The sequence below is a fragment of the Rhineura floridana genome, chromosome 1 (assembly GCF_030035675.1).
Source record: "Rhineura floridana isolate rRhiFlo1 chromosome 1, rRhiFlo1.hap2, whole genome shotgun sequence".
NCBI lineage: Eukaryota > Metazoa > Chordata > Lepidosauria > Squamata > Rhineuridae > Rhineura > Rhineura floridana.
Genome location: NC_084480.1, coordinates 190,876,154 through 191,020,332, shown reverse-complemented (window position 1 = coordinate 191,020,332; position 144,179 = coordinate 190,876,154).

The window sequence follows — 144,179 nt, the reverse complement described above, 5'->3', positions numbered from 1 at the left end:
CGTCTTTTGTTTTCACAGATGCAGGTGCAGGCCATCAGAAGGCAGATATCTGGGGCATACAAAAGTTATATTCATCCCTTTGGAGGGCCTGATGGTCTGGGAGCCTAACTGTTTGTCATTATTTTGTTTTGGCAAGTTGCTGGATGGGGATGGAGCAGATGCACATCCTACTCTGTGGCCATAGCATGATCCTTTGGGAGGGTTGTAGGGCTGCAAAGTCATGTTTTGGTTTGCAGCTAGGCCTCAGTCAGTGGGACACTGTTCAATGGCTGGGCTGGCAGGAATGCGCTGGGATGGGCTCCTATCCATGTTATTCCAGCAAGGATTGATATGGATGGTTCTGCTGGTTGTGGTCATTCACCTGGGGGAGGTGAATGACCATGGTTTGCTTGAAGGCAAGGCACTCAGTTTGCAGACTTGCCAGGACCTGTAGGTTGTTAGGCAACATTGGCCTCAGGTTTGTCTGATATCGTCAGACTTACTACCTTGCAGGGTCTGGCATTTTTGGGGGATCCAAGGGATATAGATAGGGCCCACAAGAAGGTCAACTGGCAGCTTTGGTTGGCTCTTCTAGCACATAGAGGGTTGGATGTACATCACCCCCAGATACAGCACTCTAGGGTTGAACTTTACAGGACTAATGGAGTTTACCTGACAGATGCAGGGAATGACATTTTTCTAACTGACCTACAGAGATGTCTGCAAGACGTGGTTCTTGCCAGTGGGGTAAAGGGGGACTAAGTAGAGATTTGTCCCCCTTTGTGGCAGCAAGATGTGGGAAGGGAAGTAGGTAAGGGCAGCTAGGTGGCCCCCTTAGGCACCTTTGGAGGTGATTGGTGGCTCTGGAGCCTGCAAATCAGAGCTATAGGACCTGGGGGCAGGATATAGGTTGTTTTGGGGGTCAACTTACCTCATCCACCCAGGTTTGTAGGGCCCCAGGGAATGGTGATGTGGAAAGGCCCTTGTGCTCACCTACAGGGTGTGGCGGGGGTAAGGGGTAAGCAGAAAGCAGGGGATGGTCACCTGAGAGCTGTATTGCAACTGCTTGCTTATAGACAGTTCCCGCACCTAGGTTTCCCCTCTTCAGGTTTAGTTTAAGGGGTTTGTTTGAAGTTTAATAAAGTGGCCCTTTGTTCAACCCAGTTGGCTGAGTCCAAGTATTATTTCAGATCTCGGCTGCAAATAATACCCTGAATGAGTTGTTTGGAATAGGACTATCAACTGCTTGCTCATTTTTTCATGAAGTTGTTAAAGCCATAGTAGAAATCTACACCAATGATGTTACTAAACTTGGGAAAGTAGAAACAGTCATAGAAGTATTTCTTGCTCTAGGAATCCTTCAGTGCACGGGTGCTTTGGACAGTTTGCATATCTGCATACGCTTACCACCACAATCAGGCAAAGCTTAGATGCAGAAAAAGTTTTCATTCTGTAGTGCTTCAGGCACTAGTGGATAGTAAAGGCCTTTTTCTTGATGTATATGCAGGGATGTCTGGCTGCGTTCATGATGCGGCTATTTTAAGAACATCCTCACTGTTCAAAAAAATGGAAGAAGGAACTTTCACCTCTGGCCATCAGGTATTAATAGAAGGTACACCAGTGAAGCCAGTTATCATAGCAGACCAAGATTTTCCACTGAAACCTTTGATTACGATTTTAAGCCTTACCTTATCCCAGTCTGCATCTGCGCTGGAATTGCTGTTTAATATATTTTTAAACCTTTTTTTAAAATAAAAATAAAAATATGTTTTTAAAGTTTAAAAAAATGTTTTTAAAGAAGTTTTGTTTTAATGTTTTTAATGGTTGTTTTGTTTTAATATATTTTAAAGTCTGTTTTTATGATGTTTTAAAGTGTTATTAGTGCTTTTGTTTGCTGCCCTGGGCTCCTACTGAGATAAAGGGCGGGATATAAATCTAATAAATAAATAAATAATATAAGGCTGCAAGAACTCCCCAGGATAAAAAAAAAAAAAATCAGGACATTAGCCATCTCAGGATGCCTGCTGAGCCTGCTTTTGGCAGGCTCAAAGGCAGATGGCAATGTTTACAGTCAGTACTGAATGTGGAAGATGATTTGATGTCAGATGCTATTGTGGCATGCTGCATACTCCACGATATTTGCCAAAGGTGAAATTCATGAGGTATACCCCAGAAGTGTTCAGTCCATCCATGAAGACTATAGTGATCTTCCACCCATTCTCAGAACAAAGGCAGCTATTGATCGTGAAACGCAAGGAATCCATAGAGCATTTACAAGTTATTTTTGGAAGAACTTCCCCCATGTGTACTCCCACACGTACTGTCATTCAAGCCATCTTTGTTGATCAACTGGTTTATGGTTGAGATAATGGTAAGTGAGAGAGAGGGTTTGGTTTCAGACGTTTAAAAATGTGTCCAGATATGTTTTACTCATTTACATGAAGTAAGCATAAGAGGTATGCACAACAATGAATTGACTCAGTCACATGAAGAACAAACAAACAAATAGGGATACATGACCATGTGTTATATCTCATGCCCAAATACAAAAAACCAAAATTATTTCAGCCCCCTGCACCCCATAGCTTCAGAGGCAAAGTCCATTGTGCAATGAATTAAAGCCTTCTCTCTTTTTTCTCATCACAGGTTGTGAAGATATTGGTGTACATTGTCTAGGTTGTGAAAACATGTATTTAAAATGAAAACATAAATAGCCGCATGGAAGTTCTGTTTTGTCCTACTGTTAATTCAGAATATTAATCGAATATGAGCTGGGACATAATGATTTTGGTGTTTAAATAATATTGATTTCGAATCTTTTTCTTAGTAGGAAACAAAAAGTTGCTAGTTGACATTAAAAAAATCAAATAAAAATAATTAAACAATAATTATTGTTTAAACAATTTAGTAAGGCATGAGGCAAAATGAAAAATCATAGTAGGGCAAACCAGAATATGGCTGCCCATTTTATACACGATCGGTCGTAAGCAAATTTCATTGAACTCAACTCAGTTGTACTTTTGAATAAATTTGTGTAGGATTAAGAAAAGAAGACACTTCACATTTCTTCCTGAAGACCAGAAGAGAGAAATATAGCCAGTGGTCATCCAGTGATAAATAACATAATCTTGGGGAACCACAGTAAAAATCTTGCTACTTTCCACATACCTTCATTTTCCTTATGGTGCATATTTACTCATATGTTAATCTCATACATTACAATGAAACTTACTCCTTTGTAAGTCTGTACTGGTTTGGAAATGTACCTAGCAATCCTGTACTTACTTACCTAGGTGTAAACCACATTGAACACAGTAGCGCTTACTTCTAAGTAGACATGCACAGGATTGTGCATTTAGCATAGGATTTTGTGGCCAGTCCCAACTGAAAGAGCTTAACAGGTTACTGATGCTTTTAATGTGCATTCCTAAAAATTCACTAAGTCTGCAGTCCCAACCCCTCTTACCTGGGTGTAAGTCCCATTGAATTCAATAGGACTTACTTCTGTAACCATTTTTATGGATGCTGTGCTGCACCTTACAGAATTATTGTAGCATGGTTTGAAGGAGTGCTTATAATGAAATAACTGTCAAGGTGAAACCCTTTAAAAAACAAATCCAAACACAACATACTTATAGAAGCAATGTCATACATCTAATGTACGCTCAAAATTTTAGAAGATATCATTTATGAATATATTCATCTCTCTGCCACCCTCACCTTTCCAGGTCATCACGTACATCCAAAGTCATATGATGGAGATGAAATGGAGAACAAACTCTAGAGGAGGGTGCCATTTTCTTGCCTTTAATCTTGAGGCATGTCTAGATTTGGTGTATGATGCCTGAGCAGGAACAATGAGGGCTGCAAATCCATAAATGGTATTGAAGGCAGGGGTAAGGAATTTGTGTACCCCGATGATAAGAGAGAGCCAGTGTGGTATAGTGGTTAGAATGTCGAACTGGGACCTGGGAGACTAGGGTTCAAATTCCCACATGGCCATGAAGCTCACTGGGTTACCTTGGGTCAGTCAATGTCTCTTAGCATAACTTACCTCACAGAGTCGTTGTGAGGATAAAGTGAGGGGGAGAACCATGTTTTTAAGCTGCCTTGAGGTCATTGGAGAAAAGATGAGATATAAACTTAATAAAATAATAATAAATAATAAATGTTGTTGGACTACAACTGCCATCACCCTGATTATTAGCCATGCTGGCTGGAGCTGTGGTAAGAATGCTATTTTAACACAAATGTGACTTAAACATCTTAAAGAGCAGTTCTAACACAGACTGCGATAAGTTCTCTGCTTAAAAGGCTTGTTGAAAGAGGAAGGTCTTCAGTAGGTGCCAAAAAGTTAACAGAAATGGTCTAATATATAAGGGAAGGGAATTCCCAAGAGTAGCTGCCACAACACTAAACAACCACTCACCATATGCTCAGACACGTTACAAAATTCTTCCAAGCTACACAGGAAGTGGATTGGACTGTGAAAGACCAACCCAAATGGTGTTTGCATTTTGACCAATTTGTAGGTCAGTCCAATATCTCAGAGAGGAGGTCAGGTCTCCTGCTCCCTTGGTGCATTCATTATAGCTGCCCAATTTCTCTACTTTTTAAAGTTTGACAGAAATATCTGTGAGCTATAGGTACGTTCTTAAACCACAAAGTTTTTTGTCTATTAGTGAATTTCTCTGCTTTTTAATCCAGGATGTAAGAAATGGGTTCCTGTGCAGGTCTGCTGAGAATGGATTGATCATTTGCATGTTTATTGAGTTCAGTGGGATATACTCCCCTGCAGTCATGCTTAGGATAGGTGAAACTGACCACAGGGGATGGGAAGGAGGGGAGGAAGGGCAGGGGGGGGAGGGGGATGAGACTAGGCAGGAGGGGGGAGGAGGAGGACAGGTTTGATCATCTGCATGTTTATTGAGTTCAGTGGGATTTACTCCTGTGCAATCATGCTTAGGTTAAGTAAAACTGACCATGGGGGGAGGAGGAGGGGGAAGGAGAAAGAGCAGATTGGAGGTGGCAATTAAAGGGGAGGGGGCAGGTTTAATCGTTTGCATGCTTATAGAGTTCAATGGGATTCACCCCTGTCCAATCATGCTTAATATAGATAAAAAACTATGGGGAGGAGGAAGGGGAGGGAGACCAGGGGAAAAGAGAAGGAGGGGACTGGAAGGGGATGAGGATGGGGAGGGAGGGGCAAACGAAGGGTGAGGGAAGGGGCAAAAGAGAGGGGATATGAGGGAGGAGAAGAGAGGATGGGTTTGATCATTTTCATACTTTTTGAGTTCAGTGGGATTTATTTCTGTGCAATCATGTTTGAAAATGGAAATTGACTGCCTTCAAGTTAATCCCGACGTATGTTGACCCTATGAATAGGGTTTTCATGGTCTACCATTGTCTTCCTCTGAGGCTGAGAGGCAGCATCTGGCCCAAGGTCACCTAGTGAGCTTCATGACTGCATGGGAATTTGAATCCCAGACTCCCAGGTTGTAGTCCAACACTGACCCAGGGGAAGGGCAGGGAGGAGAGGAGATAGGGTGGGTGGGCCCTAGGCAGAGGGGAAGCCCCTTTCCTTTCCAAAAAGAAAATGTGAACAGTATAATTGCTTTTCAGTGTTTTCCCCACCTCTTTATTCTACAGCAGGCACATGTAGCCCCTGTGCCCAAATTTAAACCAAAGCTGTCCCTGGCCTCATCCACTCCAGACCTTTATTTCACTTTGGACAGTTGTGGCTTTTCTCAAAGAATCCTCAGAAGTGTAGTTAGTGAAGGGTGCTGAGAGTTGCTAGGAGACGCTATGTTCCCCTCACAGACCTTCAATCAGAGTGGCTGACTGTTAAACCAAGTAGAAAGGAAGGTGGAAGGCATTCAATGGTGTGCAGAAAAAAAGGCTGTAAACCCTGAATGCCTAAGGAGGGAGTTTCAATGTATTTATTGTATAAATTCTTTGAAGAAATAGCTTATAGTATAAAGTGCCCAACGCATTTCAGCCCATCAAGGGCTTTCATCGGGGATTATAGTTGCTAAAAACTCTATATGCACCGAAGGTGCGAAAGTACAATACTGCAGCAATCAAGTATACAGTAATAGGATCTGTGAACATGGCTGATTTTTAATGAATTTCAACAGATTATGAAAACTGACAGAAAAAAGTCCAAAAGGGCTTGTGAGTTTTTTTCTCTTTTTAGACTTTGAACTCTCTATTCTCTGACTGTTTTGTGTATCACCATGAAAATTTACAGGGTTGTTAAGCAAGCGTTTCTGAGTTCAGGACTATAAGTTTTGCAAGGTTTTGTTTTGAAATGAGCTTATGGGAAGCATCAGATGTCTTACCAGCAGAAGCTGGTAAAAGGCACTCCTAGCCACTGAAATCACCCCGGCCTCTACCAACAAAGATGGATCCAGGAACACACCCAGACTATGAATCTACTCTTTCAGAGGGAATACGACCCCATCCAAAACAGGCAATTGACCAATTATCTTTACCTGGGAACCACCAACCCACAGTGCCTCCATCTTGCTAGGATTCAGACTCAGTTTATTGTCCCTCATCTAGTTCACCATCAAGTCCGGGCACTGGACCAGGGCTTGCATGGCATCACCTGATTCAGAAGTTGCAGAGAAACAGAGCTGGGTATCACTAGCATACTGCTGAATGCCTTGCCCTAAATTTCCTGATGATTGCTCCCAAGGGCTTCAAATAGATGTTAAACAGCATTGGGCATATGATGGTAACTTGTGGCACCCCACAACACAACTGCCAGGGGGCCAAAAGACAATCACCCAATGCTGTTCTCTAAAAATGACCCTGGAAATAGAATCAGAAAAATTGTAAAACAGTGCTGTCAATACCCATCTCACTAAGTCAGTTCTGAAGGATACCATGGTCAGTGGTATCAAAAGACCCTGAGAGGTAAATGAAGAATAACAGGGTTTCCCTGTCCTTCTCCCAATACAGATAATCCATTGAGGCTACCAAGGCCAATTCAGTCTCATAACCAGGCCTGAACCCAGACTGGAATGGGTCAGGATAATCTGTTTTCATCCAAGGGTACTTGAAATTGCTGCACCACAATCCCCTTTATCACCTTCCCTAAAAAGGGGGTATTTGTGACTGGGCAGTAGTTGTCACAAACTAATGGATCCATTGTGGGCTTTTTCAGGAGTGGTTGGATCACTACCTCTTTCAGGGTGGCTGGGATCACTCGCTCTTGAAAAGATGCATTGACCACATCCTGGATCCACTTGGTCATACCACTTTGGCAAGGTTCAGTAAGCCAAGCAGTGCAAGGGTCGAGAGGACACGTTGCTGGCCGCATTGTCACAAGCAGCTTGTCCATGTCATCAGGCTGCATAATCTGAAATTGATCCCAAGACGTTGCAGCAGACTTGGATAAGGAGGTTCAGGGAATGGTTATCAAATTTGGAGAAGATACAAAATTAGGAGGAATAGCTAATACCGTGGAGGATAGATACAAAATTCAAAGGGATCTTGGGCTGGAGCATTGGCCTGAAAACAACAGAATGCAATTTAACAGGGATAAGTGCAAAGCTTTATACTTAGGAAAAAGAAACCAAATGCACAATTATAAGATGGGGGATATTTGCCTCGGCAATACTACATGCAAGGAGGAGCTTGGAATTGTTGTTGATTACAAGCTAAATATGAGCCAAGAGTGTGATGTAGCTGCAAAAAAAGGCAAATGCTAATTTAGGCTGCATTAACAAAAGTATAGTTTCCAAATCTCATGAAGTATTAGTTCCCCTCTATTGGGCACTGGTTAGGCCTCATTTTGAGTACTGCGTCCAGTTCTGGACATAGCACGTTAAGGAGGATGCAGACAGACCAGCTCAGAGGATGGCAATGAGGATGATCAGGGGACTGAAAATAAAGCCCATGAGGAGAGACTGGAAGAACTGGGTATATTTAGCCTTGAGGAGACTGAGGGGAGATATGATAGCACTCTTCAAGTACTCGAAAGGTTGTCACACATAGGAGGACCAGGATCTCTTTTCCTGAGTGCAGGACACAGAATAATGGGCTCATGTTAACAGGAAGCCAGATTTTGGCTGAGCTTCAGGAAAAACTTCCTAACAGTTAGAGTGGTATGACAATTGAACTAATTACCTAGGGGTGGTCTCTCCAACAGTGGGGGCATTCAAGAAGCAGCTGGACAGCCACCTGTAGGGTATGCTTTAATTTGGATTCCTGCACTGAACAGGGGGTTGGACTCAATGGCCACATAGACTGCTTCCAACTCTACTAATCTACGATTCTAAGAAATCCTGCCTTTGGGTTTCCCAGAGTCATCTGGTTGCCCGCTATGAGAACAGGATGGTGAACTAATTGGCCTGATCCAGCAGGGCTCTTCTTTTGGAGGGTTTTAGAAAAATAACATAAAATTGCAAAACTGCATTTATATTTTCACTGCCTGCCAGAAGCATGCATGATGCCTACTGGAAATCAAATCAGGAGGGCAATGAAAGCTGGGGGGGGGGGAGGCGTGAAAAATGGCGGTGGAGGAGAATGTTTGACATGCCCACAAACAAACAAAAACTGCAGCAATATGTGTGGTAACTGAATAATTGCAGTTTGTGATAGCATTAAAATTAACCTTCCAGATTTTCCCAGGATAAGGGAAGTCTGAATTCACTGCTAAAAAGAAGTGAGGTAGATGTTGATTGATGGCTATGTCATATGGATGACACACACCCCTCCCCCAAATGAGGCTCATTCAGCTTTGAATCCAGAGTAAACTCCAGCGTGGACAAGGCCATACAGTCATTTTGTCTCTTTAAAACAATGTGAGAAGTAAACCTATCTGCATTTCCCCCTTAATAAACCTACTGAGGTTCCCCCCACCTCCATCCTCTTTTGTAGCAATAAGTCATTTTTAGCATTTTCATTATGCCAACCTTTGGATAGGGAGGAGAAATCTACACTCTTTGAATAATGTAGCCCAAAGGTGCTTACTGAATAAAAAACTATAAGTCTCCTGTAATGAGTAGCATGTTGCCTGATTTATTGTCCTTGCAGCCTGTATAACATTATGCAGTGAATTCACACAGTCTGTAGGACCAAAATGTAATTCTTAATATAAGGTCACAGACAGCTTCCAAAGAATAAAAGACACAGTACAATTGTAGAGCAATCCATCAGCTGCTGTTCCATCTGCAGTGTCTGGCAATGCAAGTTAAGAAGACACCTTAACAGGCATTGATCGCCTTATCCTTGATACATTTGTTCAATTCTTTTTTAAAGTACAACTGTGTTTGGGTGTGTAAACTGTAACATATAAGCAGAGTGTGGGGCCATGTCAAATAGCTCCACACTGACATCATATGTGCTGACTGCTTAGACCTCCTCCCAGGGCATCCACAAGTACAGCATGATGTCTACACAGATGGAGACTTCACGTGCACAGCTCTGTGCATGAAGGCTCCCTACCTGCAAATGCTGTATGTGCAGAGGAGAGCAATTTGGCATGTGCAATGTCTGTAGCAGGGCTACACAGCATGGCCCACCTCTCCATTTACATGTTGCAACGATAACACTTGGATAGGGCATAGCTGTTGTAACAATCTATTGGCTTTCTCTTGATCTTTTCGTACAGTTGACACAGGAGCCCATGGGAAAAACCAAAGCCCTGTGTGCCTCAGGCCATATATACGCTGCATTAAAGACACATGGATAGCTACCCGTCCATTGAAAAGAGCAGATACAATTTCCACATCAGCTCAACAAATAGAAATGCTTTTCTACAGCGTTGGTTTACACGTTCAGCTACGTGAGTGACCAAGTGTTGATAAATTATGGGTAGTATTCAACTAAATAATTGTGCTGGTGCAATTCAAAGAGATGTAGGCCTGACTGTAAAAGGGGCGAGGCTTTTCAAGCTGAGTTCATACCTTGTCCTCCCCAGTAGAAGTTGGTCAGATGGTGGCACTTACCCAGCCTCCTGTCACTGGCATTGCTGCAGCTTACCAGAATGGAGGGGGAAGATAGCTGCAAGATTGGTGCAGTACAAGCATCAGATTGTCTCCACAGCCCTGACCTTACTGCTGCTTCCCCCCTTTCTCCCAGTAAGTCACAGCGATGCTGGTGATGGGAGGTCAGGGAAGCCCTGCTGCCCACTACTGGTACGCCCCTAATGGCAAACACATCCCCATTACTAGATTTAATTGCCACTAACAATATGTTGAGCATTATTTCACATCCTAGATATTGTTAGGGATGCTTCTGAAAGACTCCTCATCTGGATTTATGCTGGGTTGCATAGGAGAATAAATGTTTGGAATGTCAAGTGACTCAGTCAAGCCCATGTCCAATGTAAGAAAGGTCCATTTAGGATCAGAAAATGGAAGTTAAACAAGGGAGTAAATGCATACTAACAGGAAATAAAACAGCAGACGAACAGCATCAAAAAGAAAATAACACATTCTAACAAGCCTATGCTCAATCTAGATTCCAATAACAATACAAGGATCCATAGCATTTGTTCAAAAGCAGACTATCCAGTTTTGAACTTTGCCTGGGTCGTGAAGGGAATGAGGTGTACTGTTGTCAACCAATCCTTGATGAAGAGGTGGATCCAGGAAGTTGGCGTGCCACCAACAGTACTAGAATTTCCTGTAGTGGGGCTGGTTCAGCCTCGTTGATATGGTTTAACCACAGATGCAAGCAAAGGTTTTGAATGCACACATTGAATGTGTCAGAAACAGGGATAGAAGGATCTGTCAGTTTCTAATCTTTCAGTCTTAAATTCAGTTCTCCATATTTCTGCAGCAATTTGTGATTTTTAAATCCTCATGAAAAATGTTCAGCATTTTAGTGCAAATGTCTCCTAATAAACACATTTTTGGATGCAGTTTTGACTAATTGCACATTTTTGCAAGCAATTTCTCCTAACAGAATGCATTTTTGTATGATATCTTCACCGATATGTTCATTTTAAGGCACACCTTCCCCTAATATATGTAATTTTGTAAGCACTTTGGCATTATCCCATTAGTTTTCATATCACATAGTACATATGTCACCTGAAGGCAACAAATGAAGGCTGGCTTGCAATGTCCCTATAATGCACAGGTGGGCAATCTGGGGGCCCCAGCCTAATTTCAAAAGCTCTCTGCAAGTTCAGACATCTCACAAGTGTGATCTCTTCCTACCCTGGCAGGGAGCAAAAGATGCCAGAGAAAACAGGGTGACAAAAAGAGGAAAAAATGGGTGGCACTTTTTGCTCTGCTCCCACCTATCACTGGCTTTAGCCCTCCCCACAGTTGATATACAACCCCTAAGGTAATGTAATGTGGCCCTCAACAGTCAAATAAAAGGTTGCCAACCCCTGTTCTAATGTGAAGGCCATTCAGTCTGTGAAAAAGGAAGTAACTCACCTTGCATCATGTTCCTTTGCACTTTTTTATTTTAGCACAGATAAGCTTTGTGGCTAACATTCTACTCTGATCTGTACTGAATCGTTTTGATATGCAATTCAATTTTAAGCATGGAATGCGGAATGCTACCTTAGGCTGCAATCCAATATGTGTCTATTCAAAAGTAAGCTCGATTGGATTCAATGAAACTTACTCCCAGGTAAGTGTGTATTGTATTCCAGCCTTAGACTTGCAAATTGCAAAACTCTGAATTCCAATTTGTTTCCTCTGAGAGGTTAAACAAGCATGAAATAATTTTTATTTTAGTGGGATAATATGCTGTGTTTGCATTCGATAAAAATTTGATATTCAACTATCTTGTTAAATATTGAAGAGAAAATGTCACTGCTTTAGATGAGGAAAGTGCAGCCAGCATTGCTTTAGCTCTGAATTAGTGGGTACTTACTGAGATTGAGATTTGTGGTTCTCCTCATCTTGTAGCTTTAGGAAATGGAAAACTGCATATCTGGCATCTGAATTTGGGTCATATAGGTTATGCTTTTGAAGGCATGTCACACAGTGTTGTGTAAGAGGGGCCAATGCAGGCTGTTTTGCCAGATTAGCACACTGACTGTTTTAATGGTGTGCTTTGCTGATAAAAACAAAAAGGAGCACTATAAATGAGTTTCGGTTCGACCACTTCATAGCCAACTGAGGTCACATTCAAACCATAGATTTAAAGCACTATTATACAACTATAAACAGTCATATCCTGTCCCCATCCTGAAAACAGTAGTTTATTAAGGAATGAGAATTGTTAGGAAAGCCCTATTCCTCTCAAAGAACTGCAATTTCTGAAATGGTTTAACAGTCAATCCCTCTTTCCAGGGAACTCTGGAAATTGTATCTCTGGGAGCATGATGGGGGATCTTGAAACAACTTTCAGCACCCTTTACAAACTACTGTTTCCAGAATTCTCTGGGGAAAGCTATGGCTGTTTAAATGTATGCTGTGAATAGGTCTCCCATTTTTGCCTGGAAACTCAGGTTTTTGGGGGGCGTCTCTGGGTCTCCAGCTAAGTCATTCCAATCTCTGGACATTTAAAAAAAATATGTTTCTAGGTGATCCAGTTCAAAGCATATACACCAAAATGTCAGCCGTCCCTCCCCGCAACTTCTGTTAGTACCAGCTGCTCTAATCCCTGCCCTTTCAGGTATTTAGCCAATAAGTGAACTCAGGGTTGTGATTGACAAAGGATTTGTTGACCCCCAGACAATAGCTAAACCCCATTTCGAGTTAAACAGTTTTCTTTTCCTGTTTGTCTCACATCAGGAATTCAGTAAATATATCGATTTCAGCAGCAGCATAAAGAATATTTTCTCTGTACAGGACATCTGAATATATTGGGACTTGCTTTTGAGTAAACATGCATAGGATTACACTAGAAAAGAAGATCACAGCAGGATCTTCATAGGCATATGCAGTAAACAATTGTAGTTATAATTATAATAAAAGTGTACATGCAGGATCTTTTAATTACTTGCAAAAATGGAAAATTATACATTTTATCTTTCAAATAATTTTTGAACAGAAAATTTAAAAAGTGGACATGCTGCAGCTTGTGATACCATTCCAATGTGCTATACTTTTCTAATTAAGGAGTCAAACAAGTTCAAATTTTACTGGACTGTTGAAGAGGGCAGTTTATTTGTCCTATTCATAACCTGTTTTGAAAACCTTTTCTGGGACTAAAGCTACAATGCTAATTCCACACACCTGGGAGTAAAGCCCATTTAATTCAGAAGGTCTTACTTTTGAGTAGACATGGTTAGGATTGTGCTGAAAATCAATGGGACTTTTGAGTGAACATATAAAAGGCCTGTGTTGTAAATCTTTCTCTCCCCCTCTGATTTTTTTTTTAAGCAGTTAGGCAGGGCTCACTTAGGTGTCACTGCTTTTATTGGTAGGAAAATAATACATTTAAAAAAATATTCTGCAATGACCAACTGGTTTTGACAATAAACTATTATATGGGGTGTATGTATTTTTACATCTCCAGTGTGTGTATATATGGAATATTACCAAAAACCCTGTGAGGTAGGTTTGGAAACCAAGGCAGCTCACAAGAAGAAATTAAGCCAGTTTAAATCCAATAACCATAAAACAAGTATAAAACAGTTGCAAAATAGTTTAAAGTAGCATGATTCTGAATTTTGGACTGGGTGAGTGAAGTTCCTTATCACTGAATTGCAGTCCTGTGCATGCTTCCATTTGAGTAAGCCCCATTGAATACATTGGAACATGCTTCTGAGTAAACATGCATAGGATTGCACTATAACTATATTTGAAGATTGGGAAATAATAAACATCTTTGAAATTCATGCTTATATAAATATTTCTTCATACTATGTCTTGATATGTATCTGATTTCACACTATGGTTGTAAATTATTATTTACAAATTGTTATTTCCTCTACATTTTAAATGTGCCCTTCTTCTTTGGGGTGGTCATGGTCCCCCTCTGTTATTATCACCCTGAAGGGCACATTAGACTGAGAGATGGTGCATAGCCCATGGTTACCCAGTAAACTATGTAGCTTGTTTCCATTTTAAAATTTAATTAAAATGATTTATATGCAGGCAAAGTTTATGAAGTAATGCAGATCCACACAATACATTTAAAGCACATCTAAATCATATTTAAAGTGCATGACTTCCCCCAAAGAATCCTGGGAAATGTAGTATCCCCCTCACAGTTCCTACTACCTTTAACAAACTACAGTTCTCAGGATTCTGTGGTGGGATTCATGTGCTTCAAATGTATTTTGAATGTGCTTTAACTGCATGGTGTGGATCTGCCCTAGTATGTTGTGCATTCATTAGTGACTTAAAAAGAACAATTTTAAAAGATACTTTTTTTAAGCATGGCTGTAGCTCAGTGGTAGGGCACATGCTTTGCATCTAAAGGTCCAAAATTCAGTCTCTGGAAAAGACTATTGCCTGGAATCCTGGAGAACTAATACTAGTCCATGCCATCAGTACTGAACTAGATGGTACCAAAATGGCCTGAGTCGGTATAAGGTAGATTCCTTTGTTCCTAAAAGTGGAAAGAGACCAAAAGGCCACAGTGACTCCAAAATTTATTTATGTATTTTATTTACAAAACATTTATATACCACTTTATTGTAAAAAAGTGTTTTTTTGTAAAAGCGGTTTACAGAAAGAATTAAAAAAATGAAATTATTGGCAAATAATCTGTTAAAGACAGATATTTAAAAACATTGAAAATAATAAAACCAACAATGAGATAAAAACAGATATAATAATAATAGCTTCTACATGTCTGGGAAGGCTTGCCTAAACAAAAATGTTTTTAGCAGGTGCCAAAAAGAGTAGAATGAAGGTGCCTGCCTAATGTCAATAGGCAGGGAGTTCCAAAGCATAAGTACTGCCACACTAAAGGATCATTTTTTTACAAGAGCAGAACAAGTACTATGTGGAACCCGTAACATGGAAAGCACACCTTGGACTTGGCCTGGTAGCAAATGGTCAACCAGTACAGATTTCAGAGCAGAGGTATTATGTGCTGATAGGGTCTCACTCATGTCAGCAATCGTGCTGTAGCATTCTGCACTAACTGCAGCACCTGAGTCAGGTTGTGCTACATGGGGATTTATGTGACCTTGGCTGACGGGCTGCCAGGATATTTTTAGTTTTGGTTAGGAACACTGACTGGTTCTGGGATGCTGAGTTTTCTGCCTTACCTGTAGGAGTCTTGTTGTGGTTGGTATTTTATTGTATTTTCTTTTTCTATTTGCATTTCATTTACCTCTTACCTCATTCCCTTACAGCTGAACCCCCTTAAACCCACTGATGTTGCATCTTATTATTTGGTTGATGGTTTCTTTCTTGCCCAATAGTGGAGTAGAATGAAGGTGCTTGCCTAATGTCAATAGGCAGGGAGTTCCAAAGTGTAAGTACTGCCACACTAAAGGATCGATTTTTTACAAGAGCAGAATGAGTACTATATGGAACCTGTAACATGGAAAGCACACCTTGAACATGGCCTGGTAGCAAATGGGCAACCTTTGCAGATTTCAGAGCAGAGGTATTATGTGCTGATAGGGTCTTACCATGTCAATCATGCCACAGCATTCTGCACTAAGTGCAGCTTCCGGGTCAGTTTGTGCTGCATGGGGATTTCTGTGACCTTAGCTGATTGGCTGCCAGGTTTTTTTAGTTTTGGGTTTTGGTTAGAAAGCCTGACTGGTTGTGGGATACTCATAGGAGTTTTGTGGGTGGTATGGTATTGCATTTAGGAAATCATCACTGCCTTTTGTTTTTCCATTTGCATTTCATTTACATCTGACCTTACTACCTTACATCCACAGAAGCAACAACAATTGTTCCATGTGGTCAGCTCAACCCCCTTAAACCCACTGATGATGCAACCTTGCAATAAATCTTGTTGTTTGCATGCTGGTTTCTTTCTTGTCCAATACTGGTAAAAGAGAATTCAGATATTGGGAAGTGTGGCTTCAATTGCTGTTGTTCCCAGTCTACTGCCTGTGCAGGTAGACCAAACCACATGTGTTTTCTCTCTGTCAGTTATTACTCACTGAAATTGGGTTGGCTGTCAACGTGAGTTTATAGCAGCCTTCAGAGTAGGCAGGAAAGAGAAGAGAATCTTCTTAACTCTTACTCATTTCTCAAACCTCTCTCTGCAGTGAAGGGTCAAGTCTGTAAAGAAGTTTGGAGCAGCCACGTTAAAAGGCAGGCAGGGTATTCCAGGCAGGGCTTAGCCAACCCTGCTTGGATATGGATATCTTTGCAGAAGATCCCTAGTCAAGCCTTACCAACAGCACAATCCTAACCATATCTACTCAGAAGTAAGTCCTTTTGAGTTCTATGGGGGGTTAGGCCCTTTGTAATTGTGTTTAGAATTGCAGCCTTTGGGGCATCCATCTTTACTCCTGAGTGCTCCCATCTAACATCTCCACAACACTAGTCTTTCTTCCTACAATGGCCTTCTGTTGACTGGCTTGGCCTGAGGGCACTTAAATCTTTCTTGCCAGAAGCAAGTAGGCTACATTAAATGTTCCTTACCCAGGCTTTCTAAGCAGGTGAGAAGGAATGATCCTGTCACTTCAGCTGGACCCAGGAACACTTTTATTTAGCTAAGATATCTATCTTAATTTCCAATCAGAGAATTTTTTTTTGTTTGAGTGGTATGCTCCAAGCAACTGTGGTTGATACTTAATGCATCATGCTTAATGACATCACTAGATCCCACCCCTGAAATCTCCAGGTTTGGGATGCTTCTGACCTGGCAACCCTAGTTGTGAATGTGGCCCTAGTAGTCCCAGCAGATACAACAATTGCAATTGCAATTAGGAGATAGAAAGCTGCTTTGTAGGATACCTGTGTTGTGCTTCTACAACCAGTTGCTGTTCTTGGTTCTTTTTATCAATTATTTTATTTTTAAATTATTTTAAATGAGTTGTACTTGTTTATTTTTAACTTGACTGACTGTGACTTTGAACTGTATTTTAGACTTCTCTGAATCACCTTGGGAGGTTGTTCCGTCACTGAAATGCATGTTAAGAATATACAAAAAACTAGATAAATACAATCAACAATATTAAGGAGCCTGTTTCTTTTGTACTGTGTGACTGAGGGCATAAGAGAGAGAAAGCAGAGAGAGGGAGAAGGATAAACAAAAACTCCATGGTAATGTCTAAGTATCTGTGAAATTTGTTTCCAGCTTCTCAGAAGCCCTGAACAAGTTGGATGTTGATGGTTTAGAACACATTTATTTGGCTTGTGGAGTTACACATACAGCTAGTTTTGTCTCAAAAATGTAACCTCTCACAGTGCTTTTTCCTTTCACAGTGTGGTTTAAGTATATTGCAGCAGTTGCTGTTTAGCACAGTTCAGTGGCGGTACATGGATCACAAAACCATTCTCTCTCTGAAAAATAAAAGAAACACATCTTTTGACTCTTCTAGTATTCTGTTTTAATAATGAAGAGCTCAGTGTACATCCATTCTTCAAAATACATTTCCTTCCAATGAGGTATCATTTGGGAAGAATTTACACATGAAGGTCATGAGCCTGCAAATGGGATCCATCCACCTGTACAAAGGGTGCTCTCCCCTTCTGAACTATAAAGACATGAGAATTTCCCTACATATCAGTGCTCTTCTACTTTATAGACAACAGGAAGAAAGTGGTCAGAAGTACAGCTCTGCACACAACACAATCTAGCAAAATGTAATCATAATTTTCAGAACGTCAAACAGCCTGTTCCTATGTATTCTCAACGGTTTGCCTCATTTTCTTCCCATCCTCTGTTGGAGCGGGAAAATATTTTGGAGGAGGAGCAAGCCAGTTTCAGGGTGAGTCACTCCCCCTTGGACCACGCCCTTGTCCTACAACATCTTGTTGAAAAATATACCTCCAAGCCAGCGGGCGCTCTTTATGCTGCCTTCATTGATTTTAAGGCAGCATTTGATCTTATTCCAAGATATAAGCTTTGGTCAAAACTTGAATCTATCAACATTGACAGACGCTTATTAGGTTCGTATATGATGTAATAGCGTTGGCAACTTGTCTAGACCCATTTCCACCTTCAAAGGAGTTAAACTGGGCTGTATTTTAGCCCCCACATTGTTCAATCTATGTATTAACTCCCTAATCAAAACCCTGACACAATGCCCCATGTACCACCCTACTTTGTCGAATAGGCCTCTTTCTTTTCTTCTATATGCAGACGATGCAGTACTTTTGTCTCTCACAAGTACTGGCCTTCATTGCCTGCTCAGAGCCCTCGCCAGTTATTGTAACAACGAACTGCTTGTCATTAATCACAGTAAATCTAAGGTTGTAGTATTTACAAGGAAGAGGCTGAAGCATCGGTGGCGAGTAAACGGTATCCCCATAGAACAACTACTATCATACAGATACCTGGGAATAACCCTTCACTCCTCAGGATTATGGCACCTGCAAGCAAAAAATGCTAGGGCCAATGCTATGAGGAGCACTAAGGCACTCCTCTCCTTCTTCTACATGAAGGGCGGGCAATTTGTTCCATCCGCGCTGCAGGTATTCTCTGCTAAAGTCATCTCCCAATTACTATACGGCGCCCAGATAAGTGTCTATGGCAGCTATACTTCCTTTGAAACTATTCAAACTAAGTTTCTAAGGAACATATTGGGCACTCCCCCATGTGTCCCAAATGCCAACCTACGCCTTGAAGCTGGGCTGCCTACCATGGAGGCTCGTATATGGATGCTTAAATTCAGGTATGGGCTAAAACTGATCTTTGCACCAGTCTGTTTGGCCCCTCTCATGTTGTCTGATAAATGGAAAAAATCTCTAATTACTAAACTTTCCATTCTGGGCTTCTCTTCCGCTACTATCCTAGCGCTAGGCTTCTCCCAAGCGAAGTCGGCTATTACGCAGAGAATATTCGATATGAAATAACAAAACCACCTGTCCCGTGCTGGTCTTAACTCTGACCCTAGCCTTTATTCAAAAGATTTTACCTCGACGCACTACCTGGCCCTCCTCCATATACCTAGACTCAGGAAACCATTCACACTGGCCAAACATAATGTCCTACCCTCTGCACTCCTAGAGGGTAGGTACCAGAAAATCCCACTCGCCGAACGTCATTGTCCATGTGATACTGGTGCTGTAGAGACTATGAGTCATGTTTTACTAGAATGTTCCCTTTATCACGTCTTCCGCATCCGGTTTATTACTCCTTTCCTTCAGAAATTTCCGGGTAGGGACCCTGCTTTTTATGTACATTATCTTTTAGCTGATAAAAAAACCCCTAGTAACATCCAAGGTTGCGAGTTTTTGTGATGTGGTGATTAAATATCGAAAAGCGCTGCGAAAGCAATGACTGTTGGAGTTTGAAGAACATTTTTTAGACTGAGTTTATAGTCTTATCAGTATACAGTTATTGTACTGTTAACTTTTATGATGATTTTTATAGTTTGTATTGTGATTTCTGCTGGTCACTGACTGTAATAAATACTCATTCATTCATTCATTCCCATCCTCTGTAAATATACATAACACTGTGGCCTTAGTCATAACCAGCTTTTGCTGAGTACTACCCAAACTTTGGATGGCAATGATTTATGGAAACTTTTAGTGCAATTCTTTATAGCATTAATAATACAAACTATATGCAACTCATCCTTACTGGTTAATGGCTACTAAGTTTAAATCTCATGCAAATAATTAAGCTTTGTTGTTTATGGTCATAGATAGGTCTAAATCATAATGTGTGGGGTGGGGGATTAAGCACTGCTACCTGAGGTAATTGGTAGGTGGTTTTTTGCAAAAAGAATTAGTCTCAGCAAGTATAAACATTGTAGGATAACCTTTTAAGACATTATTCAGATTTTTTATTATTATTCATAAATTACATTTCAGTTTATAGAGAACATGGTTAAAATATGCACAGTATCAGTTTTGAAATATCGATATCCCAACCCTCAAATCTAAGCTAAAAAATTTAAAGCCATGATGCACAAATTTATTTAGATGTGCCCTTGGATGAAGTCTGATGCCATGTATGGATAAGAAAATCTTGCTCTCCAGATTGCAGCTTGGTAGGCCTATCTATAAACCAGTTAAAGTGCCTCAGTCCCATTTATGCCTTTAGGATTTCCAGCCTAATCTACAAAGCTTTCAGTCAAAGCAGCAATGATGTTTCCTTGTCTCCACACAAACCATTAAGGGAAGCATGGCCTATGAAACTAGCATTTGGTTTTATGTCTAAAAAGATTAATCAGATATCTACAGTATTTTCTGGGGGGTGACTAAAATGATCTATGTGCTCACAAATTGCTATCAAACAATTTTAAAATATCCTTTATTCATCCACTATATCCCATTGTGCTTTTTTACATGCAGCAACAAAACAAGACCTCAGTTTTAGGTTGACACTGCACAAGGCAAATATTTACACTTAACTTATGTCTAAATCAGTACTGAAGTCAAAAGTGCTAATATGGAGGGGAAACTTGTCAATGATACATAATAGAATTAGAAATTTAAGAAGTGTGCATATCCAGGCTTCATGCAAGTGATTTTCACAAGCCTGAGGAATTAACTAGATGGGGTAGTGACACAGCCTGTACCATATAAAGTAAATTGTGCTGCACTGTTGTAAAGTGTGTGTGGATTAAAAAGGTGAGTCGCTGGTAAGAGTGTTTCTGAAGTCTTTCCCTGCCTTCTGCTTTTGCTCCCCAATACCATCTCTCCTTCAGAAGATTGGTATACCTGGAGATTTTTCAAATCACCATGTGTAGACTTTCTCAAGAGCAGCTGAACCCAGGTACAAGGGGCTTCTACCTGGGTACAGAGTAACATGTGAATTCCCCCCCTTATTTCTTCCAGCCAGTCTTACTTCTGGTCTTAAAAGTCCACCAGGGAGGTATTTATATATTGTTCTGATTGCACTCTATTTTATACCACTTTCACATATCAAAAGGAACATCATTTTTGTTTACATGCCTTTACATATCAAATTGCAGATCAGGCTTAGGAAGAGATGCATAGGTGTTTATTTATTTATAAATTTGACTTTGCATATTGTCTTTTCTCAGGAGCTCAGGGACAGGGGTGCCAACGGGATGTTTTGGGCCCAGTCCACTGTGTATAGATTGGACCCTCTGGCCCATTCACAAAAGAGGATAGAGATTTGTGGAAAAAATGCATTTGCTTTGTATAATATGCAAATTTGTGTCCTCTTTTACAGATTGAGTGAAGGACTTGGAACTAAATCAGTGGCCACAGATGTAATAGAATGTCTTGATAGACAGAATGTGAATAGAAGTGTTTCCCATAACTGCATTTCCATACTAGAAAAGGCTTAACTTGTTGAATTTCTGTGTGCCATACAGCTGCTAAAGGTACAAGAACTCTGCTTTCTTCCATTGCCAACCCTCAACCAAAGCCTAGACTGCAATCTTCTGCCAACATAGCTGGGAGTGGACAAGATTGCTTTTGAAAGGGGGTAGTTATCACGTGTAGGGATGGGGAGAAATTCAGTTCAATTCACATTTAAAAGTGAGCCTTCTGTTTGTCATAACCTGCACTTCACACGTAACCCCGAAAACATGCTACTAGGAGAAGTGGAACTTTTATGCGAGTCAGTGGTGTGCTGCCCTGAGGAATGTATCTAGACCCAAAATAACACTAATGTAAAAGTTTTCTGTGGATGTCCAAATAAAACATCCATTTATTACAAATATATTTTAATAACAAATTAATGCGGCACAGCATACACATAGGATTTAAGGTACATTTAAACTAATTTCCTGACACATTGATAACCCTAATCTACAAGAAGAATAGCTATCCTATAAAATGAAATAAAAGTGGTGGAGTCTAACTATTTGTTATGGGACTTCAAAAAGAAAAACCAGAGAAAGATTGTGAAGTTATCTATCCCTCCTCAGTTTGAGCATCCTTGCAGCTCTCTCTCTCTGTGTACGTAGGCAATGAAGCCAGGACCTCACAATTAGGATCAGGAATTCTATGCCTTTAAAGTGATTTCAGTTATTTTTTAGGTCTCGCTGAGTGAGAATGCAACAAAGCAATGGAATCATAGAATTGGAAGAGGCCTATAAGGCCATCGAGTCCAACCTCCTGCTCAAAACAGGAATCCAAGTTAAAGCATTTCTGACAGATGGCTGTCCAGCTGCCTCTTGAATGCCTCCAGTGTTGGAGATCCCACCACCTTCCTAAGTAATTGGTTCCATTGTCTTACCACTCTAAGTAAGTTTTTCCTAATGTTCAGTTGAAATCTGGCTTCCTGTAACTTGAGCCCATTATTCTGTGTCCTGCACTCTGGGATGATTGAGAAGCCATCCTGATCCTCCTCTGTGTGACCACCTTTCAAGTACTTGAAGAGTGCTATCATATCTCCCCTCAGTCTTCTCATCTCAAGGCTAAACATGCTCAGTTCTTACAGTCTCTCCTCATAGGGCTGTGTTTCAAGTCCCCGGATCATCCTTGTTGCCCTCCTCAGAACCTGTTCCAGTTTCTCTGCATCCTTCTTAAAGTGTGGTGTCCAGAACTGGATGCAGTACTCAAGATGATGCCTAACCAGTGCCCAATAAAGAGGAACCAATACTTCATGTGATTTGGAAACTCAAATCCTTACCTCAACTTGGTCTGGTATCTAGCCGTTCATTAAAGGTGTGCCTTGAAAGCATGGTATAGGTATATAGAAGTGATGGAGTGAAAAAAAGAGCTAAAATCTACCCATTAAATATATATTTTATCCTCATAGGTGTGTACATAAAAAGTGGAGGAGTATGCTGACATGAGGGAAATGAGAATGAGTTATTGGGTCCCCTCTAACCTTCTAGAAAGTGGCAAGGCACAAAAGGTTACAAATTATTTTGCAAGATGGGCACCTGAGATGCCATTCTGTTTCAGTCATGTGGCTCCATGTCCTTGGGAACATGTTTTGCCAAATATAATCCATACCTTAATTTTCACCTCAATGGTATCTGCATTATGGCAGAAGAGATCCTTCCTTCAGGGCAAGATAAGGTTTTTGATTTAAGGATCTTCAGCCAATCATCCTTTGTATCAAATATTTTATCAATTCCACCTTATTGCAACTGCCAGTAAGTCTGTTTGTATTCATGCCACAGACTGAACTCTAAAGGAGAGGGCCAGAGAGGTAAAAGATGGAGGGGTGCTTACTCAGCATGCCCCACTGGTTATGCCAACCCCTTAAACTAATTATAAACCAAGGTGCAGGTTTATCTTGGACAGCCCTTACACTACCCAATTGGCATTTTCTGATACAATACATGAACTGAAACATAGCCATCCTTTGAAATTCACACTTCTCTGAATTTTGCAATGCAATTCTCTAGTAAAGAAATGTGAACAAAAATGCATATGCTAGGGTAAAATGTCCATAAAAATTCATATATTTGTAAAATGCATCACATCAGTTTGCAATTTTTTAAAAAAGAAAGTCATCATGAAAATTCATCAGCATGTTCATGTGAATTTCTCCTAATATATTTATTTTTGCCAGGTAAATTTCTTTTGTGCACATTTTTCAAATCAATTTTCCCAACATGAAATCTGGAGAATGGAACTTATGAATGGAAATACAAGAAATGAAGAGAAACCAAAATTGATGGATTGCCCATTCCTAGAAGGAGGTAGCAGGAAATATTAGGAAACACATCCCTTGGAGTGAATCTTGCTAGATTTTTAAAAAATGTTAATTTTAAAACATACTTTGAAACCATGGTTTATGGTATATGGCATGCCTGAACTATTCATGTTAGCTATATGCATCTTACCAGTCATGTTTTGAGGCCTTACAGGTGCTTGACAGTCTTAGGTAGACTACAAAGCCATGAGAATTATGGAGCCTCTGATGAGTCACCAAACACAGGTGGTGGTTGTGGACTGCGTTTGGCTTGGTAAGTCACAAGTTACCCAGGCCTCATTTAAGACAAGCAGAAAAATTCTTGACTTAAATATTTCAGCATGTTTTAACACTGTTACATTTTAATTATTTCCCTAAAGGATGATTCATTTTCATTGATGGATGCCATTTTATTTGCAATTAAATTAATATTAAACTTGATCATTGAAACACTACATTTGCTATTTCATTTCACTAGCAAGAAGAATCTATGGCTCATAACATGCCTGAGCAAGTGTAGAATTTAATGGACATTTATTCCCATTTTTAATTTTCATTTTGTCATTATGCTTGGAACCACATTTCTTATAGCTGATAAGATTTTTTTATTAATTATTGTTGTCAAGCTGCATTTGGGTAGAAACTGGAATTCAATTAAACTATTCCATTTATTTTTAATAACAGCCATATTGGATTAAATGGGAAACAAAGAAGAGAAACTAAAAAGGTTTCTGCAGTGCTTTAAAAATGCAGTAATTAAAACAAAGTGTACATATATAGGTGAATATGAAAGAAGTAACAAACATGGGAGGCAAGTGACATCACAATATTGGATAGTGGGCTGAATCCATAACTCTTCTCAACCTTAAATTGCTCAATGAAACAGTACCTAGGCTTGTATTGAATACTTCCAGTGCATAAGCAGAACAGACTTCTGCATCTGCAGTGGGACTTCCTCTCCCTCTCCTCCACCCATACACCATCAACATCTACTATAGAGGGTTGGAGGATCCTCCAGAAAAGATTTTTGAGGCACTAGGAGTGTGTGCAATGGGGAGGAGAAAGAGGAAGTCCAATTGTGTGAGCAGAAGTCTACTAGTGTTGTGTTACACACAATCCCCAATCCTGCATATATTCCAAAAGTTACCAGTTGCTTACTGGGCCCAATTCAAGGTGTTGGTTTTGACCTTTAAAACCCTATACGGTTTTGGCCCAGTCTATCTAAAGGAGCGCCTCCAGGATCATCAGCTATGCCGCCCAACAAGATCAGCCTCAAAAGACCTTCTCTCCATCCCATCAGTCAAAACAGCCAAACTGGTGAGGACTAGAGAGAGGGCTTTTTCAATTGTGGCCCCCACCCTGTGGAACTCCCTCCCAAATGATCTCCGCCATGCCCCTTCTATGATGAGTTTCTGCTGGGCCTTGAAGACCTGGCTCTTCAGGCAGGCTTTTGGGGTGGGCTAGATTTTATCTTCATTGTTTTTAGACTTTTAATGTCTAGGTATTATATGCCTATGTTGTACGTCACCCAGAGTGGCTGGACAGCCAGCCAGATGGGCGACTAATAAATTCTATAAATAAATAAATAAATACTGGCATGACACCTAGAACAGCATCTGACTGAAGGAAGAACTTTAAATATATATATATTGAGCTGCTAGAGGTGAGTTAAAACCAAGGTTCCAAGGCTCTCAGAGGGACAGTAGTGAAAATGGTGCCTTAAGGCAAAAGAAAAAAGGGGATGAGAAAAGGAGATGACATTTCAACATCAGAACTGGAATTGCATTCTGCCATCCATCTGAGTAGGCTTTAAGGGCTAAAATAAAAACAGAAATGTCAGCTCTGTTAGTCCCAATTAAGCAGACAGTAGAGAACGTAAATGTAAGGGTGACAGATTTACAGAATATAATTTGGCCTTTGAAATAGCTACGGAAAAGAACTTTCAAAAGCTCCAATGAACCAATCTGTATCTCAAAGATAGTATGGATGATGCTGAAAACTGCTCTAGACAATACAATCTGCATTTTTATGGCTTTAAAGAAGGCTCAGAGCAAGACACATCAGTAGATTGCATAGCAAAATTACTTACATCTGCATTGTGCCATGGATGCCTCCTCGGCAGGTTAACATTGCCGAAATATTTAGATCAACCTTGCTCAGCAAACTTACTATGAACCTTCAAATGAGGAGAATAAACAAGTTCCACTGAAGTTGGCAGAAGTATATTGACATTTTATTTTTCAAGACTCAAGAGAAAATGTTCAGCAGCTATTTTGCTTTCCTTTAGATGGGCCTTTGCCAATCTGGTGCTCTCCAGATGTTTTGGACTACAACTCCCATACACTGCCAGCATCAGATCTCAAGGGAGCCTTGCCTTTGTGCTACTGATGCCTTCCCAACACACACCAACACACCAATGTGGCTAATGCTTCTCCCGTGACCACCACCACAGCAGCAGCAACACCACTTACTGCCCTGCTTGCCAGACACTCGGGCATCTGGCAGTGCCATTTTTCAACATGAGTCAACCTTTGTTACCATATTCTGTGGTCACCTGCCAGTTTAATTTACCCCAAATCCAATGCTCCAGCCCATGGATCTATAAAATCTATAATTTCATAGGTCTATGGGCCAGGGCATTGCATTTTGACTACATTCCCATTCAAAAGCAGCAGCAGCAGCAGCACCCACCCAATGCTAAAACAGTCACCCAGGGGTCTGATGGAGGGCAGTCAGGCAGCACAGTGGGGAAGTCCAATGAGGGGCCCTCCTGAGCCACTGAAGCCCTTGGCCAGTGTCCAAACTGTCCAATTGCTTGAACTGGGTCTGCTCCCATCAGCCCTAGTCAGCACTGATATGCTGGCTGGGGCTGATGGGAAATGTAGTCCAAACCATCTAGAGGGCACCAGAGAGGTAAAGATTGTTTTAGACATAAAACCTAATAGAGTAATACATAGTATGAGAACAAAAGACAAACAAGAAAATAATATTAAAGAGCTTAATCTGAGTCTCATTATTTCACCACAGCTGCTAAAAGCTGCTCTAAAATCAAGTGAGATGCACAGCTCTTCTTCCTGCATCCTGTCTGGTATTGTGCTCATAGGCTTATACCCTATATTTTCTCATAACTTAACCAAAATCATAAAACAAAGAGATGCCTCTACAGCATTTTTAAACAATACAGCTTCCTAAATTATTTTCTACTCTGTTTAAATTTCATGAAGTACCCCTCATGACCTAATTTAATGTTTCCATTTTATACTTTGATCTACAGTTTTTCTAAATCAGATTTATAATTAACCTCTTTCAACCCTATTTATTCCAACACCATTATCTTCAAGCAATCATATTTGTTTTCCTTCTTGCAGGAAAATCAGTTATTACCTCCATCTTATTGAAGGCACTGTGTGTGTGTGTTTCTTTTAAGCCCCCTGAGATACAGGTGGGCATTACTCCTAAGTGGCTGATAGCAAGAAAATGAAGGCAAAAGGTTAAAAGGTAACTAGAGCAAGAGGTTACTAGAATGAGGCTATAAAATGCCTAAGCTAAAGGTAAAACAAACCCATGTTTTCCATCAATATCTTTGACAATTTGATGTGGAGTACCCTCAAGATAGAACTATTAATCTTTTAAGATTTGTCATCAATTAACTTGATAGCTAGTTAGCCCATTTGTCAAATACTCCCCTACAGATGGTTCTGACACAATGCGGAATCCTTGGACAACATGTCGTTCGTGACCTCCCCAGCCTTGCCACTAGTATTCCTTGCCATTCATTTGCCCTCTTCCTCTGGGGCCAACCACAAAGGTACAGCATGATACAGGGGATATCCAGAGAGGCTACTACTCCTTCTCATCACATATACTCACTCAGAGAGGGCAGGTGAGTAGGTAATAACTGCAAGGAGGAGCAGGATATTCTAGGGAGCGGCAGTGGAGCCCCAACTGGCACATGGGGCTTAGTTGATGCCCAGAGATTCCAATCCCTGATGGCCGTCTTGAGTATAACTGGGTTTTGTTGACAAATACATATTTCTTATGGTAATAGTTGTTTGCTGGACTCTGGTTTAACACCATGTTACTATTAGAATGATTTTTTTCAAATGAAAAAAGAAACAGTGCTTCTGATCATGGTCTTTAAAAAAAAAAATCCAACATATTGCATACACATTCTGATCAGATTACTTGTTGTTATTTGTTCTGGCAACAGGGAGATTCCACTGGAATTCATTAAGCACAGCCATGCACATTGCTAATGTGATTTAATATTTGATTGTGACTAAATCACATTATGAGTTTCATTAGGAATGAGGTAGAACCAAGAACTCTAAATAAACATTCCCAAGTTCTGTGGGTTGGAAAATGTTGTTTTCAATTAACACAGCTAATATCTGGAGTGATTTCCACAAGCCTGAGATCATATTTTAGTAATGTTAATAAAGTTTCAATGAGACTGCACATAACTCGGTATACCCTCTGGCAAAACAGTAACACTAGATTTTAAAAGATTTCAGATGTTTCGGTTGCTTTTAGTTTAAGGTGCTTTTCTGCATTTATAATTGTTGGGATCCAAAGAATCTCACACACTTTAGCAAAGCTGAGCTTATTCTGGAATTGAAGATCATAATCAACAGTTCTTGTGAGGGAGGGTTTTTAAAGTCAGAAACATAGGTTTTCAGTTACAATTAAAGAATTTGTAGATGTTCATTTTTAAGACACTGAAAGGTGGTGTTCTAGCTATTTTGAACTTTTGCAATACGCTCCACACAAACATAATTGGTCTGATGTGGCAAGGTTGAATGACAAGCAGGAAAGGTCACAGCTTGTCTCTCCCCCTCCCCCGCTACTATAAATTGACCATATAATGAAAAGTAAACTATTTTCTCAACCCAATGTAATTACTGGGAATTCATCAGAAATATATAAATATGTCATGTAGAACTGCAACATGGCACAGGTCTATTTACAGGAGAATTTTCTCTTTGATAAGTAACAGTCCTCTCTGTTGCATTGTCCATTGACCATTTCATAGGCACATCCTAGACAGAATATTCTTTGTCCAGTTGAACAGAACACATACTATTTAAGTGGTCCTGGGAACTATAAACTCTGGTTGTTTTAAAATAAGAAACAGGAACCCAAATTCCAGTTTATCATCTTTAAGGAATGAAAATAGCATTTTATGTTTCAATTAATGAGTCTGAAATTATGTTTTGCTAAAAAGAAATATTTTGTTTAATGGTTTTGGCTTTCCTTTTAGATTATTCAGAGCCACATAGAATGCATTACAGTAATCCAAAAGTGAGGTGACTACCAAACTACTGTTCCCAGGATTCTTTGGGGGAAGCCATGACTGTCTAAAGTGAAATTAAGGTCTGGTGTGGGTGTGGCCCCCTGATTAGGCAAGCCAAACAGCTGTGAGTCTGACTTTTAGAAAACCGACAGTTGGTTCTTACTGAGCATGCCCATGCTTATCATTGACAACAATGATAAATTTCTTAAATTAATTAAAAATCGGACAGGCTTTTTTTTTTAACTTTTAAACTGCATAAGATGAAAGTCAGAGTATGGGGCAAGGTCAGCAATAGGATTACAGGTACTCTGTTTTTTTTTCTCTTGTTTTAAACTTTGAACTCTCAATTCTCTCCGAGTGTTTTGTTTATCACCATGAAAACATACAGGGTCGTTAAGCAAGTGTTTTTGAGTTTTGGACTATACATTTTGTAAGGTTTTGTTTTGAAATGAGCTTATGGGAAACAACACAATGGCTTGGGGGTATTTTCAATTTATCATTGCTGAATGTGAAAAAATCCATGCTGACTATAGTATACAGCCATTCTCGTGGCTGTATAATAAACAGTGGTGACTGTGAAGTGCCCATTCTTGTATAGTCAGCACGACTGCTGAGTGTAGGCAACACCTACCAAGTTGGAAAACAGTTAGCACAGTCTTCCTGCAGATATGTCTACTGCTTTTCTCAACTAATGTAAAATAAGTCTGCAATCAAGCACAGGTATTCATTTTATACAGCTTATAACATGATGTTTCAACACCGTTGCTATGGACCAATGCTTAGAAATAATGTTTCTATGTGTGCCAGGCATTGACAGTATGTTATCAACATTCTGTGATCACAGTGCTTGTTAGGATTTTCTCTCTAAAACACCAATCGTTTTCTTATCTCTTATATTCTAATTATTAGCAAGTTAGCTCCTGTGGGTTATACATTCCAGGTCCACTATTTTAATTAGATCAGTTTGGGCATTCTTCTGCTTCAGTGCATTATGCCTGGTCGGTGAACATATAACTGACAGAGGGTTTTTTCAATGAGGAATCACTTTAAAAAGTTCTATCCCAGTATCAGATTTGTGTTCCCCCCAAAAAACACATATATGTACGCTCAAGTTCTCCATAGTGATTCTGCCAAAGTTCAGAAATAACAGATTTAGAATATAATTGTTCCACTTTGGAATCCTTGATTGGGAAAGAGCTGGAGCTCAATGGCAGAGCATCTGCCTTGGATGCAGAAGGTCCCAAGTCCAATCCATGGCATCTCCAGTTGAAGTCGAGAGAAAACCTGGAGAGGTGCTACCGGTCAATGTAGACTACACTGAGGTAGATGAATAAATAGTCCAACTCAGGAAGTCAGCTTCCTATGTTCCTATTGTCTGGTATTTTAAAAATGAAATAGGAACAGTTTCATAGTCCTATTTCTTAGCAGAGATATAAATGTAGGCAGCAGATTGAGAATAAACCAGCCCACCTTTCCCTCAGACAAACTTGTTAGTCAAATAACTCACAGACAGGATCTTCTTAGTTAAAAAGATAATGTTTACTCACAACCTTTCATATGTTCAGGAAACATAGGATCTAGCTTAGACAGAAAAATAGAAGTCTCAGTCCATGATAATGGTCATCTTGGAAAAGAAGCATGGGGATGCTTCTCTCTCCTCAAGCTTAATAGAGAACATGCAGGAATCCCAGACAAAGAAGGAGGAAGCCAGGTAACTAACCCCACCCATTAGGAAGTTACATCATGGTAAACAGGTACATAGGGATATTCCCAAATATCCCTTAAAGCAAACATGCAAGTTTGCTTATTCTAACACCTATTGCAAGCTCAGCCCCCTTGCTTTGAAATAATAATTTCAACCAAGACATATTACAAGCATATGTGCCAATTCTGTGCCTAGTTTGATCCATTTCAACCTGAGCCAGTAGCCAGTGTTAGTTAATGCCTGGAAACTCTATAAGGAAACTGTCTGTGACTGCTGAAACTGTCTTGAATTTTACAATACCTTTGTTATAGGGCAGCGGGAGGGAGGGGAGAGAGAATAAAAAATCAGCAACCCTACCATGGCCATTCTGTTCAAGGTGAAGAACCCTAATCTTTGTAAAAGGTAAAGGTGTCCCCACACTTATAGTGCAAGTCGTTTCCAACTCTTAGGGTGACGTCTTGAGACGTTTACTAGGCAGACCGTATATATGGGGTGGGATTGCCAGTTACTTCCCCGGCCTTTCTTTACCCCCCAGCATATGCCGGGTACTCATTTTACTGACCACAGATGGATGGAAAGCTGAGTGGACCTTGACCCCTTTTACCGGAGATTCGACTTCCTACTTCTGTTGGAATCGAACTCTGGCCATGAGCAGAGCTTCGGCTGCGTTACCGCCGCTTACCACTCTGCACCACAGAGGATCTTTTAATCTTTGTAGCTTTTTGCATAATCTGTAAACAATTTCTGCTGAAAGCAATTATAATTTTAGAGAAAAATGTCATCTGCAGATTTCTTTTGATTAAGCAATTGTTTAAAAGCACATGAGCAAGTCAGGCTTTTTGGGGGGTGTGTGAATTATAATACATGCACTGAGAGATTGTAGTTATTAGAATGAAAAATATCTCCCTAAAATTTCTCTGTTGTGGGAGAGGACAGTCACCCTAAACAAAATTTTGGAGGAAAATGTGTCTATTTTTGTTTTGTTTTTAGAACCGTATACCATATGAGGCACAGATAATCCACCCAAATGAAAATCTTAAGGATGCTTGAGCTCTGGGTTTTCTACATCAAGTAGGGGATTAGACTAGATCAAGGGTGGCTAATCTGTATACCTCCAGACTCCAATTCCCATCAGCCCCAGCTAGCATGGCTAATGGTAACAGATAATGGGAACTGTAATTCAACATCACCTGAAGGGACATGGGTTACCCACTCCTGGAATAGATAGCATCTACAAGCCAGGCTCCCTTTAACACTATGAATCTGTGTACTGGGCCCTACCTACAAGGTAGCAGGCATTTAAACATTGTTGCATTGCTGTGGCATGAACCCATGGAAAAGCAACTCCCAGACCTGTGCTGTAACATCTGAAGGGCATTGATGCCTTGTAGCAATAGCTCTTCTCTGCTGACTCTCTCCTTACGAAGGGGGATATAAATTATGTGCACTGTCAGAAGTAACAAAAATCTTAAATTTACTAGTTTGCTAAAAATAAAGAGTGTGTGAGAGCTGGATTGGAAAATTCATAAGCAGGCAATTTTTGCACTGTTTTATTCAGCAGTTGACTCCATGATTAATTAGGTTTTTTAAAAAAGAAAAAGAAAAAAGATGACCTATTTGGAATACACTCCACCAATGTAGATTATGAAAGACAGGGAATAGTATTTTAATTGCTTCGTATTGAAGCCGTTATGTGCAATGAAGCGTTGTCCATGGAGAACAATCAGAAAAGAAAGCAAGAAAAAGCTTAATGTGAAAAAGAAGAAATGGGAGGATGATATATAGGGTTGCCAGGTCTCCAGTTTTTGCCTGGAAACTCTAGATTTTTGAGGTCCTCTCTGGGTCTCCAGGTGAGTCACCTTAATCTTTGGACTCTCAGCTTTCATTTTTTAAAAAAATAATTAAGTTTCTGGGTGGTCTGGTTCAAGAGACATAAACCAAAACACCAGCTGCCTCCCCTGCAACTTCTGTTAAATGAGCTGTAGCTGGCTGCTCTAACCCTGCCCTTTCAGATTTGTAGCCAATAAGTGAAGTCAGGGTTGTGATTGACAAGGGATTTGTTGACCTCCAGGCAGTACCTATACCCCATTGCAAGGCCAGAAAACTGTTGGTTTTTTTCCTGCTTATCTGAAAATCTCATACATTGAGTAAGTATATAACTTTCAGTCTTTTTCTCTCTTATGTGCAGGAGTCAAACAAGTTTACATTTTCCTGGGCTGTTGAAGAGGTCACTGTTTTGAAAACCTTCCCAATATGAAGCTTTAGTCCAATACTTGTTCAAGTGTGCCCTTCTTCCTTGGGATGGTCATGGTTCCCCTCTATTGTTTTCATCCTGAGGGGCAGATTAAACTGAGAGATGGTGAGTAGCCCATGGTCACCCAGTAAACTTTATAGCTCATTTCTATTTTAAAAATTAATTAAAAGAATTTACATACAGGCTAAGTTTATGAAGTAGATCCACACAGTATGTTTACATCACATCCAACTCGCATTTAAAGTGCATGACTTTCCCCGAAGAATCCTGGGAAGTGTAGTTTTCCCCTCACAGTTATAGTTCCCACCTCCCTTAACAAACTACAGTTCCCAGGCTTCTGTGGTGTGATTCATGTGCTTCAAATGTGTGTTGAATGTGCTTTAAATGAATGGTGTAGATCTGCCCTAGGTATGCTGTGCATTCATTAGTGAATTGAAAAGAACTAATTTTAAAGATACTTTTTTAAACATGGGAAGGGTTGTAACCAGAGCTTGGAAAAGTTACTTTTTTGAACTACAACTCCCATCAGCCCCAGCCAGCATGGCCACTGGATAGGGCTGATGGGAGTTGTAGTTCAAAAAAGTAACTTTTCCAAGCTCTGGTTGTAACTCAGTGGTAGGGCATATGCTTTGCATGCCAAGGTCCAAAATGCAATTTCTGGAAAAGACTATTGCCTGGAATCATGGACAGCCAATGCTAGTCCATGACATCAGTACTGAGCAAGATGATCCCAAATGGCCTGAGTCAGTATAAGGCAGATTCTTTTGTTCCTAAAAGTGGAAAGAGACAAGGGGCACAGCGATTCCAAAATTTATTTATGTTTTTTATTTACATAATTTATATACCGTTTTATTGTAAAAAAATCTCAAAGCAGTTTACAGAAGGAATTAAAACAATACAATTATTTGCAAAAACAGTTAAAGACAGGTATTTAAGAACATTCAAAATAATATAACCGACAATGAGTTAAAAACAGATAAAAACCACAATAGCTTCTACATTGTAGGAAGGCTTGCCTAAACAAAAATGTTTTTAGCATGTGCTGAAAAGAATGCAATGTATGCCTAATGTCAGTAGGCAGGGACTTCCAAAGCGTAGGTGCTGCCATGCTAAAGGACTGATTTCTTACAAGAGCAGAACAAGTACTATGTGGCACCTGTAGCATGGAAAGCACACCTTAAACTTGGCCTGATAGCAAATTAGCAACCAGTTCTGATTTCAGAGCAGAGGTATTATGTGCTGACAGGGTCTCACTCATGTTAGCAATCATATCACAGCATTCTGCATTAAGTGCAGCCCCTGGGTTAGGTTGTGCTACATGGGGTTTTATGTGACCTTGGCTGACTGGCTGACTGGATATTTTTAGTGTTGGTTTTTGATTAGGAATCCTGACTGGTTGTGGGATGCTGAGGTTTTTTTGCCTTACTCATAGGAATCTTGTTGTGGTTGGTATGATATTGCAATTAGGAAATCATCACTGTCTTTTGTTTTTGCTTTTCTGTTTGCATTTCATTTACCTTTAACCTCACTCCCTTACATCTATAGAAGCAACAACAGTGGTTCCATGTGCTCAGCTCAACCCCTTAAACCCACTGATAATGCACCTTGTTATTTGCATGATGGTTTGTTTCTTGCCCAATAGTGGTAAAAGAGAATTCACATACTGGGAAGTGTGGCTGCAACTGTTGTTGTCCCCAAGTCTTCTGGTGACTGGCCTGGCCTGGCCTGAGGGCACTTCAGCTGTTCTTGCCAGAAGCAATTCGGTCAGATTAAATGTTCCTTACCCAGGATCCATCTTTTAGCTAAGATTTCTATCTTAATTTCCATTCAGAGTAATGTTTTTGTTTTAATTATATGCTCCAGTGAACTGTGGTTGATGCTTCATGTATCAGGTTTAATGACATCACTCGGGTCTGCCCCTGTGATGTCACTAAGGCCCACCCCTGAAATCTCAGGGTTTGGGATGCTTCTGACCTGGCAACCCTACAGGTATGCATTTCCTTCCTATGGGGCAGAGCTAGCAGAGGGTATTGCTGGTATAGCACAGTGGGGAGCAGAGCCTGGCTGGGAGTCCAGAGTCTGCGAGTTCAAATCCCTGCTCATGTCTCCTGGGTATAAAGGGCCAGCTAAAGATCACCCCCACAGAGAGTGGCTCAGGGGTTATGTGCCCTGCCACCTGTGTAGCCGTGGGCAAGCTGTATAGTCCCAAGGAGCCCAGTTGCCCCCCAGCTGGCAGTTGCAGACAAGGAAGGGGCTGGCTTGTGCAGCTGTGGCAAGCTGAGCAGGCTCTAGCCAGCTGGGGAGGACTAGCCTCAGAGGGAGGCAATGGTAAACCCCCTCTGCATGCCACTTACCATGAAAACCCTATTCATGGGGTAACCATAAGTCAGGATCGACTTGAAGGCAGTCCATCCATTGCGTACCTGATTTCCAGATAGCAAGCTTTGCTGCTGTTTACCAAGAGAGGTGAAGGGGTGAGACACAGGGAGCAGAGTGTGGTGGGGGCACAGCGACAGCACTCCCATGCCCTCACTGCACTGAATTTCCTGTGCCTCACCCCTCCTTCTCTCCCTCTCAGTAAGCAGCAATGGTGCTAGTCAAGTACACACCACCACCCCGGCTTTGCCTCCCCACTCACTGCTGACTATATGTCAGAGAGAAAGGTTTGGGGATAGCCTTCTTCTTGGGATGCTAGTTTTCTATGTGCAGGGAATTGCTTTGAAAAGAGGGACATTCGATCGTGCCAGCTTCCTTGCTCTGCAATCAGAAATGTTACGGCTCAGACACTGGTTGACCACCACAGTCCAAACTAGGCCTCATTATGCACAACCAGCAGTGAATTAGCCAGAAGTAGAAGAGAAATAACAACTCGTGGTCTGAAACACAGGGCAGGGGGGATGACAATGCTCCTTGCCCTCCCTAAATAGCACCCCTGAGGCAAAACTATATATATTGGTACAGTGGTTGGGTGCACCGATTTCATTTTTCCTGCATTACGTTGCCAGGCTGCAGCTGCAAAGTAATTTATCTTTGAGCTAAATCGATAGGAAAGAGATGAAGAAAAGAAGGGAAAATGTTTCTGTTTGAAATTTCTGTGCCTAAAGCCTAAGGCTGGTCACATTGTACCATCTCTACCACTAGTTTTGTTGGGCGGCTAGCAATGTAGTTAGCTTAAAGTTAACAAATACATTCTTCAAAATGTTGTACTATGTAGAAAATGTTGTTTCCCTTTCCTCTGAGTACTCTGGGGAAATCCCTTTGCATATATGGTGGTCTGTAGTGTAGTGTACATGGATCTTGTGATATTGCAAGTTGCTTTCAATAAATTACATGAATGACTGGTAAAAATCCAAGCATCTCGTTGCTTGGAGTCCTAAAAAAATGATGCTAGGAACTGAACTGAACATTTTCACATCTTCCTTTGCTATGCACAGTGCTGGCACTTTAATTCTTATGCTGGGTCTTGTGAATTGTACCCCCGCTCCAGAACTGATCGGATAGATCTGGTGCGGGAAATCTTTGGTCCTCCAGAACTACAATTCCTTTCAGCCCCAGCAAGCATGGCCAATGGTCAGGGATGATGGGAATTACAGTTCAGAAATGTCTGGAGGGTCAAAGGTTCTCCACACCTGATAAAGAGATATAGAAAACACACACATACCTCATGGCTGTGCAGTCCTACAGAGGTGCAGAATGATGGCAGAATCCATGGCAAAGGTACTACCAGATTCAAAGCTCTGCTGAATTCACACCAGCAGGGTGCAAAAATGGGGTGGGGAAAATAGCTTTTTACTCCTTCTGTCTTTTTTCATTGCTCTTCACTGCTCTTTGCTGCAACTTTTTTATTGTTCTTTTTCATTGCTGGCCCAAAGGCTGGTATATCCCCTCCCCCTCATTCCGTGAACAGAGAGTGCCTTGGTGGATCCAAGCCCCTCCCTGTCTCCCTATTCACCTGTGAAACTCAGTAGTGACCTTGGGCCAATCACTGTCTCTTAACCTAACCACCTCAATGGGTTGTTGTGTGTATAAAAGGGGGAGGGGAAGAAATATGTACACTACCTTGAGCTGCTTTGGGATACAAAGGTAATGAGAAAACAAATATAAATGGTGGTAGAGACTTCTGTTACCACACAGGGAAAGCATTGGAGGGTAGATCTCCTTCTCTGAGGGTGAACCTCTCCCTTTACCTGTGGAGAGGAAGATCCATTGTATCCCATGGCCTTTATAATGCCTTCTCAGAGGTCATAAGATTGGGCATTTAATTGTCAAAATTACATGCACTCTTCTTGTAGTTGCAACTCTTTTTAGAAAGTAGACATTTTGGGTTTTGCTCAAATGATAGATAAATGCTGTGAAGATTGGTCAAAAATTTGGGTATGTATAAAATTGGTGCACTAGATGTGTTCATATCTTTATCCTCAATTTGTGAAACTTCACCTCTGACAATGGAAGAACAACAAAAGTTTTGGAGATACAGTACAATGATGTAAGCCTCATTGAGTTCTGTGAGACTTACTTGCAAGTAAGTGAGTATGGGATTGCAGCCTAAAGTTTTAAAAGTTAAAATACTGAAAATATAAAACAATCAACTGTTCAGTTTCTTTGAACACATTCCTTGTTGGTTTTCTTCTTTTGCCACACTGCATGCTGTGAAGCTGAAGTACATTTACTCAAAATTAAGTCCCATTGTGTTTGGCAGCAATCTCTCACAAGTAAGGATTCCTAGGATTTCATTGCTATATTTCTGTGAGAAATTATTATTGTTATATAATTTATATACTGCTTAATGCCACAAAAGGCACAGACATGCATTTATATCTATATTTATAATTGAAGATCTCATTGCGAAGTAAGATATTTGGAAATCAGACCAAATTTGCAACTGTGTGCATGGTTTCGTTTTTTAATTTAGTTTCTTGGGCTTTGGTTTTGATTTTCCACAGACCAGCTGTGGGATACAATTACTCTCCAGAGAATTATCCTGACACCCAGGCCCACTTTCAGATTAATTAATAGCACCTTTGATGCTGTTACGTGAATGCTTACATTTGTAGATGAATACTTAGTGAAGATAGGCAGTGTGATACATTCCTGGGGCACCTTTTCTGAAAATTTTAAATTGTTTCTGCTGGGCAGAAGAACGCAAGGCTAATTTCTGTTTCAGGGATTACAAAGAGCTGTAAATAAATGCAAATACTGGCCTTGTTTGTGTATCAGGCTCCTAATCCAAATCCATCAGAGATTCATGAGAAACCAGCTTAATGCATCCGAACTCTCAAATCCAGTACTATATTTAGACATTTGCACAGCACAGGTGCCTTGGTGATAAGCATTACGGAAGTGTATATTGGCAGAACAAAGCAGCATCATTAACATGATCCGCTGTTGATTTCTTTTGCTCAAAATGTAGCTCAAACTACATGTTACACTGAGTTCCATGATGTTTTTTTATGCATGATTTCTTTTTTTTTTTAACCCAAAGCAGTCTGCACTACAGAGGAAGGAGGCCAAGTACAAGGGAATGGCTTAACCCCATTGACCTGGAGATGAAAAGGAACTGGAGAGGAAAGGGTTAAACAGCAGCCTTTCTCTGACCATTCAGGTGGCCACTTATGTATTGCCAAAAAAGGAGGAAATGCACAAAACAGGGCACAGATTTAAATAACATTTGCATGTGCTTATTTATATGCATAGTTGCAAATTTAGAAATGAACTGGTATAATTTAAATAGAAACACAACACATTTTACCATTGTGGGGAAGACTGTGACCAGATGACCTCTGTGTCTTCTCACTCTGCTGCTCAGGTCCTAACTGATGAGCAGCTCTCCCTTCCTATGTGTCTTTATCTTTGAACCAGATTTGAACCTGGCAGCCCTTCAAGTAGAGGGTTATGTTATGTTATGTTAATGTTTGTTTATAAACATTAGGGTGATGCTCTGTGAAGCAAGAAGCTTGGTCACCCCCCCTTCCTCTACTCAGTCCCATTCACTGTAGGAAACATTTTTTAGCCCTGAGGGTCATATTCCCTCCTGGCCAACCCTCTGGGGGCCATGTGACAGCAGTGGGCAGGGCTAAAACAATGTATGCATCACACACGCCACATGTACCCACATGCACAGACAGCATACACACACACACACACACACACACAGAGTTGCATGCAGACTCACTCCCAGCAAATAGGCTTCAAAAAGCATTTTAGCTTTCTTCAAGCCTAATTCCAAGAGGCAGGGTAATCTTCATGGAGATTGCAGCTGGAGAGATTATTGTTTTCAATCCTATTTGCAGTATGGGGGGCATTATTGGGGGGAGCAAACCATGCTGGGAGGGAAAGATTAACCCTTTCCTTTTCAGATGCAAACCCCAGAAGAATACACCACAATTAGAAGGGATGCTATGGGCCAGATGGGGAGGCCCCACAAGCTGCCAGTTCTCCCCCGCTTGGTTTAAAAAATGTCAAAGAAAGAATGGCTGAACTCCATGTAAAGAATAGTTTATGGAGATACAGTGAGTCAGCCTTAAGGAACCATTCGAGAGACCATGCTGCAAAAGATGCTTGCCTCTGTGAGAACATCACCACTCTTTTCCAGATTCTTATTGTGCATGCTATTCCCTGAAAAAGCACTGTGGGCAGTCTGAAAGGACCACAGAGGAGTGACCAGCACTATAGCTGGTGTGGAATGGGAGGGTCTCAACTGCAGTGGACAGACATATTCTTAGCTACAATTCCCAGATGTCCTTGGGAAGAGATGTTGACTGTTAAACCATTCTGAGAATTGTAGCTCTGTGATGGGAAGAGAGTCTCCTAACAACTCTGAGCACGCTTCACATAACAGGATTATTTGGGGGAAGTCAGGACTGTTTGAAGTGGAATAATCATTCTTTAAATATATGGGGTCTCAGTAAAAAAAAATTACAGAGACTCCCCACATTCTCACAGTTTCATCCATCTGTGCAAAAGTCAGCATAGGTGGGGTTAATTAAATCTTCCCAGGACATGTTACTCAGGATTGGCACTTGAGAACTGCATTTCTATGCCAATCTCAACATTAACTAAATATAACACTAGTTTTACTTAACACTAAAATCTAGCATTGTAAATCACATAAATTGACTCAAATGTGTTATGCTTTTGTTTTGCTGGAATATGTGGGGTGGTGAAACATAAGAAGCAGTCCACACCACCAAAGCCTAATTTCCAGAGACTGCGGAAATAAGCAGGCTTAAGAAACAAATCTGAAAATATGACAAGGACATCAGCAACACCAATATTAAGATTGTAGAGGGTTTTTTACTCCAGAGATGTGGTACATCCCCATGCAAATGATAAACGGTTTAGTCAGTCATAAACTGAGTAGGACATGGCAGCTGCAAGTGCTGAGTTGGCAAAAGAAGTGGCCCTCTGGGCTCAGTTCAGGGATTTAAATTCTTGCTGGGAGTGATTTTTCATCTGTATCCTCTGCAGTGTGCTGCTTTTTGTTCCCTAACAGGGTCAGTTTTGTTGAGGAGAGCCAGACATTTTGACACACCCCACTTGCTTGGATTTATTTATTTATTTATTTATTTAATTAAGCTTATATACCGCCCGACTAGCAACAGCTCTCTGGGCGGTGAACATTAAAAATACAATAAAAATAACACAAAACTGTACAGTCTAAAATCAAAATATAATAATTTAGAATTAACAGGAATTAAAATGCCTCAGAGAAGAGAAAGGTTTTAACCTGGCGCTGAAAAGATGATAGTGTCGGCGCCAGGATAATGACAACAAAGGGTGCTAGGCTCCCTTCCATTTCCAGCAGCAGAGAGAGACTCAGATTAGAGCAGAAATAATGCCAAATTTTATGTGGAATATTTTTCTGCTAATTCTAGGATGCTCAGAACTTTGCTGGATATTTGGCACTTCTTCATACAGTGTATAATTGGTTTAGGGAATTCCCTGAGACATGATGTGGTGACAAATATTAGCATAGGTGGGTTTTTCTAAAAAGCTAGGCAAATTTTCTGAAATTAGGTCTCTGACCAGTTATTATTCGTGATTGCTAAACAGAATCTCCATGTCCACAGGCAGCACACCTCTCGGTACCACATGCTGGGAAGACAAATAATTTGAGATCCCACTAGGGCCTGGTTCCCTTTGGAAAACCAGTGAGGCTAGTTTAAGTTGGGTATATAGTAGGGATGGAAAGACCTGTAAATCTCCATGTCTTATTTTTCCAATCTTATATTAAGTTTTCTAAAGACTTGATTCACTAAAAAGACAATAATGCTGGGAAAAACAGAAGGGAGTAGAAAAAGAGGAAGGCCAAACAAGAGATGGATTGATTCCATAAAGGAAGCCACAGACCTGAACATACAAGATCTGAACAGGGTGGTTCATGACAGATGCTCTTGGATGTCACTGATTCATAGGGTCACCATAAGTCGCAATCGACTTGAAGGCACATAACAACAACAACATTTCTGCAGCAATTTGCAATTTTATGTAAAAAAAATCCTCATGAAAATTCTCCAGCATTTTAGTACACATTTCTCCTGATAAACACATTTTGTTGACAGTTTTGACTAATGTACACATTTTTGCAAGTAATTTCTCACCACATGATGCATTTTGTATGTTATTTTCACTCATATATTCATTTTTATGCACACTTACCCCTAGAGTGATCTTGATGAGGTTCGTCCGGCCCCAACACTCTTACCTTTTCAGCACCAGGTCAAGACTTTCCTCTTCTCCCAGGCATTGTAGTATGTGTTTTTAAATATATTTTAAAGTGTTTTTATACTTGTATATTTGTTTTCAATGTTTTTAATAGTTGTAAACCGCCCAGAGAGCTTCGGCTATGGGGCAGTATACAACCACCACCCACCACCACCACCACCCACCACCGCAAACCACAACAACAAACAACATTTTGGTAAACATTGTTTAGTTGGTGAACTGCATTGCGAAATTTGTTAACTGCGGATTTTGAAGGGTGGCTGTGTTTTGGTTCTCATATTGTTTTGGAAAGTGTGAATTCGATAGATTCAGCTTGAAATGTGAACTGAATCTAATTTCTCGCCCATCCTTAGTACATAGCTAAGTATATTGAGAAGCGTTCTAAAATGTGCCTCCCAGCTATACACTGAAGTGGTGTACACAATCAATTCTGTCATCTCAGGACCCCAGAATGGAGAAAAACAGCAGAGGAAGGAGAAGAATGGAGAGATGAGTAGCAAGGAGCCAATATGAGCAAGCTCAGTTACACATACTTAGGGTTGATTAGTACATCTCCAGGGTTTCATTAAGACTCAGCCTCAGAGTTTATGTATGCAAAGCATAATTTCTACCACCAAGTTACAGCAATTTGTGTTTTTTCTCTGAAATAGTAGGCAAGTAGAGTTGCCACCAGATTTAGACAAAAGCGCACTTTAAGGCAAACCTAGAGGCTTCTTCTTGAGTAGAATATCCAAGGAACTTCAAGGGAAGCCAAAAGAGTTTTGAAAAGATCAGTGGTATTCAGGGGAGTGGGAATTTAATACAATCCCATGTTGCTGCCAAGTTACAACTGAATTCATTGACTTTGGAAGCTAAAAGCATTTAAAGAATGTTAAGCAAAAGTTTAAAAGTTTGTTAAAACTAGTGAGGTTTCTCAGGGGAGCATCACATATGTGCAGCAGTAACAATGGAGATATGTAGCCATCCACTGGGTTGGACCCAATAATCCTGGAAATGTAGTTCTGCACATGGAAACAGCACTCCCAGCCCCCACAAATGGAAGGGGAGGCAAATTTTGCTGATAATTCCCTTGCAGCATCCCCCTCCCTCTCCCCCAATCTGCTCCAGAGGGTTGGGGAGTCTCCAAAACAGAAGAGCAAAAGGCGATTATGAATGAAAATCATCTCCTATTCATGGGAGCCTTTACTAGATTAAAGGCCATTGACCGGATGGAAGAGCACACAAAAAGTGTTTCTTTTATACCCTGTATTTCCAGCTGCAAAATAGAAAGGCTTGTTAATAGTTCTTTTTCAGTTTTGATTTATTTTTTAAAAGTTATTTAGCATTTCTTCTCATTATTTTCCCTATTCCTATCATAAATAGCTGTGTGTTGTATGACGTGATTAATTATTCACACATGAAAAAGTATTTAATTTTCTGAAGGACACATTTGTTGCATGTTTGGACCTGCAAGTAAGCAAGAGAGCACTGATGGGGATGCTTCTTCGAGGCTTCCTTGCTTCCAAATTTATTTTCCGTGTCTTCAGCAGTTTCTTGATCCAATTGGCCCTCTTTTCATTAATATAGGTTGTGTCTTTCTAGTCAGCTAGCTAATAATGGTTGAATACTTTATCATTCCCTATGCTTCCCCAGCCTGGTGAGGGATGATCCACATATGGGCAAAGGTTTCCATACCTGTCTACACACAAAGAGATGTTATGGCAGAAAAATCCACTAAATCCAAATCTAGGCCTTAGATTTATAGTTCTTAAGATCTGTCAATTAGGAAGGGTAATGTGTTCAAGCCCTGCCCACAACATCCCTGCATACACCAGCTTAACGTCAGACCTTCCTTTGTTAGAACATTGTGTGACAGCCCTCTTCCAAATCCCAAGTGAGTACAACCAGGTCCACTCCCCAGGTTATATTCTGCTCTCATTGGAGCTGGCTGTCCCACCTCACTTGCTTTTTGTAATCCTTTTTAAAGTTACTGACAGCACATGAGGTGACTGCCCTAAAATTGTTGTTGTTATATGCCTTCAAGTCGATTACGACTTATGGCGAACCTATGAATCTTTTTCGAATATATTCATTGGATTTTCATGGTAAGAGGTATTCCCAGGCAGTCTCGTATCCAAATACTAACCAGGCCTGACCCTGCTTAGCTTCCGCGATCAGATGAGATCGGGTGTCTTCAAGGTAGTATGGTGTAGGCCCTAAAATAGCAGCAGCAAAATAAATAAGTGAAGTGTGTCTCAGTGTTTCTCTAAATGCATGACCAGTACCAGATGGGATCTAGGAATAATATACCTTGCATTCCCACAGCATTCAAGACATCCAGGCAGTAATGTCAAACAAAGAGGAAAACTTTTGTTTTAAACCAAGATGCATTTAGGACAGGTATGTATAGCTGGAACATAAGCATGATGTTTACAATGTTACAATTCTTCACCTTTTCCTGAACTCTGCTTCTCAATGTTTCTGTATTAATCAATTCCCAACCGTCACCCAACTGTCTCCCTTTCTCTCCTAAAATCCCCAACTCATGTGAACTTCACTCTCATTTAACTAACTTCATTACAACTCCAATCTCAACTCCCCTGCTTAACTGACACAACTCTCCCCCCTTCTGAACATTCCACTTACAGGATTGGGTAATGATGGAAAAGGGTGAAACCTAGCCCCTCTGTCACATATAGGACACAGGAACATAGGAAACTGCCTTATACTGAATCAGACCCACTGGCTCATCTAGCTCAATATTGCCCACACTGACTGCCAGCAGCTCTCCAGGGTTTTAGATAGGAAGTCTCTCCCAGCACTACCTGGAGATACCAGGTATTGAACCTGGGACCTTCTGTATGCAAGACAGATGGTCTACCACTAAGCTACAGCCTCTTCCTCTTGTTGAGATGGAAGATCTGGAAGGGGGTTTTCAGCAGGTTCAGCTGAAAATGCTTAGAATCGTTCAATAAAGATATCACTACCTGGGGCACAATTACTTGGAACAAGTCCCATTGAAATGAAGAGGAGCTGCACAAGTAAATAATTATATTGTCTTTATGAACATTATGATAGGAACATGTGCTCCAGGGAACATAAAGATCTTGCACAGTTCCTCTTCATTTCAATGAGACATATGCCAGGTAGCAGCATCTCTCTATGAAGATTCAAAGCATGTTCATTTGCATCTGCTTAGAAACACTTCCCCCCACCCCCAGTGGAACCTGGTAAATTCTCCTTGATTTTCACTTTTGGTAAAATCTGGTACTAGGGTTATGTGAGACTACCCTGAGGAATTTTCACTACTCTTCTTGAAATCTCATTTTTTTCAATTAATTTTTATTCCAATTTTCAAAACCAAAACAATACAAAAAGAAAACAACACAAATCAATAACTAGTACAATACAAAAAGATATATATATATATATATATATATATATATATATATATATATATATATATATATATATATATATAAAGAAAGAATATTGACTTCCGATTTGTCATAGTTCAGCTATAAATCTATAATATATAACAAACCTATCTCTTAATAGATTATAAAATCACCTTCCTCCAACGGTTATCTTAGTTGGTTTCAAATCTCATTAACATCATATCATTTTAATCTTCCACAAAAAGTCAAAGAGAAGTTTCCAATCCTTGAGATATATGTCAATCAATTTTTTTTCTAAATAAACATGCCAATTAATCCAACTCATCAAATCTACTAAGTCCAGTAATTTTAAATCGCTCTTCTGTCATTATCCATATTGGGTCCATCTTCCATCTTCCATCTTTACGCACCCAAAAATCTTGCTGTCATAGTCATATAATAAAAGTCTGATGGGAATTTCCTCCATCACAGATATTTTCTTGCCATCAAATCCGAACGTATCACTGAAGTATTGTTGCAAAGCCGCATCTCTGTTCCTCTTTTCCACATGATACACTAGTACATCTCTTGAAGGTTTTTCCATTGACACAAAACAGGGATTAATTCTGTTAACTTTCTCCATTTCAAGTTCCATCAAATCCTTCCAGTCCAAGAATTTTTTGGAACCGATAATATCTTTATCTCCAATCTCTTCAATTCCTTCAGGGACAGCGCTGAATTCCAAACTGTAATATTTGTCTCCAGGATCCATCACAGCCAGGAAATCCAAATCTTTTTTCATGTCCATAATTAATCCAATCTCCATAGTTTGAACCTTGCCTTTAATTTCTCTTTCATCCTTTTTTTGTTTTCCAGATCTATCTTTATTCTCCTTTCTCATAGAATCCTGAGTTTCTTTCAGCTCCTGTCTCATTTCATGAAATTCAATTCTCCACGCTTGTCTATTATTTCTCAGTTCTTGTTTTATTGAGTTAATCCCATTCATTATTTTCTGAAACATGTCTAGAGATAAAGTCCCTTCTTGTACATCCATGATCTTCTTAATTGTCATTCTTAAAGCCAAAGGAACAAAACTCCTTCAATTTTCAATGTCCCAAACAAAGAGCAGCTTATTTCTTTAACCAGTTACAAAGGAGTTAATCTTTCCAACAAACTAACGTCACACGCTAGACAGCCCTTATCTCTTATCTGCCCGGAAGTGTAAGAACGGCTTTAGTTCACAGCGTCGAAATAGCTAGTAGCAGAGAGAATGAGCAGATTCGTCAAAAAAAAGTAGATCAGGAAAAATAGTCCCAGCCATACATCAAAAAGATTTCTTATCTCTTCCAATCAGAAATCTCTCGTCCGTTGTAATCTTTAAAATGCTATTTTCCATGTCAGCTTTTTGCAATAAAAAAAGGTAAGCTATTTATATTTTCTTCCCCCTTAGTTCCGTGAATAAAAAAAGGAAAGTCTTACCTCACCTAGGTTATCTCAATTGCTGTTACTTTGACAAATCTCTTTAGCTGTATAGATAAGAAAATGATGAATGTAGACAGGAGGATGTTTGCCTGTTAATCCGTATAAAAAAAAACGGGTCACTTATCCAGCTGAGCTAGCATAAAAATCCTCGCTCTGTCTGAGCTGCTGGAAGACAGACAATTCTGACGAATTCCAGACTCCAACAATCAAAACAAAGCTATGTGGGAAATCTCACGTTTCTTCTTTAACCGGAACAAATTATTCCCAGTCAGAAAAGAGCCTTCTGACTGAATTTAAACTGGATAAGTTTCATCCAAGACGGAGCTCATTTCAGAGGCTGCACAGGCGTAGGGATCCTCCTGGGAAGTTCTACTCTTCTTGAAATCTCATTTGTCCTCCCTCAAAAAACCTCAGAGGTTTTTCCTGAATAAGAAAACCTGCATCCCTTTGTTGGTTTCCTATTTGGCTTTAGGTGGAATTTCAGTCGTGACTTTAGATGAAAATGGTTTGGTTTCTTACTACACCAGCAATATATCTTCCAGCTTTCACAAGCATAAAGAAGAGAAGTCAATATCATGGTTCTGTATACTACTCTAGCTTTAGCTGTGTGTGCCAAATGCTCTGCTAGTTTTTCCATTGGTGATTTCATCATTAATCTTGTCATTCACACAATAGGGCCCTGCCCCAATATGAGAGTGCACAATTTATCCATGAGTTAGAGAAAGTTCTTTCTGCTTACAGTATCTTGATGGAGCACCAATCTCATCTGAAGTTGGCTGACATCAAACCTCTGTCTTTTTCAGGCTAATGAATAACCCAAAATGTGTACAGACTTCTCCCAAGTAGTCTACTATTACCTGCATGCCCTCTATAAGGATACAAGAAACATTTTTAATTAGTTTGTTTTAGTTTACAGTCTTTTCAGATTAAAAAACAACCCTAATTAATCCTAAATTTCATCTTCCACATTATTATAATGAAAGTTTTCCAGAAGAACAACAGTAAATAAAACACTAGAAAAAATCAGGCACTCCCTTACACCGTTACTTACAACAAAGGGCTGATGAACATTCTTTTTGTCTGTCATTCTCACCATCCATCATGAAACTCTATGTCCCCCGTAATAATTAGGTCTGGGCAGTCTAGCTGCAAGTTATTTCCAAAGGCTGTCTTTACAAAAAGGATAAGAGGCTTTTAGTGAGATCAACAAAGACCATTGCATAAAGGTCAGTGTTTGTTCTTATGAATCCACCATGGTATAAAGTCCATATCTGCAGCTCCTCAGCTGTCAAGCAAAGAAAAAAAGCTATAAAAAATCTGTTAAGCATACTTTCAGAATTATTTTTAAGATTATTTATTATTTATTTATTACTTCAATTTATATGCCACTTTCCCATACAAATATGCTCAAAGTGGCTTACAAAAATGCAAATGACATCAAGAGCAATCAATTCAAAAACATAACAATCATTTCAAATCATTTCAAAACATAACAGTCCAATAATCCAAGAATAACTGCAACTGATTACCTAAACATTATCACATTTAGAGTTGTCATAAAACATCATAAAACAAGCTATCAATTAATTAAAACATATCAAATTAATAACATAACATTTCAATATTAATAACATAACATTCTAGTTTTCTACTGTTTTTAAATTTTAATTGTTTTATATACTGTTTTATCTTGTACGTCGCCCAGAGTGGCTGGACAACCAGCCAGATGGGCGACTAACAAATTTAATAATAAATAAATAAATAAATAAAATACAAAAGCATATGAAAACAGTTTTTTCCACTCCAGCACTGATGTTAAGAGTGTCTGCTGATGGCTGCTGTTGTTATATGAAGACTCCATGTTCAGAGGAAGACCAACCCCAGTTACCAGTGGCTGGAGATAACCCACAGTGGGAGAACACCACCACCCATAGGCTTCCCCCAAAAGCAGCTAGATAGACACTGCAAAAAGAAAAGACACCGGACAAAGCAGCATCCCAGGCAAGTCCCCGATGAAACAGAGCACCAAGAGCTCACACAAATGCTCCCTGGAATACACGATGCAGCGGCGGCACCACCCAGCATCCCCACACTATCACTTGGTGCCCCACCCATCTGCACAAGACTCCACAATGCTGTGAGATGATGTGTATGAAGAAATATCCTTCTGTAATTATTACAGTTTAAATTATTTTCCTTCTGTGCTGATGGACAATTCCAACATTTTTAAGGTCTTGAGACATCTTCTCTTGACATTATGCTTATTATTTATAAAGTTCATTAAACGTTATATCTTCTATTAGTCTTATAAACCTCAGCTGGAACAGAGTTAGGACCTATGCAACACCTTTTCATAATGATTTAATGACTTGGCCAGTTTCAGTTGTAATGTGTGTAGGAAAACGAAAGCAGAGCTCTTGGTTATGCTGCAACAGATTGTTAAGTAAAGTTTGTTCCTTCTAACGAGTATTTGTGATTCATTTCAACTCTTGCAAATATTACATGGTGTCGGAAGACTACCTAAAAACATAAGGCAGTGAAAAATGGACCAGCTGAAGCCTCCAGGAATGTTGGTGTTTGAAGGAAATGCAGCAGAGAACTGGAGAAGATGGAAGCAAGGGTTTGAATTGTACTGCATTGCAAGTGGAGCAGATAAGAAAGATGAGAGACTCCAGTCAGCATTATTTCTACATGTGGCAGGTGAAGAAGCAAGAGAGGTATTTAATACTTTCCAGTTTGATGATGATGCAGATAAATATGAAATTCAAGTTTTGATGAATAAATTTGAAGCTTATTGTGTGCCCAGAATAAATGTTACTTATGAAAGGCACAGGTTCTTCACTAGAATACAGAGTGAAGGAGAATGTATAGACCAATATGTGACTGAGTTGAAGCTTTTGGCTTAGACCCGTGAATTTGGGGAGCTGTTTGATGCTCTCATTAAGGATCACATAGTTGTGTGGCATTCAGACAGACAGATTGAGAGCGAAGTTACTGAGAAAGAGTGATTTAATCCTTGAGTGTGCAGTGAATATATGCAGGGCAGAAGAGGTGACTGCAAAACAGATGAAAGGTTTTGGGGCAACAGAAAAACAAATGGATGCCTTATAGGGCAAAAGTACCTTTGAAAAGCCAAAAGTAAGCCAGCCTCACAGCAAATGGAGCCCTGGCACTACTACCAGCCCCCAAGAAAAGGAAATGCCACAGAGGCCTGTAGAAGCAGCAAAGGCCTGCTACAAGTGTGGTATCAGTCATCATGACATAAATGCTTGTTCTGCAAATGGGAAGGAATGCAGAAGATGTGGCAAACTTAATCATTTTGCTAAAATGTGTAAAACTAGAGATAGAAAACTTCAACGCAGACAAATGTTCTCAGTAGCTGTCCAGTCCAGAGCCGGAAGGATGAGGCTGAAGCGTGGGTGCAAGTAAATCTTGTTTTATTAGAGTAATGGATACATCAAAGGCATTGCGCTTCATAGAAAACCCTGCGCTAACTCACTAGAATCCCTAACTACACTCTAGACATGCTCTGCAGCGTGTGAAGGAAGTTGACTCAATGACTCCCCACTGTAAGCAGCAAGCTTAAGAAGGGAATGTTTTTGAATGTAATCTCTGACTCCTTCGTAATTCCTGTCTTTGCCCTGTCCGTTTCTCATGGCAGCGGAAGCGAGGGGACTAGGGGCGTGTTTCCAATGGCTCATCGGAAGACACCTGCTCCTGAGCAACAGGCTCAAGATCAGGGGGCTGTGCCACACTGGTATCCTCCTGGGAACTGCTTGGCAAGGGAGGAGCCGGCACTGTCTCTGGAGCTTCCCCCAACAAGTCTTCTGCATCAGCTGGGGGCGGCATGCTCTGTTCTTCAGAAAGTGCGGTACCCGTGGGAACGGGCTGGTGTGCAGGCTGACCCCCTCCTGCAAGGTCCTGCTCAGACTCAACAATTCCCAACTCTGCTTCCTCTGGCAGCGGAGGAGCCTGAAACTCATGCCTCCCCCCTCCCTGTCCATTCTGGGTTAGCTGAGGCTCAACAGTAGCAGATACAACTAAAAACGCTCATGATTTCTTCATTGGCACATTGAATTCTACAGCTCTGGAAGATGAATGGTGTGTGGATCTTCTCATAAATGATCACAAGTATGTGACCTTTAAGATTGACACAGCAGCACAGGCTAATGCAATGTCTTTAAAAACATACAAAGCCTTCCAAGCTGAACCACTTCAGCATTCAAATACCAGATTAATAACCTACTCTGGAGAAAGACTGCATGTGTCTGGTAAATGTAACCTGGATTGCAAATATAAAGATCAAAGAGCTGAGTTGGAATTTCACATAGTAGACTTTGATGCACAAGCTGTACTCAGTCTCTGGGCTGTGACTAATTTAAATTTGATGCAAAGAGTTAATTCAATGAAAAGAGCTCCAGTAGATCAATGGGATGTTTCAGTTGAATACAAAGATGAATTTGAAGGCTTAGGTTGCTTACCATAGAAATACGCCATCAAAATCAACCCACAGGTTCCACCTGTAATTCATGCACCTTGGAAGGTTCCAGTGGCACTAAGGGATAAAGTCCAAAGGGAACTGACTCGTATGGAGCAATTAAAAGTCATAGTTAAGGTAAAAGAACCTACTGAGTGGTTGAATTCAATTGTGGTTGTAGACAAGCCTGGCCAGGACCAGATAAGAATATGTTTAGATCCAAGAGATATGAACAGAGCAATTTTAAGAGAACATTTTCAATTGCCTACTGTAGAAGAAATTACCAGCAAGCTAGCAGAAGCAGAATTGTTTACAGTTCTTGATGCCAGTAGTGGATTCTGGCAAATTCAGCTAGATGACAACAGTTCCAGGCTATGTGTATTTAATACACCTTTTGGCAGGTACCGATTTACAAGAATGCCATTTAGTATCTCTTCAGCTCCTGAGGTCTATCAGAGGATGATCCAACAGACATTTGAGGGTATTGATGGGGTCACATGCTACATAGATGATATCCTGGTTTGGGGGAAGACCAAACAGGAACATAATGAGAGACTGAAGAGAGTTCTGGACAGGTGCTGAGAGAGGAATCTGAAACTGAACAAAGTGAAATGCAAATTTGCCATGACTGAAATAAAATATCTGGGACACATCTTAACCAAAGAAGGACTGAAACCTGATTCATCTAAAATAGAGGCCATCACTGACATGCCCAGTCCAAGTAACAAAGCTGATCTTCAAAGATTTTGAGGAATGGTGACATTCCTAGCAAAGTTTATCCCAAATTTGTCAACAGTAACAACCCCTTTAAGACAGCTGTTGGCCCAAGATGTTGAATTTTGCTGGATGTCGGTTCATGAAACAGCATTCACACAGTTGAAAGAACTATTAACAAAAGCTCCTGTTTTGAAATATTATAATGTGAAAGAACCTGTAACTGTGTCAGTGTATGCTAGTTCTACAGGCTTAGGTGCTGTACTGTTGCAAAGAGGTGCACCTGTTGCATATGCTTCTAAAGCGATGACTGCGGCCCAACAGAACTATGCCCAAATAGAAAAGGAAATGTTGGCAATAGTGTTTGGATGCACAAGATTCCATCAATTTCTCTATTGCAAAAAGTGACTGTGGAAACGGACCACAAACCATTAGAGGCAATTTTCAGAAAAAAATTGCATACTGCACCTCCAAGAATCCAAAGATGGCAGTTAACACTGCAGAAATATCAATTACAAGTGCACTATAGACAAGGCAAAGAATTAATAATTGCTGATACCTTGTCCGGGGCATATCTTGAACAGGGTGAAATAATAAGTTCTGAAGAAGCTGAGGTTGCTGTTAACCTCATGTAATCTTATTTACCAATCTCTGAATCAAAACTGAAAGAATTTCAGGTGGTTACTGAAAATGATATCATTTTGCAAATCCTGAAAAATGCCATTTTGCAGGGGTGGCCAGATAGAAGAGTAGAAGTTCCAGAGTGTATACGTGTTTATTGGAATTACAGAGACGAATTAAGTGTTCATGATGGACTCATTTTTAAAAGTGACAGAATCATAGTATCACAAGATTTGAGGAAAGAGATATTGAATATTATACATGAGAGTCATCTGGGTGTTGAATTATGTAAAAAGCAGGCATGAGAAGCTGTATATTGGCCAGATATGTGTGCCCAAATTGAAGAATTGGTACTGTCATGTACCACATATCACACCTTCAGAAATAAAAACCAAAAAGAACCAATGTTACCTTATGAAATTCCAAGAAGACCTTGGCAGAAGCTAGGAATGGACTTGTTTGAATTTGAAAGAAAGGACTATCTACTTTTGATTGATTATTATTCAAAATATGTGGAAATATGTTTGTTTGAAGACACTACAAGTAGATCCGTAATTTTACACTGCAAACCTATATTTGCAAGACATGGTATACCTGAAGAGGTTGTCAGTGATAATGGCCCTCAGTTTTGCTCTAGAGACTTTAAAATGTTTGCCAAAGTTTGGGACTTTGTTCACACAACATCCAGTCCACTATTTCCTCAATCAAATGGAATGGCAGAAAGAGCGATCCAAACAGTAAAGAGGATTCTTAAGAAATCTAGTCTGAATAACACAGATCCTTATCTTCATTTATTGGATTACAGAAATAGACCTACAGTAGATACAGCCTCACCTGCACAACTTTTAATGGGGAGACGTTTAAGAACCAGGTTGCCTACCTCAGCACCGTTGTTACTACCTCAAAGGTGACATACAGACACATCTGAAGAGAAGACAAGAAAAACAGAAGCTTTACTTTGACAAAGGTTCAAAGACTTTACCACCTTTGCAGGTTGGGGATTCTGTTAATGTTTGCTAAAATGGAGTGTGGAAACCAGTGAGAGTGACTGGACAAAACATGACTCCAAGATCATATTTGGTTCAGACTGATGATTTAGCTGTCTACAGATGGAACAGAAGATGTCTTCAAAGCACTCCAAGTTGTGAACCAAAAATGGATGAGACTACTGAGACTGCAACTGCACCTCCATCAGAGGTAGACATATCAGAGTCTCAAGACAACAAAAGTGGAACAATTGTAGCACAAAGTGCCAGTGATATACCAGAAAAGATTTTGGACTCTGAGTTACCTGTTACTACATCAAGAGGCAGAGTGATCAGAAAACCAATTCGATATAGACAGTAGTTTCTATCTTTTTCTTTTTTTAAAAAAAAATAAAGGGAGATGTAATGTGAGTAGGAAAACGAAAGCAGAGCTCTTGGTTATGCTGCAACAGACTGTTAAGTAAAGTTTGTTCCTTCCAACAAGTATTTGTGATTCATTTCAACTCTTGCAAATATTACATCAGTCATCAATGTTTCCTAAGCTAGAAGCGAATTTCTATGATACAGAGTTAATTGCTGTATAGTCACATACTAATGTATGAGCCTTTATGAAGTACATAAGGTGAGACCCAATGTTGCATCTCCTAATTCATTGGGGCTTCTTCTCCCCCCTGTAGTCCCCATGAACCCCCCCCAAGATCAGTCCCCCCAAGGGTCTGGAGGAGGACAAAAGAAACCAAAGGTCCCATTGCACAAGAGATTCCCATTTTGCAAGTGGGCAGATTTCACTGGATGTCACAATTGTTTTGTTATTTTGTTATTAACTTTCTATTGGTTTAAGTTTGAAAATGATTGACCCATATTTCAAATATTTTATCTGCCAAAACAACTATACCACCCGGCTTAATAACAGTATAACCGTGAGATTTCAGACTATAAGCAGTCTTTCAATGCACGAAAACAAGTCTGTAATGTTAACCTGTAGTCAACTCTATAGTAAGTACCACTGAATTCAATGAATGTCCTCCCAGATAAGTGTGTATAGGACTTCAGTCTTAGTCACACTGAGCTTCAACTGGATTCGGGCCAAAGAATTAGCAAACATTTATAAGTATGATTATAAAATAATATTTCTGTTTAAGTGTGTAATAATAATCCCCTCGCAGCAGTCAAAATATGGTAGAACAGCTATGCATTAGACAAAGTATTAGGTAAAATATTATGCTTCCTATGAATCAAATCTTATACAAGGTAAATATACATGGATATGTAATTATTGTGATTTGAGTCATCAGCCATTTATGTGTATTCTAATCATTAGCTTTATTAAGTATTGTCTAAAGACTTTCCATTAAAACACTAAATGATGGTGAGTGTGAGTGTGAATGCTAATGTTAAAAAAAAGTCTGAGGCCGCATTTATTACCCTTAAATCTGTCAATATTAAAAATAAGTTAGATCTCTGCAACATCATGGATAATTTGGAGAGGCAACTCACTCACTGCCTTCCCTTCTGACTCCTGAGACTTGCAAGCACAAAGAGAAATAAGATTGGTTCAGCCATTTCATCACCACACAGCTTTTTGATCTGAATACCTTCAGCATCCTTCCATTATAATCAAAGATAGCAAAACATCATTATTCATTTATCTGCCACACACTTCTCAGTCCTCAAGTAGTTTGTGACATACCAACTGTCAATTCTAAAATTTGGTCATTTCTGCTATAGTTTTTTCCAACTTACCTGCCTTCATACCAAAACTTCAGGCATGGAAAATAAGAATAGCTAGGGAATGCTTTCCTCTGCCAGGCATTGGAGAGGTCTATGCAGTGACTAATTTGTGGATGGGGCTAGGAAGGTGTGGCATGGGATGCACATTTGTGATCATGCATAGGGTGGAGTCTAGTATAATGGGAAAAAAGTGAGATCTGCCCCCTTCTTAATCTCTTCAGGCTTTTTCCTCTCATGCAGCCTTCCCTCCCTAGATCTTTAGTGCAAGATTAGCTGGTCCGCTTTAGGGGACTAAGTAGGACTGTTTTGTTTTGCATTCAAATAGGTTGCTTAGTGCAAGGTTTGTTTGTTGCCTACTCTGTACTGAGGATCTGGGAAGTTATTTCATGGGGGTGCTATGCTTCAATAGGTTGATTGGCTAACTGGTCACTTGAGAGGGATGTGCAGGAAAAGGAAGGAGGAACATGTGAGCACCCTGGGGCAATTTTCCAGGTGAACAGTGATTCTCAGCACTTACATACAGGGCTTTGGAATCTATGGGCAAGATAAGGATCACAGCTGGGGTTAACTGGCATGTCTCGGAGTTGTGGGGCATCAAAGGAATATGAATCAGGAAGATCTTTCACCTCACTTCACCTTCTCACCTGAAAAGGTATGACTTGAGGAAGGTGAGGCATCCCTTTTGCATATTCAGCAAGCAAGTTGGCTTGCCCATAATATTGAGCATAATAGTTAATCATTAAAAATAAGTATGGATGGATCTGTCAATGTTGGTTCTCTCAGTTTCTCATTTTTCCAATATTAAATTTAGTTATCCACATTTTTGCAACTGTTTGTCATTTTTTAAAAAAAAATATCAATAATAGTGAACACATTTTTGTATGCAGTTTTGTTGAATGTACACATTTTTGCAAACAGTTTTCCATAATACAATGTATTTTTGTATGTTATTTTCACTAAAATAATCATTTTTATGCACATTCTTCCCTAATATATGCATTTTTGTAAACATTTTTTGAATGGCGACGTGCATCACAAAATTCAGGGAAGTGTGAATTTTGAAGGATGGCTGTGTTCTCGTATTGTTTCGGAAAGTGTGAATTAAGTAGTTTCACCATTAAATGTAAACCAAATCTATCCCCCCCATGCCTCCTTAGAAGAAATTAGTTCATTTGATGCAGATCAGTTTTGTTATTAATGAAGTGACCCTAGTTTATGTCAGTTATTGTTGTCCAGTCTTCTATTTCACACCTCCACTTGCAATCCACCATCTTAAAGTGATCCTGTCAAACTGAGTAGAAACAGTAGCCAAAACAGCCACATCATCTGCCATTATCTGGACCTGGTTCATACATACCCATGTGGGGATGTGGACTGTTTCATTTTGATGTGCCTCACCCTGTGTGTGGCTGCCAAGACTCTCCTCTCCATTTCCCTTGTTTGATGACTGAAGGTCAACAAATGTAACACCATAGACAGAACTCTCATATTACCACACAAACTCATCAAGTGCACAACAATCAAGTGCAAGTAACTGAGTAGTGCATGTGCATGTGTGAAACAGGCCATCAAAAGCTCTAATACTTTTGGCACTGAGACAGCCTTGGTCGCCCTGTACGATGACCTATGTCGGGAGAAAGACAGAGGGAGTGTAACTCTGTTGATTCTCCTTGATCTCTCAGCGGCTTTTGATACCATCGACCATGGTATCCTTCTGGAGAGGCTCGCGGAGTTGGGAGTTGGAGGTACTGCTTGGCAGTGGTTCCGCTCCTACTTGGCGGGTCGTCTCCAGAAGGTAGTGCTTGGGGAACATTGCTCGACACCGCGGGCTCTCCAATATGGGGTCCCGCAGGGGTCAGTTTTGTCCCCCCTGCTTTTTAATATCTACATGAAGCCGTTGGGAGAGGTCATCAGGAGTTTTGGAGTGCGTTGTCATCAGTATGTTGATGACACGCAGCTCTACTTCTCCTTTTCATCTTCTTCAGGTGAGGCTGTCGATTTGGGACTGGATGAGAGTTAACAAACTGAAGCTCAATCCAGACAAGACTGAGATGCTGTTGGTGGACGGGTTCTCTGATCGGATGGTGGATATATACCCTGTCCTGGACGGGGTTACACTCCCCCTAAAGGACCGGGTTCGTAGTCTGGGAGTCTTTTTAGACTCTTCCCTCTCACTTGAGGCTCAAGTAGCCTCGGTGGTTAGGAATGCGTTTTACCAACTTCGGTTGGTAGCCCAGCTACGTCCCTATTTGAGTAAAGAGGACCTTACATCAGTGGTACATGCTCTGGTAACCTCACGTTTGGATTACTGTAATGCGCTTTACGTAGGGCTACCTTTGAAGACAGTTCGGAAGCTACAACTAGTGCAAAATGCGGCGGCCAGATTGCTGACAAGGACCAAGCGGTCCGAGCATATAACACCTGTTCTGGCCAGCTTGCACTGGTTGCCAATATGTTTCCGGGCTAGATTCAAAGTGTTGGTATTAACCTATAAAGCCTTATACGGTGCGGGACCACGATACCTTGCGGAACGCCTCTTCCGATATGAACCGGCCCGTGCACTACGTTCTGCTACGAAGGCCCTCCTCCGGGTTCCAACTCACAGGGAGGCCCGGAGGGTGATGACAAGATCTAGGGCCTTCTCAGTGGTGGCCCCCGAACTATGGAACAGTCTCCCTGAGGAAGTACGCCTGGCGCCGACTCTGCTCTCCTTCCGGCGCCAGGTCAAAACCTTCCTATTCTCTGAAGCATTTTAAGTTACACTGATTTAATTTTAAAAATGTTTATTGTGTTGGATTGTTGCTTGTATTTTAGTATTGTTTTGTTATTTATTGTATTTTTATGCTGTTTTATGTTCACCGCCCAGAGAGCTATTGCTAGTCGGGCGGTATATAAATTTAATAAATAAAATAAATAAATAAATAAATAATACAGGGGTGGGCAAGGCTGTAGCCATCCAGGGTCACAGAGGGTCACAGACCTGTTACATTTTTGGGATGAGGATCCCAGCCAGGTGCCTATATATGAGCTAATCAAAATGAAGAGGGAGTATGTCAGTCACCGAGAAGAGTTCTTGCCCTTTTGTGCAGATTGGAGCCAATCAGAGTCAAAGGAGATGAGTCAGCCATTGAGAAGACTCTTCTCAGTAGTTAATGCACAGCCTCCCCTTTCATGTTGACTGGCTCCTAGGGACGTCTGTTATAGTGGAGTGTAGACTCAAGAGACAACAAGGGAAAGTGGAAAAGAGGGCATGGCTGTGAGGAGGTGTAGCATGACTATCATGAAGGGACTCTGCACTTCTGAACTTGCCACTACACTACTGGGGATGGGAAACCTATGACACTCTAGATATTTTTGGACTCCAGTTCCCAGCAGTCCCATCCAGCACAGCCAATGGTCAGGGATGATGGAGCTGCTGTCCAACAATATCCAGGTGGCCACAGATTTTCCATTTCTGTTCTAATTAGAGGGATCAAAATTAGTCCAACAAACCATGGGCACTATCTAGCCAAAGTACTTAATTGAATCCAATAGCTACGTTACACATGTATTTAAATATCTCCTTTCAACATGAAGAGCATTTAAAAGTGCCTAACTATAATTGGATCACACTCCAAGTTTTTCAATTTGCCAATGACTTGGTACTTCTTTGAGTCATTCTCAATCTTCTTCATGAGACATTCCAGTCTACAGTGTAGCATACAATTATTTAAGATTTTCTAAAAGGGGGAAAATCCTTTATTTAAATGGTTATTCATGGAAATGAAGAAAACCACTTTGACACATTTACATTTTTATAATATGATTCTTTTCATTGATGATTTAAAACTTGGGTATGCTTTTAAATCTTACAAGGATTCTTTTCTCATAATTGAATTTAGACTATGCATGCTTTACACGTCTGTAGAGTATATTTAATTTAAGACCTTTATTCTCCCATTATCTTGAATCATCAATGAAATGATGATACCTTTTCAGATAGAAAAGCCACAAGACAATGGAGAAATTAATTGAACCTTTTTCAAAAGAGCACCACCATTCTCTTGGTCATTTGTAGAGTTTTGCCTGAAAAAATAACTCAAAGCACAGGATATTTTCAAGCATGGGAGTAAATAATAATAATACCTTTATATAACACATTTATTATATGATACGGTGGGGAATTAGCAATATTGGTGTGTACATCTCTTAATGCAATTAATGCTCATATTTAAGTACTCTTAATTTTTTAATATCGGCTGTTTTTGATGTATTTTGGAGAGCTAGTAATTGTATTGCTGTTTGTCCATTATATAGCACATTCATGATTTCAGTAGTCATAACACAGCCTTTCCTAACCAGTGTGCCTCCAGATGTTGTTGGACTACAACTCTCATCTTCCTGACCATTGGCAATGCTAGCTGAGGCTGATGGGAGTTGTGGTCCAACAACATCTGGAGGCACACTGGTTGGGAAAGGCTGTCATAACAGCTCTGCAAGGTAAGCTGGTATACAGCAGCTTGCTTAAGGCTAACTGAGGTGTGACTTGATCTTGTGGGTTTCCTTGCTCTCTGCAAGGAATTATTATCAGATTCCATTAAGTCTCCAAACTATTTTCCTTGGGATTGTGTCTAGGCCAAACTCAAACCAACAGTCGAAATATGGGTTTAGTTAAAATTTCAGTAGGATCCCTAATACATGTTGGGGTATCATAGACAATCACTCTTATCCAAATCTGAACAGGGATCTCGGTATGATCATCAGGCTTTCCCCTTTCACTACAGTGTCAGGCAGAGCTCTGTGTGTGGAATAGATAATGTGCCTTTTGGACTGTCCCAGGCATTGAAATAAACAGGGAAGCATCTGCTCATACAGAGCTCCATATGTGCTTTAGAGCTCTTCAATTCAAGTTGAATTTCCAGTTTGCACACAACTGCTGAGCTGCAGCAGGAGTGGAGAACCTCCCCCCACCCCCTTGAGGGCTGAATTCCTTCAGGGTGAGGTGGTGGTGGGCTATATATTGGCAGTGGGCAGGGCCAAATCCCTAAGGTGTTACGAAGGGACCTTGAACTTCCTCATGAGCAGAGCTCACTAGAAATCCAAATTCCCCAAAAGAGAGCAGCAGGATCTTTTGCTGGAGTTACCCGCACGTCACCCCCAGAACATGTATAATTTTACCCTTAACCCAATAACGCATACACTGAAAGTAAGATAAAGAGTGGTTTTATTAAGAGAAGGAACAAGGAAAAAATATTGCAGTTTACAATTGTAGTTAACAATGAGTAGTTTTCTAACTATTATTCATTCATTCATTCAGCAACACTGGATAGGCTAAAGCAAAGAGACTAGCCCTATAAACACGTTCTCATTAAACTCACCCACACAGAAAGAAAGAAGAAAAAGGAAGGAAAAAACCCAGATAGTTGCATATACCTTTTCCTGGAGAGTTGCTTCAAGTCTAAAATTGAGAGAGACCTTTCGTATACAGTCCAATGAGCCAAAAGCTCTGCCCTTGTGTAACCAGTGCTAGATTTGAAAGATCTCACCCAATCCTTAGCTCTGAAGCCCCGTGAGGTTGTCCCAAAGATGCTAGAGTACGCTGGTAGGTGAGGCAGCAGCGGGAGCCCTCCAAAAGAGCCCCCCCTCCTCACTCCTCCTGTTTTTTTATATCCTTTTTTTCTTAATTAAAACTGACCCTAAAGTAAACCCAAAGTAAATGTGATCAGGAAGGTGGGAGCCCACTCATTTCCTGATCAGTTCCCAGATAATAGGTGTGATCTCCTGCTGTAGATTCCTGATGATTCCTCAAGGTTAAGATTATCATAATCCTTGTGTAAAACAGTTTCTTTGTTTGACAGGAGTTTATCCTGTCTTCTCCAGAGGCTTAGAAATGCACAACACCTCCTAGTTTGAAAGGAGCTATTCTGTTTCCTCGTGATGGCCTAGATTATCATAAACATTTCCTTTGTTTGAAAGGAGCACCTATTCTTACTGGGTGACAAATCCCAAATTTCCATGAGTCAGGAAGTCTATACCTTCAGGCATTGCAAGATATGTACTCAGAGGTCACAGAGGGGCTGTTTCCCAGGAATCTTTGCTGTTGCAGGCCTTTCCAAACTTTGGTTCACTGAGATGAATCAAAGATTAAAAATTCCCAATATTTGATACCTCATAACTGTCCCCCCCTCGTTAATTAGCATGTTCAATCACGCGTAATTAACGCTTCCTTAAGTTGTTCCGGAACTTGATGCGTTCCTCCAACTTCCTCAGATTTCAAGCCTGGGATATCATCCATTTGATCAAAACTCGCTTTCCAATTATTGCCATACACTGTCCAATTAATATGACCCCAATTAGATGCATCATAATAGTCAAAAGCCCCAGAAGAATCTTGGCTCCATCCAAACAATGCATCCTACCATGTGTACTCCTATATCTTTAATTTTGGCTGCAATTCCAGTAATAGCTTGATTTTCATGCTTTACCTGTAAAGTAGCTTGTTTCCCCATTTTTTTAGCCGTTCCCAATTGTGTCTGAAATGTAGTGTGTGAAAACAACCCCTGTAAATCTTTAAGGCCATATCCTAGAGATACTGGAATGATTCTATTATGAAACTCTGGGCAGAATTGGATCTTTTGAAGTGTCCAAAGAGGGACTTGAAAAGAAAAGTCACTTCCTAATTAAAACATTGCAAATACATCCATTAAAGAAGAATTGATGAAGATGCACAAATACTATTGCTCATTATTACACACATTCTCATACATCCATTGGCTTGACACACATTAACTGGACAACCAGTTGTCTCACACACACACATTCTTTCTCCACACAGACCAGAGCAAACCATTCCTTGGTATTTTAGAGAAAGCAGTAGAGATAAACAGTAAATTACCCTTCATCATAGCATTCACAATTAATAGGAAAGGTTGAATAGTCAGAACATTAAACATTATAAGACCCAACACAAACTTATACAAATCTGCTTTCTTCAATGTTTACATTATACATTGATTATGACAAGAGCAGTCCTTTCAAACTTGGAATGAAGTTGCCTTTTAACACAAAGTTCATCCTCAGAAAGTTGAATGCTTCTGTTAGGTGAACACTGACTTAAGTCTGTAGATTGCTTAGTAGTTGAGAATGTTGGAAATGCAGCAACAACAAAAAATCAACCCCCGTGTGACATTGAAGCTCTGCAAGCTTCATCTTGCCTCATATTTAAAGCTGTTAAACACATCAAGCAGAAAGTTGAATCAGGAGCACAGGATATCATGGTACCAAGTAGACAGGAACATAACAAAAATGCAGGTTGTTCTGTTGATCCAAGAACACAGTAGTTTGGTTTTGCTGTGATCTATTCTTTGGTTTGGATGGCAATTTAGGAATTGGAAAACTTTCTACTTTGTTGCTGTCCATATGTAGAGTTCTGCATCTTACAAATGCCTCCAAAAAGCCCCCAATTTAGAACTGCCATCAGGCATCTGAATCCACTCTGACTTCCCAACAGTTGAGCAGTTTAATGCTGAGACACCAGAATTCCAGCATCCTCATTTGCTTCGTTTTCATTTAAAAAGAAAAGTAACCCTGCACTGCTTTTGCACTTTTACACCACCACTGAACTTAAACCTTGGATCAATCTGTTTGGGCATTGTTTCCCTCAGAACCTGATCAGACTTCCAACCCATCTTGAGGAAGCAAAGCAGGGTGTCTTACATTATGGACACCCCCCCTTCATAATAAGATGGCCCATGAACCTACCACAAAAAGAAACCCGCCCAATTGCAACATACTTGCAATTTGGTTGGATTGCTTTCAGGTGGGGGGCATATGTGCTCTTAAATCAGACCACAGAGACCTTTGAAGCTTTCCCCTTTGTTTTCCAGGGCTAAAGTTCACTATGCTATCCTAAGAGTGCTGATTTGTTGTTCCTGAATCTTCCTGAGACAACGAACATCGAAAGGGGAGGGTTGTCTTAGCCTTTTCCTTTTCTATGTGCACTCTATGAATGCATGTTTCCTGAGTCTTTACCACTGGTCCAATGCCTATAACCATTGGGCTCTCCTGTCTGAACAAAGACTTTTGTTAGTGCTGTGCTTGGATAAAAAGGATTTATACCTCTTGCTATGAATGCAAAACAAAGAAATGTTAGTGGCACAAATAGATTAAGTTCTGTTCCAAATCAGCAGGGAGTTCCAATGGTGCTCATCCTGTATGTAGAGCAATTGCTCTAAGTGCCTGTCAAGGAATAAATGCACTAACATGTGCCAGAATTATGAACATAATTTTAAAAGGAAAAAGTTCATTAGTAATAGTGTGATTTATATGCACAAGGTATGACAATGAGGAAAGCATTTCCCTGTTGAAAGTCCTGGTCCATCTTCATTCAAAGAGCAACTGGGGATGAGTTTCTGTTTTGGAAGCAAAGTAATATTAATTCCCAATGTGAATTCTAATATGAGGTAGACAATTACTGTGGCTGGAAGCTCTGCATTTTGGTCCTCTTTTTGATAATGACTTTACCTAGTCACAAGAGGGCATCACATTAGGTTTAAACAGCAAGGTGGCCTCAGTTTTGCCTATCTAGAAAATGGGCAAATCATACATTTCACAGACAAATTTAAAACAATTACCTGGGATCGAGCACCTTAAGAAGAAGTTTTATTTTCCTTATGAAAGAAAGAACCTTCAAAAAGTTTTGTTGTTGACTTCCAAATATTTTCCCCTCTCTTACCCAAGTTCAAAAGTTTAAACAGGTATAGGTTCTAATCCACAATCTGGCAACAATGATGAAAAAAAGGAACCACATACAACATTTTGTTATTTCCTGTCATTTTTCCCCTTTCTTATTACCATCAATCAATATTTCTCAAACTATCCTTCCTCTACCATCAAAATAACTTATTTCCTAGAATCCTTCATATTGCATTCCTACCTTTGCTTTCCCACAACTTTTCAGTCCTTCATTTTACTTACAACCTTTCTAATTCATGGGTATCTTTTCCCTATCAAAGTGTATAGGGGGGGGATGAAAACATTTCTACCCACAAGGCACTACATACAAATTTAGTTGGCACTTATAATTGCCTCCCTTTATATACAGGTAAATGGGTAGAGTAGTTCCAAAAGTAATTTTGTTTATTTTGCCCCTTTGGCCACTGACAGAAAAACTAACTGTGCCAGGCTTTTATCTACAAGCAACAGCCAAAGGTTCAGGTCTAATCTAAACAAAAGGAACTCTAGTATCTTCTCCTGATTTCAAGATTTATGCTTAATACGTTTGTGCTAGATCTAGAGAACAAGGTGGGGGAACCAATCTCTTTCCCTTTTCTGCAATTCTGGCTCAACATGCAGTAACAAAAAACCAGAACCACGTCAAAAAGAAATTTAACATTTACAAGATAAGAAATAACTGACAAATAATGAAAAGCAAAACTTATTCTAGACAAATATTCCCCTCTGTGAACATCTGCTATTGTGCCTTCACCTTTCCTATTAGTATAGCCAAAAGGGCTAATGTAGGTTGGAGGTGGAGTACATTCATATCTTCTCCCATATCTCTGTGCTTGCCAAATCTGAATCCTTACTGGGTCCCTAAAATCTATTCTGTCCTCCCTAGGATTAGCTGTACTTTGATTAAAAGCAGCCCGTGGGGCACCAGTTCTTCCAGTTCTATTCCCAAAGTTGCCAGGTGCTTCTCTGGCATTTCCCATTGGTGTGAAATTACCCCAGTTGGGACCACTATTCCCCAATGGCTGGTAATTTCTTCTGCTGGGCACTCCCCAATTAGTAGTAGGTACCATGGAAGAATGTGCTCCTTGATTGGTGTATATTACAGTCTGAATAGGTTCCAGTTGAGTTTTCTTAGAAGTGGGGGCATTTTTACACAAGGCTCCTGTCTCCCTAAGCAAGCCACTAACTTGTGTTATTCCTTCCCCTAATTCCTGCCATGTAACTAACTCTGGATTTACTCTGCCTAATGCAAGCCTAGTTTGTGCATTTAATCCTGAATATGCAGATTCTATAAACTCTCTAGTCCCATAATTCCATTGACCCTGAGCATTACGCTGTACCCCATCTGCTAAACATGCCAGCAATTTCTTTCGGTTTAAATACACTTCTGGGCTTTTCCCAGCCCCCTGACTTTCCAACAAATATATTTTCTGTATATTTAACCCAGGAGAAAATATTTTTAACACTGTTCTTCTCCACTCATCTGCTGTGGGTCCATTAATTAAACCCATAGCTCCCTCAATGCTTGCTATATCATTGTCAGCTGTACAATATCTGGCAACTTGGGATAAATCATAAGGATCAGCAGTGGGGTGCATGGATTCCATTCGAGTAATCCAGTTTAAAGCAGTATCTTTATTTAGAGGACCCATGCACCCTGCCACTGCTTTTGCCTGTGAAGAAGTCCAGCTTACAATATCCTGTACCTCTTTTGTTGTGATCTGCCCCCTCGTGTTAGTTTCCCTTACTTCCCTCAGTGATATAGGAGCAAGAGGTTCCATTTTCCATTCAGGGTTTTCCAGAGCAAGCCTCTGCAGCTCCCTGATTACAGAATCTGGCTTATTTCCTCCTGTGGGGAGGGGATGAGGCTCAGGGAAGGAACAAGAGGAAGGAGGGGCAGGAGGGACTGTAGGAACAATGGGCAAGGGGGATTCTACTTGACAAGGTGATTCAGAGGCACCCCTGAGGGGTAGAAGCCAATGTTGGGTCTAGCTGCAAATCAGGCTCTCCCAATACCCCCCTGTAAATAGACAGAACCCCTTTTTGTGCTTCTGCTTCTTTTCTCTTATTCTTTTCTCACACTCTACATGACTAACTATTTTGCTTTGTGTTTGTACCCTTTTAACAAGATGTTCTGCTGCCAAGGTGGCACGGTTCATATCTCTGGTTAATTCATCTATTTGCCCCCCAGCCTTTTTTGAAAAGCTGACTGCTTGGTCTCGCTCCCTTTCCATGGAGCTCAGAGAAGCAGCCCATCTAACCTTTTCAGATTTAAAATCTAATTTTTCCTGCTCAAATTCCTCCTCTTTGTTCTTCAATTGCTGCCTTAAAAGTTCATAATCCCTCTCCCAGTCCTCAATCTGTCCTTGCAACCGGTTTATTTCCCCCTGTGCCTTCTTTAATTAGGCAGAAGATGCTTGCATTGAATTAAATAAACCCCACACAGCAGCAGCTTCTTTCTGTAACTTAGAAGGCTTGCACTCCTGACAGTACAGGTCAAATGCCCCTGAGAATTCCTGAAAAGGATCCTCAGACTGAAAGCAATCATCCCCCCAAATACAGTTTCCTTGCTTTGATATCCATCGCTCAATGGCAGAAAGATCACCTTACTTTTTTAAAAACCGTTTAATCCCACTCATAGGTGATCCTACACCTTCTGCCATGTTTTCTGACTCATTATGCAATCCCTTTTTTTTTCTTAATAAACACACCAGATAAAAACCCACTCCTAGGTAATGCAAAGTTTTTTCCTAGTTTCCCCAGCTTGATTGATTCTCAGCAGCACTGTTGGCCACCAGCTCTGCCAAAAAGCCAGCAAGCTAAAGGACTTTTAGCCAAATTAAAGGGACAGGTACAAAAAATAGGGAATCCTGCAGGATGGATCCTTTTCCTCAGGATTTTTAATCTTCCCCAGGCAAGTCTAGTCTTCACAAACTGGCCATAATCAGGTCCTATTTCTAAGGAGCTCTGATCCCAATTGTAAAGACCCCCGATCTTGCGGAAGTGGAGGGAAGAACAACACACTGTTTTTGGAAACTACAACTCCAGTTTCCAAATAAATTTAATCCTGAATGAACCAGCGTCTCATGGATTAATTTATCCTTACCCAAGTGCTCAATTTCAGTGTGAATGTTTGCCCTCAATCATTCACACATCGATCACTTCTGTGGGTCAAGGAAGGGAACAGGGAACAAAAGGAAAACAGTGTTTGTTCAGGGAAAACTTTTTACCTTTTTAATACTCAAACCTTTGCATTACCACACTTTTACCTCCCACCTTAACCTTTGAGGAAAGAGTGAAAACACAAGAACATTTACATGTACTCAGGACTGACTACATGGTACCCCAGGTAGCTGGACTTTTCACACGTTATTTTAAAGTCCCAGCACACCCTTGCTGCCCGCCATTCTCCACCAGCTGTTACGAAGGGACCTTGAACTTCCTCATGAGCAGAGCTCACTAGAAATCCAAATTCCCCAAAAGAGAGCAGCAGGATCTTTTGCTGGAGTTACCCACACGTCACCCCCAGAACATGTATAATTTTACCCTTAACCCAATAACGCATACACTGAAAGTAAGATAAAGAGTGGTTTTATTAAGAGAAGGAACAAGGAAAAAATATTGCAGTTTACAATTGTAGTTAACAATGAGTAGTTTTCTAACTATTATTCATTCATTCATTCAGCAACACTGGATAGACTAAAGCAAAGAGACTAGCCCTATAAACACATTCTCATTAAACTCACCCACACAGAAAGAAAGAAGAAAAAGGAAGGAAAAAGCCCAGATAGTTGCATATACCTTTTCCTGGAGAGTTGCTTCAAGTCTAAAATTGAGAGAGACCTTTCGTATACAGTCCAATGAGCCAAAAGCTCTGCCCTTGTGTAACCAGCGCTAGATTTGAAAGATCTCACCCAATCCTTAGCTCTGAAGCCCCGTGAGGTTGTCCCAAAGATGCTAGAGTACGCTGGTAGGTGAGGCAGCAGCGGGAGCCCTCCAGAAGAGCCCCCCCTCCTCACTCCTCCTGTTTTTTTATATCCTTTTTTTCTTAATTAAAAGAGACCCCAAAGTAAACCCAAAGTAAATGTGATCAGGAAGGTGGGAGCCCACTCATTTCCTGATCAGTTCCCAGATAATAGGTGTGATCTCCTGCTGTAGATTCCTGATGATTCCTCAAGGTTAAGATTATCATAATCCTTGTGTAAAACAGTTTTCTTTGTTTGACAGGAGTTTATCCTGTCTTCTCCAGAGGCTTAGAAATGCACAACACCTCCTAGTTTGAAAGGAGCTATTCTGTTTCCTCGTGATGGCCTAGATTATCATAAACATTTCCTTTATTTGAAAGGAGCGCCTATTCTTACTAAGTGACAAATCCCAAATTTCCATGAGTCAGGAAGTCTATACCTTCAGGCATTGCAAGATATGTACTCAGAGGTCACAGAGGGGCTGTTTCCCAGGAATCTTTGCTGTTGCAGGCCTTTCCAAACTTTGGTTCACTGAGATGAATCAAAGATTAAAAATTCCCAATATTTGATACCTCATAACAAAGGAATGTATTCAATGTTTCTGTTGCCATCAGTGCAAGAATTTCTTCTTGCACAACAGAATGTCCTCCCCCATGGCCCCTAAATCTGATCTGGGGTTTCCCCAACCCTCTAGAACAGATTTGGGATTGGTGCAGGGCATGTACAGGCAGAAGAAAGGGGGGGGGGGAAGTCCCACTGCATTAGCACTAATCCTTGCACTAGCACAATTGAAAACCACAACTAAATGTGTGGGACCAAGCATGCATATTCCTCCACACACAACCCCACAGCAACTGCACTACTGTAAGGCATTCAATATGGGGCTTTCCTTGAGACTGGCCTAGAAGCTGCAACTAGTGCAGAACACTGGAGTAACGTGAAGTACCTGGACATGCACATATTATACCTGTGCTGAAGGAACTGCATGGGCTGCCAATTAGCTACCGAGCCATATTCAGAGTCTTGTTACTAATATATAAAGCTCTGAACAACTCAGGACCAAGTTACCTGAAGGACCACCTGTCCCTGTTTAGACCTGTAAGATCATTTATATCATCATGGCACCTACACATCAGAATATCACAGGGTGAATTGAATACAGTCATTTTCCACTGTTAACCCTGCAGTCTAGAATGACCCTGCAGTCTAGAATGCCCTTTCCTCTAGCAAATGTGAAGTAATCCATCAGTTACTTCAGATGTCCTGTAAAAACATAACTTTTTTGCCCAGCCATTTCTCCTAATTTTTGGTTGCAATGTTGCCTAATCCATAACATAATTTTCCATAAAATCATGCATTTTGTATGTTTTTTATGCAGACCTCTTATGTATACTTTACCCTAGTATATGCATTTTTGAACATATTACTCGGCACTGCAAATTTGGAGAAGGGCAATCTGCTGTGTTTTGGTTCACATATTGTTTCAGAAAGTGAAAATTTGATAGGTTTGCCTTTCAATGCATACAGAATCAAATTTCTCTCCCATCCCTGGTTTCTTTCTCTCATCAGTTCCCCTTTCTTAGAGCACAGAGAGGACACATAACCTATACATAATGTCTATCCACCTATCCACATTAGAATCCCTTCTCTCTAATGAGTGACCTTTAAAACCTGTACCATAATCTACGACAATGTTTTATGAGCCCATATGTTCCTGTTCTGAACCCCACTCAGATGATTTTTGTTCAACTCCATTTCATTTCAATGAGGCTTGCTCCCAAGATGTTTCTGGTGGATTGTCTCGGCACTCTTTCTGCTTCTTATGTCCTGCTGCTATAAAGTATTTATGCATGTGGTTTTTTTATTGTTTTTGGATTTTTTTATTGGTGGCGGGGGAGGTTCGCAAATAATTTTAAACTGAACTCACTGTGAATCTTGAGTCTGAAACTGTCTTTTAAAAAAATGAAATAAGAAGCACATCTGTAAGCCCATGGGTAGTAGTACCACAGGCTCTGAAACTAATTTGATTGTCTTACATTAAGCTCCTATGGCTATTTGTTACTTTTTTCTAGTTGCAAAAAAGTTGAAATAGATTGTGTGGAAAGCAAAAATAAAAGGAGAGTGTCTTCAGTTTAAATACATACTTGGAAGAGAATTTTGATTAACTTGTTATTTGGCATAGGTACAGATATGAAAAAATACTGTTGCACGCCATCCCAATCTCTGAGCGGTGAGATTTTCCAGGGTCCCTGCACTCACCCAGGGTTTGGTTTCCTCGGGAAGAAGGTCAGCGGAGACTGTGGTGTCTTTATGAAATATGGTTTATTTATTTACACATATCCCAACCTGAGCTTAGGATGGAGGGGTTCAAGGCATCAGCAGTCCAATATCCAGCTTTTCCATCAGGGTTACAGGAGGCACCCCAAAGCCATGGTGCAGAGAACCAGTCTCTCTGCCTGCCTCCAGTTCCCAGCCTTTCTCAGACACACTCAAAAAACGCAAGTCTCTCCTCGGGCCCAGAAAGGGGGGAGGCTCTCCTCAGGGCCAATTCTAAAGGTTGGCCAGGTGGGGCACTGGCCCGAGGGCCCCTGGAGCTACAGGGGGCCCTCCGCTCTCCTTCCGTGATCAGCGGAAGCATCTGCAGACCACCATTCCCCTGCTATCCCCCTGCTTTACCTACCTTTCCATTGTTTTTGTGGCATGCAAATTTGCCATCAATCAAGATGGTGGCTGAGGTTTCCTTAAGGGGCTGAAGCCTCTGCCACCATCTTGGCTGATGGCACGCATGCATTCTACATGCGCACATTGCTGCCATCAACCAAGATGGCGGCAGAGGCTTTAGCCCCTTAAGGAAACCTCCGCCACCATCTTGACTGATGGCAAATCTGCATGCCACAAAAACAATGGAAAGGTAGGTGAAGCGTGGGGATAGTGGGGGGATGGTGGGTGGCACAGAAGCTCCTGTCTTGCAGTCCATGGATGCTTAAGGTCTGCTGATCATGAAGGGGGAGTGGAGGGGCCCAGGTCAGGCTGGTACCAAGGGCCCTGGCATGCCTGGGGCCGGCCCTGGCTCTCCTGAAGAGTTTCAATGACAAAAGGATCTCCCAGGCCCATTCATCAGTTGTTGAGCACCTGATAGACCACTGGCCACTCTATTAGATTAACAAAAGAAACTCATCTGACCAGCAGAGGGGGTTTCTCACCCCCAGGCACAAGTCTCCAAATCAGAGGCTGGAAGGGGATTCATAGAAATTATCCATCTCAACCCCAAACCCATAACAATACTATCCAACCCTTCCTGAATTTTAGCCTCATAACAGCCTTGTGAGGTAGCATATGCTGACAGACACTGGCCTGTCTAAGGCCACCAGTGAGGGCAAAACCTGTAACTTGCCAAACGTGGGGTTGCCTTTCAAACATGACCAGAAAGTAAACTGGTCAAAAATGCTCCTGAATGATTGTTATCTAATATGAAGCCTAAAATGTGGAAATTAGTCTTAAATCTTAACCCAGCAGGATGCAGAAATCTGCTATAAGTCCTTGCCTTTCAATTCATCCTGACCACACAAACATACACACACACCTGCAGGAAATTTTGTGGAGAACATTTAGCCCAAGATACATGGAGATTTTGGCTACCTAAATGCACTGAGTGAAACTAATCTTCTGATGCTGGAGGGAAACAACAGAATAGTCTCACCGGAAGAAGCAATAGGTTCAATTCAAACAAGTGCCTCATCATCAGGGTCTGACAACCATCGGCTCTAGAAAACATTGATATAGGCTTATCTGTCCTGTAACCTTAAACTCACCCATTTTATTACATAGGATTACCATCTATTTTTTCCCACAAACCTATGATCTTGAGTCTCTAACAGCAGCTTAATTTATAGACATCAGTTCACCTGTTGGGAACTTAGCATCTATGGTTATGTTCCCATTGATGTAAACAGAATTAGACCTGTACTTAGCATCTTAGGAGAAAGTTCTGAGCAGCATTGTTGTGATGTATTCAATTTATCCTTGAAGGTGTGATTATTTACTGTGATAGTAACAATATTATTAGCGTTCCTCCCACATACCAGGTGATTACATGGTGTTATGGTTAAGCAATGAATCACAATAATGTTGGAGATATTATGCAGTAAGGCACATTTAATGTGTTATACATAGGGCTGAAGGTCAATGGCTGCAACAGTATCTAGATGTGAGTTATTATATAATAAATTAAAGTGTAGGATCATTATATTGTGATCCATATATCCTCATGTATACACAGAAGTCGGGAGGGTGTGAAGAAGCACAAAGACTTCTCCCGTTATAATGGTCACCTAAACTTGTGGGTGTCAGAGTTCAGAAGTGCGTCACTATCTTCAACAAATCCTCCATTCTGCTTTACATTAGCTCTTACAAATCCAATCCAGATTGGCACAGAATAAGACAAACTACTTCCTCCCCCAGATCAGAAAATATCTCAATTTATAGTTGAATAAATCCAGGCCCTGTTGCAACTGGGGTGTGTGAGGGGGTCTAATCCCACTCACACCCCATGTTCATCCAGTCCTCCTCCTTTAAGAACATAAGAACATAAGAACATAAGAAGAGGCTGCTGGATCAGGCCAGTGGCCCATCTAGTCCAGCATCCTGTTCTCACAGTGGCCAACCAGGTGCCTGGGGGAAGCCCGCAAGCAGGACCCGAGTGCAAGAACACTCTCCCCTCCTGAGGCTTCCGGCAACTGGTTTTCAGAAGCATGCTGCCTCTGACTAGGGTGGCACAGCACAGCCATCACGGCTAGTAGCCATTGATAGCCCTGTCCTCCATGAATTTGTCTAATCTTCTTTTAAAGCCATCCAAGCTGGTGGCCATTACTGCATCTTGTGGGAGCAAATTCCATAGTTTAACTATGCGCTGAGTAAAGAAGTACTTCCTTTTGTCTGTCCTGAATCTTCCAACATTCAGCTTCTTTGAATGTCCACGAGTTCTAGTATTATGAGAGAGGGAGAAGAACTTTTCTCTATCCACTTTCTCAATGCCATGCATAATTTTATACACTTCTATCATGTCTCCTCTGACCCGCCTTTTCTCTAAACTAAAAAGCCCCAAATGCTGCAACCTTTCCTCGTAAGGGAGTCGCTCCATCCCCTTGATCATTCTGGTTGCCCTCTTCTGAACCTTTTCCAACTCTATAATATCCTTTTTGAGATGAGGCGACCAGAACTGTACACAGTATTCCAAATGCGGCCGCACCATAGATTTATACAACGGCATTATGATATCGGCTGTTTTATTTTCAATACCTTTCCTAATTATCGCTAGCATGGAATTTGCCTTTTTCACAGCTGCCGCACACTGGGTTGACATTTTCATCGTGCTGTCCACTACAACCCCGAGGTCTCTCTCCTGGTCGGTCACCGCCAGTTCAGACCCCATGAGCGTATATGTGAAATTAAGATTTTTTGCTCCAATATGCATAATTTTACACTTGTTTATATTGAATTGCATTTGCCATTTTTCCGCCCATTCACTCAGTTTGGAGAGATCTTTTTGGAGCTCTTCACAATCCCTTCTTGTTTTAACAACCCTGAACAATTTAGTGTCGTCAGCAAACTTGGCCACTTCACTGCTCAGTCCTAATTCTAGGTCATTAATGAACAAGTTGAAAAGTACAGGTCCCAATACCGATCCTTGAGGGACTCCACTTTCTACAGCCCTCCATTGGGAGAACTGTCTGTTTATTCCTGCTCTCTGCTTTCTGCTTCTTAACCAATTCCTTATCCACAAGAGGACCTCTCCTCTTATTCCATGACTGCTAAGCTTCCTCAGAAGTCTTTGGTGAGGTACCTTGTCAAACGCCTTTTGAAAGTCTAAGTACACTATGTCCACTGGATCACCTCTATCTATATGCTTGTTGACACTCTCAAAGAATTCTAATAGGTTACTGAGACAGGATTTTCCCTTGCAGAAGCCATGCTGGCTCTGCTTCAGCAAGGCTTGTTCTTCTATGTGCTTAGTTAATCTAGCTTTAATAATACTTTCTACCAGTTTTCCAGGGACAGAAGTTAAGCTAACTGGCCTGTAATTTCTGGGATCCCCTCTGGATCCTTTTTTGAATATTGGCGTTACATTTGCCACTTTCCAGTCCTCAGGCACGGAGGAGGACCCGAGGGACAAGTTACATATTATAGTTAGCAGATCAGCAATTTCACATTTGAGTTCTTTGAGAACTCTCGGGTGGATGCCATCCGGGCCCGGTGATTTGTCCGTTTTTATATTGTCCATTAAGCTTAGAACTTCCTCTCTCATTACCACTATTTGTCTCAGTTCCTCAGAATCCCTTCCTGCAAATGTTAGTTCAGGTTCAGGGATCTGCCCTATATCTTCCACTGTGAAGACAGATGCAAAGAATTCATTTAGCTTCTCTGCAATCTCCTTATCGTTCTTTAGTACACCTTTGACTCCCTTATCATCCAAGGGTCCAATCGCCTCCCTAGATGGTCTCCTGCTTTGAATGTATTTATAGAATTTTTTGTTGTTGGTTTTTATGTTCTTAGCAATGTACTCCTCAAATTCTTTTTTAGCATCCCTTATTGTCTTCTTGCATTTCTTTTGCCAGAGTTTGTGTTCCTTTTTATTTTCTTCATTCGGACAAGACTTCCATTTTCTGAAGGAAGACTTTTTGCCTCTAAGAGCTTCCTTGACTTTGCTCGTTAACCATGCTGGCATCTTCTTGGCCCTAGCGGTACCTTTTCTGATCTGAGGTATGCACTCCAGTTGAGCTTCTAATATAGTGTTTTTAAACAACTTCCAAGCATTTTCGAGTGATGTGACCCTCTGGACTTTGTTTTTCAGCTTTCTTTTTACCAATCCCCTCATTTTTGTGAAGTTTCCTCTTTTGAAGTCAAATGTGACCATGTTGGATTTTCTTGGCAATTGGCCATTTACATGTATGTTTAATTTAATAGCACTGTGGTCACTGCTCCCAGTCGGTTCAACAACACTTACATCTCACACCAGGTCCCGGTCCCCACTGAGGATTAAGTCCAGGGTTGCCGTCCCTCTGGTCGGTTCCATGACCAACTGGTCTAGGGAATAGTCATTTAGAATATCTAGAAACTTTGCTTCTTTGTCATGACTGGAACACATATGCGGCCAGTCTATGTCCGGGTAGTTGAAGTCACCCATTACTACCACATTTCCTAGTTTGGATGCTTCCTCAATTTCATATCTCATCTCCAGGTCTCCCTGAGCATTTTGATCAGGGGGACGATAGATCGTTCCCAGTATTGTCCCTCCTGGGCATGGTATCACCACCCACAACGATTCTGTGGAGGAGTCTGCCTCTTTTGGGGTTTCGAGCTTGCTGGATTCAATGCCTTCTTTCACGTATAGAGTGACTCCGCCACCAATACGTCCTTCCCTGTCCTTCCGATATAGTTTATATCCAGGGATAACCGTATCCCACTGGTTTTCTCCACAAATCTACAGTACCTGCCCCCTTTACTCCCAATCACTTAGCTAGCCACTGCATTCTGCAGCAGTGATGGTAGCTAGATGCTTTTCTCCTTTGGCAAAAGGCTTCGGTACTACTAGGGAAAGCTACAGTCCTAGGTCTACTTGTACCTGACACTCTGTTATGCCAGATGCTGGAATTTGTGGGAGAAAAGGCCACTCTTTCTTCTTTGACTTTTCTCTCTTCTTTGCTCCCTCCTGCTCACCACTGTTAGAACCACAGCAGCACCACTTAAGTTTGTATGAAGAAAAGGAAAGATGAAGTGGCAAGGAGCATCGTGTGTGCGTGTGTGTGTGTGTGAGAGAGGGGGGATGGGTTGGGGTCTGAGCCAATGGGAGGGGATTATGAATTTAATTCTTCAGCTTGGATTAAAACCATGTTCAGCAGCACATCACTTGTAAGCATACTACTTTTTCTTCTCCTTTTCTGAAAAATCATACGAAGTGATGTTCAAAATTAAAAGAAACAACCAATGAAATTATAGTTCAGCTATGTAGAAATGCCACAGGTAACAATGAAAACCTTATAATATATATTCCAAAGTCATTAAAAGCAGCTAATTTAAAAATCACAGCTTCACAAATAGTTACATTTGCTTATTACTTACTTATTTGATTAATGCCCCTCTTTCTTACAAAGAGCACAAGATGGCATCCATCATTCTCCCCCTCCACATTTTATCCTCACAACAACTCTGTGTGGTAGGTTAAGCTGAGGCACGACTGACACAAGTGAACTTCAGGTTTGGTGGGGAGTTGAACCCCGGTCTTCCAGGTCCAACTCCAACAACATGGAAACATACACCACTACATACAGCAGCCAATCACATGCAAATATGCAAATACATACAACATTTAATGCTGCCAGTCCCGTGCTGTGGAATACTCTTCCAGCAGAGATTCAGCAGGCATCCTTGCTTCTAACCTTCAGATATCTCTTCAAGACTTTTTTTGTGTTGACAGGACTATTCAGTGGTTTAAGCTTTTAAGTTGAGCCAGTCATTTTTATGATCATTCCATGCTGTTTTTAATGGTATTTATTTTATCTCTTTGGAAATCTTGTACACAACCCTGAGATTTTGTGTCAGGGTGGTTTATAAATATTTCTAATAAATAAAAAACAGATAAACAGCATGTCGCATGCAAACACACTCACCAGCACCTCAAATACAGGCAATGGCTTGCACACACAAACAACACAAACATACATGTGTCTCATGCAAACACAGGCCTACACATAGCAGCAGATTACAGAGTGCACACAACATTTCACGCACATATATGGAGTCACGTGCAGCAGCAATTCATATGCCAGCATGCAATGCATAAACAAAAACACAAGGGCTGGACCGAAACTGTGATTCTACCCCCCCTAAAAAAGTGAATTTGAATCTGTATTTTGAGAAGAAACATTTTTGTGAAATGTTCCCACCTGTCTTTGTTTTGCTGATTTATTTTGTCTGACCCGCATCTTCTCTTTGACTTTGGTTGCCTGCTAGCAAGAAAGATGGCATCATCTGGTTGCTCAGACAACACTGGAAGAGTTGTGAGTTCTCTCAGCAGGGAAGCTAGTGGCAGATCCTCAGTTGGAGACAGAGAGATGATGTATAGTAGCAGCCAGCTTCTTCCTTCAATCATCTCATCACCTTGGGATTTACTTTAGAGGAAACATTCTTTGGAGCATCCTGAGTATTCCGACACCTTTCCTTTTCAGGGAGAGAGGCATCTACATCCCATTCCCATTGTTAGAAAGCAAGCAATTAAAAAAAGAAAACAAGAAAACAAGGTGCATCCATTTTTCAGTGAGCTTTCAACTGTTCTCTCAAAGTGTTGTCTATTTTTCATTGGAGACCTAAATACTAATCAAAGCTCAGAGAAAGCTACGTAAAACCTCCCAAAGGCTGATTTTGAAGGCTTCAGGGAACTGTGCAATCCCTAAGCTATTAGCCCATATGGTGCATTGTTTTGGAAAGTTCCTGAACCTTATTTATTTATTTATTTACATGTCTATCCCACCCTTCCTCCAAAAAGGAGCCCAGGGCAGAAGCTGCACCGTTCCCGAGCTTGTCCAATTTAGCTGGAGGAAATTCCCAGAACTGAATAAACTAGAACATATGCAGTAGGGCCAACTCCAAGTTTAAGGAGGCTTGGGCAAGGTGCCTCTGTAGGTCTGCTCCTCCATCAGGGACTCCTGATGGGTTTACCTGGAAGCAGTGGCAGGTGGAAGCAGGCAATGGGCAGCAGTGCTCTGAGCGATGCTAGCTGGCTAGTGCCAGCCTGAAAAGAAGAGTAAAGGGTGGCAGGGGCTCAGCATCAGATTCCTCTTCATTGGGCGATGGAGGCAAGGGCTGTAAGCCTGAAGGGGAAGGACATGCAGGGACAGCCCCAGGAGCATTTCAGTTGAACCTGCAGAGCCCCTCCCATCCTCGGCTGAGGATGTGGGACTGCTATCCTCTGATTCAGAGGACGCCACTTTCGAAGAAGACCCAGGAAGACCTAAGGCTTCCCCACTCTGTTGCAGCAGGAAATTATTGGAGAAGGCACCGCCCCAGTAAGTCAAGCATCACCTTGTAGCACAGGTGGTGCTAACCATTAGACTGCGCCTACTGCTACTACTATATAAGGGCTCAGTTTCATCTTGTTACTTGCTAGACCAACATTGGAGCCCGGAGCCCTGTCTTGCAGCCAGACTTACCTTGTATTCAGCTTGAACCCTGCCCCACCCCCTGGTTGGGCCTTGCATTGCCACACTGCAGAACAAATAGGGTCCCTAGGGCAGGTGTCAGTGGTGGGCGCTAGTGGGCCCATAGCAGCTACCCAAGGATGCTGGATGCTGACACTGCTCTTGTTAGACAAAGTCTGTTTTTATGTTCTCTGAAAGCCTGTCCCTACCTGCTGTGACTGGTAAGACCCCCCCCCAACATCACCATATCCCTGCCACCAGTGCAGTTTCCTGGTGTATTAAAATTAGCTCTTGCACATTTTTGTCCAAATTGTGGTTAGAGTCCCGGATGTGAATGAAATGAAGAGGAAAGCACTTGATATTTGTGCAGTTTACTTAGCTGTTTGCCAGTGTTCTCCCACAAGCACATTTTAACATAAAGACTGGGTGACATCCAAGACTGATAGTCTACTGATGGAACAGAATCCACACACAAAAAGGGGAGGGAAACCATGTTCAGTGATCTCCTTTCCCTTCTGTGGCACACCACACCCTCTTAAATCTGCACCTTAACCTTATGGTGCAGATTTAGAGTGTTGGGATGCTGCAGTGTGTGTGAGAGAGGGGGGGATTGCAAAAAAATCCCTTCCATCAGTGGACAGTCACCACTGGATACCACCCATGACATTAATTAAAAATTAGCACAGTTCTACATAAAATAATGGTTCACTCCATGTACCAGTTACACTGCAAAGATAAAATAAAGGCTAGTGCTATGGTTGCTATCATTTTTGGCTAGTGGGCACATTTCAAATTGTGAGAGAGTGATGGGGGCACCAATCACAAAATGGCTGCCCCAGGGGTGTGGAAAAATCACAAAATGTCTGCCATAGAGGATATGGCATAACACAAAAGTAGAGAGAGTACAATAATTGCTGCTTCTCCCCCTGTCCCGCAGACAACCTGATGTTTACCATGGGAAGTCAGTGATGTCATGCTGGTCCTTACTGTGAAGATATAGCTGTTAAAAGACACAAAAAACCTGTTTTCCCCAATGCTAACTCTAAATCAAAGCCTAGGTTGCCATCCTGTGCCCCCTTACCTTGGACTAAGCCCCATTAAACATAAAGAGACTTTTAAAATAAGTATATATACTATTGTCCTTTAAGTAAACTATAGCATTAATTCTTAATAAGTGCCTGAACATCAGTTCCTGTACAGCAAGAGACATGCCTAAGTCTCTTTGCAAAGTTTTCACAGTTTGAATTTGCCACTTAGGATGGGGATTCATAGAATCCTAGAATAATAGAGATGTAAGGGGCCTTTAAGGCCATCAAGTCCAACCACCTGCTCAATTCAGGAATCCAAGTTAAAGCATACCCAACAGGTGGCGTACCCTTAACATCCTTAATGCCCTTAATATTCCATTAACATTAACCATTAACACGATTCCTTATTACCCATCCACAATTATTATGTAGTAATATTTGCAGAAAATTACTTCTAGGGAGTACCTGATCTCAGACAAACTCACCACAGGAAAGATGCATCCTGGCTGCTAGGAAAAAAGGAAGGGCAAACTTCTAGGATTACTAGAAAATAAGACAGAAGCAGGAAAAGTTCACTAAAGGTGAGGGAGAATCAGCAGCTCTTTAGGAACCTAGGGATTCCTACTGTCTGCTGTCCAAGCAACTCACTTATTAGTCACAACTCTGACTTCACTCATTGGCTCAGGTATGAGCAGCCAAGCTGGCTTATTTCACAGAAATCGCTTAGAAGGATACCTGCACATTTTTCTTCATAACTTTCTTTCCAGGTAGGCTAGACACTTTAAAAAAAAATGAAAGCTCATAGTCTCAGGCCTCTGCTTGTGGGCACCAAAGAGAGCCTTTGAAAGTGTCATGGGCCCCACTAGTGCCAGATTGACAGCTCCTGCACTGTTGTGTACATGCACCCTGAGTTTATATGCTAGTATTTATTTTATCTTTGCATATATGAATTCACCATGTGGAAGAATTTGACGGTTAGAGGCAACCCAGAAAAACATTAATTGCAAGCTAGTGGATCAGTAATACGGTGTTTAGGGTAATGTAAGACAATCAGCTAAAAATCTTTGAAGTTAGAATGTAGGGTGACATGAACAAAAGGCAAATAATTTGTTGGCACAATTAGAAAATGTTTGAGAACCAGTAATAAAAATAACCTGAGCTCTAATGCTTTATTCTTTCATAAGGAAAAGGCCCATAATAAATGACATATTGTCTCTCCTTTCCATAAAATTGGTTTATTGTTACAGTCTCATGATCTGGACTCTTGGAAACATTCACTGTCAATTTTATCAGTGAGCTTTGATCAATGCTATCTGCATTTTCAAATATTATACTAACATTTACATTTTCATCCAGGAAAGTACAGCAGCAGGCCTAGGCAAGAATGCTGTTCAGACTGGTAGGAATATAGTGGAAAAGGCCCCTGTCTGAAAGGCACACAATAAGATCAGAAATTATCATTCCTCACAAGCAGAGTGGGACGTTTCTTTGTGATGTTGATTTTCAACTCCAACAATAATAAGTAACTGATGTTCAGGTGGAAAATAAATCTTTCCTGAATCTATCTTATTCTCATTTTTGCCAAGCTGTGGATTACCACTTTATTGCATGGACTGCATACAGAACAAAACATTATAATATTTCACATAGCTGGGAAGAGTATTACTGAATGGAGTTGACTGCCAATGTGTTGGAGATGGGGCAAAAATATATCCTCTGGGCAGCCTTTTGCACTGGCACATCCCTGAGGACAGAGCTATAACTATGATCCCCGGATCTTTTGAGATAACTTAGAATGCTGTGTCATGCTTCAGGTCCATTAACATTTCATGTAAAGATCCGACAAATATCTGAGGCCTTCTGCTTCCCAGTACAAGTCCTGAATAGGCAGCATGGCTGAGAATATTACTGTCAGATCCATATGAAACAAAAAAAAAACCTGTTGGCTGTGCAAACTGTTAAGTGTATGCCATGTGCAACAATTGTCCAGATCTGTGCTACACTGCTTACAGAGACATCTGTACATTGAGATGGGGAGCATATTTTGTAGTAAAGCTGAGTGTAGATAGCTGTGCATATGCATTGCACAATCATGTTTTAGGTCTGCATTGGAGATCATGCACATCCACTTCTGTGAATAAATGTCCCATATGGACAATGCCAGTGTGTGGGAAAGAGGAAATTAGGCTTTGTGTATCCCTACTCCCACACTGGCAAACAGGGTCAGTGCCAGGCATGACTTGGCCCCTGGGCATCAGCCTGCCCAGACTCACAGCACCATTTGCCCCAACAACCCCTTCCCAATAAAGGTGGTGTGGGGCTTATATAGGCCCGTTTGCCTCATCTACCTCTGGCATCAATGCTCACACCCTGAGTGCTGTGTGTGCTTGCCTGCCATCACCCAAGATGGCAATGGGAGCATCAATCCCTTAAGGACACCCCTGCTGCCATCTTGAATGATGGCAGGCATGTGTGCGCATCATGCACGGCATGCACACTGGTGCACTAATGTGACAGATAGGTGAAGCATGGGCTTATTTAAGCTCACACTGCCCGAATCACTGCCTAGGAGCTCCCACTCCATGCTGCTGCACATCGTGGAGCAGGCTCCAACCTCCTACCCTAAGGAGGGGCCTGCTGGAACACTGCCATTAATTTGGAAGACTTATAAACCTGCTGTAAACTTCCATACTTGAAACTCAATGCATGGTGCTTCAACTAACCCAGACTTTTGAAAGTCTTCCTCTTTGGAGGTGCATTTTCCCCATTTTGCCCCAATCCAGAGAAAACTACTCATGCTTAAGTCTCACCAACATGAATAGGACATAAGTAACCCACAACTAATTTGTTCTATTGATTTCAAGGGTGTTTCAGCATAACTCTTTCTGGATGGGGACCAAAATAATAAATAATTTGCAGTTGACCATTTATATGCCTCCTGATGTGAACTGACATTCACCAACCAATATCCTGCACAATGCAATTCTGATAGGAAAGTGAAACCTTGGATATAGTGTAGCTGCAACTGACTAGATTATTTTTTTTAAAAAATGAGACCTTATTAGTTCTAGTTCCATATCAGAAGCCTTGAAGAACCTATGATAAATCTATTGCTGCCCATTTCTTTGTGTGATACAATATGCCTAACAGTCCTTGCTCAGTTAGCTCAAGTAATGGATTTTCTCCTCCCTTGACATATAGATGTGATCTACTAACCAAATTTTAATCATCCCGAAAAGGTTTGTGGTGGGGGGATGAGGGAGATTCTGCACAGCATTTAAGGGGCTATTCTACAATTCACATCCAGGTGCCTTTCACAAGTTATGCCCAAACATCCTTCAAGTGTTATATATTCTTTCTGACTGATACAAGACACATCATATACATCTGGCAGCCTTTTGGCCATTAATTGTCATGTCAAGGAGCCAAAGGTACCCCTGCTTTCCTATCACATTGACAGCATGCCATATTTATCCTTGTGTAACATTGCTTCAAAGGCAAGAAGTCACTGCTGGTGCATCATTCTGTTCTGATACTGACAGATACACTATTAGTGTTGATGTCACAATATGTTATTATGGCTAGGTAAATTTTATCCTAAATGGAGAAGGAAGGTGAGGTGTGGGCAGTCAAGCAAAAGAGGGAAAGAGGAAGTAGGTGGGAACAGGGAAGACTGACTGCTTGGACTTGCATTTGATTTGCTGCTGGTATGTTTTCCTGTTAGTTCACCTGTGAATGCTGAGTAGGATGCATGTTGAGGAAATTTTCTTTTGCCAATTAGTAATATTACTTGGGCCCTAAGTACTTGATGGAATACCTCTTCCCATATCAGTCATCTCAGATCAGCAGTGGGGGGAGGTTGGTTCTCATAGCCCTATTGGTGGGTATAGGAAGTTGTGCTGGGACCCATGATCTTGGTAAATGCACTCCAACACTGGAATTCCCTGCCCCTAGGGGCACAGATACTAACAACTGATGAGCATCCATTGCCTAGTCAATACATCCTTTTACTTTAAATGATCTGGTTAGTTTTCTCTGGAGATGATGGCCCCTTGCAGTGTAGTACTCTTGCTATATTTAAAAATGTTAATTGTACTTTGTTTTAATTGTTGTGTAGGAAAATATTTATTTATTCATCATCATCATCATCATCAGGAAGTCAAATCTCCATATGATGTGACTGATACTTTCTTTAAGATCAGCACAGCTTGTGTCTTTCCAAGGCAAACACTGCTCAGCAGCCATATATGAGAGCCAATATGATGTAGTTACATGGTTTCCAATGCCCCACCCAACCCCTTGAAAATTGCTGACAGTCTTGGTCGACCACATAATGAATTTTCTGCCTGTTGTAATAATTGCAATGTGTTGTGCTAGATACTGTATGATTTTACTTGTATTTTATTGCTTCTTTTAATTCTTATTTATTGTATTTTATCATATTACAATTTGCATTCCATATAATTCAGATTGTAATACAATAAAATGCAATATAAAAAATAAAAGAAGCAATAAAAATTCAAGTAAAAATAAATGTGAATATTAAATGCCATGGATATGCCATCTTCTGTCTTCAACCACAAATCCACAGACACACTATGCACCACCTGAATGAAGCCTGAAGCCCACTGGTGGTCCAAGGACCACAGTGTGGGAACCCCTGGTGGAGTAACTAAAATATGAGATCAGGACTGGGAAGATACAGGTTCAGATCTCCACTTAGCCATGAAGCTTGGTGGGTAATCTTTGCACTCTTTCTTTTAGTCTGACCTTCTTCATAGGGTTCTTAACAAGACCAAATTGTCACAGTGCTTTGAGTTCAGTGGAGGAACACTGAGATATAAATGTAGGAAATAAATAACGATAAATATGGTAGCCCAGTATGATCTCAATAAATTTCTTGGTTTTGCTACAGGGCTACAACTATAAAAACTGCAGAGGGGGTAGCATGAAGCATCTTACAAGTAGGGATGGGAGAATCTGTCCTATTGGTTTCTCTCAGTTTCTCATTTTTTCCAATCTTAAATTCAATTCTCTACATTTCCATATCAGTTTGTGGTGTTTTTTTTAAGTCATGAAAATTCATCAGCATTTTAGTGCAAATTTCTTATACACATTTTTGCATGCAATTTTGCAGAATATGTAGACATTTTTGCAAAGCAATGCATTTATGCTATTTGCACTAATATATGCACTTTTATGCATATGTTACCCTAGTATATGCATTTTGTACACATGCCTTGCATGGACATGCAACTTTTGAATGATGGCTGTGTTGCAGTTCACACATTATTTTGGAAAGTGTGAATTACGTAGGTTCACCTTTAAATGTGAACTGAGTTAAATGTCTCTCTCATCCCTACTGACAAGCCACACTGCATGACTGTTCAGCTTGCTGGGTCAGCTCACACGCTACTATTGCTTACACAGAATATTGGTCATTCTATGTTGCTATGTATGTTTATTTTCTTGGGCTAGCAGTAAAAGGACTTGATGAGTAAACTGCACTTACATATGAAAATAAACTAGCCCAAACTGCTTAACGTTGTGATTTGGAGGCATAAATATAGATGGTCAAACTGAAATGTTTGGACACAGGAAAACATGAGCAAAAAAGCAAATAAAAATGCAGAATTGAAGGTTATGTGAGAATGATTCACACCTCAAAAAGATACCTCTTCCTGAGCGATGTGCATTATTGTAGATGTCTGTTAAATATTGTGCCATAACAGCACGACTGGGCTGATAGCATCCATGAACTCTCTTTCATTTAATTTCTTTCATATGGCTACAGTTTATGGTTTCACTGATTTTTCTATTAATGGCATGTCTAAACTATGAGCTACTTGGACAGTCCATTGTGAGAGTAAAAGTTTGATACTACATTTTAAAAACACATAATATATTTACAGCACAATTCTGTGTGTGTTTATTCGGAAGTAAGCCCAATATACTCAGAGGGGTTTACTCTCAGAAAAACATGCACAGGATTGCATTATGTATTGTTGCGCGCCTCCCCCAATCTCCGAGCGGTGAGATTTCAGGGGGTCCCTGCGCCCATCCAGGGTTTGGTTTCCTTTGGGAAGAAGGTCAGTGGAGACTGCGGTGTCTTTATGAAATATGGTTTATTTATGTACACACATTCCAACCTGAGCTTAAGATGGAGGGGTTCAAGGCATCAGCAGTCTAATATCCAGCTTTTCCATCTAGGTGCAGGGGCATCCTATCGCCACGATGCAGGGAGCCAGCCTCTGCACATGCCTGCCGCCCTAGTTCTCTAGAACACACACTTCCAGTTCCAAACACACTTCTCCCCGCCCAGGAGTGGGGGGGAGACTCTCCTCCAGTAGAGTTTAAAATGACAAAAAGGATCTTCCTAGCCCCTTTCACCAGTTGACGGGGCAACTAAATAGGACCATTAACTACCTAGCCACTCTATTTGATTAACAAAGAAGATTCATCTGGCTAGCAGAGCCAGCCTCCCAGGCATAGGATTCCAAATCAGAGGCTGGAAAGGTGACCCACAGAAATCATCCATTCCAGCCCCCCCCTATGCTCATAACACTCTCTGAAAGAGGTCTGTCCCAGACCTGCAAAAACAACAACAGAATAACAACTTTTCCTACAAAGAAATAACAGATACCGGTTAGCAAGACATTGCAATATACATCATTAAAAGCATAGCTATATTACAGTCTCATTTCCATACAAGTACAAAAACAGTCCATTCCCTTACAGCACCTTTTCCCATTAATTACTCTCTCTTTGGGCTTCCTCTTCTTTCTTGGAGCTCCCAGTCACAGTTCTGCATCCAACAGCTTACCCAGTCCTCATAACTTGGCAGTTGCCCGAGTTCCTGACATGTTTAAGCATGCCCTCAACCACATGTACATTTACTCCTTGCTTTCCCAAACAGTTGTACATACACCCACAATCCAAGTCACAGAATAACAAATCCTAAACATTAAAATCTTATTACAAAAAAAAAAACCTATCAGCATGATTCCAAAAAAACCCATTAAACAGCTCATATCCCCATCAGCATGCAGAAAGGCACAAATCAACAGCATTACACAGTCCCATAAGCACAACCCCCACCCCGAAGCCATGCGGTTGCCAACATGGCTCTTTGTCTTGGGGCTTCATGGCGTTCCCAGTCCAAGCTGATCCCTGCTGCTGCCTGCAGGGGGTTGGGACTCCTTTCCAGGAACAGATTTGTTTCCTCCCCAGCACATGGCAGGCTGTAGCCATGTTCTTGCCACTCTCTGCTCTGGGAAAAGTCTTCAAGCCAGTCCACTTGGTCTCCTGCCCCAAACGCCAAATCAAAGTTCTGCCACAAGTCTTTATCCGGGGGGATCTTCTTAAAGATTAGCTGGCCTAGTCCACCCAGGCTGGCAGAAAGAAATCTTCTCTGTCCTCCCTCACAATCTCCAGTATGAAACATGGGCCCAAACAGAGGCAGGAAACCCTCCCAGTGTCTCTTACCCTCCAAACTCACTGGGTACTGGGTGCCTCTCACTGCTGGAATTCGCCCAAGGACTGCACCCATCATAGGAGCTGCATCCCACCCCACAAGACCATTATGGGGCACCCAAGGGACAAAGTCGCTTGGGGATTTTATCTCACCCATCTCTCTAGGCGCTGGGAGCTTCTCTTGGACTTGAACTCCCTTCTCAGGTTTCTCCTGCTGCACCTTTTCTTTCACAGCCATTTCTCCAGGCGCTGGCAGCTCCTCTCCAGCCTCTAGTTCACCTTTGTCTGAAGCTTTTTCTTCCTCCTGCACTTTCTCTTCCACAGCTGGCACACAGGGAGCAGAGAAATCTATCAGCAGCATCTCTTCTCCAGCCTCTATTTTACTTTCTTCGAAGGCATCTTCCTCTTCTTTCTCCAGCCTGTCCTCCTTCAAATCTTGGGGTTTCACTTCCAGCTCTCTGCTGTTTCCCCCCCTGGCAGGCTCCTGGACAATCAAAACTTCTTCTTCCTCCACTACTGACTGCAACTCCTTACAGCCCACTCCCTCCAGCTGCCCATCCACTTTCTGGATCTCTTTAGCCACCTCCATGTGGGTGCTCTGCAGCTGGACTCCTGGGTCACCCTCGACCCCTTGTAGTGGCTGATCAGGCAGGGCTCTCATCTCCTCACATGGGGTCTCCTTTTTCTCTCCAAAGATGCTTTCATATATCTCTCCCATTCGTTTCCAATGCTCCTGCCGCTCCTGTTGCCTTTGCTGCTGGTCCTCCTGGCGTTCTTTCTGCCTTTGCTGCTGGTCCAGCTGGAACATCAATTTCATCTGTTCCAAGAGAAATGCTGTTCTCCCCTCCATCTTGACTCAGGCACACCTTGCTCCCAAGGCTTCTTCTAGGAAACTCAATCCCACTTCTAACACCAGTGTTGCGCGCCTCCCCCAATCTCCGAGCGGTGAGATTTCAGGGGATCCCTGTGCCCATCCAGGGTTTGGTTTCCTTTGGGAAGGTCAGCAGAGACTGTGGTGTCTTTATGAAATATGGTTTATTTATGTACACACATTCCAACCTGAGCTTAAGATGGAGGGGTTCAAGGCATCAGCAGTCTAATATCCAGCTTTTCCATCTAGGTGCAGGGGCATCCTATCGCCACGATGCAGGGAGCCAGCCTCTGCGCATGCCTGCCACCCTAGTTCTCCAGAACACACACTTCCAGTTCCAAACACACTTCTCCCCGCCCAGGAGTGGGGGAGAGACTCTCCTCCAGTAGAGTTTAAAATGACAGAAAGGATCTTCCTAGCCCCTTTCACCAGTTGACGGGGCAACTAAATAGGACCATTAACTACCTAGCCACTCTATTTGATTAACAAAGGAGATTCATCTGACTAGCAGAGCCAGCCTCCCAGGCATAGGATTCCAAATCAGAGGCTGGAAAGGTGACCCACAGAAGTCATCCATTCCAGCCCCCCCCCATGCTCATAACAGCATAGTAGGGATGGGCAGCACAACAGAGTTTCATTTTAAGAAGGTTTGATGGGTCACTGAATAAAATGATTCCTGATTGCCAAAACTGTGGTCTGGAATACACAATGGTTTACACCAGGAAAGGGCTAACCACACCCTGCAGGCTGGGGGTCTTGGAGAGATCCCCAAGACCCACACCACATTTGTCATTTTTAAAAAATATATTTTTAAAGTTTTCTTTAAAAATGACTTTTCCTATGGGTTTGCCATTGTGATGTCAAAAGCCTTTTTGTTGCCCTTCAAACCCCCCCCCCACTCTGTGTGTGTGTACACAGTGAATTTATTAATGAATTACAACAATTCAAAATAACTTAAAACAGCAGATAGGAAATCTTTTGGAAGGAAGCCTTGAGAACTACAGTTTGCCTCATGCCGGTTTCTACACCTTGGCCAGGCCAACTTTGACATGTGGTTGATCATGGATCAATGTGGCCCACAGCCCAAAAAAGATTTGTTACCCTTGGTTTACACATTCCACTCCAGACATGGGGTTGAGAACAGGCATGGTGCACATGCAATAAATATGGCCTGGGATGGCCTGGGCTGCCCTAGGCTTCACCACACTTGTGCAGAGGCCTTCAATACATCAACTTAGACCTGAGGAGATGATACAGTTGACATACGAGTGTCTATCCAGGGTTTATCTTTTTTTAAAAAAAAGTGGCTGTGAGCCCCCCAATCCAAATTAGAACTGATTCTTCCCCATGTGTCAGTTTCCCATCAATACCCCCACCCCCCAGTTAGTTGTCCCCAAAGGTACCATTTGCTGCAAAGGCACTTTAGGACAAATAGCTTCTGGAGAGGGCATGGGAAGAAAAGTCAGACCCTCCTGCTCATGCACCGCAATCCCAATCTGCCTCTGGAGGGAGGCTGGGCTGCTATTTCCTTATGTAAAAAATGACAACAAACAACTGAGGATAAATGTTCAGGTGGTAAATGCATCTTCTTTTCTGGATCTTATTGATGTCATGATGTGCATCATCAATCCCACAGCATGCTGGGAATCATCTGTTGACTGAGACCTAGCTGCATTGGGTCATCTCCAGCCACATGCTCAAAAGTCCTCAGAATCCCATCATTTACTCAAAGTCTCTGACACACACTGCACATCTAGCTTGGGCCAGAAAGACAACAAAGCTGCTACCAAATCTATACTGGTAAAATTTGACATCAGACATGACAATATTTATAAACATTTCAGTCCCCCAGGACATGCTCTACTGATCTTAAGGTGGTCATATTCAAGCACAGTAACTTTGAAGGAAGGCTCCAGCATAAAAGTGCTGAATTATAATTCCTGAAGAAGGTCAGCTCTATCCATTTGTGTCTCAATAAAGAGAGAATGGTTTCCTTTCCCACTAGAGACATTAATTGATTGTTTTATTGTTTTATCACCTATCACTACTCCCTCTCCAGAGGAAGTGGTTTTGGGAGGTCTGCAGAGTGGAAAAAGCTCTGTTTGGAAGAAACACTTTAAATCCAAACCATTTGTTCCAAACTTCTTGGCTGCACTAGAGAATTTGTAACATCAAGGAATGTGAATGTTGTAGAATTTGATGACATCCCTTCTCCTGTTAGAAACATTACTTTTTCAGAAGCGTGTTATGAGCTTCTGCTGGTTGATAGCCATTAACCTGAGCTATCAAATTTCCTCAGCATTAATTATGCAGGCATGAGAGTGGATAAATACTATAGCCAGAATGGATTTTTTGGATTTGGCAGTGTTAAATTGAAAATACCCCCCATGCATTCTGCTGCTTTCCCATAAGCTCATTTCAAAACAAAACCTTACAAAACCAATAGCCCTGAACTCAGAAACACTTGCTTAACAACCCTCTAAGTTTTCATGGTGATATACAAAACACACAGAGAGAATCAAGAGTTCAAAGTGTAAAACAAGAGAAAAAAATCCAGACCCCTGTTTGACTTTTTTCTGTCAGTGGTCTCATAATTTGTTGAAATTAATTTAAAATCAACCATGTTCATAGAGTACCTGTACCCTATTACTGACTTTGCCCCATACTCTGACCTTCATCCTATGCAGTTTAAAAGTAACAAAAATGCCTGCCTGATTTTTAATTAATTTAAGAAAATTAACATTGAAGTCTATTATAGCATCGGGCATGCCACTCACCATATGCTCAGAGACGCAATCTTATCAATTTCTGCCAAGCTACACAGGATGTGGATTGCTATATTACGCTGCATTAACAGAAGTATAGTTTCCAAATTGCGTGAAGTACTAGTTCCCCTCTATTCAGCACTGGTTAGGCCTCATCTTGAATACTGCATCCAGTTCTGGTCTCCGCACTTCAAGAAGAATGCAGACAAACTGGAACGGGTTCAGAGGAGGTCAACAAAGATGATCAGGGGACTGGAAACAAAGACCTATGAGGAGAGACTGAAAGAACTAGGCATGTTTAGCCTGGTGAAGAGAAGACTGAGGGGAGATATGATAGCACTCTTCAAGTACATGAAAGGTTGTCACATAGAGGAGGGCCGGGATCTCTTCTCGATCGTCCCAGAGTGCAGGACACGGAATAATGGGTTCAAGCTGCAGGAAGCCAGGTTTCAACTGGACATCAGGAAATACTTCCTAACTATTAGAGCCATACGACAATGGAACCAATTAACTAGAGAGGTAGTGGTCTCTCTGACACTGGAGGCATTCAAGAGGCAGCTGGACAGTCATCTCTCGGGAATGCTTTGATTTGGATTCCTGCATTGCACAGGGGGTTGGACTCGATGGCCTTGTAGGCCCCTTTCAACTCTACTATTCTATGATTCTATGATTCTAGGACTGTGAAAGACCAACCCAAATTGTGTTTGTGGTTTTACAAATGTGTAGGGCAGTACAATATCTCAGAGAGGAGGTTGGGTGTCCTGCTCCCCTGGTTCATTCACTATAGCTGCCCAATTTCCTTGCTTTTAAATGTTTGATAGAAATATCTGTTGGCTATAGGTATGTTCTTAAACCATAAGGGTTTTTTTTTGCCTATTTGTGAATATCTAATATGTCTCTGCAGCCATTAAGATACCATTTCTCATCTTTAACCTATGTGCAAATTCGTTATTTGTATCCCTCTGCACACATCTAAGATTAGCAGTAGATCTTCAACCTTTTGTCATCACTGAGCAATTTTAAAATAAAGCTACAGTTCTTAAAGATCATCCTTCACTAAAGGAATAAAACCCCTAAAGCCCTGTATTTTTCTCCAGGAAGAAAACTGAAGGATTTTGATTTAAAAAAATGCTGATATGTGCCAATAAAAGTAAGCTCCATCCTAATTGCCACAAGCATTTTTAAAGAGAAACATACTTTTTCTTCTTCCATGGTCTACTGCAGTCTGGCATTCCCTGTTTTTATTCTCGGCAACTTGGTTTACTCCTTCAATAGAACTGGAGGCATAATAAAACATTTGCTTTTGACCAGCTAACACTGAACCCCTTAACTTCTTTGTTTCATAAAATAAATGTAAATGTACTGTCTTCAAGTCGATTCTGACTTATGGTGACCCTATGAATAGGGTTTTCATGAGGCTGAGAGGCAGTGACTGGCCCAAGGTCACCCAGTGCACTTCATTGCTATGTGGGGATTCGAACCCTGGTCTCCCAGGTCGTAGTCCACCTTAACCACGACACCACACTGGTTCTCCTTTGTTTCATATCAACAGGAAATTGGCAACAAGAAGTATTTTAGCTGTGACTGTTCTTTTAAATACCATACCACTTATTTAGAAAGGGAAAACCACAGCAATATATTCCCTACGATTGACAAAGGCTGCATTCAGCCTTACTGATTTTTACCGATTATAATGGTAGCACTTCTGATTTCTAGCATTCCTTTCATACTGCAGTACCTGTTGCCTCATGAAACTGTAGCTTTTTGACCAATATATCGCTATGTTGCCAGTGGGCATGGTGTGATCCAACAATGAACATCACTGGACATGTCACTATTTCCCCATCCTTTCCACACATGTGCAATTCTGTTCCCCCATGATTCCATGAAAATGGTGAGAAAGACTGTATATTGGTATATCACCCAAAATTTCTGGGTTAATGGGGTTGCAAATGTTTTTTTTTTCAAGAAACAATTAACATGGACATGAGCGCTATATACTGCTAGATTTCCAGAAGTGGATTTTAAATCATGTAAAAGATCAAATAATAAAATGCAGAAATTATCATGTAAGGAAACACTGGGAAAATGAAACGAAGTGCTGTCTGAAGGCAGCCAAAACATGTCCTGCTGCATGCAAGTTGCACTGACTAAATATAGACCACTTGGAATCAATGGACCTAGCCACAACTAATTCACATTTATTGATTTCAATGGGTCTACTCTGGTAGGCTTCCCTATTTGGCCCATGAGGCCATTTCAGTCAAGTCATGCCCACCTGCCCTACATATATGATGGCAGCTAAAGACATGGGTTCCTGGCAAAAGTATGGTTTGCAGGCACTGCCAATAAGCTGGTCAGGAGAATGTGTAAAGCAGTGTGCCTTTGCAACCACCCCCAATGGCACTTGCAAAGGCACTTGCTTTGCAGTCTCCAACAATCAGATGATTGTTAGTGCTTCCAAAAGTACAACACAGTTTTGCAGGCACTGATAATCCTATCCCTAAAATTATGTCCCTTCCCTCTTTGGCCCCTCCTCCTTGAAACTAAAGCAAGTCTTGCCCACCATGACTTATCCCCTTTCACACAAGCACAAGCACATGAGATTTTGGCCAAAGAGGTAAATGTAAGCCTGATCTCTCTAAAGTCAACATAGTTAATAACACTGATGTATTAGGCCTTAAAGAGCCAGAAAAACTTCTTGGGAATGGTTTTAGTTGATGCAGCCTGATGACGTAGACAAGGTGCTTGTGATGTTGCAGACAGCAACGTGTCCTCTTGACCCTTGCCCTTCTTGGCTTATTAAAGCTTGTCGAGGGGGTTTCACCAAGAAGATCCAGGGTGTGGTCAATGCATCATTGCTAGAGGGAATGGTTCCAGCCACCCTGAAAGAAGCAGTGATCTGACTGCTCCTGAAAAAGCCCACCCTGGACCCATTGGTCTGTGACAATTACCAACCGGTCGCAAATACCCCCTTCTTAGGGAAGGTGATTGAGAGGGTTGTGGCGCAGCAATTACAAGTACTCTTGGATGAAACAGATTATCTTGACCCATCTCAATCTGGGTTCAGGCCTGGTTATGGAACTGAATCGGCCTTGGTCACCCTGATGGATGACCTTTATCGGGAGAAGTACAAGGAGAATGCAACCCTATTACTCTTACTTGATCTCTCCGCAGCTTTTGATACCATTGACCATGGTATCCTTCTGGGCCAACTTGGTGAGCTGGATATTGGAGACACTGTTTTACAGTGGTTCCAATCCTATGTCCAAGGTCGTTTTCAGAGAATGTGTATGTGTGTGTACTGCCTTCAAGTCGATTCTGACTTATGGCAACCCTATGAATAGGGTTTTCATGAGGCTGAGTGGCAGTGACTGGCCCAAGGTCACCCAGTGTGCTCCACGGCTGTGTGGGGATTCAAACCCTGGTTTTCCAGGTCATAGTCCAACACCTTAACCACTACACCACACTGGCTCTCTTTCAGAGAATAGTATAGGAAAAAATAAACCACATGGAACATCGTGATCATTTACATAGGCATTTACGTTATAAATTACGCTTTTTTCACAACTCCCCAAAACAAAACAGCAGATTGAATTGGCAAGTGCCAAAGCAAGCGGCAACAAAAAAAAGGTGAATCAGGATTGAACAATGGACTATCAGAATACAAGCAGGTTAGAATTAGGCAGCGGATCCCATTCCTAGTAATGGCAAAGGAGGCATCTGTACTGATGACTTCCTGGTTCACAGTTCCAGTGGTGTTAGCCACTATGCTAGACTAGCACTCAGCCAGATGGGTGGCTGATTAAGAGTTCTGGTGTTTAAAGGGCAGGATTTTGGTGCTCTACATCGCTTCTTGCCCCACTCCAATCCCTAGATGAAGCAGGCTTTATTTTGCATATTTGATGTTGCAATTATGAAAATTTGCTGGATTTGCATAATTTATACAGCACAGAAAGCTGACCTAGGGGAAAAAAAGGCACAGGGAGAAAGTTGCTACACTTTGGTTGTGATTTAAGAGTGGAAGAGCCATGAAGGGGGCAGGGGAGGCTGTGTTCAATAGTGAAAGAGCAAATGTGGGACAGGTTGCTTGCCTTTTTCCTTTCCATCCGTTCACTCAGAATCTCCCATATTGGTTCCCAACCACAAGGCACAAATATATCGCCCACACATGTACAATCTCTGAATCTTTTCTCCTTTAGGAAGAACTGCAGGTTGTGCAGTGTAATTTTGGCAAAAAGGGAAAGTATTAAACAGCTCCTCCCTCCTCCAGTCTTCTGTTGCCTTCCATGGTTTTGTTCACCGCCCAGAGAGCTATTCGCTATGGGTGGTTTAAAAATGAAATAAATAAATAAATAAAAATAAATAAAATGGCTGCTTTTCAGTGAAGCAAAACCATCAGGAATTTGTTCACACATCTTCTGCATCATGTCTACTTTGGCCCCAAGCTGATACAGTAAAACTGGCAGGTTGACAAGGATCAGCTAGCAGCTCATTAGAATTCCTCTAAAAAGCATCAAAAGTCAGTCACTCTTCTTTTCTTTTAAGGAAAGCTTTAATATGCTAGACATCCAGAGCTTGGCAAAGTTACTTTTTTAAACTACAACTCCCATCAGCCCCAGCCAGCACGGCCACTGGATTGGGCTGATAGGAGTTGTAGTTTAAAAAAGTAACTTTTCCAAGCTCTGCATGGGACAATGACTGAGCAGGCAACTAAAGTCTAGCTGTGCATTTTTATGGTTGAGCATCCACACAGGTTGCAACCTATGATGATAAGCAAATTCCCATCACTTCAATTTCTGCTCATTTGGTGTATGCTTTAGATAGACAGTCCTCTCACATTTGTTTAGCAGGTGTATAACCCAAAACTGATGGAAGGGGAGAGGTGTATACATCAAGTCCTGGTAAAAGCAAATATCCAGCCTCTCATCTTTTGCACATTAAATGTGTGCATGTTAGGGATGGATGAGAAATTTGAGTCAGTTTGCATTTCAGGCCAAATTTATCAAATTCACACTTTCTGAAATAATATGAGAACTCAAACTCATCCTTTGAAATTTGCACATATTCAGATTTTGCAGTGCAGTTCACCTGCCGACCAACCAATGTTTACAAAAATGCGTATGTTAGGGAAATGTTTGCATAAAAATGAATATATGACTGAAAATAACATTCAAAAATGCATTATATGATGAGAAATTGCTTGCAAAACCGTGTACATTAGTAGTCAAAACTGCCTAAAAATGTGTTTAATGGGAGAAATTTGCATAAAAATGTTGAAGAATTTTCATCAGGATTTTTTTTAAAAAAATCACAAATTGCTGCAGAAATATGGAGATTGGAAAAAATGAGAAACTGGGAACTGAAATTGAGCAGATCTTTCAATCCCTAGTGCGTGTGCATACATGTACATGCATATATATTTTCATGCCATTTTCTTGTGGCCAGCTTGATGATAAACTCTCTAATTCCTCACCCAGAGTGGGTGTCCCTGAAATAGGTTCCCTAAAATAGTGGTCACCCCATTCTCCAATTTATCTATCAGAGTCACCATTTTGAATTGTGGGAGGCGGCTGTGTGAACTAGTCCTCTGTTGTTCATGTTGAAATCTGACTGCAAACTAACTAGGGGGCTGTACCAATATTTTCAGCTAATCTGATTGTGGTCATCTGCAGGGAGAGGGGTGAAAGGGAGGCATTAAAAATCCCCTCCCCTAGTGTTTAGGTTGTTGGCTGAAGGGTGCATGTGTTTCTTTAAAAAAATAATAATTGTAGCAGTTTCTAAGATGGGCAGGGAGGGGGTCTCTTCTCTTTTTTTAGCACTTTAAAAAGTGCAGTAAAGACAGGATCCAGTCTTATGGATTGGGGGAAATCCAGGCAAAAAGATCCATCTTTACAAGTCATCTGAAGCAACTTTTCATGCATGGCAGCAGATAGAGCATTCCACAATGCAGAGCAAAAGGGGAAAATGCTTGTTTTCAGGTTACCGCCCTGATATATTCTGTGGGTTAGGTTCCATGACTGAAATTTTCCCAGACAATCTAAGTGATCTTATAGGTCTATATAGGTGTGAACTATTCTTCATTACTCCTGGTTTATCTTACCTTGGTACGTAAGAGGCAATTCTCATTAACTTTGAAACAAGGTGGGAGTGGATCAAGTAGACCTTTATTGAAGCTGGCTGTATTGTGGACCATTGATTTGTCTGATTGCTCAGTTCACTGGCCAGAATGATGATGACTCTGTTGGAATAGTGATGGCAGGGGGATTACACCAAACAAGTGCAGGCTAAGGGTTTTCAAGCAGTTAATAAGTGTAATAGGGAAGATCACAGGATACTGAGCTAATAGACAGCTCTGGTTCTATCCAGAGAGCTCTGGCTGCAAACAGGGCTCACTAAGGGGGCAGGTGTCGCTTACCTGTCAGTTGGAACCAAAGCAGTTTGCTTCAGCTTGGGCTGCTTGTGTATGAAAAGGATAGCATATTTAGTATGCCTGGTGGTAGTAGTTTCATTCTGCTAGAAGCCTGGCCTCGTGTACTTTGCTGTCTGGCTACTTAGCCAAGAGGACTTTGTCTGTAAACTGTTATTTGCAGCAGTCTCACTGCTACAGTTTTGTTCAGCTTATCTGTTCATGGCTCACTAAAGTTTGTCAAGCCTTTTACTTTCTGGATTTGGTCTACTTTATTTAACCACTTCCACTAGTACTCTCAACAAAGCAACTGCTCCACCAAGTGGGCAGTTTCCAGAAAGTTCCATCTGACCCACTTGCCTCCATGCAACAGGGATTGTGCACATTGACCCTAAGTGAAGCACATGAATGAAAATGAGGGCTAGGTGATAAAAATGTTAATGCTCCCACCAGCTTATTCAACTTCTCTCTATTCAAAGTGATACATTGAGAGAGCAATTTGCATTCAATTAATCTACTAATGAAGAAATGGGAATTGCTATGGAGTGAAACTCTGCTTAATTACCTAATAAACAAGTGGGAAAACATTTCAAGTGGACTAAATGCTTTGGTTTGGTGACAGAAAGTGCTGAAGGCATAAAGGAAATGACTTGCTTTTGTCTTCAGTGGGAAAATTACCAGTTTGGGGCTTATATTCTTTTTTACAGCCATGTTCTTTTCCAGAATGGGTTTAAGAAATCAATAACCACTGTGCTGTACTCGTGCCTAATTTAAGAATGTAAATGCTACTGCCTACATAAAGAGATGGAAACTGCAGACTCTCTCGCCACCTCTATATATTTACAGAGATGATGTATATGTTACTGCTAAGAATGGAAATTTCTGAAAATAATGATGTCATGGCTCTCTCTGCACACATTTTGTTTCTTGTCTTGCTCCCTGAGCTCAATGAGAAGCTAGAATTTTTTACCACTTTCACTACAAATATGAACAATTCTCACATATGCATTGTTCTACATATAATATTATAGGCATATACACTCCAGGTTTCCTAAAGTATCCAATACATGAACAGATATATACAACAATGCATATAACTATAAAATACTTCAAGTATTAATATGTATGAGAGCCAATGTAGTGTAGTGGTTAAGGTGCTGGACTACGACCTGGGAGACCAGGGGTTGAATCCCCACACAGCCATGAAGCTCACTGGGTGACCTTGGGCCAGTCACTGTCTCTCTTCCTCAAGGGAAGGCAATGGTAAACCCCCTCTGAATACTGCTTACCATGAAAACCCTATTCATAGGGTCGCCATGAGTTGGAATCGACTTGAAGGCAGTCCATTTCCATTTTTTCATTAATATGTATAAAATTATGCTGCAGAAATATAATATTGGATAGGACTTGACTCTTTTATACGTATATGTATTATACGTGGAGAGGGGAGGTGCACATAATTTTAAGTAGGTGAGCTTCTCCCTCCTCCCCAAAAAAAGACAATGCATGAACAGCTTGGATATGTGGGCACATGAAGCAAGAGGCAATCTGATACAGGTAAAGCTTGATTGGGTCAAAACTGCCAAATTCCGTGTATAAATCTATTTAAAATTGATTCCTCCTCCATTCCTAGTTGCTGCAAAAGCTGAATATTTACATTCATACTTGCCTACCCTTGGCACTCCTGGAGGGTAGATACAAAAAGATACCTTATGATGAGAGGATATGTCCATGTGGTGACGGGGCAGTAGAATCAGTGGAACATGTGTTGTTACGTTGTTTATTCTACCGCGACCTTAGATCCCAGTTAATCATCCCTATCTTACAAAACATCCCCGGCAGAAATGAGGCTTTTTATACAGATTTCCTACTATCCGATCAGTCCCCCCAGATATCAGCCAAGGTAGCTAGCTTTTGTGCCACCGCTATTCATTGTAGAAGAACTCTGTTAAGTTGAGGGTTATGTGCTGACGCAGACCTGGTTTTTATGAGACTTTGACTGTCCCGTGCTGTTTTATTGTAAATTTTTACTTTCTTTTAATGCTGTATATATCTATGTTGGTCTATGTCTGCAATAAAACTTATTCATTCATTCATTCACATTCACACTTGAACATTAACAGTCCCAGATGGATTTATTTATTTATAAAATCATGTACCACCCTCGCCAACACTTCCATCCGAAGAGGGTACTCAGTGGCTTATAATCACAATAAAACATTAAAATAATAAAATAACAAAAATAGTGGATATGGCAGACACCACAAAAAATCAAGGCCAAAACAGACGTGACGTTACATTATTATTCCCACTATATCTAGGCTGTCCTTTAAGAGCAGCTCTCCCATCTTAGCTCAGAGGCTTCTAGCATTAGCATTAGACAATTTATATAGAGTGTCTCCCTCAAAATGATGTCTTTGACACTTGCATTTTAGCCTATGGTGCTTTGGCCAACTTTTTTATTTCAAGCTCCAGCAGTCTGTTTCCATCCTGGTCCAAGGGGAGCCTGTCCCTTTTGGACAAGCTTGGCTTGTCCCATAACATTTCCCAATGCCTAGCAAATCTAAACCTTTCCCCCCAACACCACCATCTCATTCACACATTGAGACTATACAGCTGTGCCTGTCTAGCTGGCCCTGCATGTGGAACTGGTATCACTGAAGAGAAAGCTACCTTGAAGGTCCTGGCTCTCAACAGCCTAACTAGCAACCTTAATTTCACTTCCAAGACCTCCTGAATCTATTTCTCCATGCAATTGGTGCTCCCCAGCACCATCTACCAAGCTATCTAGACAATGGAAGACATCTGCAACCTTCACACCAGGCAGGAAATTCACTCTGCTGTCTGTTTGCCCATCACACACCCAGCAATGTATATTCCTCATGACTGAATCAACCATTACCAAGATCCCTCCACCAAGGAGGAATATCCTTGGCATGAGAGATGACTGTTTCCCTCCCCCACAAGAAATGGTCCCTTCTAAGGGATCATTTCCCCCTTCTTTGGTGCCCTCCTTTCCCAAGACCCTCATTCTCCATGACAGCTTGGGAGTTGGGATGCTATCCTGTCCCTGAGGCCCTCATCCACCAACTTTTCTGCCTCTCTCAGCTTCTTCAGGTAAGATACCTTGGCCTCAAGGGAACAAACCTGTTCCCTGAGAGCCAGGACCTAATTGCACTGGCAACACACCCCTAACTTCTGTCCAGCAGGCAGATAGTCATACATGTGACTAACTGTGCAATAGCTTTTCTATTAATCAGATCTTCCAGAAATAGTGTACCAGGTTCTTTCCTTTAGAAGAAATACTTGAGATTTATCTAAGTTATTGGAAACAATAAAGCACTATGATATATTCAGCTTGTCTTGTTAAAAAAATAATGGAAAAACTAGGAGAAAGTATATAACAATAATACATGGCACAATGGAGTGCCTTCCATCAGCTGAGGCTGGTGGCCCAACTGCAACCCTATCAGGATAGGGATAACCTGGCTACAGTAATCTATGCTCTGGTAACCTCAAAGTTGGATTATTGTAATGCACTTTACACAGGGATGCCTTTGAAAATGGTTCCGAAGCTTCAGTCCAATTGTTGATGGGTTCAAGGTGAACAGAGCTTGTAACACCTATCCTGTTCCAATTGCATTGGCTGCCTATACAATTGGGTATCTGAACCCAATTCAAAGTGCTGGTTTTGACCTATAAAGCTCTTTACAGCTCAGGATTCCAATATCTTTCCCAATATGAACCTATCTGGACCCTTAGACCTTCCTCTGAGGCCGTTCTCCAGGTCCCCCCTCTAAGGGAGGCTTGAGGAGTGGTGACAAAGGACAGGCCCTTTTTAGTTTTGGCTCCCCATCTATGGAATATGCTCCCTAGTGAGGTCTGTCTGGTGCTTTCGTTGTCATCTTTTCAGTGCCAGATAAAGACGTACCTTTTCTTCCAGGTATTTGATAGATTGAGATTATGTTTTGTTTTAATACACTGCCAAATCTTCCTGTGGCTGCGTGGGGGTGTCATTGCTATTGTTCTGTTGTTGTTTATTGTTATGTTTTATAGTGTGTTTTTGTTTTAACATTGTGTAAGTTGCTTGGGGGCCTTCACATATCAAGCAACTAATACATCTAATAAATAATAATTATCATCAACATACTCTCTACTTGCCCCTGTTCAACAGCTATAACTGGGAACATGAAGAACTGCCCCAGGAAATTTTAATTATCTTGCTGAAACTCTTTTTTACTTCTCTCTTGAAATTTCTCCTGAATAATCAGGGGAAGCCCTACCATTAGGCAGAGTGGTGTGGCTGTCTCAGGCGGCAGGTGCTGAGTGGCCAAAAGTGAGCAGAGCTATGTGTGCCTGTCCTGTACTACCTAAGCTAGCCTTGCTGTCCTTGGTTGTGGTGGAGGATTCTGTTCCACTGCCAGTATTAAAGTACGATTCAATTGCTGGATCAGTCAGCTTTTATATAAAGAATGTATGTGGCTGTGTGAGTGTGGGTGCCATCTTGTCCAGCCCTTAGGAAACAAAATCTCTTGGGCCGCTTCTGTGAATTAGATCTTCTAAGTACACCTCAGGATTTTGTTTCACAGAAAATCTTGTGGCAACTCCAGCCTAAAGTTTGATCAATTCTGGCCACTGCATGGAGAATTTCTTCACCAGCACCAGATTTCCAACTGGACAGCCAGTGCTCATGGTTAGCCTGATTTTTGGGGGGTCTTCTATTTCGCTAGAGAAAGCTGACATTTTGAAAATTTGTGAGAGTTCTCACTAGGAAACAGGGATTGATTATTAAACCACTCTGAGAATTGTAGCTCTGTGAGGGGAATAGGGAATTTCCTCTCAGCCCCCTTAACAAACTCTCAGCCCACTTAACAACTCTCAGCCCCCTTAACAAACTGCAGTTCCCAGAATTCTTTGGGAGGTGGCAAGACTGTTTAAAGTGGTATAATACTGCTTTACATGAAGATGGGGCCACAAAATGCTTTGCTTTTACTTCATCAGTGTAGAAACATCTTGTGTGCTCATGGTTATTCCTGAAAGACGTTGAAACAGCACTGCATTTTAAGAGAGTTACAGTTTACAGTCTCTGTCCTCTTTGTGTCCTTTTAGAAACATTCCTTTAGGGACAGGTATTAACAGTTAGAACAGCTGCGGTAACACACACACACACACTCCATCTGTAAAGGACAAGGACTTATTTAGAGATCCAGGCAAGTTAACCTTGTCATGTAAATCATGATTCTGCTGCAGACCTTTTGAAGTTTCTATAACTGATCAAAGACATGAGCATAGTTGACATCAGACAGAAGCCTTCTTCAAGCGTTCAGGTGAGTATGTGAGGGCTCAGACTGTATAGGGAGTTATGAGGAATCAAATATTGGAAATTTTTAATCTTTGATTCATCTCAGTGATCCAGAGTTTGGAAAACCGGCAACAGCAAGGATTCCTGGGAGACAGACCCTTTGTGACCTCTGAGTACGTATCTTGCAAGCCTGAAGGTATAGACTTCCTGACTCCTATTGAAATTTGGGATTGGTCACCCAGTAAGAATAGGCGCTCCTTTCAAACAAAGGAAATGTTTATGATAATCTAGGCCTTCAGAAGGAAACAGAATAGCTCCTTTCAAACTAGGAGGTGTTATGCATTTCTAAGCCTTTGGAGGAGACAGGATTGCAGTCATTATCTGGGAATCCCTCAGGGAATGGTTTCTGGAAAAACAACACATTCCCTGATGGATTATCCTAAATTCTTTCATTGTTCTTATTTATCACGTCCACATCCTCCTGGAGACATTTACATTGGGTTTACTTTGGGGTCAGTTTAGTTAGGAAAAGGTATAAACATGAGGAGTGAGAAGGGGAGGGCAGTTCCTCTTCTGGAGGGCTCCAACCGCTGCTTTTCTTACCAACGCATGCTAGCATCTTTGGGACAATTTCAGAGCTATGGATTTGGGTGAGAACTTTCAAATCTGGCGCTGGTTACAAAGGGCGGAGCTTTTGCTCATTGGGCTAGATACGAAAGTCTCTCTCTCTCAGCCTTAGTCTTGCAGCAACTCTCCAGGAAAGGTATATGCAACTATCTGGGCCTTTTTCTTTCCTTTTTTTCTTTCTTTCTGTGTGGGTGAGCTTAATGTGAAAGTGTTTACAGGGTTAGTCTCTTTGCTTTAGTCTATCCAGTGTTTCTGAATGAATGAATAATAGTTAGAATACTGCAATTGTTAACTGCAATTGTAGACTGCAATATTTTTCCTTGTTTCTTCTCTTAATAAAACCACTCTTTATTTTACTTTCAGTGTGTGTGTGTCATTGGGTTAAGGGTAAATTTATACATGCTCTGGGGGTGACGTGAGGGTAACTCCAGCAAAAGATCCTACTGCTTTTGCTTAATAGGGGAACTTGCATTTCTAGTGAGCTCTGCTCATGAGGAAGTGCAAGGTCCCTTCGTAACAAGGGGACAAGGAGGCATGTGCACCTCCTTAGCCCCAACGTTGGGTGCACTCTGGTCCCAGTTCAGTGCAATGGTTTGATGGAGAATTCCAAACACATTCAATTGAACACAATTTTAATCCTCACCATGATTGGAAACCCTCTGGAAGATGACCTGTCACTTATCCCTCAAATCAATGTGGAAGATATATATGGAAATTAGGAGTCAATTTCTGCAAGGAAAATATATTTATCAGTACATGAGCTGGGTATAAGGCAAACCTTAACTTTCTTACCCCCTTCCTTTTACATAAATTTGAAGGCAGCAGTAAATGGGTACATGCATTTTTAATCTGGCAAGCTACAGGAAGTGTACATTGCCGAAGCTAGTTAGAAACCTAATTCTCTAGGAACTTTGAAAGTAGAACTCCTGCAGCTGGGAACTCCTTGCAACACAGTACACAGCCCAAAATGTATTAATCCCAGCCTTCGTGTTTTGATGAATAGACCAAGGAGCAACCATTGATTAATTCTTTCCTGCCTCTCCGCCTGAACTAACGGGGATGAAATTGAAATTCAGGGGACTCATGCTCATGCAGATGCCTTGCAGCGTGCTGTCAAATATGGAGATTACACACTGGGTTTCAGCGGGTAATCAGCACAAACATGGTTTTTAAAACCAACCCATAATAGCCAAATAAAATAACACATGCAAAAGCAAGTATACCCTAAACCGAATCTTCCTCTATATATTTTGTTGCCCATCATGCACTATAATGACTCCAGCTGTAGCTGTGGCCTTAATATGTTTGTTTATTTTATACAGGGACCTATATTTCCCCCTGCAAAATAGAAATGTCCCTAACAAGCAATAAAACAGTAACAATAGCTCTGTTCAGACAGGAAAGAGCTATTAAAAATGTGTGGGCTAGCCCCACACCCTAGATGCTGATGCATATACCAGACACACACACCCCAGGACAATGTTGTCAGTATGAGAGAGGCCTACACAAATACAGGTGAACGTGTGTAGGGTTCCCTCCACCATGGTTCACATCCCCATGAACAGAGCTCTATGTGAATACATTTGGTCTCTTTTAGCCTGACGCTGAACACATGTCAGCCAGGTGTGTGGCCTGCCCGTGTGGCAGAGGCTAACCCATGTGTTTTTGAAATCCCCTTTGTGCATTCAGCACTGATGGGCAAAGAGGGCTAATATAGATCCAAACAGAAACAAAATTCAGTAAAACACAATAACATTTTTTAAACAATCAAAGGAAAGGGCAGCATTATTAAGAAAACCTGTCCAGCACTTGAAAGCCTTGCTAAGAAAAAATCACAGCAATGAAGGAGCACTAGGAAAGTGGAAGACAACCTGACTGGAGAGTAGGGAGCTTTGACATACTTGGTGCCAAGCCCAGTAAGGATGGGTGATTAATTCTATTTCCTGTCCATTTCACTTTCACATGCAATCATCTATAAGTCCATCCCATCCCATTTCAGCAAGACAATGAATTACAATCACAATATTTTATATTTTCAAACTACTCAATCAATTCATGTTTTTGTTATCCCATCTTTCAAACCTATGAAGATACATATATATTCTTTACTATTCTAAAAGCATGATAAAGAGAGATGGGTGGAATGAAAATATCCAAGACTCTCCAAGCAAGCAAACACTGTTTCTATGCATTCCAAAACTTGGAGGCATTTAGTTAAATAACTATATTAGGTAGATTTCTCATTACATTAACAAGTACATGGGTAACAGGGTCTCTTATTGTGGTTAATACCAAGACTGTCCTAAACTGCACAGGGAGTCTCAGGCCTATGCAGGCTCACTCAAAAATAAGTCCCAGTTTATTCATTGGGACTTATTTCCGAGTAAGAGTGAATAGAATTGCTGCCTAACTTTGCATTCCTATACTCACATACCTGGGTGTGAGCTAAATTTAATTCAATGGCACTTACTTTTGAGTAGATGCATCTAGGATTACATTCCTGATATAAACATTTTCTAATAACATGTTTTGAAAAGAATCCTAGGCAATTTAGTTTCAAAGCATGAAACTTCTCTATTACTAATCTTCTTTATGCATCTGATTATAAAGCAGGGATATTTAGATTACTTTATAGTTCATCTGCACCCTCTTTTTGCTACAAATAAAAAGCCTATCCAGCTGAAAAATTGCATTTGGTCGTGATTTATTCCCTTTATAAATGGGGTGTATATATTAGTTTGGAAGTTACTGTATTTGCAAGGAGCATGGTAAGATAGATTGCAGATAATATGGACACAGGGGAAAAATTACTATGAGAATCACATGAACTCATGAAATAAACCCTCACATATTTTATTCAGTAACCAGTTGTATTAATACTGTTTGTAAAGAATGGCATGCATTCAACAGAATTAAAAATATGAAAAGTGTTTTTTTGAGGGGGGGAAATCCTTTCAAAATATATGTATATTCAACCCAACAGCAAGGTTGGAATTACTTTGAGGAGAAGATATTCTTGAAAACCTTGAAGACAAAACTATTATAATTTATTACTCATAGAAATGAGGTCAGATTAAATGATAGGTGTCTGTCAATTGACCATTGCTGTAAGAAGAAGAAAACTAAAAATGCTTTCAAGACATAGACTGCTTAGGAGTCAAAGTAACACAAAGGAATGTGGTGGAGGAATACCTTGAGAAATTTCACTAATCTTGTTGAAGTCCTTTTGGCTTCCCTCAAAATTTCTCAAGCATTTTGTTTGAAAAGGAACCTACAGATTATCATGAAAATTGGTTATAGGCTGCTCTCTCTCTCTCTCTCTCTCTCTCTCTCTCACACACACACACACACACACACACACACACATGCACACACACACGCACACGCACACACAAACCTGGGCACTCCAGGGAAACCCCTCTACTCATCTTACAACTATTTGGGCTTTCTTTATACCTGGTTATATTACCAAGAACTCGGTGTATGAGCTGGGAGGAGTTCATCTGACCCAAGTGTGCCTGCCTGGGTACTTGGTGCAAAACCAGCACAGGCTTCAGGGACATGGGAAGAGAAGTTGTTCCACAGAACTTCCATCTCTGTCGCCAGGAAGCCACTCTGTCCTGAGGCTGGCTGTGAAAGCCCGCACTTGGTGTTGGGCCAAGGAGACAATAAACTAGGGCTGCTGCTGGTGTACCATCCACCCTGCTGCCCAGCAGCTTCTCTGACTGAGCTGGCGGAGGCTGTCTCAGCTGTTGGTGTTGGAGGAGCCCAAGATGATAGTCCTGATATGCTGAGGCTGCCTCTAGTGTTCTGGTTCAGGATTTCATGGCCTCCATGATGACCATGGGGCTGTCTCAAGTTGTCACAGGTCCAACACATAGGGCAGGGCACACTCTCGATTTGGTTTTGCTCCAGATGGAGGAAGGGTTGGTCTAGAGATGGGGGATGATGAATGTTACCCCATTGTCATGGTCAAATCACTTTCTGGTAAAATTCAGACTTTCGGCTACAATTCTCCCCTGCAGGGGTGGTGGGCAGTTTAAGATGGTCCACCCCCAGAGACTAATGGAATCCACTGGATTACTGAATGCTCTGAGAAGCAGGGTTCTAGTAGAGTCTGCTGATGCCCTTGTCACACTGTGGAAATAGGATCTTGACATGGTTTCCCCTAAGCACCCTCTATGACAGTGGTTCTTAACCTGGGGTGCACGCACCCCCAGAGGTGTGAGACACTTTTTCTAGGGATGCGAGGCATTGTTCAAGAGATTTTAAACTTCATTTAAACAGAAGCAGAAAATTAACTATACACCCTAAAATAAAATAAAATAAAAAATGAACGGTATTTTTTCAGGGGGTACGAGAGCATATTTTGGAAATCCAAGGGGTGCTGGCAGTGGAAAAAGTTAAGAACCACTGCTCTATGGCATTGTGGAGCCTGCTTTTCAGCTTAGTACACCAATGAACTAAGGGCGATGAAACAGGCCAGATGACGGCTAGAGCACAAGCGGTGAAAGACATGGTGTGAGGCCAACCAAACATGAATAAAACAACATAAATGTGCCTACTGTGTGATAGTGAGGGCAGAGAAGAAGGTCCACTTCTCTGCCTCCATAGCATCTTCAAGTAGCTGTCCAGTGGAGCTTTTACATATTCTCTGGAGTCTGTTAATATCTTCTCCAGGAAATGGGGACTTGGACCATATTATTGGTGTTGTTGTTATTGTTATTATTGTAGCACCATCAATGCACATGGCACTGTACAGAAAAAATAAATGAATAAAAACACAACCCTACCACAAAGGCACACTATCTAAGTAAAAATAAAAGCGGAACATAGAGGGAAGGAAAGGATCAAGACAAACACTTCAGGTACACATACTCTGGCGATGCAGAATTATTATAAAGGTAAAAGCTAAAGCAAGATTCCAAAGGCTTCGGAAAAAAGAAAGGTTTTAAAACACTAATTGAAGGAGCAGTCCACAGGTGCTCCAGGAGATGGTTCGAGAAGAACACAGCGGCAAAGGAAAATGGATGAAGCTGAGCTAGGGTACAAAAAACCCTAGGATGGGTAAGAAGCATAGAATTTGATGAATGAAGTACCCAAGCAGGGCTATAATAAGAACAAAAGAGCTGAGAGATAAGATGGGATCCAGATCTTGTAGGGCCTTAAGAGTTAGAACAAGAAGCTTATACTGAATCCTAAAATGAATAGGGAGCAAATGGAAGGACTTCAAAAGTAGAGTGATGTGATCCAAACAATGGGCCAAATAAATGACCTTAGCAGATGAATGTTGAATAGAAACCAGCAGGCTAATACTAGTTAGTGGTAGACCAGTCAAAAGGAGATTGCAATCATCAAGGCGAGAAATGACTAAAGTATAACTAGAGTGTTTGCAGAAGAAACAAACAAGAAAAGTCTGATTCTGGCAATGTTATAAAGGAAAAAGTGACATCACTTTGCTACAGACTCAATATGAGGAGCAAAAGAGAGGGGAAGAGTTGAACATGAAACCAAGACTGCATGCATTCTCCACGGGATGGAGAGGGACACTATAAAATGGCAATAGAAAATATATACAGGGAAGAGGGCTTGGGAGGAAATAATAAGCAGTTCTGTCTTCACCATATTAAGTTTCAGGTGACAATGAAGCATCCATGCAGAGATGTCCAAGAGACATGCCATAATACAATATTGGACATCAGAGGAAAGTTCTGGGATTAAGAAATATAGCTGTATCATTGGCATAAAGATTAGTGAAGGCCATGAGACAGAATAAGATTACCCAAGGACAGCATATAGAGGGAAAACAACAAGAGGCCAAGGACTGAGCCCTGTGGAACCACAAATGAAAGGGGAAAAGAAGATTATGCACAACCTCCAGTCAACACATTAAATGAACAGTTCAACAGGTAAGAAGCACATCAACTAAGGACTGAGTCACAAAACCCCAGCTCACAAAGGGAGTCCAGCAGAAGATCATGCTCAACCATGAATTGCTTGCAAGGCACTTCAAGGATAAAGTTGCCGCCTCCAGAGCAATCTTGCCAGTCCAACCACATTTACTGTAGCCCCGAGTAGGGATGGCAAGATCTGTCGATTTCTGTTCTCTCAGTCTCTCATTTTTCCCATCATAAATTCAGTTCTTCACATTTCTGCAGCAATTTGAGATTTTTTTTTAATTTGAAAACATCCTCAAGAAAATTCTCCAGCATTTTAGTGTGAATTTCTCCAAATAAACACATTTTGTAGGTAGTTTTGACTAATGTTCACATTTTTGCAAGAATTTCTCATCATATAATGCATTTTTGTATGTTATTTTCACATATATTCATTTTTATGCACACTTTCCCTAACATGTAAATGGTTTGGTTGGCGAACTGCATTGCCACATTCAAATAAGTGTGAATTTCAAAGGATGGCTGTGTTTTGGTTCTCGTGTTCTTTCGGAAATTGTGAATTTGATAGATTCAGCTTGAAATGCAAACTGAATCTAATTTCTCACCCATCCCTAGTCTGCATTTAGGTGTCCAGTGCAATGCCTGCTGCTCCATCTTCTTGGGATCACTTTCAGTTGATGCGGCCTGATGACATGGACAAAGTACTTGTAATGATATGGCCAGCAACATGTCTTCTCTACCCTTGCCCTTCTTGACTTATTCAAGCTTGTTCAAGGGGTATGACCTAGTGGATCCAGGTATAGTCAATGTGTCTTTGTGGGAGGCAGTGATGCGACTGCTTCTGAAAAATCCCACCCTGGATCTATTGGTTTGTGACGACTACCACCCGGTCACAAATATTGCCTTGTTAGGTGAACAAAAGGGTTGTGGTGCAGCAATTGCAAGTACTCTTGGATGAAACAGATTGTCTTGGCCCATTCCAGTCTGGATTCAGGCCTGGTTATGGGACTGAATTGGCCTTGGTCACCTTGATGGATGACATTTATTGGGAGAAGGACAGGGGGAGTGTGAACCTATTATTCTTACTTGATCTCTCAGTGGCTTTGATACCATTGACTATGGTATCCTCCTGAGTTGACTTGGTGAGATGGGTATTGAAGGCACTGCTTTAAGGTGGTTCCAGTTCTATCTGTAGGGTCAGTTTCAGAGAATATCATTGGGTGATTGTCTTTCAGTCCACTGGCAGTTGTGCTGTGCGGAGCTCAGGGGTGTAGTCATTCAGGATCTCAGGGGGTCTTAGACCCTTTACTTTTTTAGAAGTAGGGTCGCAGCAGGGTCCCTGTGTCTGCAGCATCCTGTGAGCCAATCATCATGAAAGAGGAATGTCTTAGCAACTGAGAAGAATCTTCTAACACGCTTCCTTGACCTTTCCTGCTGATTGAGGCCAATCAGAATGAAAGGAGATGAGTCAGCCACTGAAATGAGTCTTCTCAGTAGCTTACACTCTCCCATTTTATGCTTATTGGTTCCTAGGGATGTCTATTGTGGGAGAAGGCATTAACAAGGATCTCATTTTCAACACCGCAGGAAAAAAGGAGGAGGGCCGTGGCTATGGCTAATATGAAGGGACACTGCACTTCTGAATATGCCACTATACTACTGGCAATGCTGCAGGGTACCATCTTGTCCCCAATGCTGTTTACCATCTATATGAAACCATTGGGAGCTGTTATTAGGAGATTTGGGGCAGGGATACCCAGCTCTATTTCTTGGTAACACCTGAATTGGGAAATGCCCTGCAAGTCCTGGACCAGTGCCTGGGGTCAGTGGTGGGCTGGATGAGGGCCACTAAACTGACTCTGATCCTAGCCAGACAGAGGTGTTATGGATAGATGGTTCCTGAATCCAGATAATTGGACAATTGCCTCCTTTGGATGGGGTCATACTGCTTCTGAAAGAACAGGTTCTTAATCTGGGTGGTTTCCTGGATCCATCTTTGTCACTCAAGGCCTGGTGACCTCAGTGGCTATGAGTGCCTTTTCCCAGCTTTGGCTGGTAAGACAGCTGCAGCCATTTCTGGACTGGGATAGCCTGACCACTTTGTCCATATGCTGGTAACCTCGAGGCTGGATTACTGTAATGAACTCTATGTTGGGCTGCTCTTGAGGTTGGACTGGAAGCTGCAGCTGGTGCAAAATGTAGCAGTGTGACTGCTTACTGGGGCAGGGTAGCACCGACATATCGCCCCACTGCTGAAAGAATTGCACTGACAGCCCATTAGCTACAGAGCTAAATTCAAGGTGTTGGTTTTGGTGTCTAAAGCCCTGTACTGCTTGGGACCAGGATACCTGAAAGTTCATCTCCCCCCTTACATGGCCGATTGATCATCAGGAGGTCCATTCCACACAATATAGGAAATTAACCATTAGTGTTGTGGCACCTACCCTTTGGAGTTTCCTCCCCAATAGAGCTGCCATCTCCATTGTCTTTTTATTTATTATTTATTTATTTATTACATTTATAGACCACCCCATAGCCAACATCTACTGAAGACATTCCTCTTTCAACAATCCTTTTAAGTGGAAACCTTATCCCAATCTACATGTGTACTGGAATTGTTTTTAAGATTTTTTAAAGATTTTTTTAAAAATGTTTTATTTTTAAGATGTTTTCAAAGATGTTTTATTTCAATGATGTTTTATAGATGTTTTGTTATTTGCCACCATGAGCTCCTTCTGGGAGGAAGTGCGGGATATAAATAAAATAAATAAATAGAAGAACAGCACAACATTTGCATCAAATTTCACTTTGCCAACACACCAAGGAAGACTCGTGACACATATATGGTTGAAATGTTATATTTATTAAAATATAACACATAAACAAATCAAATTCCAATTCGCCAATTAATAAATATTAATCCTTCGGGCAGGTGAGGCTCCACCTATCTATGAGGGTCTATACCCTCCTAACCAGGAGGCAAATTAGTCACATTGAACTGCACTCCCCAGACAAGGATGTGAGAAAACTTCACCCTCCTTGCAATTGGAGTCAGGTATGTGGTTCCAACCTCCGCACCCTGGCCCCGCCGTACAGGCGTTCACCATGATGCGCAAGCCGGTCCCACGTGGACACCCCCCAAATCCACACCAGACCTTACGCCTTGATGTTTCACCAGGGAGTGCCCTTTACCAAAATGCCTCATCCACCTCAATTTTAACCCCAATTACCTCACCTGCCTAAATTCAACGCCACAAGAGGGGATCAGCTCAAGCTTGGTCCCCTCAACCCAAAGAAAACAAAGCCCCCAAACCCAACCTAAGATCCTCCAATAACAACTCACACCCAGCATCCAAGAGATGAACACCATCATCCCGAAACAGATGAAGAGCATGAAAACGAATCCTGTCATGTGGAATATAGGCCCCTCCCAATGACAAGACCAAATTCCTAACCTTCCTATTCACCCACTTCCTGGCCCTATCGATCCTGTTAGGATGCGCAGCACCCCTCCAGACCCATCTCACCAGCATGTCGGACCACACTAAAACAAGGTCCAGATATGACTGGATGAGCGTTTTAAAATCCCGTGTGATCTTACGCAGCAAATCCATACCGGGCTGCTTCACCAAATCATTCTCCCCCAAGTGAACCACCAACACATGTGGCCGGCTAGGCGAAGCCATCAGCCGACCCACCACAGGCATGAGCGCATTCCATAGCATGCCTCTCTGAGCCTCCCAGCTAACCATAGCGCTGACGGAAAGCTGTAGCTGTGTCCCGGCAACAGTAGAAGAGGCTCTCCGATGGGCCCAAAACAAAATCGAGTGGCCACACAGGACGACTCTTGCAGGCACTGGAATGCTCCTGATACCTAAGAAGAAAGAACAACATATTACAATCAATATCTGATGTAGGACTTGAAAGCCGAAGAATGCCACCTTCCAATCACCTGGATATCCTCAACGCTCATGCCCACGAGGGCGGCGGCCATAGCCGCCCCAATCCGAAATGAGTGCAGCCCATAGACTCCAGCATCACGACCACTGGCCAACAAGGCCCGCCGAACAACGGCCCAAAATTGAAATTGAGTCAGGGCAGAACCATCCGCATGTACAAAGAGATAACGCTGGCCCGCTGGCCTCAATGACGTAAGTAATCGCACTGCAGCCACAGGGCATAATTCAGGAACCTGGCAAACTTTCAATGAAACAATACTGCCACGGCCCTTTTGATCCATCTTAGAGACTCGAAGGGAAAGCCTAACTATATCTGCACCTAGCGTGCAATCGCCAAAGCAAAAGGCTCGATAGGACACATCGCGCTTTGAGGACGCTAGCACTTCACTAGGGCGAAAAGCACCATAGAACATCATCAGAGTTACTGCGGCGAACAGGTGCGACTCATACTGAGATGAGCACAGAGACCTAAATAAATACAGGATCTGAAGGAGAACATTGGGCGTGATTGGCCTCCTTTGGTCAGTGGACCTGTGAGCGGAACGCGACCAACCCTGAAGGACCTTCCTGACCCTAAAGTCTACAGAATGACCCTGCAGTCCACTTGCCTTGGAAATAAAGGCCAGCGGAGAGAGGTATCCGGCAATGGTGGAAACAGAATTATTTAGCCCTTTTAAATATAACATAAACTGCAGCAAATGCGATACAGGAATTGGCCACTCAGCAGGTAAAGCACCATTGGCACGAAAAGCCTGGAATGTCACAAGGGCCCGCTGATACGCCCTTTGAGTGCTTGGAGCTAGCGCAGCAGCTATGGCGGCCCCAATTTTTGACTCCCAAGGCTCCACAGGAAGAACGGGACCGGGATCGAATCCTGAGCCGCTCCTGGTGCCAGTTCCCAAAAGCGTGCCATCTGTAAGCGTGAAAGAGCATCAGCAACACAATCCTGTAGTCCTGGAACATGGCGCGCTACAAATAATATGTTAAAGCGCAAACATTGTAACACAAAGGGCCTCACCAGGCGCATCACCTGAGGCGATTTGGAAGTCTGGGTATTGGCCACACACACTGTAGACAGATTATCGCACCAGAAACGCACAGTGCGATTTTGGAATGCTAGAGGCCAAATGTAAACCGCAACCACAATGAGGAACAATTCCAAAAAGGTCAAGTTTGAAATTATCCCAGACGCTAAACAATCAGCCGGCCATCGCTCAGCACACCAATGAGACCTGAAAATTACCCCAAAACCAAAGCCACCTGCAGCATCGGAATGTACTTGTAGCTCAGCTTCCAATAATAAGTCCTCATGCCAGAAGGAGAGGCCATTATAATCATTCAAGAAGGTAAGCCACATAGTTAAATCCTCCCTCATCCCCGAGGTGACCCTAACAAAATGAAAGCGATCACGAACTCCTTTGATAGCATCACAAAGACGACGAAGGAATGCCCTACCTGGCAAAATAACTTTATAAGCAAATACTAAATGACCAAGAAGCTCTTGTAACTGAGCAAGAGTGACCTTTTTAAACCAAAACTGAGCGCAGTCTCTGCCTCAGTGTTAACAACTTATCCCGAGGCAGACAAGAAGACTGGGACTGCGTATCCAAAATAATTCCCAGATGTGAAAGGGAAGTGGCAGTGCCCTCTGACTTCTCGGGAGCTAATGGGACACCCAATTCCCTAGTTAACTCCTTGAAAGTTTGCATCAAATGCAAACAATGAGAAGAGCCTGCAGGGCCAATGAACAAAAAATTATCCAGATAATGAGCAGACAAGGAAGAACCTGCCCTTGTCCTCAAAGCCCACTCCAGAAAAGTGCTAAAGGTCTCAAAAGCCGCGCAGGACACTGAGCATCCCATAGGCATTGCCCTATCTACGTAATATTGGCCTGGAAATTGAAAGCCTAATAAATCCACATCATCAGGATGGACTGGGAGCAACCGAAATGCAGACTTAATGTCGCACTTCGCCAACAAGGCACCCTTTCAAGCCCTCCTTACTACCTTAACTGCCTCATCAAAGGAAGTATAACGAATGGAAGTATATAATGATGAGATTCCATCATTAACAGAGGCACCTCTAGGGAAAGACAAATTATGAATAAGGCGATATTCTCCTGGCTGTTTTTTAGGAACAATACCAATAGGAGAAATCCTCAAATTGGATAAGGGAGGATAATTAAAAGGAGCCAGAAATCCTATCAGCTGCTATTTCTTTCTTTCTTTCTTTCTTTTCTTTCTTTCTTTCTTTCTTTCTTTCTTTCTTTCTTTCTTTCTTTCTTTCTTTCTTTCTTTCTTTCTTTCTTTCTTTCTTTCTTTCTTTCTTTCTTTCTTTCTTTATTATTATTATTATTTTTTAAGGACCACAGAAGCCAAAGCCAAACCCGACTGCCAGTTGGCAGTGGAAGTGGGAACCCTCGGGCCTTCGAAAGGAATACAAAAACCTTCCGAAAAACCATACAACAGGCATCTAACTGCAACTCTTTTGGGGTAACTACTCAATAATCTGGCTAGGGGAAGCAACCTAATAGGGCTACTGGCCTTGCGACGTACTGCCGCTATTGCCTGATCCACGTTTAGGTTGTTGTTGTTCCCCTGATCCACGTCGAGCTGGACGGGCATGCTGACAATTGGAACTGGGGTGATTGCCACCGCAGATTCCACATGCGTGTCGAAACCGACACTGGCACCTGTAACAACGTCCAGAACTGTTGAAAGACCAGCAGACTTGAGGGGGTTGAACCCGCTGCCAGCCCCGATTAGAACCGGAGGCTGAAGTCTGAGAACTCACCAAAAGGTGCCCACTATCTGCTCTATCACCCAATGAAGGTCTGGCTGCAGTCATAGAACGCAGCCAAAGACCAGGATGTTCTATGTCCCAGCGAAGCGTGGGATCCAAAGCTGCTCTCTGCCTAAAATTTTCATCGTACCGCAACCAAGCAGTCCCAGAGAATTCTCTAAAGGCTCTATGAATGATGTCCTGATATTTAATCAGAGACATGGCCCTGGATGGATAAACCTGAGTCATCACACCCATATATACGGTAAACGCATTGAGCCAATTAGGCCATATGCGATCCACTTTCTTTTTTATCGCTACTTCTCGCTCAGTCGCATTTAAGCCTTCCTTGTGTTTCGTCTCAGATTCACAAAAAAGGAGTGTGAATATATCGATGATGTATTCACCCCGCCAGATCTTTTCTTTAGTTGAAGGCAGCAAATGATCTCCCAATGGCAGGAAAACATCACCCTGTGGATAAACGCCTGAGGGCAGAGGCAGCAGAGTAGCCGTGGTACTAGCGGAAGCCAATGCCGGCTGCCAGGGAGTTACTGCCGCCGTGGGCCAAGGGAGCACAGGCTGCTGCGGGACTAATACACCTCCCATATAAACTAGGGACTGTTGCGCACCACCAGGCGCCATATTGGCTGCAGGCGATTGTTGCATCTGCTGAACATGCGTACCATCCGAATGTAATGGTACACCCAACTCATCCATATAAGCATCTGGCGACGCCACCACAGCCGATGAGGCACCCGCAGAAGTAACTGGAAGAGGAACTCGTATGGCAGGTTGAATCTGCTGAAGCTGCTCCTGAGGAATGCCAGCACCAGCACAGACCAGAATACCAGAAGAGATGAGTGCGGAAGGAACCACTGATGGGCCAGCTGGGATGGAAAGGACGGCGGAGGCATCTCTGGGCGCTGCAGCCTCAAGGGTACCAATTCTGGCGACCAAATCAGAAAGAATACTAGCTTTAGTCGCTGTTGCAGCCAAGCGGGCTGAATTCTTACCTGGAGGGGCGGCGCTAGGCCCCGCCCCGGCTCGGAAGGGCACTTTCTCTCCCTCTCCAGGGCCTCCACCCTTGCCACCAGAGCACGAATTGTCCCCATGTCGCCTTCATCATCTGAGGAAAGACACTCTTGCTGTTCCAGGGGGCGCTTAGCAGCCGGCTTCACCACCCAAACCCCTCTCTTTTGCTGAACCTTCTTTGGAGGCATGATGAATTCCAGTAAACTTGTCGATAATAACAACAATAACAACAACGATTATAGCAATGTACGCTGCAACAAATTACGCGTTGCAAATAGCCAACAGGGAGTGACCATAAAACAACACGTGTACAAGCAATTGAACCAAAAACCAAAAGCCAGAGAAATTAAAACACAATGTATTTCAAATGGAAGAGGGGGGGGTAAAGAATGAAGCACCTATTAATTGCCAATACTACCAATAATTTATCTTTTTATTATAAAAAAAAATAAAAAATTCCTAATGTATATATGAAAACAACTTACTAAATAATTAATTATCAATATAACGCAATTTTAATAAATATTTTTTTTAAAAAAATTAATTTTATTTATTTATTAATTTAATTATGTATGTATTTATTGTTTATAATTAATTCAAGAATCAAATTAATTAAGCTCTACTAGATTGCTATAAAAGTAAAAGGGGGGAGGGGAACGTTGCAAATACAAATTAGAAACCGCAACTTGGGATAACACGAAAAACAGGCGGGAAATTCAAACGAACACAAACGGCTGGAGAGAAGCAAGGAAAAGCCTCCCGCGCCGCCCTACAGCTGATCAAACCTCACAGCTGATCAGTGGAAGAAGAGGACTAAGGAAAGGGTGCGGGGGTGATTTAATTGAACTGGCCTATTCACTTAATGCGAAAAGGCAAAAAACTCACGAAGGCAATGGAATTAGCTAAACTGGAGGCAAATGCAGGAGCGGCGACTTAACGGCCACACATGATGCAGGCAGGCCTCCCGCGGGCGTCGCCCCACCGAAACCGCGCAAACAACGATTACCCAATCAAGCGCGGCAGGCACCCAATGCAGGAATTAGCAAGACAATGGGGCCGCCCAATACACGCCGAACCGCAACGCAGTAAGTAACGTCGGATTTTAAATAATATTATTATTTGCACAGGCAATAGTAGAGTCGCTAAGTAAACACAATAACAGAGTATAGAGCTAGGAAAATAGAGAAAACACTACGTTAACTTCAATCCCCAGCTAATGCTTGGGGAAAGACAAATACTACGGGGGTGAAATGGGAATGTGATTAAGGGGAAAAAATTGGGGGAATCCCCCCCCAAACACCAGCAATACAATTAAAATTAAACAACAATTAGAAGCAATAAAACTCGTCACCAATACAATCACCCACGGAACAGGAGCTAGGGCGAAGCAGTGAGATCAAGACCAGTCACAGAGCCTTTCCAACGTGCCACAAGGCAAAAAAGGTGCGTGCCTAAGGAGGAGCAGTCTATATATAGCTGCTCAAACCCTTGCCCAATTGGACAAGGTGCACCACCTGACCTATTACAAACCTTTCTCGAACCTTCCCGAGCCTTCCACTAATAGGGTGTGGCAAACCCGTCCTTTACCAAATAGGCAGGAATGTCATTAACAAAATTGCAACAACAAGTTTTCTAAAATTAAAAAAAAAATCTCAGTACCTTCCAAGAGCTATATTTCTTAGGGTTTTTTGGAGGAAGCTATTACAATGAAGCCAGACACTTTAATTTTGTGAATGGATAAAAGCATAGCCCATCATGTGATGGTTTCCCTGAATTGTTCTGATAATTTGCTCTAACAAGAAGCAGGTCTGAAGCCTAAAATAAGGAGGAAACTGTTTCATTGCCCTTTGCATCCACAAGAGAAGCTGGTAATTAGCAAAACAGCAATTTCTGGTATGGCAACCACTATCATGTTAAGAAATTCTTAGAATTTCAAACCAGACAACCTGGCAAAAGAGACAGTGAATGTATTATTAACCCCCTATCAGAGGTTAACTGAGTAACCAACTCACCACTCCCCTGCTCTTCCCTTCCCAGTGCAGCCATTCCGAAGCATACCCATTTGATATCTCTAAGAACATGAGAGCCTGCTGAGTCCGGCCAATGGCCTATCTAATCCAGCACTCTGTTCTCACACTGGCCAGCCAGATGCCTATGTGCAGCGGTGGCTGGTGACCACTGAGCATGGTAGGGATGCTAGGAGGTCACAGAAGCATGGCTGACAAGGGTTCACCGGGCGTAGCAAGTTGTTTGAGTTTTCAAAAATGGAACATCTGTGGACAGCAAAAGAGGTTTAAAGATGTTCTTAAAGCGAATCTTAAAAAATGTAACATGAACATCGACAACTGGGAAGTCTTGGCCCATGAACATCCCAAATGGAGGTCAGCTATTATCAAAGGTGCTGTGGACTTTGAAGAAGCATGGATACAGGGCGAACGGGACAAATGAGCTAAGCGGAAGGCACATCAAACAAATCCTCATCGTGACCATCTTCCATCTGGAAACCTATGTCCTCACTTTGGGAGGCTGTGTGGATCCAGAATTGGCCTCCACAGTCACTTACTGATCCACTGTTAAAGACCTTATCTTGGAAGACAATCTTACTCGGCCATAAGTGGTCAATGAATGAATGAATGAATGGCTGCAGTTTTACAAACAGCACCTAACTAAACCAAAAGTTATCTTTGGTTCAGAAGGGATCCCTGCTGCCTCAGTTGCTTCTCTGCTGGGAGAAAACTTTTGTGGCCCCCACTTGTTCTGGTTTTCTCCTTATCCTCCTCCTTTGAAAAGAAACAGTGGACACTTCAATACTTGACACCTAAGTGTCTTATCTTGGTTCAGAGAAGGTCACTGCTGTCATTTCTAATGTGGGTTCATGACATAATAACTGTACATTACTCAGTAGCAAACCCCACTGAATTCCATGGGGATCGCTTCCTGATAAGTATGTACAGTATTATAACCTGAAGTGGTTAATCTGAAAGATGCCACAAAGGACTCCTAACAAGGGACCCCATAAATTTCCAGAACTATGGGAAAACATGATGATCCTTCCCCAGTTTATTAACTTCTACATCGTTTTTTCCAGAATGTGGAATAGGATGGAGGGATATCAAGTGGACAAGGACCAGGGAGATTAGGGCTAACAACTGCCATGAAACTCACTGTGTGACCATGGGCTAGTCTAAGCTACCTCACATGGCTGTTGTGAGGATAAAAGGAGACCATGAGCTCCTTGAAGGAAAGGTAGAATGGATATACATGTAATGCTGATAAATAAGGAATAATCCTGACCCCATTTTTGAATTGGAAGAGGGGGACAGATTTGGAATCATGAAAAAAGCCCAACCTAAAAACCAAAGAAAAAAGAATCTGGGACACAATAATGATATTCAGGTCTCTAAACCCTGGATTTTGCATATAGGTCCTGGCAAATTCAATGTATGGGACAGGCTTGCCTGGGTGGTGTGTGCAGGCACGGTACAATCCATGCTCTGTTGTACTCCATATAAGCTATGCAAACTGAGTTCTCATCTGAACCAACCTCAGTACCATCCTACTTTTTGTAATAGCAATTTAGGTTTGCCAAAGTGTTTTTATAGTCTTTTTATCCAATTTTAGCAAAACAACAAAAAAACCTAACACATTTATGATGGCATAAGCTGTCTTGGGCTACAGTCTGCTTCAACAGACATATGATTCTTAGTAATCCATTAAACCTTAAACAATAATACATTTGCTAGCCTTTAAAGTGCTACTGGACTATAGTTTCATTTCTGCTGTAAGCCATGCCTAGTATTCAATAGGATGATTCCACAACACTAACTTCAGCCTGAAATATAAACTCTTCGTTGCCAGTCAGTCACATGATGCATGGAGTCACTGCTATTCTTTTACTTACTGCTTGTACTTAGTACTATTACACCCCCTTGACTGAAATGAGATTTGAAATTTTGAACCGAAATTGGTTCCAGTATCAAACTACATGAACAAAATAGTGATCACCTCCTCTAAAAAGAAAAAAAAAGTAAATTAAGCAAGCTATAGGAATTAGAAGAATTTTCACACACTTTGTGAATGTCAGTGTGATTTTCCATTTTCAGATACTGCTGAAAAAATGAATATACAAGATGCTATATCTATCACGTTGTCAACACTAAACTGCAACACGGAACATCTTATCATTTGCTATCAAGGCATAACAGAACGACAGAAACATGTTGCTTGATTCTTTTCTTTCAAGAAAAAAGCCACAGTTCCTCTTTTTTAAAAGATTGCAAGATTGAAAGATAAGGAATTTAACATGAATGTATTGTATTTGTGGCAACTAAAATTGTTTTGGAAAGAATGGAAGATAAATGTTGAACCTGATCAGAAAGTGGAGTTTTCTTCTCTTGTCCTGTCTTGTCTTGGAAATAATATTTTGAGAAAATTTGGACACCATTTATTTAATAATTTGGGAGTCCGAAATTCAAAATGGACCTCAATTCATATAAGGTCTTTTTTGCTGTCAGAATGGGTGCTATCCAATTAAGTCAGGTCCCATTTACACTCTACATTTAAAGCTCTTTCATACCACTTTTAAACAGTCATTCATGGCTTCCCCAAAGAATCCTGAGAACTGTATTTTGCAGAGTTTCCTGGGGAGAGGGATTGGGATTGATTGATAAACCACTCTGGAAATTGTGGTTCTGTCAGAGGGATAGTGGGTCCCCTAATAACTCTTAGCACCCTTAACAAAATACAGTTCTCAGGATGCTTTGGGGATGCTGTGACTGTTTAAAGTGGCATAATACTGCTTTACATGTATAGTGCAGATAGGCCCTCATACTCAGGGTAGACTAATTGATGTCAAAGAACAGCTTGTTATGACGAATGTAAGTCTATTGATTTCAGTGGCCCTGCTTTTATTTTATTTATTTATTAAATATATATCCTACCCTTCCTCCCAGAAGGAACATGGCTTTGAACATGACATGTCAGATTAGGGTTGCCAGGTTCCTGTACTGAGACTGATCCTGTATCTTTCAGAGAAGAGAAAGTCAGCCAAGTGCAGGTGTTCTTGCAACACTGTAATAAGAAAAACTACCAGGTGGAATTCTCCCTTCCCCCTGCACAACTTTTAAAGATACAGAAGACCTCTTGCTTGCCAGGCCTGGCCTCCAAGAGGTCTTCTGTATCTTTAAAAGTTGTGCAGGGGGAAGGGAGAATTCCACCTGGTGGTTTTTCTCATTACAGTGTTGCAAGAACACCTGCACGTGGCTGACTTTCTCTTCTCCAAAAGATACAGGATCAGTCTCAGGCCAGGAACCTGGCAACCCTATGTCAGATTCAGCCCAATATATATGTGTGTCTATCAGTAGTGGTAACATGATTTATCACCACAACATGAGAGCCAGTGCGGTGTAGTGGTTAGTGTGCTGGACTATGACCTGGGAGACCAGGGTTCGAATCCCCACACAGCCATGAAGCTCAGTGGGTGACCTTGGGCCAGTCACTGCCTCTCAGCCTCAGAGGAAGGCAATGGTAAACCCCTCTGAATACTGCTTACCATGAAAACCCTATTCGTAGGGTTGCCATAAGTCAGGATTGACTTGAAGGCAGTCCATTTCCATTTTTTCAACATGATTTATGATTGCAGGAGTATATGTGAAGACAGAGTAGAGAAGTGGTACCTAACATGTTGCCCTATAGTTGCTATGGACTACAGTTCCCATCATGCCTGACTACTGGCTATGTTGGCTGAACCTGATTAGAGTTGTAGGCCAAAGCATCTGGAGGGCACCACATTATCTACGCCGAGTAGATTTAGTTATTTATTTAGTATTTGAAGCATCAAAATTATTTGATATATGATAAATATTAATGCTTTGCATGTTGATAGCTAAAATAAAAGAAAGCTGTTATTTTTTTTTAGACAGTATGTTTTTTAAGGCTAGGTATATAATAGAAATGGAGAAAAATATATCAGCAGTTGGTGGCATTTATGCCGAGTCAATAAAAAAATGGAGGGGCAAGATGAAATTTCAAGGACGCACACAAGTACAGATTTTATTGATCCAATGTATTTCAAAATACCCTTCTTCTGAGGCACTTAAAAAGCACACCTCTGTGTTCTCTACAGTAGTGTAGGGTCCCTTCATGATAGTCATACCATGCTGCCGTCACAGCGACTCCCCCTTTTTCATTTTCCCTTGTCTCCCTTGCTCTCCCTGCCATCTCACAAGTCCACACTCCACACTCCACTACAACAGACATCCTTAGGAGCCAATCAGTATGAAAGGGGAGGCTGTGTGTTAGCTACTGAGAAGAATCTTCACAGTGGCTGACCCACCTCCTTTCACTCTGATTGGCTCCAATCAGCACTAAAAGACAATAACTCTTCTCAGTGGCTAACATGCTTCATTTTCATGCTGATTGGCTCATATGTAGGGACCTGTCTGGGAACCTGGTACCAAAAAAATAATGGGTCTACGACCGTCCACAACCCCGGACAACTACACTCCTGGATCTCTAGTGTGTTTTGCAACCAACTTACAAAACCTCATGGTGTATCCTTGAGGTTTCATCCTACCTTTCTCCCCAGTTATTGGTGCCTTCCCTCCTTTGATTTCTCGTTACTTCCTCTCTGTCTATATGTTTAAGTAGAACTATTTGGCTCACCTACTTGCTGATCCCAGAGACAAATGAGAATTGTGGATGAGCAGTTGATTATGCCCTTTTAAAGGGTGGATTTGAAGCCTAGGTCCATCACCCCTTTGCTCATTTTCTGAAGTGCCCTTCCCTCTAGGAAAATTAATTATTGACCAGGGGTCCAGGGGTCTAGGGCCACATTGATTTGGGCTTGACAAGTTGTCAAGTTCAGAACATGTTTTCTCTATCTGGTTTATTTTCATAAAAGAAAAATAACATAGGCTATATATGTTTTGTTAGCTCATGTGGTGTAATGGTTAGAGTGTTGGACTCTGACCTGGGAGACCAATATTCTAATCCTCACTCAGCCATTAAGCTCCCTTGGGTGACCTTGGGACAGTCACTACCTCTCACCCTAAACTACCTCACAGGTAGATCAAAGTGAAGGTGAGCTCCTTGGAGGAAAGGTGGGTTATAAATGTAATACATAAATAAATAAACAACATTTTTAAAAGGTGCATCCATTCAAATTTGAGCTCATGTGGACTTTTTAAAAAGAGGCACTGGCATTTCAAGGCAAAGGGTGATAACCAATTGTAGTGATACTCAGAGAAGACTATGGGTCTATGCTGACTATGACTAACAAACTATAACTTTTTTCAAAAAACCAATCAAAATTTACATATTTCATTTCATGGCTGCCTTGTAAATTATCATCAGGAGAATCTTCATTTTTTACATGAGTAACTATCTTATTGACCTTCCTTGCCTGCATTTGGCATTGCAGCTTTGCATTTCAAATATAATGTTAAGCTTTGGGACAAGATAGTCTTCCCATAAACACCTGACATAGGTACATTCAATAACATCACATTATGAAAACCATAAACATATTTTGTTTTAGGAAGTTTGCATCTGTATTTCAAACAATTCCAAAGGGAATGTGAAAACCTGTACATATGGCCAATGCAGAGTTGTTTACAAAGTTTGCCTGTGAATTAGCATGCCGGGACAACATAGCCATCTGTCCAGAAAGCTCTCTCTCATTTGTTTGCCTCAAAGGCAATAGGCTTAGAGAACACAAGTGGGAGGAGCAACTGGGGAAGGCAGCTGCCTCTTCGCTGTAACAATTAAGAGAGATTTTTTCATAAAGGTTTCTCATTATAAAGCTTTACTCCAATGGCTTCCCAGCCAACCACAAAAAGGGAGTGTCTTTGGCAGGTTGTAATATCATCACATAACTAGCACTTTGTTAGGTGATTTTGGAATAATGTCAACAAACTTTTGGATGAATCTTTGCTGTAAAATCATCATACAAAAGTTCTCCACTGAAGAACGTCAAGAGCATTGTATGGCCAACGGCAGCTCAACATACAAAATGGAATGTATTGCCATGCCACAGTACACAGTCAGTTAACAGCACCCAGTTCTCTCTAGGGAACTCAGGAGAGCTTATTTATAGAAGGGATGGTCCACGTACACAGAGATGAATCATCTGGTTATCATCCAAAACTCTATACTCTGGAAGACAGAAATGAGGTAGCATTATAATCTCAAAAAAGAAAAGAAAAGAAAATTATGCAAGCTATAGTAATTAGCTGCAGGTAGTGGTAGGGAAACTGTTGCGTATAAGCATTTCTTCACATCAAGATTTCCCTGTCCATTGACAACATAAGATTAAGATCTAACTTTGATTTTTCCCTAACATGTCTTTATTCATGAGCCAAATGCCTGTTAGTGCAATGGATAAGGTGGGTTTGCCTATAACTAGGATGGGTCAGAATTTTGATTCAGTTTGCATTTCAAATAGAATTTATCAAATTCACACTTTCTGAAATAATATGAGAACCGAAACATAGGCATCCTTCAAAATTCGCATTTATTAGAATTTTGGGATGCATTTCAGCAACTAAACAATATTTACAAAAATGCATATATTAGGGGAAAGTGTGCATAAAATAAATATATGAGTGAAAATAACATGCCAAAAGGCATAATATGATGAGAAATGGCTTGCAAAAATGTGTACCTATGTCAAAACGGCCTACAAAAATGTGTTTATTTTGAGAAATTCACACAAAAATGGTGGAGAATTTTCATGAGGATTTTTTTTAAAAAAAATCGCAGATTGCTGCAGAAATATAGAAGACTGGATTTAACATTAGAAAAGTCAGAAATTGAGAGAACTGAAACTGAGAACTGAAAAACTGAGAAAGTAAACTGAGAGAACTTTCCATCCCTACCTATAACAATGGCCACCAGAGTCCACTTTACACAGGGACATGTTGAACATCATTGCAGGATACCAAGAGCTATGCTTTCCAGTGTAAGGGGTAGATGCCCAACCATAATGTCTCCAACTGCAAGATTTTACTTTCTTCCATAAAACAGAATAGCCAAGTCTGATGAAGAGAAGTCATGCACCATCTGGGTAGGATCTTGTATGACACCTCTTGCATCCAGGTATTTAATGAACAAGTTGGATAGAGCTCCCAGATTTCATGCCACATCCAGATTCATTTGCTGTTTCCCAATTATACATATAGGCTAACTTGGAATTATTTTCCCCTTGTGTCAGGCCCAGGATGTGACTCAGGAACCAGACCAACGGCTGTAGTTAATTCGTGTTTTATTAGGGTAATGTCCAAACAAAGACTGCGTTTTCTCATGAAGCAATACAGGGATACAGGTCCTGCGGCATTGGGAGAAAGTTGACAGAGCAAGGGACTTCTTCCCGCCTGTTCTTTAAGAAGGGGCCAAACGGGCGCGCAATCTTTCGCTCCTCCTTAACTGCCCCTCAGGTACTGCCCGCCTTCCCCCCTTCTCTCCTGTCTTTTCAGCTGTCTGCGTGTGCGCGGTGAGGGGGGAAGCATCACCCCCTCCTCTTCTGAAGTTTCCGATTCCAGGATGGGGGATAGGGGAGGGGCTGATGGTAAACTGCCTCCCCGCTTTTCGGCTGTGAGCAGCCCTCCCTCTTTCCCCTCTTGCTCTGAGCCTGAAAGAGGGGGAGGCGTGAGAATGTCCAGGGAGGGCTCAGGCTCCCCGTCGCTAAGCGACCTTATCACTGGCAGTTCCTCTGTTTCGTCTTCGCTCCAAAGGGGGGAAGTTCCTCCCCCTTCCCTCTGCCATCCATCCGAATACTCTTCTCCCAACTCTCCGGGATCCAGCTCCCCGGGATTGGGACCCCAGCTCTGCCTTCCGACACCATCCCCCCTCCCAGGCTGTGCCCCCCTCCCCTTGTCTGGCTTGGGATGGTGGGGAAAACGTTGATGGAAAAGTTTTACCAATTCTGGAGCATGCACATCAGCTGCATCTTCCCATGATCTGTCAGCCACCCCATAGCCTTTCCAGTGAATCAAGTACTGCAGCTTGTGGCGTCTGATCCTGGAATCTAAGATCTCCTCAACTTCAAACTCAAGCTGCTCATTTACCAGGAGTGGAGCTCCGGGAGGTTCCTCCAGCCGTAACTCACTGGGAGGGGCGGCTTTCCTTAAGAGGGATCGATGGAACAGAGGATGTATTTTAAACGTGTCAGGCAGCTTCAGTCGGTACGCCACGGGATTGATTTGAGTTTCTATTTTGAGAGGACCCACCCTCTTGTCTTGTAATTTTCTACATTTGCCCGGCATCTGGAGGAAGCGGGTGGACAGCCATACCTGGTCTCCCGGTTGAAAGGGGGGGCCCTCCTTCCTGTGCAGGTCAGCAACTCGCTTGTACTCCGTTTTGGCTTCGTTTAACTGCTGTTTCAGTGTCTGTTGCACCGCTTGCAATTCCTTAAGGAAGTTCTCAGCTGCCGGTACCAGCATTCCTTCTGAGCTGCTTGGAAAGACTTTAGGATGGAATCCATAATTAGCGAAGAACGGGGTTTGTTGAGTGCTGGAGTGCAGAGAATTGTTGTAGGCGAACTCTGCAAAATGCAAATATAATACCCAGTCAGTCTGTTGATAGGACACATAACTTCGTAAATATCTTTCCAAAACGGCGTTCAAGCGTTCCGTCTGCCCATCTGTCTGGGGGTGATGGGCGGAGGAGAGTTTTAATTCCGTCTGCAACTGTTTCCACATTGCTCTCCAAAATTTGGCTGTGAACTGAGTTCCTCGGTCTGAGACTACGCTGTTTGGCAATCCATGCAGCCGGTAGACTTCTTTTATGAATAACTTGGCCGTTTCTTTAGCCTCTAAGGCCCCTGCACAAGGAAGAAAGTGTGCCATTTTGGTAAGTAGATCCACCACTACTAAGATGGCTGTCATTCCTTGGGACTTGGGTAGATCAGTTATAAAATCCATGGAGAGGTCCTTCCAGGGTTCGTGTGGGACAGGCAACGGTTGTAACAGTCCTGCTGGTGTCCCTGTTTGTGTTTTTGTCCGCAGACAGACAGAGCAGGACTTTACATAACTCTCAATATCCCGACACATTTTAGGCCACCAGAAGTCCTTGGCTACGTTCTGAATGGTTTTGTAAATCCCAAAGTGTCCCGCTGTGATGGAATCATGACACTGGCGTAGGATTCTGAGCCTTAATTCCCCTTCTGGCACATATCTGGCAGTTTTGAACCATAACAGTCCATTTCTCCAGTGAAAGGTTACTTCTGAGTCTTGACCTTGTCCCGTCTCCTGCTGATATTTTAGCATGTCTGCATCTTCTTGTTGTGCCTTTTTGAGTTCCTCTTCCCATGAAGGCTGGCATACTCCCAACGTTAATTTCTCTGGCGGGATTACGTACTGAGGCTGGTCCTCGGATTCACTTTCTTTGTATTGTGGCTGTCTGGATAAGGCATCCGCTCTCTGGTTTTTGGCTTGGGCATGGTAAGTAATCTGGAAGTTAAACCTAGTGAAGAACTGGGACCATCTTATCTGTCTCTGGTTCAGCTTTCTGGCTGTTTGGAGGCTTTCAAGATTCTTGTGGTCGGAGCGCACTTCAATTCGATGAGAGGTCCCCTCTAGGTATTGACTCCAGTTTTCAAAAGAGTCCTTGATGGCCAGCAGCTCCTTCTCCCAAACTGTGTAGTTGTTCTCTGCAGGCTTTAACTTCCGAGAGAAGTACGCACAGGGGTGCAGCTCCTTCCCTTCTTGGTCTAATTGTAGCAGGACCCCCCCGATGGCAAAATCTGAAGCATCTGCTTCCACTACGAAAGGGCGGTTCGGATCAGCAAAGCGCAGAATGGGCTCAGTAGCAAACCTTCTCTTCAGCTCCTCAAAGGCCTCGGTGGCGTTCTCTGTCCATTGAAACTTCTTCTTCCCCCTTAAACAGTCAGTCAGAGGAGCTGTTAATTTGGAAAACCCTGCAATGAACTTTCCGTAATAATTGGCAAACCCCAAAAACCGTTGTACATCCTTTTTGGTGACAGGTTGGCCCCAGTCCAATATGCAGCTTACTTTCCCTGGGTCCATCTCCACACCTTCCGCTGAGATTCGATATCCAAGGAAGTCTAGAGACTTGAGGTCAAACCCACATTTCTCTAATTTAGCATACAGGTGATTTTCTCTCAGTCTCTTCAACACCGTCTTCACATGCTGGTCGTGGTCTTCCTGGTTCTTTGAGAACACCAGGATATCATCTAAGTAACAGATTACATACGTGTCCAACAAGTCTCTAAACACGTCGTTCATGAATTTTTGAAAAATTCCTGTACTTCCACAAAGCCCGAACGGCATGACCAGGTATTCATACTGTCCGTAAGCGGTCAAGAATCCTGTTTTCCATTCATCTCCCTCCTTCATTCTGATCAGATTGTACGCTCCTCTCAAATCCAACTTCGTGAAGATTTTTCAGAGCGCAGTTGGTCCAGCAACTCTGAGATCAGGGGCAGCGGGTAGCTGTTGGGGATGGTGATCTGGTTCAATGCGCGATAGTCGTTACAGGGTCTGAGTTCCCCCCCTTCTTTTTCACAAACAATAGTGGCGCTCCAGCAGGGGATTGTGAGGGGCGTATGAATCCTCACCTCAGGTTTTTATCCAGGAATTCCTTCAGGGCCTCCCTCTCATTCTCTGTGAGAGAGTAGATTCTCCCTGATGGGATGCTGGCTCCTGGCACTAGGTCAATCGCACAGTCGTAAGGGCAGTGGGGGGGTAAAGTCTCTGCCTCTTTTTCATCAAACACATCTTTGAATTCTTCATACTTTGGCGGCAGGGTCACTTGCTCGATCTCTTGCACTGCCCCCACTAAGGTGTTCTTGATTCCTTCAGGTTGACAGTTCTCCTGGCAATACTGTGAGGTGAACCACACCACCGCCTCCTTCCAACTTATTTTGGGTTCATGCTTTGCTAGCCAGGGCATTCCCAGAATCACCTCAAAGTTCGAGAGATCTGACACGTATAGCGAAATGAACTCTTCGTGCCCAGGGATTTGAAGTTTCACTTCCTCCGTGGCTTGTGTCACCCCTCCTGACTTTAGGGGTCTCCCATCAATAGTCTCCACAGCTAGGGGAGCGTCCAGTTTCCACCGGGAAATTCCATGACGCTTGACTAACTTTGCATCAATAAAATTTGTGGAGGCTCCACTGTCAATTAAGGCAGTGGAATTAAACACCACTCCTCTGGAAGTTGTAATCCGAATAGGCAAGACCAACACCCCCTTTGAGGGAGGTTGGATCGTTGGGGGGCCTTTATACAATGCTGCCCCCAGTCCACCGGCCTGCACGTGGACTGGGTGTTCTAGTTTCCTGATGGCTCGGCTTTCCCCCCTTTCAGTCCACAGTCTCTGGCCACATGGCCCGGCTTTGAACAATAAAAGCATAAACGTTCCCGGCGTCGTCTTTCCTTTTCTTCTTCTGACAGTCTTGGCCTAGCCCCTCCCTGTCCCTCAGTTGCATTACCTGCCATCCCTGCAGTGGGAAGGGTCTTGTTGCGGGATGCCGAGGCTGAGTATCTCGGGACCTCCTGCTTCCTTTCCAGGCACCTTCCTTCCATCCGGTGATCTATCTGTAGGCATAGCTGGATGAGTCCTTGGTAGGTCAGCGGGGGGGGGAAGGTCCTGGCCAACTCATCCAGGATTTCAGCATTTAATCCACTCCAGTACATAAACATCAGGGCGGCGTCATTGTAACCAGTTTCCTGGGACAGAATTTTAAAAGTGTTAGTGTACTTGGAAACAGTCCCTTTAGCTTGCTTCAGAGCGCCTAGTTGCCGCACTACTGTTTCAGCCCTTTGCGGGTCTTGAAACATCTCGGTCATCTCCTGTATAAATCCTCTGTACCTTCCTAAGACAGTATCCTTTCTCACGAGATATGGAGTCACCCATTTTGCAGCTTCTCCTTCCAGGAGGCTAATCACGAAAGCTACTTTAGCCCCATCGTCTGGAAATTCCGTGTGCCTGACATCCAGATATAACTCACATTGATCCACGAAGGTTGCCAACTGATCACTTTGTCCCGCGTATTTTGGGGGCAATCCAATGGGAACCTTTACTACGGCAGCTGGAGGGGCTGTTCGCATCTGGTCTATCGTGGCCTTCAAGGTTTGATTATCCATCTTCAGCGCCTTGACTGCTGCTAGCAGGTCTTGAACATCCGTCTGCAAATCTGCTACCTTAGTCCTCAAGAGTTCCACTTCTTCCGTCTCAGAAGTGGGGTTCGTCCCCCCCGCTGCTCCCTTTGACATCTTGTCCCAGTCAAGTGAAGAAAGTGTTGAGGGTGATTTAGGTGGCTCTGTCAAGCTGTCAGGCCCAGGATGTGACTCAGGAACCAGACCAACGGCTGTAGTTAATTTGTGTTTTATTAGGGTAATGTCCAAACAAAGACTGCGTTTTCTCATGAAGCAATACAGGGATACAGGTCCTGCGGCATTGGGAGAAAGTTGACAGAGCAAGGGACTTCTTCCCGCCTGTTCTTTAAGAAGCGGCCAAACGGGCGCGCAATCTTTCACTCCTCCTTAACTGCCCCTCAGGTACTGCCCGCCTTCCCCGCCTTCTCTCCTGTCTTTTCAGCTGTCTGCGTGTGCGCGGTGAGGGGGGAAGCATCACCCCCTCCTCTTATGAAGTTTCCGATTCCAGGATGGGGGATAGGGGAGGGGCTGATGGTAAACTGCCTCCCCGCTTTTGGCTGTGAGCAGCCCTCCCTCTTTCCCCTCTTGCTCTGAGCCTGAAAGAGGGGGAGGCGTGAGAATGTCCAGGGGGGGCTCAGGCTCCCCGTTGCTAAGCGACCTTATCACTGGCAGTTCCTCTGTTTCATCTTCACTCCAAAGGGGGGAAGTTCCTCCCCCTTCCCTCTGCCATCCATCCGAATACTCTTCTCCCAACTCTCTGGGATCCAGCTCCCCGGGATTGGGACCCCAGCTCTGCCTTCCGACACCTTGTCAGATTGCAATATATATCTGAAACCAGTTCCTTAGACTTCACCAAATTTGCAGATACTCAGGGCTCAGATGTTGTGGGTGGCCAATGCACTGGCAGTGTTATCAGACATCAGAAATTGCCTCATCTGAAAGTCCTGGAACCATTTCAATTGTAGGTCTGGATGAATGCTTGTATTGCAAATTTTGGAGCATACGGCAACCTCCAGAGTAGAGGTGGGGAACCCTTTGGTCCATTGGGCCAGATCCTTATCTGTCCCCTCTCCCACAGACCAACTTTGACAGGTGGATGGGAGTAAATAATCTGACAGCAGGTGATTGATAGCTGTTATAGCTGTTATAGCACTTATGCAATGCTTCCAAAGTGCCCAACAACTAGCTGATTCCTACCTGTAATCCTATTAGTGACCTTGCCCCACACTCTGACCTCCATCTTATAAAGTTTAAAAGTTAGAACAATGCCTGGATGATTTTTAATTAATTTAAGAAATTTAACATTGAAGTCAATGATAAGCGTGGGCATGCTCAGTGAGAACCTAGTGTTTTAGAAGCCAGACTCACAGATGTTTGGCTTGGCTAATCAGGGGGCCACACCCATACCTTTATTTCTCTTTAGACAGTCGTGGCTTCCCTCAAAGAATCCTGGGATGTGTATTTTCTGAAAGATGCTGAGAGTTGTTAGGAGACCCCTATGCCCCTGGCAGAGCTCCAGTGGCCAGAGTGATTTAACACTCTGTGTCAGCCCCTCTTCCCAGAGATATCTGGTGATTGTTGCTCTGTGGAATAAATGTCTGGTGTTGATGCGGCCAGGGACAGCTTTGGTTTAAATTTGGGTGAGAGACATGTGTCTGCTGTAGAATAAAAAGGTGGGTTTTTTTCCAAAATAATGATACTGTTAACAATGTTTTCCTTTTGAAAAGAAAGGGGCTTTCCCTCTGTTCAGTGCCCACCCACCCAATCTCCTCCCCCTCCCCTTCCTCCTCTTCCCTCTCCTCCCCTCCATGCCCCTCTCCCAGGTCAGTTTCGCTTATCTTAAGCATCTTTGCATGGTAGTAAATCCCACTGAACTCAATAAGCAAATTCTAAATTCTTCCAAGCTACACAGGAAGTGGATTGGACTGTGAAAGACCAGCCCAAATTGTGTCTGTATTTTTACAAATGTGTAGGGCAGTACAGTATCTCAGAGAGGAGGTCAGGTCTCCTGCTTCCCTGGTGCATTCATTATAGCTGCCCAATTGTCCTACTTTTTAATGTTTGATAGAAATATCTGTTGGCTATAGGTACATTCTTAAACCACAAGGGTTTTTTTTTGCCTATTAGTGAATTACTTTAATGAACAGCCTTTTTTCCCAATTCCCTGTTCCTAGGCACCTTAACTGAAAAATATGCTATCATGCAATTGCTTCATATAATATGTATACAGAGAGTGAATCTTAATTAGTAGTTTAAATGTATGCCAAACTGGATCATTTTGAATCCCAATTAAAATTAACAGCAGCAATTAATTCAAATTTATTAGTCACCAGCTCAAATTCCAGCTGCTGACATTTTGAAGAAAAACTGAGCAGTGTTTGCTGAAGAGATGGCACAAACCCCATCATCGGGGACATTATGTTAGTTATTTGTCAGAAAGATGTTAAGCCTTTTCCATCTGGCTCACTGTCACCAGTACAAGGATTCTACAAATCAAACAGGTTGTCAAACCAGCAATAGAATAATGGAGAAAACTTTCTGTTTGACTTCAGATGAACAGTGAACCAAACAAATCCCTGGGTTGATTAAAAATCTAAAGAAACCAGAGACCATGGGTTTATTTGTATTCATTTGTCAAGGTGGATAATAATAATTCCTGAGATAAAGAAGAGGGTGTTTTTTCCCCCCAATATATGATTAATACACAGTAGTGTAGTGGCAAATTCAGAAGTGTAGGGTCCCTTCATGATAGTCATAGCCACCCCTCTCCCATCCTTTTTTTTTAGCTGCTGAGTTAAGAATGAGATCCTTGTAAATGCCTTCTCCGACAATAACAAACATCCTTAGGAGCCAATAAGTGTGAAAGGGTAGTGTTAGCTATTGAGAAGAGTCTTCTCAGTGGCTGACTCACCTCCTTTCACTCTGATTGGCTCCAATCAGCAGGAAAGGACATGAAATCATGTTAAAAGACTTTTTAGTGGCTAACACACTCCCCTTTCAGGGTCATAGTATGCTGGAGAAATAGGGACCCTGCTGGGACCCTGCTCCCAATAAACTAAAGGGTCTAAGATTCCCCAAGACCCCAGACTACTACACTCCTGTTAGTACTGTACAATGGCAATGAAAGAAATAATATTAATTATATGTTATTATTTTAAGAGGCACCAGGCCAGTGTCAAACAGAAGAAAGCCTCCTAAAATTAGGGTGGTGTCAAAACGCCTTAATATTTTGGGTAGCTTTACCCTCCAAACTGGAATTCATTTTTAGATGCTTTGCTCAGTTGATTGACATTTGCAGCATTTAAAAAACGTCATATAAGAGAATTCCTGCCTGAAAAACCTTGGAATTGTAGTTTTGTAGTGAATTAATAAAAACAGCCCAAACAAGCTGTTTCCACATTACTGTCACTTTTAAGACAAGTGCACAGGTGGATGAACAAGAATGTACCCTGTCTGTAAAATGTGATGAGCCCTAATGTACTATTATTGTTATAAAGTTTGTTATAATACTGTGTACTTTACCTGCCACTGGTCTCTGAAATCACCTTTTCCAAACATTAATTTAAGGGTTACCAGATGAGAAGAGTAGAATGTTATGGGTCTATTGAGGCTATAAAACTTTTAAAAATGAAAGTCATGCATGGGGTTTTGCTCACCACTGCAAAAAGTCCAAACTGTTTACTAATGGGAAACCAGCAGATCAAATGCATAAACTCCACAGTTCGTATATCATGGGGTAATGACTGCCCAAATCAAAGCATAAACAAATGACTGTTTAGTTTATTGTCATTTAAACCAAATTTAAGCTCATTTTGTTGCCTGAGGATGGCAAAGGGCCAGATAACGCCCCCTCAGTACAGAAGCTGACTAGATTAGCAGTTGAATCTTACTTCAACACTGTCAATGGGATACAACTGGCCATGTCCTGCATCACACCTGAGGGCAGTAGGCTTGCTTAGGAAACACTGAGCTCCAACACCTTGCTGCTGCTCTCCATCAGCAACCATCTGTTGCCTCACCCTACACTGCCTTGGACTTAGTAATAGTGCAAAAATTAATGTGTCAGGAATTGCTCCTTAGCTTCACTCTGCTATGGAATGTTGTCTTACCCGAGTTCACTTGAACATCCCTGCCTCCCATTAGGACCAATAAAAAGGAAGGAAGCCATGTAGCTCTTTGACTGAGACTCAAACCATTCTGTGCTGATTTTGGGGTCCTTTGATTTGGTCTGCTCCTTCTCTCTATCTCTCTCCTGCTCCAGGAATTCTAACTCAAAATGATTATATCTCAGATCTATTCAATAAATTTGCCTGTGAGGTTGTAAAATCTTCACACAGTAACTTCACCACCCTAATGCTGATTCAAATGCTCCACTTGCTGAGATGGAAGCCATCTCCCTGAGGTGGTGAAATTTTGATGTGGAGTGTAATCGCTGGGAGAGGGCTATGCCACCTGAGCAAATGGATGTATGAATCCCACCTAGTTTTCCTGGGGAGATAGGGATGGAAAGATCTGTCAATTTTGGTTGTCTCAGTTTTTCACTTTTCCAATCTGAAATTCAGTTCCCCACACTTCTGCAGCAATTTGTGAATTTTTTTAAAAAAAATCTTCATGAAAATTATCCAGCATTTTAGTGTGAATTTCTCCTAAAAACACATTTTTGTAATCAGTTTTAACAAATGCACATGTTTTAGAAGCAGTCTTGTCATATAATGCATTTTATATGTCATTTTCACTCATATATTCATTTTTATGCACACTTTCCTTTGACATATGCATTTTTGTGAACACTGGTTGGTGAACTATATTGCAAAGCTGGAATAAGTGCAAATTCCGTAAGACGGCTGTTATTGGTTCTCATATTCTTTCAAAAAATGCACATTTGATAGATGTGGCTTGATATGCAAATTAACTTTAATTTCTCACTCATCCCTAAACATCCAAACATCATTAAACCATCAACCCAGATCAGTGGTTCTTAACCTTTTTTGAGATTCTAATGAAAGTTATGAACCCCTATATAACAAATAAAATACAATTTATTTTATTGCATTGGAAATTGATTTCACAGACCCCCTGAAGACCATTGGTTAAGAACTCATGCCATAGAGAGTTGTATCCTGTGTAGTGCAAAGTAAGCATCCTGTCAGCACAAGGATTTCCCCCCTCTCCTCTCCCCCACCACATGCCTTGCTCCCTCCACAAAGCTGCTCTGGAAGGTTGGAGGAACCCCTAGAAACACTTTGTAATGGCTTTGAGAGTCTCTTTGGCCTATATAGTGAGATATAAGTATTCTTAAAAAAAGAATGACTAAATAAATAAACCAGGTGAACTACTGTGAGCTCTTGGCTGAAAGGTGGGGTATTAGATGTTATAAATAGACATACATAGAAGTAAAATATCAGTGCAGCACTTTGTATTCAGATGTCAAAATGTGACTTTTCTATAAGTGTAATCAGCTTTATCATGAGAACAAAGATTTTATTACATGCTATCAGAAGATTTTAAATATTCTGTTCTGGACAGTTGAAAAAGCGGATAAGAGAAAAATCAACTCATTTGAAATGCAGTGTTGGAGGAGAGCTTTGTGCATACCATGGACTGTGGAAAAGACACATAATTGGGTGTTAGAACAAATCAAACCAGAACTATCACTACAAGCTAAAATGATGAAGCTGAGGTTTTCCTACTTTGGACACATCATGAGAAGACATGACTCACTGGAAAAGGCAATAATGCTGGGAAAAACAGAGGGGAATAGAAAAAGAGGAAGGCCAAACAAGAGATGGCTTGATTCCATAAAGGAAGCCACAGACTTGAACTTACAAGATCTGAACAGGATGGTTCACAACAGATGCTATTGGAGGTCACTGATTCATAGGGTCCCCATAAGTCATGATCAACTTGAAGGCACATAACAACAACAGTCAGAAGATTATTATTGTTGATGCTGTTTAAAGGGCATTTATGTTTGGCTTACTCACACACCCTGCTGAATTAAGCGGGGCTGGGCATGGGAGAGTAAATGAATACAATGTGCAGCAGGCCCAGCAGCCTTCTCTATTGAAGAGGGCATTCAGGTAGCGAGTAGTGCTTTTAAGTTTAAAAACTAGTGCTGTACCTAATATGCACAAAGAGTTAAGTTGCTTCCTACAGACAATGATCACACTTTTTAAAAATTAAAATAAAATAAAAAGTGATATAGGAATTGTAATAACCAGTGCAGAGGTAGGAGCTGATATTTCCAGCTTGCCATCTGGAGCAGTGATTGCAAGCACAATAAATTTGCTTGGAATGACCAAGCAAGAACACATCCAAGCATTATCCACTGATAGACGAAAAGCAATCTCATTCACTTTAAATTGTTTTTAGTATCTTCTGTTATCAGCCACAGCTTTTTCTAAAAAGTTGGCTGGAGTCAAAACGACCAATGAAACTGGCAAGGAAACTGAAACTACAAGACAATTAATTGTGTCATTGAGATTTTCCTTTTTTAAAAAACAACAGATGGGTGATACAAGATTTATTAATATCCTGAATAACAACTTAATAAAGCACAGATAAAACTGAGGCAAACCAAGTGTTCCAAACAGATCCTCCTTTTTCCTTTGGTAAGATTCCAAGGAATGCAAGACAGCCAAGGCAAAATGGGCACACAATCCTAAAAACACAGAACATATCTCTATCAGTGTGCCAGCAGCCATCAGGCACGTTTTTGAGTACAAGACAAAACAAAGCCATCATTTTTGATATGAATTATACTAAGAAACAGCTGGCAGCCATGTCGTCAATTTAAAAAAAGCCAGCCTGTGCTGGCATTTAATGGCAGAGGAACAGGTTTTGTTGCTCATAGCATGTCCAGAGATTAATGTAAATGTAATATTTTGCCAAAGCTGATAGCAACATCTACAGTGTCAAACGATTACTTGTAGTCTTGCAATAAAACACCATTAAATACATGTTGATCATTCCAATGGCCTTGAATTTTAAATGCACAAACATTCCTCTGGTAGTTCCCAGATAACAAAGGACCCCAACGTTCTGTTAGGAAAAGTTATGATGCTTGGGAACTTTCACATTTTTTTAGGGGCAGGTATTAATATAATACAATATACAATACATAAAGAGACAAAACAAAGTTGTAAAATTATGAATGGTGTGGATAGAGTACCATTCTCTCTTTCCCTCTGAAGGTGAGCATAAAGACGGAGGAGGATTTTAACATGAAGCTCTCGAATTCACAGTTTCTGAAACAATATGCAAACTGAAACACAGCTATCCTTTGAAATTTGCACTGCTCTAAATTTTATGATGCAGTTCTCTAACCAAATAATATGAACAAAGATGCATATATTAAGGGAAGTGCACATAAAAAGATATATATTAGTGACAATCAGAGCTTTTGTGTGTGTGACAGTACTCACCAGTACAGAGTACCAGCCGGCACCTCTCTTTTTTGTCCCGCCCATGGCACCCATTTTGTGCTGGCACCCACTGCATTTTTATCAAGTTATTAGTATAATCAGCTCATTTTTTTTCACCAAAAAAGCACTGGTGACAATAACATACAAAAATGCGTATCAGGCAAAATTGCTTGCAAAAATGTGTACGTTCGGAGAAATTTACACTAGAATGTTGACCAATTTTCATGAGGAGCAGAGCTTCCACTTGGAACAGAGCACAAAAGAGGAACACGCGGCAGCTTGATTTCAGAGGAACTGATGCATGCTCAGTTCAAAAGCACGATCAAAGGTTGAAATTAATGCAGTAACATTGGAAAGGTCTGCCAGGGAAATCTTCATAATGTCTTCAGTAAAGCAGCCTGTACTCAGGTGGGCCATTTCACTGTCCTCTAGGTCTAGGACCTCTAACCAAATTACATTGACCTGATGTAGGAATAGATAGTTCACTCACTTAGGCCCTTAATGATTTCTTTCCTGAGACTATAAATTAGAACTGATACAAGATGACAACCTCAAGCTAGCAAATGTTAATGCTCTTTTGTAACAGTCATACTGAAAATTAACTATCCTGCAGTTATTAATGAAGAAAAATCAGCTTGGTAAAAAATGTGTATATATATATATATATGTGTGAACGTATACATATATGAACATAATTGTGATTAACAAAACAGGGGTAACTTGGGTTGTTGTGCATGATGGAGAACTTGAATGAAGCTGGATCCTCGTTGGATGTGAGTTGCTTTGGTAAACAGATAAGACAGTTCTGAAAGCAACAAACATGACTTCACTCAAGCTTGCTCTGGATCCCTATAAGGATTCCATTAATCACGTGATATATATATATATATGAACGTAATTGTGATTAACAAAACAGAGGTATATGTATGGCAGAGACCACCAGTCTAAGCAGTTGCAGTTCACTGAATGGTGGAATAAGATATATGGCAGAAGACCTAAAGCTTTCCACACTTCATAAATGCATAAATCTATTTCTATATTACCGGGAAACTCTCATTTATGTCTTCTTATGACCTCAAGGGCCCTGGGGTTACTTTGGTGTTCAAGGAATGGATAAATTCATGATTTGCTCCAAGAGATCATAAAGCCACACTGCCTTGTGTTTTAGTACAGAATTAGGCAAAACACTCAACATGGGGCTGCTACCAAAAATGGCAGCCAGATGTAAAGTCCTGCTGCACTCCTTATATATTTCCTCATGCTCACTCCATATCATTGGCTGGCATGGACATGATATTCAATGGCAGAGCTGGAGAATGGGATCCAGCTCTTGGCTGTCCACCATGACATCAGGTGACCCAGCTTCAAAGGTCACCTAATTGTTTAATTTTTTCCTCTGTAGCCCAGCTTGAACTGAAGCTGGGTTGCAAAGGAAGATCCCTGCTGAAAGGGGCTTGCAGTCAGCCTTGATCAGCTGACTTGTGCTGACTACAAATCCAGCTGTTAGCAGGAGCTGGCTCCACTTAGTAGCTCTAATCAGGAATTAACCCCAGCATCGCTTGCATTTGACATCAAATTTAAAAGGCACCAAAAGCAAGCCTTGGTTGACAAGGAACAATTGGGAGAGCACTTTAAGACTCCAGTTGTACCTTTGCAGCCGGGTCTTTACCTGCCCTGCACCTGAAATCACATGCGATGTTAGGTGCGGGGAAAATGGGTGTGGCTTGGGGAAAGCAGCCTCACGGGCCAAATTAGGAGCCCTGCTGGGCCTAATCTGGTCTATGGGCCAGAAGTTACCCATATTATCATTGGGTAAATGATGGGGTCTAAATGCATCCTCAATCCCTCTATGCAAGGCCAGAAAATGGTTATTTTTTCCTGCTTATCTGAAAATCTTATAAATTGAATAAGTATTTTCAGTCTTTTTCTCTCTTATGTGCAGGGGTCAAACAACTTTAAATTTTCCTGGGCTGTTGAAGAGGGAACTGTTTCGAAAACCTTCCCAAAATGAAGTTTTAATCCAATACTCGCTTTTCTGGGAATAGACATGGTTAGGATTGTGCTGTAAATCAATGGGACTTTTGAGTGAACATAGCAAAAGATGGTGTATGTGTTGTAAATATTTCTCTCTCCCTCCAATCCTATTGTGTGGTAGGAGCATGTCGCGCCCCCTTTACCAATGGGAATAACACAGCCAGACACAGGTCTTTTAGGTGAAGTAGGGCCACTACTTTACTGATTAGAGCAAGTAAAGTGGGGTTGGCATGGCAGTAGGGCCAGGATCCACTTCATTCTGGCAGCCCTTGCTGCAGGAATGCTGAATCAACCCAACAAGCAGTTGGGAACTACCCTTGGGAGTTGTCCTGCTTTAGACCCAAGTGGGGTGTGAACCCAAGGCACCTGTGGTCCCTCTGACCAACCAGTGGGAAGAGTTGTGAGCTGGATGATGCAACACCCCTCCTGAGCTAGGGACATGGCCAAAGTGTACACCACTGGACTCCTTATGGGAGTCCCCCTTATGATTGATCCTGCCCAATGCCATTTCTGCCTAAAGTTGTGATAGAGGTGAATGAACATCTAACAATTGCACAGCGAACAACTGAGGGGTTGGTGAAAAAACCTGCTCAACAATGGGGCTCAATCCATTGAGATGAAAAATTCCTATCTGGCCCTGTTAACCAGTGACCCAGTTAAACACAACTCAGTGATGCCCTAAGACTGAGGGAGGGAGGGTGTGGAAGCTGGTGTGTGAAGAAAGAGGCTGGCTCTTGCCACACTGAGGCCTTTAAAGGTGCTGGCCTGGCTCTGCCCCTTGGCCGCTCTCACGAGACTACCCAGGATTCCAGGTGATCATGCAAGAGCTGGGCATGGATGGGAGGATACTAACTCCTCCTTCCCATTGCTGCCTGGGGCACGCTTTGCCCCACAATTAGTGATCTGCACCGAGGCTCAAGGCTTGGCTTTTTGAAAGCAACCAGGCAGGGCTTAAACAGGTATCACTGCTTTTATTATATAGGAAACTAATACTGATTTTTAAAAATGTTCTGCAATGACCAACTGGTTTAGACAATATGGGGTGCATGTATGTTTACATCTCCAGTGTGTGTGTGTGTGTATGGAGTTGTCCCAACAACCCTGTGAGGTAGAGTTGCTGACCAAGGCAGCTCACAATAAGAAAAAAATCCAGTTTAAATCCAATAACCATTTTTTTAAAAAGTATAAGTTGCAAACAGCTTAAAGTGGCGTGATTCTGAATTTTGGGTTGGGTGAGGTGTTTTAAAACATTCAAAATAATGAAACCAACAATGAATTAATAACAGATAAAAACCACAATAGCTTCTACATTGTAGGTAGGTAGCAGGTGCTGAATAGAGTACAATGCAGGCGTCTGGCTAATGTCAGTAGGAAGGGAGTTCCAAAACATAGGTGCTGCCACATTAAAGGACTGATTTCTTACAAGAGCAGAATAAGTACTGTGTGGCACCTATAACATGGAAGGCACACCTTGAACATGGCTTGGTAGCAAATCAGCAACTAGTGCAGACTTCAGAGCAGACATATTATGTGCTGACAGGGTCTCACTCATGTCAGCAATCATGCTGCAGCATTCTGCACTAACTTCAGCCCCTGGGTCAGCTTGTGCTACATGATGATTTCTGTGACCTTGGCTGCCTGGCTGCCAGGATTTTTTAGTTTTGGTTTTTGATTAGGAATCCTTACTGGTTCTGGGATGTTTTCTGCCTTATAGGAATTTTGTTGTGGTTGGTATGATATTGAATTTAGGAAATCATCACTGTCTGTTGTTTTTGTTTTTTTCTATTTGCATTTCATTTACCTCTGACCTCACTTTCAGGCCAGATTAAAAGTTTCCTACCCAGGCTCCATCTTTTAGCTAAGATTTCTATCTTAATTTCCAATCACAGAAATGTTTTTTTTTTTAGTTGTATGCACCAGGCTACTGTGGTTGATGCTTAATGTATCATGCTTAATGTCATCACTAGGGCCCACCCCTGAAATCTCAGGGTTTGGGATGCTTCTAGCCTGCCAACCTTACTACTGTTAGCAGAGTGACTTGAATAAGCCGCCATGAGTTCCAGTTTTGGAAAAAGGGTGGGGTAAAAATAATGATAATAAATAAATAAATATAAAACAGATGGAGTCCAGAAAGCAAAGAAATCCTGCTAATACTTTACGGAGGGAAACTGAACAAGAACAGGGTATAGCTTGATGAGAAATAGAAACGTTTATCTTTCTTAGATCAGGTCTGGTTCATAGCAGAAGATATTCAACAAACAAACATACAGGGGAGAACTACCTGAGAATTACATGACCAATCAGAGCATAAGTTACTACAGCAAGGATCATGCCATTATGAATATTTTCTTGGCAACACCTCATCCTCCATTACCACACTGTCGGTTAACTGGCTAACTGTAAACAAAATTCACTAATAAGCAAAAAACCCTTGTGGTTTAAGAATGTACAGCTATTTCTATCAAACTTTAAAATGCAGTAAAATTGAGCAGCTATAGTGGACCAGGAGATCTGACCTCCTCTCTGAGATATTGTACTGCCCTACAAATCTGTAAAAATTCAAACACAATTTGAGTTGGTCTTTCACAGTCCAATCCACTTCCTGTGTAGCTTGGAAGAATTTGGTAACACATTCCTCTAAGCATATGGTGAGTGGTGGCAACACCTGCAATCAACTCAAATAACAGGAACAAGATGCGTGCTGTGCTCATCTTGTTTCAGCAGGGAGGAAGCAACAGTATTAAGACAGTTGATATAGTTCAGATAGTCACTTTAAATATGTTTGATTTACTTTGAAATTTTAGTGAAACTTCCTATAGTAAATTATTTTCTTTCGCTTCTATACAGTAACACTTTGCATAATTTACACTAAAAATCTCCAAAAACAATTGTGGAATGGCACTGACTATTCTGCAGAATAGTCTCCAGTTTATATGAGGAGTATCTCAGTTTGCACAAGATAAAACAGTGGGAGGTGAAATGTAGTCTAACAAATTTCTAGGTGTGTTCTATCTTTATAATTGACCATGTGCACCCTTCCTTAAGTGGAGTGGTTTAAGCATAGCTGGCTAAATACATGCATCTTGGGTAAACCACGTTTGTTTTTTCCAACAGCTAGATTCATTGCTTGAGTAGCAACATATTGTGATCAGTCTAATTTTATATCAAACTGCAGTTTCAGATTCAACCGTTAATGCACCCAAAAGAGAAATAGAACATAACCTCCACTTTGAAAACAAAACTGTCTTGTAAGAACCAGTGTGGTGTAGTGGTTAAAGTGTTGGACCACGACCTGGGACACCAAGGTTCAAATCCCCACATAGCCATGAAGCTCACTGCCTCTTGGCCTCATGAAAACCCTATAGGGTCATAGGGTTGCCATAAGTCAGAATCGACTTGAAGGCAGTACATTTACATTTAAGAACTCCCAGCACCCTTCACAAACTACACATTCCAGGATTCTTTGGGGGAAGCCATGACTGTTCAAAGTGGATAAAATGTCTGGTGTGGGTGTGACCCCCTGATCAGCCAAGCCAAACAGTTGTGACTCTGGCTTTTAGAACACTGACAGTTGGTTCTTATGAGCAATGTTAAATTTCCTAAATTAATTAAAAATCAGCCAGGCATTTTTTTAAAAAAAACTTTTAAACTGCAGAAGCTATAGGTCAGAGTATGGGGCAAGGTCAGTAATAGGATTACAGGTATTCTGTGAACATGGCTGATTTTTAATTAATTTCAACAAATTATGAGACCACTAACAGAAAAAAGTCCAACAGGAGTCTGGATTTTTTTACTCATGTATCAGACTCTGAAGTCTGGATTCTCCCTGAGTGTTTTGTGCATCTCCATGAAAACTTAAGAGGGTTGTTAAGCAAGTGTTTTTGAGTTCAGGTCTATACGTTTTCTAAGATTTTGTTTTGAAAGGAGCTTATGGGAAGCAGCAGAATGGCAGGGTGAGTATTTTCAATTTAACATGGCGGAATGCGAAAATCCATGCTTGCTATAGTGTACACCCTCTCTCTTGGCTTTATAATTAATCCTGCTGTTGCACACCTACAAGTGCAGCTGCAACACTGTGAGGGCACCACTACATTCACCCCGTCTGTGCTATTGCTGATCATGCAAAGTGAATCCATTGGCCCTGTCAATCTGAGATTCTGCCTCAGCCTGTTATCTGAAATCTTTTAACTGAGTTATTTTGCCAAGGATTGAGACTGGGACCATCCATGTGAGAAGTATGTCCTCCGCCATTTAGGTGTTACTCCAGACAGCAATGAAACTGGATAGACCATTGAACAACATTAAAATTAAAAAAAACAGTAATTAAGCACTACATTTTTAAAAAGTCTATTAAAAATTCTCAGGCTGTTCTGTATGTGAAATCAGTGAAAATGCCTTCAAAAAATCTTGCTTCCACTACATTTATAGACTACCTTGTCCAATAAAACAAGTACCTGCCATGCTCTGTGTTCCTTGGCAAGATGTATTTTAGCTTTAAACTACAAATTAATGTTTAACCTTTTCTTCCCCCATTTGTGATGAAAGAATATTGTCATTTCTTATTTTGCTACTGGGAACCCTGCTGTTTTTAAAATGTTGTGAGAGCATTCAAATTCATTTGCACTTTTTCAGACTTCATTGATCAAAAGAAGAAAAACTCACAGTGCAGTATATTTTCCTGT